This window comes from Buteo buteo, chromosome 13 (assembly GCF_964188355.1).
Source record: "Buteo buteo chromosome 13, bButBut1.hap1.1, whole genome shotgun sequence".
NCBI lineage: Eukaryota > Metazoa > Chordata > Aves > Accipitriformes > Accipitridae > Buteo > Buteo buteo.
The window spans coordinates 25,058,821-25,202,999 of NC_134183.1; the positions used below are offsets into that span (position 1 = coordinate 25,058,821).

The following is a 144,179-nucleotide window of genomic DNA, read 5'->3' on the forward strand; positions in this document are numbered from 1 at the left end:
GGCAATCGATTCCAAGTGTACTGGACACCCCTCCAAGTAAAGGCAAATTGTGGACGACACTCTGCTGCCAGAGGGATTGAGAAAAACGCATTAGCAATGTCAATTGTGGCATACCACTTGGCTGCCTTTGACTCTAGTTCGTATTGAAGTTCTAGCATATCTGGAACGGCAGCACTCAGCGGTGGCGTAACTTCATTCAGGCCGCGATAGTCGACTGTTAGTCTCCACTCCCCATTAGACTTCCGCACTGGCCATATGGGACTATTAAAGGGTGAGCGAGTTTTGCTGATCACTCCTTGGCTCTCCAGTTGGCGAATCAACTTGTGGATGGGAATCAGAGAGTCTCGGTTGGTGCGATATTGCCGCCGGTGCACCGTCGTAGTAGCAATTGGCACTTGTTGTTCTTCAACCTTGAGCAACCCCACAATCGAAGGGTCTTGAGAGAGACCAGGCAGGGTAGACAGCTGTTCAATGCCCTCCGTCTCCAAGGCAGCTATACCAAAAGCCCATCGATAACCCTTCGGGTCCTTAAAATACCCCCTCCTGAGGTAGTCTATGCCAAGGATACACGGAGCCTCTGGACCAGTCACAATGGGGTGTTTCTGCCATTCCTTTCCAGTTAGGCTTACTTCAGCTTCCAATACAGTTAACTCTTGGGATCCCCCTGTCACACCAGAAATACAAATGGATTCTGTCCCTCTATAACTTGATGGCATTAGAGTGCACTGTGCGCCGGTGTCTACTAGAGCCTTATACTCCTGTGGGTCTGACGTGCCAGGCCATCGAATCCACACAGTCCAATAGACCCGGTTATCCCTTTCCTCCACCTGGCTGGAGGCAGGGCCCCTCTAATTCCGGTCAGAGTATTCAGTATTCACTTCTCGTAAAATTGGCTCAGAAGTCCCTTCAAGAGGATCGGAAATAAAATCAGCCCTTCTACTCTGTTTGGAAACTGGAGCGGCATTTTTCCTGGTAGAATCCCCTTTTGTGGTGGCTTTTCCTCGCAGTTCACGTACCCGTGCATTTAGGACCGAGGTAGGTTTTCCGTCCCATTTCCTCATGTCCTCTCCCTGATCACATAGGTAAAACCACAGGGCACCTCGCGGTGTGTACCCTCTATATTCTCTCTCTTGGGCAGAGGAACGCTCCCTCCTAATAGCTGAAACATTGGTCCTTACACGTGTGGAGTAGGACATATCCTCTTTGAATTGCTGGAAATCCTCAGACAGCTTCTCCACAGCCGCAATGCAAGCTTGTAGGGAGGAGGAGAGATTTTCTTCGTATTGACGGAGTTGGCGAGCCACTTCCTCCACTGTCGGTGCCTCTTCATCCTTCCAGGCCATTATTGCCAATGCGTTGGCATAGGATGATGGTGCGCTCCGTACAAACTTCCGCCACATGGGTCGTGTGCATTGGACTTCATCTGGATCTTTGGGTAATTGTGGGTTGTCCGGGTCATGATGAACCGTCTCTAGCACAGCTAATTCCCTCAGATATTGAATACCTTTTTCCATGGTGGTCCACTTGCTTGATTGACATATAACATCTTCCTTAAAGGGGTACCTTTCCTTCACACTTGACAGGAGTCGCCTCCAAAGGCTGATGGCTTGTGTCCCTCTTCCAATTGCCTTGTCAATGCCACCTTCCCTGGCAAGCGATCCCAGTTGCTTGGCTTCCCTACCTTCTAATTCCAAGCTATTAGCCCCATTGTCCCAGCATCGGAGGAGCCAGGTGATAATATGCTCACCTATACGGCGGCCGAAGTCTTTTCGCAAATCCCGCAGCTCACTCAAGGATAGGGACCGGGTTATTATCTCTGGTTCTGCCTCCTCCTCCGGTTCCCGTGATGACCCTGGTTCCTCTTCACCCTTCGCTAAGCGAACTGATTTTTTTGTATATTTCTTTTTCTGTACGGGGGCAACTGATACTGGTGCAGGTTGGTCCGCTGGTTCAGTTGCAGTATCGCTAGCCAGGTTTTGGATAACCGCAGTGTCTGTCGACGAGGTTTGGGTAGCAGCAGTGCTCGTCGCTGGGGCTGGAGGGACCGCAGTGCCCGTCGCCGAGGTTTGGGTAGCTGCTGTGCTCCTTGCCGGGGCTGGAGGGGCTGCAGTGCCTGTTGTTGAGGTTTGGGTAGCCCGAGTTCTCATCGCCGGGGCTGGAGGGGTCACGGTGCCTGTCGCCACGGTCTGGGTGCCTGCAATGCTCCTTGTCGGGGCTGGAGGGGCCGCAGCGCCTGTTGCCAAGGTTTGAGTGGCCGCGGTGCTCATAATTTTGTTGTTAGGTCCAGAGACTTTCTCTTCCCCTTGAGGGTACTGAATGGTGTCGAACAGGGCTCGATAGGCATGGGCCAGGCCCCAGCACGTTGCAGTGATTTGTATCTCTCTGGAGCTGCCGGGGTGACAGCATACCTTTTCCAAATATTTTACTAGTTCTTCTGGATCCTGCACTTGTTCAGGGGTGAATTTCCAAAACATTGGAGGTGCCCACTTTTCTAGGTACCTGCCCATACTACCCCACACACCCTGCCACTCATAATTATCCAGCCTTGGGGCACACCTCTGGGTGATCTTCTTAAATAGCTGTTTAACCTTAAACGAGAGCTGAACCACATTCAGAAGTATGCTAATTCCTAGCAGTAGGGCTAGGACCGTGCTAGTCCCAACACTCCAGGAGTATTCAAATTTCTCAAAATTCTCAAACACCATTGTAACTGGACTGAAGGAGAAAGGAGAGGGGAAGAAAGGTACCCCACCCATAGACTGGTTTTCCATGGAGGAAAGGTAAATGGTATAGTTATTAATAGTTTCCCACAAACGGCTCCCACAGTATAAAGGTGACAATGCTAAGTGCAAATACCGGATTAATCCCACAGCTGATGACTTTAGCATACCATAAACCAGAGTTATACCATACATCAAAGCGAAAACCTTAATCCACCTCCCACGGATGATAAGCAGTAGAAGAGGAACTACATACAGCAAGCGAGGAGATACATAACAGAGCCTTAAAAACCAGAGCAACAACTCTAATACATAAATCAACATAATGAATGCTTAGAACAAATCTGTTTTAACGAGCTCTGGTCAGGTCTGTCGTTATCTCAACCCTTCGTGCCCCACGTTGGGCGCCAAAAGGACTGTCGTGGTTTAACCCCAGCCAGCAACTAAGCACCACGCAGCCGCTCACTCACTTCCCCCCCCATCCAGTGGGATGGGGGAGAAAATCAGGAAAAGAAGTAAAACTCCTGGGTTGAGATAAGAACGGTTTAATAGAACAGAAAAGAAGAAACTAATAATGATAATGATAACACTAATAAAATGACAACAGTAAGTAATAAAAGGATTGAAATGTACAAATGATGCACAGGGCAATTGCTCACCACCCGCCGACCGACACCCAGCCAGTCCCCGAGCGGCCAAAAAAAAAAAAAAAAAAAAAAAAAAACTGCCTCCCCCCCCTTCCCAGTTCCTAAACTAGATGGGACGTCACATGGTATGGAATACACCGTTGGCCAGTTTGGGTCAGGTGCCCTGGCTGGGCATGAGAAGCTGAAAATCCTTGACTATAGTCTAAACACTACTGAGCAACAACTGAAAACATCAGTGTTATCAACATTCTTCACATACTGAACTCAAAACATAGCACTGTACCAGCTACTAGGAAGACAGTTAACTCCATCCCGGCTGAAACCAGGACAAGGAATGACAATTACTCAGAAGCAGCTACTGCTAAAGCCTTGCAGTTGAAGTGATGACTGTACTTATAAATGTGGTAAAGTCATCTTACTCAGGCATAGATATCCAAGAGAAGAGATTGCATAATTCCTCATCAATCGTTGACAATACTAATTAAAAAAACCCCAAAACACCAAACCAAAAAACTCCACAATATCTCCCCTTAAAAAAAAAACACCCCAAACCCAAACAAACTAACAAACCCAGCAACCAAGACAGGACCATGCATGCTATCTGTGAAAAGGGATAACAAGCCCCTGACTTCAGTGAGACTGAGATCAGGATGCTGTAGAAAGTAGTGCCTGTACCAGAGTGTAAAATATGGAGCAAATTCTGCCATGGTACACAGATGGACCAAATATATTCACCTTTTCGGTACTTCCATTCATTCATATCTGGCTGTTCAAGGAGTAAAGGAGAAGGCAGTAGCAATGAATATAACAGAATACAATATGGACTCGCAATAAAATGTAAAACCAGACAGGCCTAAATATACCTTTTATACTGAACTCATGAAAAATACAGAGAAAATTTTCATATGATTTTTGTATGTAGAGTAAGTTCATTTTTCTTTTGCCCTTTACTTTTTTTCCTGATAAATCATAGTTTTGGCAATTGATAATTCTCCTTTCATTCAACCTAAAGGGCCCCTTATGTCAGCCTACAGTTCAGGGGAATATAAATCAAAAGGAATGCAAAGTCAGATGAAAAAGGAACATTATGTGATTGGAAATGTGGAAAGAAGAGGTAAAGTCATAACTTTTTAAAATATTTGTTTTAAATTAGAATGACACCATACAGGGGAGCTCACATAATGTTTTACTACTCTAGTGCTGTAGTAAGTTATAAACTGTGTATTGGTCAATGGCTTTAAAAAAAATTGATGGACCTTTTCTTCAGTACCAGGTATTTAGCAACTTCATAGCTGACAAAAATATTCTGCAGTGTTTCACTAAGCCCAATATAATCTCTTACACATAGTCTATATACCCAGTACAAAAATATTTAAATAACAGACACAACCCACAACACTTTGTTAAAAGGGTACTTTTCTTGCTATGCCTCATACACCACTCCTTGGCTACAGTCAATGCCTTTTACACTGACAGTGCTGTAATTTTGCAATCACACACTCTTACCACAATACTTAGTAGACCACATGACTTCTGTAAGCATTGTACATATACAGTAATATACTCTTCATAGAGTTCCAGGATATGTTCTCAAGATGAGGTAAAAATACTTTTTGATGAGTGTACACTTAGTATTAGACCCTCTTCCATGGAAGTAGATAGCAATATTTTACAGTTTATCTTTAAGTCACTGCAACAAGTAAGGACACCAGAAAAAGGTTAGTAATCATGCAGAGTGTGAGCACATGTCATGCAACACAAATGTATTTGGGAAGACAAGTCTAGGAAATTTTATTAACTCACAGGAAGAAAATTCACTGGAAAACAGTCTAGAAGGCTGCAGAGCTGGATACCATTATGAAAGAGTCAGGTAATAAAGTTCACAAAAGGAAGTGGAATTTTAAAAAAGGATCTGAAGAAAAAGGAGGAGATCCAAACATATGAAAGCAGCATGAAGCTGAGAGAAGGAGGGGCAGAAGAATAAAAGATAAAACTATGTAGAAGATAGAGGATGAGATCAGTACAGAGATCAGGGAGAAAAGGATTCTACAGAGACTTGAAGATCAGGATATTTTTCCTAGTACAAGAACTGAACAAATCTTAGAGGCAACAAATTTAAAACAATTGCAAGGAAGTACATTTTTATGTAATACATGAAACTCGTTGCCTCTGGATACTCTTGAAATCAAAAGCTTAATGGGAACCAGAAATGGATAAATTACAGTTACATTACACAGGATTCATTTCATCTGTAGAAGGAAAAAAAAATTTTTTTGTGCTTCCTAACAAAAGTTAGGTACTAAGTGATGAAAGGAATTAGAGAGATTTACCTAATCTGACATAATGAAATACTTATCCATTATGGGGCAGCTGTAGCTTCTGCTAAAACAAGACTATCCAATCGTAATATAAAAAGCTCCAACAATTTTGGAATATATACAAAACCTCAGAGTGCCTGTTTACTTTTACCAATAAGGTACTCAGAAGAAACTCTTCCTGAAAGCAAGCTCTTGATTCTTTTTTTTTTTTTTACAAGGTAATTCCTTTGAAGCAATTGCTATTAGCCATTGATGGAGAGGGATACTGGATTAACTGTGCTTATAGGGTGTCTCAATGTGCGATGTTGCTATGTTTTGATGGATGGAAGGGCAGAGTGAAAGTTGCGAAACCCAAGACAGAGATGACTAACCCAGTCCTGGCTTAGCAGCAATGAGGCGATGGATTGTCCTGTGCAACATAACTGTTGTCTGGAGTATGACAAAATATGAAAATTGTGACTGTGTTTAAGGCAAAAGTAATTCATCAGTTTGCTGAGCAATGTAATGACAGGACAAAAACTAGAACACTCCAAACTATTGGCTTTCTTTCCTATTAACACAAGCAGAATTTGAAGTTGGGTGGAGAACAGGACTGAGAATAAATTCCATCATTACTTAGATTTGCTTTGCCCAGCACTAATGTTCTGTTTAAATTTATATGCTCCTTTTTGGAAAAGGTTATCACCAGTAGCAACAGGCAAAATATTTACTACTGAATAGTCTGCATACTCGTCTTCTTGATCCAAACCTTTGAATATGGAAAATAATTTGGGGAAAAGAGGGATCAGCTCCTGTATCTGCTATGGTTCCAGACACATCCTGATTTTAGTCAGGCAAAAGAGATGAACTGTCATAAAAAATAAATTCAATGGCTCCTCTATTTCCTTTTCCCACCTCCAATAGATACTAACTCCAGACGTCAGAAAAGTTACTCCACTTTATGGTAACTAGGACCCTATCCCTCGGCAGAAGTAGCACTCTACCTGTGAATGGTGCCATTTGACTTTTATTCTGAAGCAAGAGCTGCTGCCCCTTCTGCATGCTATTCCCTTTAACTGCAGATATTATTCTCATCAACTCACCTCTTGGGGTGAAATCTCTGTCCCACTGAAATCAAAGGCGAAACAGCTAACTTCAAAGTGCTCATAATTTCTGCTATCTTCTTTTTCCACACATTAATTATGCTTTAGGTTTCAAGTATTTCCTTTTATTTGTTTGAACTCTCTTCATTTTACTGCATTCTTCTTTTCCTGTCCCTCGCATGAGAAGGCAGTAAAGAAACCCAGCTGATTTTCCTTATAGTACCTATTATATTATAAACCTTTATCAATGCAGCTCCTTTCTGCAAAGGAGAGTCCACATAATTTCAATCTTTTAATACAAAATTCCAGCCTCTGATCAGTGTGTTCATTGCCCTTTTCCTGGTACAATACTTTTGAGCTAAGTAATGAAGATTGACCACAGTATTCAATATCAAAGCATACCGTTAGTGCAACATGGCAGGCGCAGCAGAGGTTCTCTCTCTCTCCTTTTTCTTATGGCTTCTGAAAAACTGCTTTTCTGTGCAACACTGGGCACTGAACAATTACTGTACAGAGAAGATGGAAAAAACTGCAAAAGGTTAGAGTGAAACAACATGAAAAAACAGCCCCTCCTTGTGATATTTATGTTTCTGCTGCTGGCCCTGGCAGAAGTCCAGATTCTGAATGAACAAAACTCCCAGTGGCTTAGGGACTACAGTATTCAGCCCATAGTCAGGAAATGCAATAGCATGTGACAATGGGAAGAAATAAAAAAAACTTTCCAATGCTTTTGAGCTTCCAGCTCAATCAGTTTGGATCAAAACTCAGGGGCTGTTGAGATTTGTGTGAATGAGTTCTCTATTGCTAAACAAAAACCTGTGTGTGTTACAGAGTAAGACAGTTAAGTGGTAAACAGTATGTGGCTTTGCTTCCTCATTAATATTTCATTTTTACAGTACTAGCACTGTAAAACCCCATTTTATGTACAAGGCTACTGTCCTCTTTATTCAAATACAGTGAGGAACTCTTTCCCAAAACACAAAGTCAGCTTCCTATTTCTCCTCCTTTCCAGAAAAGCTACTCGATAACTGTTGTTCACTACTCAGTGTCAAATCTCAGTTCTTCTACAAGATTAGAATTTAAAAGAGTTGGGTAATGTTCCATGTTTATTGGCATCCAGTGATTCAGGTTAAAACTGTGTCCTTTACAACAGATTTCCTTTGGGGAACTAACAACCTGAAAACTGAATTGTTGGGAAAATGATGTCAAATTCTCTTCTTTTTGTAAACATTTAAAATATAAACTAGCCACAACTGTATTTTCAGGGACAGAAATTTTCAGGGCTCCTGTAGACACTATATAGAGCAGAGATTTCATCTTCACTTTTTCTCCCAGTCAGTTCATCATTCTCATGGGGCAGATACTTGCCTTCACAGTTTATAATTTCTCTCTCTCTCTTTTGCAAGTTTAGTGACAGACCAATAAAACCAGGACCTTCAAGCCACAGAATGCAGAGGGCAGCAGGTGTCTAAGCACTCTCTTGTTGACCATTTCCATGACCAGACAGGGCCAGGTGTAAAATTCAGGTTTCTGTTTACATTTTCCTGAAAAGTATAGGATTTATAGTTTGTGAGAACATTCCAAAGAGGCCTCACTATTTTGACAAATTAACATTAACTGTTTCAGAGACAATTCTTTCTTTTATGGAAAATTTGTTTAATTTTACAAACTCCCTACATAACTTATCACACAAATTCACTGAAGAAAGTAGGTTTCTGCAGCAAGATTGTTATTTGTCAGTGTGAGCAGAACTGAGGATTGACAGATGGGGACTGACAGATTGATCTGCGTGATCAGTGAAAAACAGCTAAGCGTGCCTAGGGATGTGGCAGAAGGGTGGCTGCCTGCTCTCATAACTGATGGTGGACACAACCCAAGCAGTGTTTCATGGGGTGAGTCGCCACAGTAGTAGAATAGACCATGAACCATTTACTTTGCAGCACATGAAAGGTGTAATTGAGGCAATTAGGAATCCATGGCATAGTTCTCCTGTCCCAGATGCTCTACAGGAAAAGCAACAATTTTCTGAGTCCTTGATCAGGTTGGATCACAAAGTTCCAGTCTAGCCCATAAAGGGGAGAGTATTTAAGAATTGGTAGGTTAAAGGGACCATGCCAATTCACGGTGAACAATATAAAGGCTTGGCATTCAAAAGTGGCTCCTATTATGTTTTGCTCCTGGAGCAGAAGGGGTCTATGAAATTCTTACTAGCTTAATCTTTAAAATATCTGCTAAAAATTATGAGAAACATGCTTGCCATCTCAGCCTGCAGCAGGAAATCCTGCACTTGATTAGCACGGATTCTGGCTGCTCCCCCCCACCTCCTCCCAAGTAGGTTTAACATGCCTGAACCCCATCAATCCTAGGACTGGAGAGCAATGGGTAAAAACAAATGACACAAACTCCTTAAATGGTCTTGCCTTCTCTGGGTAGCTGGGAGCGTGCTGGATACAGTTTCCCCCATACTGCATCCCATTGCTTTTGTTTATCTATCCTTGCTGACATTTTCTTCAATTAGGAAACAATAGCTCCGTTCCAATGTACTGAGCAGAATTACTGAAACCAAGTCACGTGACACCATGAGAGTGTGTTTTCAATTATTCACTCTATCTTTTTTTTGCCAGGCCTATGAAGAGGACCAGCCTTCTGCAGGAGTCAGGTTTGTCTGCCTCGCTGTTGTAAGTTCCTCCTTTTGAATTTTTATTTTACAATTAGGTATTTAATTTTTTTTTATAATTTTTAACAGTAAATTCAACTCTCCAAGAGTTTCTTAATCTTTATTAGAAAACTTCCAAATCTCTAGCTCTTCCTACTGCCTGGAAATCCTAGACAGCTGCAATAGTTCAGTGCTAATAGTACTGCTCAGTAATGAATCTGACAAAGATCACAAGATCTAGATTAAAAGGGATGCAAGATATCATGTTGTTAGCACTTGGTGATGTAAAACTCATCTTGTCCTTGCTAGTAAAGAAAAGTTTTATCTTTCCTACTGTCTGGTTAACAGCAGAGCATTCGCATTCAATCTGGGAGCTACACCAAATTATTTGCATCTTGTAAATGCTCGGTTTAATATCCAACCAAAAATTTGAACCAAATGGGCACAGCTCAAATCATGTATTTTGTTTGCAGAAGACAGACTGAGTTAGGGCTTTTTAGACTTAAAGCTGGAAAAATAAAGCTTGGGGAAAAAAAAAGAAACAGAGAAGGAACATTTGGTTTGCATTACAAACCACAGACAACTTCCATCAGGCATGCTGGAGGTATAAGAATGGCAAGAGAAAATGACAAGCAGTGAGTGCACTGGAGGAAAAGATGAATGGTTTGGAGAATCGACTTTGAAGTAATTGTCCATGCCACCAATACCTTGAATTAAATTTGGTGGAAGATGGCAATGAATCATAAAGCTTCTCTGGCACTTGTGATATTGTTTTCTGTGTAAAATAACATTTCGGGATATTTTTATTGGAAAACTTATAGACTATGTTTTTGGGACCTCCTATATTTCTGTCACTTATGCAACCCTGAATCAGCAGCTCTGGAAAGGATGTTGCCTTTGTTAAGACTTGGGCTGTGATCTAATACTTAGAGCAAGAGCAAGTATTTAACTGGAACTCTTCAGGTCTGCTGGGTTTGTTTTCACCTCAGCCACTGGCGTGCTTTGAGATATTAGGTAAGTCATTCAGGGTTAAACTTGGTCTTTGAGCCAATGGAGCTCTGATGGGAGTAGGGGAGGAGGAAATAGCTGATGCAGCAGGGTAAAAGAGCTATTCTCTCTGCATAAGGTAAAATTCCTCAGGAGCATTGCAGGGGGGAGGGATGGCAGAATGCACTCAGAGCAATGTTTCCTTCACTGTTTCAACAGGTGCTTCTATGTGTTCCCTGCATCCCAGGTGCTTAACGTAGTCAGAGAGGTACCTCTTGGAGCATTTAGTACTGATGGCAGTGCTCCCTTCTTAAGCTCAGCAGCTTCAAGCAGAGTGAGAAAGGGCTCCTGCATCTCTCCGTCCTTCATTCTAGCATGCCAGTCTCCAGAGATCTGTATTTTGACCATTAAGCTATCGCGTCCTCTGCTTACCCATGTGCTTAACAGCTCTTTTAAAATTCTTTCACTTTGGAGAAGTAGGGTGCAGTTAATGTTTGTACAACATTGAAATCCTTGAATGTAAAGTGCTATTTCTTCTAATTTTCCCCCATAGGCATGATTGTTTAGGTCTGAAGGTGCAACTCAGGCTTATTTCTGACATTCTCATTGCTAGTGTCTAATAGCGATTGCCAGAATCACAGAAGGAGCACCAATCCCTGTTGCAGACTTTCAAGTGATGTGCATTCTACAGACCTTCAGCAAGTAGCTCTGTTGCTTCCTACCCAGGTGCTGAGAGGAGGTACTTGCAGAAGTTCCCCTCATCCTAGCCATCCTATGGCTTTTGCAACTCCACATTCTGGTCTAATGGGCCAGATTGCATTTTTACCTACCTTCAGACTTACCGGAAAAGCAACATTAAGCTTTGCAAGATTAATTTCCTAATACACTGGGGATGCTAACAGGGATTTCCCAACTCAAAAATTGCAATTAGGTACATACATATTATGGTAGACTAAAGCTTTAGCCTTACCAAAACACTAAAACATGTCTTTTTTAAAAGAAACAAACAAAGAAAATCTCCAAACCTTGAAAGTCTTTACATAATGGTAGGGATAAGCATCAGTCAGCTTTTAACTAAAGTAATCAACAAAAAAGCACACAAAAAAATTGCAAACTTGTGATGATGAATTACACCACCAACAACTACTTATTTCAGTTCTCAAAATTATTGTTCTGATATAATTCATGGCACTTTTCATCTCTGTACTTCAAAATAAATTATCACATAGAGACTCTGAAAAGTATGTTCTCTCAATAGTGCAGGAGGGGAGGTTAATCCTAGAGAAATAAGACCCCATGTCAACTACAAAGCCCATGTGTTGAAGCTGAGCTCCATCTATGTCATACCTTGCCCCATCCCCTCTGGCCTCTGTGTCCTTACACATAGGCTTAGATGTCCTTTTATTCAGCGTGTGCTCTGTGTCACAGGAAGGAAGCACGGCTGTGCTGTTGGGCAGTCCTCCATCTACACCGTGGCTGCATTCAGCCATGGTTGCAAATCTTGTTACTCATAAGAAGAGAGGCTACTCTGAAAAAGTAAAAAAAGTAGAACATTCTGTGTACTGACGGGAATGAAGATTATGCTAGTTCAGTTTGACCCTGAAAACTTCCCTTATGCCAGTGTAGGGGAGGCTGGAAGCCTTTGGTTCCATTGTTCCTATCCAGTGGGGTCAGTCTGTCCCACAGGAGAAGAGAGGATCCCAAAGACACACAGAAGAGGGGCAGAAAACACACCAGCTTTATGGAACTTGACATGTTCTCTGGATACTTTCAAACTTAAACTTTGCCCTGGAATAGTGTCCTGCTAGGAAATTTGATGAGTTCCAATACTCAGGGCATGAGTTTCTGAAGTGTTGGAGACTTTATTTTGGAAAAGAGACATCAGGGAGCAGAGCAATATTAGGACTGGTATGACAGAAAATAAATTACGATGGAAGGCTGTAGGAGCGTTACCTATCATAAATGCCAGAAAGGACTGCACAAATAAATATCCTTCTCCCTCAGAGATGAAGGGATCCCTTTGCTGCTCCTGAAAAAGCTACATGCAAATTTTTTTTTCTTTTACAAATGCAAAAATTCAGATTCACACTGAATTGTGTATTTCTCCAGCAATGCCATATAGCTCCTTTAGACAAGTATCCAAGGACATAGTGTTTATCATCTGTTTTTGTTCTTCCTGGTTATTTGTATCAGATGGAAAAAAAAAAATCCTGCAGATTTATTATAAGGCTGGCTTGGATTTATTATATGAATCTGTCTTGGTCAGAACTTGCAGGCCTGTGTTTATTGTTGTGGCTGTAAGGAGCCTTTAGAAAACCTGCTTTATTCTATTTCTATAGGTGGCATTTCAGGTACAAAGCGTATACATACTTAACTAATTCTGCATAGAAGCTGGGAAAAAATACCTCAGACAAACACAACAACCCAATTTAGAGCACAATGTACAAACCTTTTCTCTCAATAGTATACTTAAGAAATGCTTTTCAAATTACATTGATTTTCAGTTTTGTGTATGACACCTACAGCATCTTTGATTTATGCAAATCCTTTACTTTTAATAGGTATTTTCTCTAGAACAGCAGCATACAGTATCAATTAGGTACTGTGAAGAGAATAGAAAAAAAAATGTGTAATAAAACTGATAATAAAAATCAAGTAAGAAAGTTGAAGTGACTAATTTAGACTTCCTCTTGTTGAATTTTCAGCACCGACACATATCTACCAAAATATTTCTAGAAAACCTTTTATGAGAGAAAAAGGAAACAGTTTAACAAAACTTCCCTTTGTTATCTTAACATGCTCATTACTCATTTTACAAAAGCTCCAACTTTTACCACATTTTGATTGCATAGCATTTCTTCCATTTTCTCTTAATTTTGTATGCTGAATCATATGCTGAAACAAACCATTTCTGTAATGGGATACTTTTTGATTGATGTATTGGAGCTGTATTCCTTATAGAGTTCAATCCCTAATCAGATATTCACATCTTAAGTGCTTCACTGGATCTCTCTGTTACTGTTAAATGCATGGTCTTAAGTGAGTTCTGGTCTGCAAAGGTAGGAGTTTTATAGCAGCCTGACATTCCTTACTCTCTCATGGCTAAGATCTACTTTTGCTAAAACACTTACAAATCAGATGTGCCAGGTGGAGAACTTAACCTCAACAATTTGATTAATCTTCTTTGAATGATAGTGGTTTCATGAATCAAACTTCAGAAGGAGCTTCCTCTTTCCAAATAATGTTAGTAGGAGAGAATAATGCTTTTAAAGTATCTTCCTTTTCAATTTGGGATTTCAACATGCAAATTCAGCAGAAGCCCAAAGGAAGCAGCACAATGGAAACATCAAAAACATTTATTAAAAGCACTCTGTTGTGCTTGGGGAGCATGGGAAGAGAATGAAAAGGTGAAGGAGAATTTAGTAGAGCACTGCACAGAAACAGAATTAGCAAGTCATGAGATACCACGTGGCTGTTAGCAGACTGAAAGGCTCTGTTGATTCGATTTATTCATTAGGGCTTTTCAGTAGTGTAGGTTATTAAGTGGGAGAAAGTGGGGTATATTACAACTTACTTTTTATATTTCCTTTCCTGGAGAATATTTCACACCAGAGGAGCAGAGAAAGTTACTGAAAGTATCATGCCACATAAATGGGAGAATGATAGGAAAAAGAGCAGCACCACCAGCTCTCTGAAGATGGATCGAAAGAGCAATGCTGGGAACAGGAAATCAAGAAAATTTCGTTCCATTTCGAGATCACTTATACTTTGCAATGCCAAGAACAGTGATGATGGGTCAAGTCCTGATGAGAGATGCCCTGATCCCTTTGAGATCTCTACCAGTTGGGGTCAAGAGGATTTTGACTGCTGTCCTAGAACACAACTGCCATGCTCATCAGAGACAGAAGACAGCCCACCTGATCCTCCGCGTGTGATTACCAGCATGGTCCAGTCCAAAGCTGCAGCAAATGAGAATTGCAACAATATGAGAAGACAGTTACTCACCAAGGTAGGCAACTCTGTGCAGTATATTGTAATCTTTCCCATTGCAGTAGCTCCTAAATGGATTAATTCATATTTCTCAGGAAGACAGGATTCGACTTGACTTTTTCAGAGCCTATGAGCCTGCAGTGTTCCTGCTCTGTATAAACAGCATGAAAATGTATTAGCTTCCCTGCTGTGCTGTTGCACTCTGCTGATTGATGTTCTGCTGAAATCAGTGACTGCTAGGCCACTCTCAGTGTATTCAGACTAGCACAGCTGGTGCTTTCTACCTGTAATATAGTATTCAGCTCAAAATAGAAAACTGTCACAATAGTAAAGTGCATTTGTAAAGTGTGATACCATGAGATCTCACAAGCTATGCAATTATGAATTATATTAATACTATGAAAGACATAGCAGATTCAGCAGGCAGATGTTCTTTCTCTCTGATTCAGGAAGGAGGTTGTGATGGCTCTAAAACCACCAGAGATGTAAAAAAATCTTAACAGCCTCATATTACAACATTATTCTTTAATCAAGAAGTAACTATGTTAACCCTAATGATCTGAACAATTTTTCAGTCTGAGCAATGTATTTTAGATGCCTTTAGAAAGTTCCTTTTCAGTGACATATCCTAATTTTTCCACTTTCTCTCTACCTATTGGTGTGATGTGTGAAAGGGACCTCACTGCAAGTATGACATTTAATACAGTTTGTGTCCTCCTGGCACCTCCCTTATTATATGCCTTTTACCTGTCCAAATAGTGGCTTATATGAAAGAACTGATTCTTTCACCTAAAATATTTCTTTCATATATATTCTATTTTATTTTACATACCTTCAGTAGAAATTGGTGAAAACTAGACCTCTACATCTAAACACACAGTGGCACAGTGGTACTGAAAATCAGAATGTCCCCTTACTCCCTGAGTTTCTTGCTAATGATCAGAGCATGCAGCCCAATATTGCAAAGACTGCAGCAGGACAGTTCTGGATGTGAGGTGTTTCAGCCCCTGGCAAAGTCCCAGCATGAGGACAAAAACAAGCCAACTTTCTGTTAGATTCTGACAGAAAACGTAAATAGGTAACACTGACCCAAGTCCCAAAATACACTCAGTTACCTGCAAAACCATACCATCTCCTCCCTTTTGGAAACAGTCCATATGCACTCTGCTGATTTCCTTCTGTGACTGAAGAAGGAGCTGGCCTCTGTGGACTCTCCCTCTTCTCTTTTAACAAAGCTGAAGCACTTTTTTAGGTGTGTATCAGCTGCCAGTCTACTTGCTTGCATACCTCAAAAATATGCAGGGCTCCAATAACTGTTGTGAGCCATACCCGTATGAAACTACTCAGTATCTTCTTGCAGACTGTAAGTTTAGATCATTTGCTTTTATAGCTAGCAAGCAGCTCAAATAGGGATCTGGGGAACAGAGTAAGTCTCATAACTAATGCCATTGCACAGATAAAATATAACTGCTAAGGGTATAAATCCACTCTTAGGCTGGAGTGTTCATGTCACTGAACAGGATGGGTCAGGAGCCTGGATGGAGACATAAATTAGTCAGCAACCCAGTCCCTTACAGCAGTGTTTGGATTGCTTAGTGCCATTGTAGACAATAGGTACATTAAATTCCCTAAACCTTTTCAGATGCTGCTTGCTAATTTTCCAAACCTTTCAGAATCATGGATTGATGAGTGATTCTAAAAAGTCTTATCTCAGCATGCTAAATAGGATGAACTTTGGTCACAGCTACACTGACTTTATCCTGTAGTACTGTTGCCGAGGCTTTGCTCTATATTATGAAAGCAGTGATGTCTATCTTCCATATGGCACAAAAGCCTGTCAGAACAATCTTCCTGTACCACATGTCTTAGAAAAGTTAAAAGCTCTTTCTTTAAGAAAGGAGTCAACAAGCATTTTTCAAGTCCCAGCGTAATGCTCACTCTCTCCATCTCCATGTGACACTTCAGAAATCCATGATGTGTGACTCAGAGCTGAAGGATCCTTCTCTTTGTTCAAGAAAATTGATTCCATTCTTTCTGTGGTGTTGCTGAGGATATTCCACTATTCTGCTTTCCAGCGCCTGCAGCCCTAAGCATGACTCTGAAGGTGCTAATAACTCCCACAGAACTGAACAACTTAATTTTTCCTGTCACATTGGAAGGAGAGAAAAATGTTTAAAAGTGCTGCATGATTTAATGCTCCCTGTACATTTCTCCTCCAGAGGTAAGGGGGAACCTGGAACATCAGTATTCCAAATACTAGTTCCTCTCTTCAGTTCAAAAACTTAAGTATCTCTCTGAGCCATACTCTGTCGATTGCATGGGATTCACCATAAGCAATAAACCATGACCAAATCAAACAGTGTTCTAGGACTTCTGCATGTGTATTAGAGGCATGTTTTCCTGATTTCAAAGTCTTTAGGATCCCACAGAATAGTCCTATGTCCCATTACTAACAGTCTGAGAAACTAGGTGCTACTTACAATAAGGAAATGAGAGGTAAGAAGAGGATTTTTGAAGAGAGGGCATCTATGCACCATGACATCAATTCCTTTCACTTCAGTCTTCAGTAGAAAACGTTGCTGTAGCCGTTGAGGGAAGCACTGCAGCATGAGCACAGCCTATATTAGACTGCAGAGAATCCCCACAGAAACACAGTTCTTATTGCACTACCTGTAGAAAAGACTTTGAGCTGGAACTCGGGTCTTATTATACAATAGAGAATTTCAGAAGGCTGAAATTCTGATGATACGAGGTTTTGTTCATTCTTCTTTCCAATAAAATATGCACAGGTTTTGGTGCCAATAGTACTACACTGATTGGGGTGGGACTGCAAGTTGATGTCACTGCTCCTCTATCATCTGACTCAGCACAGTGCTAGCATGTGTGTGTGAAGGGACCACAACCTCGTATCTTGAGTAAATTTGGCTCTTGTGAGGAGTGCTGCAAAGGCTGGACCCAGATGCAAAAAACTGACTTGTACCTGTGCAGGTATTTTTGGTTTTAACCGAAGCATCCAGAGTCTGCATTTACACCACTAGTGTGCACCAAAAGGGCAAAGGATGGACATTTAACCATGATGCTGCCTACCACTTTTACTGTGATGATATGTGGGCAGCACCAGATGATAGGGGTTTCAGTTCATAACTGCATCTTCTAGGCAACTTCTTTAACCAACAGTATGTGGCATGGTGGCACACTCAGCTGCAGGGATTGACCTTTCATTTGTATAGAAGTTATAACAGGTGGAAGAAAATAACGTTGAGACAAGGCTTAAATAGAAGCCCACCAACAACCCTTCAGTGGTTCATTACATTCAGGGCAAAAACCTCAGTCAGTGCTACATCCATGTGAACTGTACAGTTACCTCAGACATTTGGATGAGCAGATGGTCATTCACATCCTGCCAAGACATGGCCACTATATGTCACATAGGGCCCTGTGTAACAGTCCTTATGTCCTTCTTTGACCTCAGCCTACCCTACTGCTTACAGATATCTCGCTTTACTGCTGGATTCCTATTTCCAGTCATTTTTTGTCACAGAAAAGCTGCTGCCATGACATGCAGAGAATGGAATAAAACAGGAGATAATCTGGGAAAATGGAAACAGAGAGAGAAGAGAGAGTGTAGAATTACAAAGACAGGAAAAGAGGAAACATTTGATTATGGAATACTTTAAAGCAAGCGAAGTGAGGGGAGGAGAAGCAACAGTCAGGAGCAGTGAAGGAATCGTATCTGCAGCAAAGTGCATCACCTGACTACTCCCCACTTCCTACCAAATGCCACTTTCTTCTTTCTTTTCTTCTCTGTGTCCTCAGCACATTTTGTGCATTGCAATAGCAGCTTCATTCACATACATGCTGCTCAGCAGAAAGGCAGGTAGAGGTGTTCCCACTAAGGACTATCATTTCATAAACTTCCCAGCCTTCTCCTTCTGCCTGGGTGATTGTACAGGAAAGAAGTAGAAGCAAATAATACATCACCATACACACCCAGGCAAAGAAAAGCTGTATCAAAATCTTCTAGCACATAATAACTTATGTTTTGTGAGATAGCACCTGGGAAAGAATGTCTCAGTCTGATCCATTAATGTCTACATCCTCTTCAAGTATCTCCCTTCATTATATATTCTAAATAGGAAAGATTTTTTTTTTCCCTTCTCTAATGTACTGTCAGCAACAGTAAAGAGTGTTTTAATTCATTTGGTTTCTGTGTTCCAATATTCACTCTTATTGACTATTGATCATTGTGTCTAGAGCACCCAGGATTACCTGGGTGTCTGTCATCTGTTCAGCCAGCTCCCAGACCACTTAGGTTCCAAGATGAGGTGCACTTAGGCTGGTATGGACAGAGCTGGAAAGACACCTTGCCAGTGTATAAACAAGCACATCTCCTTTACAGTTTGCTTCTCACAAAATCAGCAATTTTCAGGTGGCCTGAAAGGAAAAGAAAACAAAACAATTGTAAGCAGTATCTGATACCTTGTGCACTGACACAGCAAACACTGTGGAACATGGCCTTGCCTGCTCGTGTCATTACAAAGTCTGAAACTATGCCAGTTGTAGGGAGAACGGACAGGACTAGATAGTATCAACTCCTGTTTTTCAGAGAACATCAGTCTCTGCTGAGTTTGAGAGATGCTTCAAGAAGCATTCCATTACCTCCTCCCTGCACCACCTACACCCTGGGAAGCACCAAGATTTACTAGCCAGAGGGGCTGGTAGCAGGGTTGAAATAGTATCTAGAATAAAACATAACAGGGAAGGGCTGACACTTCATGCAAACTTTATGCAGATCCAAGCTGATGTGACTGGCGTGGCTCCACTTAGTTCTAGGAACTTCTCTGACCTTGCTTCCTTTGGTCCCTGACCCTCTGCTTGAAGGAGGAAAAAAGCAAAAGGTCATTTTTCTCCCTTGGTCATCACCAGAATATATTTTTAACTCACCTTTATGCAAACAGCAGTTAGCTGGTCCTTTGGTACCAGGACAAGTGTTATGACAACAGACTGTAATGTTTCAAACATTAGCCTATGGGCAGGATGGAAAAACAAAGCCAAGAGAGGAGACTGCATTTATTTAGACATTTATTTGTTCTCCTGGCCTTCTTGCATTTGTGACATCAGGGCCATGTCGTCTCCAGAGCAAGTTGGGAGAGAGGCTGTTGTATTAAGACAGTGTGTGCTGCAAAACACAGGCCAGGGCAAAGGCTCCCAGAAAAACATACTGAAGGCCAGATAATGGGTGGAAATGTCCGTCTGTAACATTTGATGTGCTGAATCGTCTATCTAGGGCAGAATCTTAATCCCATGCCCTGCTTCTTGCATCATCCAAAGGCTTTCTAGCTTCTGCCATTTTATTAATTGCAAAGGGAATATGCTGCTGGGAAAATGAATTACATTTAGTATAAATATTTTGAAAAGACCAAGGCATTGGCTAGGGTACGTCAGAATCAGTGGAGTCGTGTCAGTTTGTGCCAGAGAGACTCTGGCCCTTTCTCTGTTAGAACTGATGCAGAAAAAAGTGCTTCTTGAAGAAAATCCCCAAAGACTATGTTCTCTTATTCTTCCACTTGGAAATCCCAGCCATTTCATAGTCAGGAGACCAGAAAAACTAAATATTTAAATTCATTGTTGTACTGTTGTTAGTTTTTTTTTTAAATTACTTTTTTGCTTTTTTTAAAACAGCAGTCAATCAGCTCATTGTCATATACTTGGTTAACTGAGTCAAAGACCTTACTTGAACTACCCTTGTATAACACTTCATTTCAGACTACTGTGTCTTACTTAAGAGTGCACAAAAGTTTTTCAGTTTTCCACAGATGCCATGGTTACCCTTATTTCTAAGCAACATCTGGAATTAGATGTTTTGAGATGGGACTCTGAGCTAGAAACATCTAATGAGAGCATGAAGGAAAAAGAAATCTTTTAAATAGCAGATAGAAAAGCATCCTCAGAAGCTTTGCATTTTGCATGACAAAAAAAGGGGAGCAGGAAGAGAGAGGTGACCTAGACGTGCAAGTTACTTCTCCAGAACTAAACACATGAAAAATTAATCTATTCTCACCTGTGATAAAAATGCATTCAAGAAGGCTCTTGAACTCCACCTTTGATTTTTATCTTTCAGCCAAGCAGATTCAGCTTAAAGACAAATTTTGCTTATAATGCACTTCCACAGACTTTCTTCATTTTGTTTTCACAGCAATGAGTGGATATTATAATGCAGATACAAGTTCTCCCAGAGTCTTGAAGTGCTCGGTGGCAAAGCCCCTTATAAGAAGAGAGACTTTATTCACTAGCAGCAAATATGCATTTAAACATATGTTCTAATAATGAGTAGGCAAAGTTGACCTAGAATCCACCTGCCCACACACCAAACCTGCCAACCTTATTTTAGCAAATTTTCAGCATTCACTACATTCAGAGCTATAAATCACCTTTCAAAATGAGCAGGACACTTTAAAAAGGAGGAGGATGCAAAATAAATACTGTCCTTACTCTTGGAAACATCAGCCGTATTTCTATGCATAAAATAATAAGTGAGACAGGAAATAAAAGATATTAAAGAACAAAACCCAAAGCAAATTGACTGCTGGCACATGAATTGGTCAAATGTTTATTTTTCTAAAGAACAGCTTTTATTAATTTTCTGTCATGTTGCAATAACTTGGATGTGAATATAGCGATCTATATCCAGGACCCAAAAAAGTGCAGATGCTGACAACATACAGATATTTGCCACATGTCCCTACAGCCCAACAGAAACTTTTTTTTTTTAAGTAATTCACATAAATGAATCGCAGAAAAGATTGACACACAAAGCTTATTTGAAATGTAGCCCAACTTGGATTTAAACAAAAATTGTTCCCAAGATTTTTCTGTGGTGTACAATGGATTTAACCTCTACTTTCCTTCTGACTAAGTGCATGCAACTTACTGCTCTTGGAAAGAATATTCATATCAGTTTTTATTTGGTGTCATTTCACATGTATGTCTCAATACAACCCAGAATTTCCAGCCTGGCATGTGTCCCATTGTACAAAATGAAATGTCTTCCCCAAAGGATTTACATGGTGCTGCAATGAAAAACCTCAGAGCCAAACCCACTGCACTCTGTGATGTCCCGTGAAACTGATGAGAGCCAAATAACTTTTGGACAATTAATTGTGAGGATTTTTATAAACACCATGAAGGCAGCAGCAATACACTGTGAACAAGTTATAGGAAAGGCATAAGCATGACTGTGCTCTTAACAGAGATGAGTTTGGGACAGTCTGAAAAGGCCCACTATCAAGTTAAAATCAAGAACAAAATGAAGTGTGGAGAACAGCTATGCAAAGTTCCGTGTGTGTGTGTGTCCTGGTTAAACTATGACAGTGTGCCTGACCAGTATCTGTGAGAGGATACATAGATATTTCAAGGGAGCAGTACACAAGAGTAAGGACTCCTAAGAAGAGAAGCTGGCAAGTCCAAACATGAATTCTGACTACAGAAAAAAAGGGAAACAACTTTTTTAAAACACTGACTCTGTAATACAATTCTTCTTTCACAACAGCCCCAATCCATGATCAGCTGAGATCTCAAAATAGTTAGCCAACTGGCAGAATAATTTCCTACCTTTAATATCTATCTTACATTTCTCATGTTTTAGAACAAGCACACTACCCTATTGAAAACCCTGTGAGTTTAATGGATGCTTCGTGTATGTAGAATCTGGCCTGTAATTTCTTACTGATAATTGTCAATGTCCTAAACAACATCCTTGTCTCTAAATTGGAGAGACATGGATTTGACTGATGGACCACGGTGTGGATAAGGAATTGGCTGGATGGCCGCACTCCAAAAGTTGTGGTCAACAGTTGGATGTCCAATTGGAGAGCAGTGACGAGTGGCATTCCTCAGGGGTTGGTCCTGGGACCGGTGCTGTTTAACATCTTTGTGGGCAATACAGACAGCGGGACTGAGTGCACCCTCAGGAATTTTGCCTACGACACCAAGCTGTGTGGTGCAATCAACACACTGGAGGGAAGGGATGCCATCCAGAGGGACCTTGACAGGCTTGGGAGGTGGGCCCACGCGAACCTCATGAAGTTCAACAAAGCCAAGTGCAAGGTCCTGCACATTGGTTGGGGTAATCCCAAGCACAAATACAGGGTGGGTGATGAGTCGATTGAGAGCAGCCCTAAGGAGAGGGACTTGGGGGTATTAGTGGATGAAAAACTGAAAGAGGGTAGATTTAGATTAGGTATTAGAAAAAAATTCTTTACTGTGAGGGTGGTGAGACACTGGAACAGGTTGCCCAGAAAGGCTGTGAATGCCCCACCCCTGGAAGTGTTCAAGGCCAGGTTGGATGGGGCTTTGAGCAACCTGGTCTAGTGGAAGTTGTCCCTGCCCATTGCGGGGGGTTGGAACTAGATGATCTTTAAGGTCCCTTCCAACCCAAACTATTCTACGATTCTAGAACAAAGGACCAATGCAAACAAACAGAAAAGGTAGCTCACGTTTTTGGCTACTCAAGATCTGAAATTTTAAGGCATCAAAATTCTAATCTTTATTTTGTTACCGTGCTGAAGACTTCAAAGCACTGCTGTAAGATAAAAAAAGAACATAATGTAGTCCCAATTTCAAGTATGTATTTCCCAAGATATTTACCTTGGGTGAAAAGTAAATATAGAAGCTCCAAAACAAATATTAGAGTTCAAAAAAACTGGTTTAAAATAGAATTCTGTCTATGCTTATACACTTACCTGTTACTCACTAGAAGCACTATTCATGAACAAAAGAGGCTTCGTAAAATTCAGACGCTCCTCATTAATAGCAGACAATCTGGAATGCAAGCAAACCCACAGAGTTAACGAGGCAGTCAATACAAGTATAGCCCTTATCCATTACCTACTGAATTCAGCCTGCAGTGAGCCTAGGGCTCCAAGTTAAATACTTCATTCACAGACTTAGATTTACTCTGGCAGGTTTCAGAATGGGAGCCAGGCTTCAACGGTCAGCCTAGAAGATGATGACCTTTGTTGTAATTACTGTAAATTTGAAGTTTGTGTTTGCTGTCAGTCAGGTATGATGTGATCCCTATTGATTTGTGGTGAAAGGGCGTAATGATTCTAACCCTCAGGGCTGGATGAACTCTGCTTAGGGCAGAAATTAAGCCCTACTGATGTTGAAGAAGTTGGTTACACAGCTTTCCTTGTGCTGTCAGGCTACAGATGACTAGAAGTAGTTCATGCCACTCTCACCAGGGAACCCTGGAACAATACAGACAGTTGACCACTGCTATATTTTGTGGCCTGTCCTAACATATGAAATTTGCCTCCCCTTCAGAATTCTATACCTCAGTCATACAAATCTTTTGGGAACAAGCCTGGATCCAGGATACACTGAGAGCTCTCTTCACTTTGTGGAGTATGGAGAGGCTGGCAAGGGCAGAGGAGGTGGGTTCAGCTGGGAGTAGAACGAGTGGATACTTAAAGTAGAGGATTTACTAAGCAAATGGAAAAGAAATTGTGTGCTAACTTTCCAGCTTTCCTTGTCTCTTTAGAATTTTTACGTGTTCACGCATTTGTGCTGCAGGAGTATATTTCCTAGACAAATGTGTTGTCCTTCATGTGCTTAGTCAATCCATTGTTTGCTTTACTTACTCATACGACTTAAGACAGTATTTTTCTTTCTGTATGGCCATATGTTAATGATTCATAACAGTGTTAAAAATGTGCTTACAATTAGTCCTCCAGATGCAACACATAGACTACAGCAACCTCAAACAGTCTGGAGTGGACAAAGAATCTTCCCCTGTTGCAGTCTTCGCCGCTCCCCTGCCCCCACTTAACAAGTCAGCAGCAGGGGTGGAGCTTCTAGTGTTTTGTATACACTTATTTTCCATTCAGATTCTGTTTTCCAGAGTATTTCCTTTCCTGGCATATGTTTATTTTCCTGCCTGTCTTTTCTTGTAATAGTTAGCATAGGCAAAATTTATCCAGTTACTATGAAAAGCCTATTACCTGTTCTCTTCCACTCTATGCAAAGGGGCCATCTATTCTAATACTTCTTGTAGCCAGAAGCCACTGAAGTCCTAACGAAAACAACTTTTTTGTAAACACTGACTCTACAATACAATTACTCTTTCACAACTGCACAGTGTTAAAGGCCTGTTCCTGTTCTACTTGGAGGCAATCTGGTTTTAAGAACAAGAACATTTTCTGTATTTCTTAAAAAGGCTCAAGATAACTGTAAATAACCTTTAACATCCTTGGTACGTTTTATTTCATGCAACCTTTCATCTTCTGAATCAGGACAGCTGCATCTGCAGGCTGTGTACAACCACAGGGAACAGCAGCTCAGGAATCAAGCTCTCTAGGAATCCAAAATGTGCATCTCTCTGGAAAGGGTTCACAGGCAGCCACGTGCCTGCTGGAGACGCAGCAAACAGGTACAGTACATGTGGAGTCAACAAGCTTATTAGGGAGCCATTTGTCTGCATGGATTTTGCATGACCAGCTTTCTGTGACAAGCTATGCCTTGAAGCTCAGTTTCAGAGAAAGGCAGTGATGTTTGGGAATCATATCTTACAACGCTTCCAGTTGGAGAGACAGGTCAAGACTAGAAAAATAAAACTGTGACCATTCAGTGATCTAATGCTTCTCAATTACACTAAGAAATAAAACCTGGAAGAATGAAAGATTGTACATAACATCAAGTTTTCAAATGGTGTTTTCCTAGTTGCCCTATTAAAGGGCAAGGTAGGATGTCACCAGCCTAGCAAGGCCACTGGAAAGCAATGTGAGCCAAAGTTCCTCAAAGGGAGTAAAGCGTATAGTCTCTGATCAATTTGCAAATCCAAGATGGTGAGAGAGGAGGAATATTTTGCCTGGATGTAAGCTATATGTGGAAAGGCAGCCTTTGATCACCAGGACTGAGCAGAAGAGAGCAGCAACAGGAAAAAAATCTAGCAGGGGATGGGGTGCATCACACATCAAGACATCTCATGGCAGCTCTTTTCAAGGCAAAGGGAGGATTGCAGCCAATTCCTCAGTTAGTGAAACACTTAGCACAATAGTGCCATATTGTTCTTTGTAAAATAATATACAAGCATGTTCCTTTTTTCCTTTTTTTTAAGGGATGGCCGTCTGAGCCCAAGGGATGAACTGTTAACACTAAATGGACAGTCACTTAAAGATCTGTCCACCAAGGAGGCCGAATCTCTCATTCACCCAGCAACACAGCTGATGAACATCATGATGGCTAGTAAAGTAAGCATGAAAGTTGTGGTCCCCTCCCACAACGGTGCAGTGATTTGACAACGTTTACTTGAGAGAAAAGGGGAATTTATGCATCAGACATTTGAAGACCGTGGTTTTGCTCCTCCTGACAAAACCCCAAACCTCTTGTGGTCAGACTCTGGTGACTTTCAGCATAACTTTTTCCCAGATAAACAGAGGCTATGGGGAGGCCAAGGCCCTGGGAAATTCTAGCATGGACTGTACAACCCCTCCTTTTAGAAACACATAGCTTGCCAATGTTAATTTTTCATTTGGAAGTTGAGCAAAGACAGAGGTGGATTTAAGGGATGATCCATGAATCGAGAAGTCAGAGAGCAGGCCCTGTACTCAAGTAGTTCTGTGGACCTAGGATCTACAGCTAGGAAATTCCCATGGTGAATCTTACTGGAGTCTGCTACAGAGAGAGGTGAACAGGAGGCAGTACTAACAGGTCAGCAACCCAGGATTATCACCAAATCTTTCAGTGGAAAATCCTTTTGAACTTTCTTTCAGAGTCCATTTCATTGGATTAGACACATTTCATTTCAGGCTTCTTGTCCTCTCAACCCCACCCCAAACTAGGTGGCACCAAAGGCTTTTCACTTGCAAATTCTGGAGGAAACCCAAGGATGATGAATGGACTGAGTTAGTCCCCTACCATACATTTACCACTTTGAAGACAATAGAGCTCAGCCAGAGATTTGTTGCAGGCTTCAGATCTTGATACTCAAGGAAAAAAGGCACTTTCTGCTTGTTACCTGCAATAAGGTCATGCAGAAAGCTCTGATATGATCCTAGACTGAGAAAACACCCCTGACTGGAGCTGCTATCAGGTCTGAGTGTGCTTCTTTCTAGGACAGCAGTGAACTGTCTCACCCAGATGTCTGCTGGATTCTGCCAAGATTTTTGTTTATTTTCTCTCCCTTAAATGCCTAAGTGGCCAGAGATGAACTATATTAAACTTTTGTAGTGTAGTACCACTCAAGAGGCAGCCAGGTGAACTGTGCATTTCAAGACAAGCCTGCACCAAATTAATTAAGGGTTAATAGCAAAGGCTTTTCAAGCTAGCTAGCTTGGTAAGAGAAACACTGCAGAATCATTTTCAAAATGCCTCTTTAAGTATCTTCTCTGCGTTTCTTATTCTAAGAGTTCCCTAGGGGAATGGGACTGGAAAGCCCTAGCAGGATTTTGCTACTTGGCAATGCCTCCACCTGCTGTCGAAAAGGAAAATTATCATTCATTAGTTCTTGAGGTATCTCCAAACAGCACTGCTAAAATCAGGCTTCCGGAAGAAAGCGTTTGTCTTAGTTGGCTCCAGACAGATTAGAACATATAGATCTTGCTGTAATGCTGCTCTTGTGGCCTGCAGCCCCTGCAGAATATCACAGAACAAACCCCTTTTATATTTGGAGGTTTGCTATATTTCAATCAATTTCCATATGCTGTCTATATTTAGTAATGTTCTTCCTTTAACTATGATTCCCTCAGGATTAATAGCATTCCCCATGTCATAACAGGAGGAGGACTTTCAGGAACCATACACATCCAGAAATTATTCATAACATCAACAATTATTCAGATGTGATCATTTATTTTCAAACTGTTCTAAAAACATGTCTGTTTTATCTACTGGTTTTTAAATGCTAGAATTAGTGGCCATATTTTCAAAAGCAACTAAACGTTTCCAAGTAGAAGGGGCTGAATTTTTGGAAAACACTAAAGCCTAGTCCTCAAAGATTTTTAAACACCTGGATCATATTTTGACTAAACCCCATCCCTCTGAAATCAGCAGAAGACACCTATCCACCACTGCAAAGCTGGGCCTAAGAATTTTCCTTTTACAAATAAGGCCTTTCTAAGGTGATGGAAACCGAGTACCCAAACCCACCAGTTATCTCCAGAAATTAGAAAAGCACAGCTACAATTTACCCATACATCAAAATATTAGTCTGTCTGAACCAACTGGGGGTGTCCAATTAATTTTCTGTCCATTTTGACTAAAGACCAGAATCTATTTCTATCGTATTACTTAGGCAAGTTATAATCATGTTTATAGCAAAGTTTTGAGCTGTATTCTCCTTTATCATCCTAGTCAGGCTGAAATTTGTGCAAGCCAAATTAGGAGAAATTCTATTTTTAAGTTCAGATCGCTTTCAAGAATTTCTTGCATAGCAATAGATTTATTTATTTTTTTTTTTTTATTATTTTTTAGGAAACACCAACCTGTAAGGAAAGGCCTTTGGAAATACAAAATGGTTTTCTGCACAGTAAAGCTGCATGTCAACGGACTCGCAGTAACTCAACCAGTAAGCTGCTAAGAAGTAATCTTTTCTCTTGTAATATTCAGGGAGCACACAGTACAGCATTCATCATGTGATGGTACTGCAGTGTTGAAAGAAATTGCAGCTGTTGTCCAAATTTAGTCTGGGATCCTCAGCTAAGAATTGCTGATGCATAAAAGCATCAGCTTTTATATTCACAATATCGTACAGTCATGAGTTTTGTGCATAAGTGTTCCATTTTATGTTTTTTAAGGTGTATTCTAAATAGGCCAATGCTTTTTTGGCAGGGAATGTTTGCTTTTTACTATGTTTAACATTAATGGCTACCCCCACAGGGAGGATTGAAAAGATCACTCCCTTCACAGAGAGATTTACAAGAGGAAAAACATTTCCAAGTAACATTTACCTGATAAAATGAATGTGCAGAAGTGTGCAATGCTCAAGAAATAACCCAGCCTCTCTCCACATCTGACAGGTGTAAACCCGTACTGGATCGGGGAGATGGACTGCGCAGCGCCCCAGAAAGCTGTGCCCTTCAGAGACCGGCAGCCCCACGCTCTCCACACCAGCCGCAAGTCTCTTTCCCAACAGCTGGACTGCTCTGGAGGGAGAACCCCAGTAAGTGCTACAGGAAATCACCTGAAAAACAGACGAAACTGGCTCCAGTAAGAATCTCTCAATGACCTTGGCAGTCGTGTTTCCTGCCAAAACCTACCTTCTTTGCAGGCCCTGTCAGGGAAGATGGCACACGCCTGCTTCCTCCACTTTTTAACCCCACCCCTCCTCTGCGAGGACTAGGAGAGCAGGAAAGGCTCTGTGCCAGCAAACTCCCATTTATTTCTTCAGCAGCTTCTCCCTCCCGTTGCCCCGGCAGGTTTTACAGTGTGTGTAAATCCCCCTGTGTGGTTCGCACCACCTTGGTAGCCACCCGAAGCCGCCTCAGAGCTCACCGCTGAAGAGGCCCTTCCCAGGCGTCTCCCCGCCGCTGGCCGTGGAGATGCTCTGTGCACATGGCTGATAAAACCTCGGCCTGAGCTTTGGGCCCCGCCGCCGCGAGCCTCCCGAGTCACCTCCGTTGGCCCAGCCATGGCCACAAGCAGGTATGGACTCGCCTCATGGCTGGTAATCGCTGCCCTCAGCTGCGCTGGCTGCGCGAGGCATCCCCTTTTCTGCCCCACAGTGAATCGGACATATTTAAACAACCTTGTTAATGTAGGCTAGAGACGGACAGTCTCTTGCTCTCCAGATGGATGCCGAGTGATTCACCACAGGCTAGGCAAGGTGGAAAGGGTGGGGGTATTTATGGCCAAAGGTCCCCAGGCTCAAGCCTGGAGCGGGAAGATGGAGGTGAAGCTCCTCACGCACAGCTGCCAGCTCCAGCCCTGCCTGAGGCCTGGCTGGGGGACTCGCTCCTCCTCCCCTGTCTTTTCCTGGCCAGTCCCTCACCCTGAAGGCACCACAGCCTGATCTAGGGCTTTAACAGGGGTGAGGAGGTGGCAAAGCAGAGCACAAACCCCAACCAAACGCCACCTCTGCAGAGTGACGGACTGACCCTCAGGGATATGCTGGGTAGTCCTGCATGGGCAGATGCTGCTCGTTGGCAAGGGTTCTTCGGTGGCATCCCTGTTTTGGGTATCGTTGCCTGCCACACACAGAAATAGAAAAGATACCCCCTCACACAGAAGCAAAAGAAATTTGAAAACTTCTGATTTCAGATTCAGAAGACCCACAACAGACTAAGCAATCACCCTGATCTGGCAGAGGTATACTTCCTGGAGAGCACATTTTTGGTATTGCACAGACATTTCCCGCTTAGTCGTGTTCCCAATCCCATGTTGAATAAATAATCTTGTTTTCATGTCAAAATTGAGACATATTTTCTCATATATGCAGAAGCTGAAATCTTGGCTGATGTTCCACCCACTTCAACACCTGTTAGTTTCACTTTGCTGTATTAAAAAAAAGTGTTGAACTTTCTTGGACTTGTAATGAGTGCAATTAACTCTGGCCATGCTGAACTTCATGCATAGTTAGCTTTAGGTAATGACTTTTGCCAGTGCTTAAATTAGTTTGTGATACCCAATTCCATGTTCAAATAGAAGGTTTTCATAAAGTATTTCATTAAAGGTTCATTAAAATGGGTCAAATCTCAGGGGCTGGAGTTAAGAAATCCACTATCTGTGGAATGGAGGGAGGAAAAGCACGGAGAAATTGCTTACCTTGGTTATCAAGCAGTAGAAAGAAGCCTATGTGGTGGCTTAACAGAGGCAGCACAGGGTAGTTCACAGTCCAAAGAACTTTTGTGAGCACTAATTCATATCTTGGGGGGAAATGCTGAAAACAGGTTCTATTTGTCCCAAGATAAAGTTATTTAGTTGCAAGATGAGGGAAGGAGTTAGAATTTCTTGTTTCTTAGTTCAGTTCCTAGCACAAATATATCTTTCTACACCGTCGTACCACTTCAAGGGCCAACATTCTAGTTTAGTCACTGTGGGAAAATTTCAGTGAGTAGTGATTGTTTGAGTAACAAGTGGCTTCTGAAAATTAGAGACAATTGATTTTTTTTTTTTTAATCTTTAGTACGAACAGTTATAAGGAGAAAAATTTGAAATAAACAAGTTGTCCTAATGTGTGTCCAAGGATTTCTGGTTCTGCATTAAAATGATTTTTGCGTGTGTGTGTGTGTTCACAGGCAATTTCAAGGCCATCTAGATCACTAAGTACAGCACAGCTAGTGCACACATCCTGTGGCTTACAGGCTTCAGTTATCTCAAACATCGTATTGATGAAAGGACAAGGGAAGGTAAGACTGGTTCTGTTGATTTACCATAGAGTTTTACTTCATTTCAGAAATGTAATCTGCAAAGTGCAGGGAAGTGACTTCAGGTATTAAGGTTGCTACTTCTGGGTTACCAATTCATATCCAGGCTTTGCCAGGAGTGATTAGTTGCTTCTTAACCTTCTGAAGTATCTCTTTGCTGAGGCACAGTTTTCAGGTTCTAGTAACACATCCACATCAAGCTCTGACATTCGCTCTTACCTTTATGGGAGAGGAAATTAAGGAGAAGAACAGATAAATACATCTCTCAAGACTGCTTATTGGTTTAAGGACAAAAAAAAAAATAAAAATTTAGACACCTTCCTGTGTGTTTATAATAGTGAATTAATTGCTTGCAACAAACAAAAAGTAAAACATGAGGGTATTCTGCTGAAATTTTAATTTGCTCTTACTACTAGCACGTAGTTGACTATTTTTTCAGGGATTATACTACTCCATTGACTAGTACTGCCCATGTAGGTAACGCAGAAGAAACTGCAAATGAACTATTATGAGAACTGAACATGGGCTCTCACACACTGGTTTTCTTCCATAAATTAGGGTTTGGGCTTCAGTATTGTTGGAGGGAAAGACAGCATTTATGGACCAATAGGCATCTATGTCAAAACCATCTTTCCTGGTGGAGCCGCTGCTGCTGATGGAAGGCTACAAGAAGGTGGGAAATCCCTCTTCTCTCCCTTTTCCCACTCCAGATTCCCAAATAATAATACCTAAAGGCAGATTAAAGTGAAGCTGAAATGAGCCGTAAGTGACTCTTACACCTGCATCCATTACTGCATTTGCAAGACTCCTTTTGAGTACATGTATGTATCATGTAACTTACTGCACCATTAGTAATAGTAACATAGTTCAATTTTTCTCTTTAAAAAACAGGTGATGAAATCCTGGAACTGAATGGAGAATCCATGCATGGATTAACACATTATGATGCTTTACAAAAATTCAAGGTTACGTACTCTCCTTCCAGAACAATTTCTGTCTTTACACACAACGTGCATGTGAACTCAACCCATTCATTCATTAAATTTTCTTTCTAGCAGGCCAAAAAGGGTCTTCTGACACTTACAGTCAGGACAAGCTTCAGCACGCCTCATTCTGCTTCCAGCTGTCTGTCACCCCATTTGTGTCAGTCACTGAGCTCTAGTACATGCATAACCAAAGAAAACAGCTCTTTCAGTTCGGAAAGTGCAGTATTCTCATTAAATGCTGCAAAGCCCAACGACAGGGTCATAATGGAAGTTACCCTAAATAAAGGTAAGTGCTAAAATTAACTGAGCACTGGCAAACAAGGCACTGATTGAGAAAACACTGGTCATTTGCTCTCTGAATGTCTTTCCTTGCTAATTGATTCTTTTCCTGAACTAAGTTTTTTTAATACACTACATGAGATCTTGGTTCCTGCCAGTGCTAACAACTACTATCAAGAGCAGGATTTTGAACACCATCTGTCCTCAAGAGCCAATCATTCATTTTTTTTTCATTCAAGCATTAGAGTCACATTCATATCCTTAATGTGAAAAAGTAAACCCCTTGGCAACAACTACCAATTATTAAGCAGATTATGCAACTCTTACCCATAATTATGCAATCAGTTCATTTAATTCTTGAAAAGGCTTAAAAACAAATAAAATACATATAGATATCTTCTTGTAGTTCTTTAACCTCCCTTCCAACTGTCATCATCTTCTATTTATAAATAACCACTTGCAAAATGAAATAAACTTTTAAATATAGGAACATGAAAGAAATGAACAAAGCAAAGTCTCTATGAGGTAACAGTATGACTCACCAAACACACGGTATGGGATCTGACATCAGAGTGACTGTCCAGAGCAGAGGGTAAATTCACAAAAATCTTTAACTGTATTATATAAAACAGAAAGGGGATTGAGATGATACAGCCAACAATAGCCACATATCTTAATTTTTGTTCTTTTTTTTTTTCTATTCTGTCTCCTTGTAAAACCATTTGAATTCTTCTGTAATGACAGATATTTTGCAAAATAAACCTGCATTGTATTGTGTCTGTGACACCAATAATAAATTGCAAACCAGATCTTGGAACCCCAGAAGAAATATTGGTGTGCACTCACTTTAATCATGGCGGGGGGGGGGGGCGACGATGGATGATGGGACAGAAAGGGAAAAAATAAAAGAAAAAAGCAGTAGGAGCAGCAGCTAATATTGAATGTGAAACATTTGTGAACACAAGACTTTGGTTCTGGTTTGTATAGAAAAAAATAATTAAATTGAAGACAGCTTTAAAAAAGATAATTCCAATGGTTTATTTTGACTGCTTATGTCTTTTTTAATTATTATTAATTCTTTCAGAGCCAGGTGTTGGCCTTGGAATCGGGTTATGTAGCATCCCTTACTTCCAGTGTATTTCAGGGATTTTTATTCACACCCTCTCACCAGGCTCAGTGGCACATATGGATGGGAGACTCAGGTAGGATGAGAGAGACTGTCTGTCTTATGCCACAAGTTTTTCATTGCTCTGTTTTATGGGTTTATTTTTGACTTGTTTGGGCAGGAAGTCTTAGTGCTTTCTGGGAGTTTTGGGTTTAAAGCATATGCGCTATTTTGAGGGTTTGAGCACGCATATTTAGGATATGTGGGATTTACAGATATATAGCAACCCAGTGAAATTACTGTCTCTTGGCCAGGCTGGGCTAGCTTTGAAGGTCTTAGACAAGCATATAGCATTCTTCCTGGAGGAGGTTTCCAAATGAGGAAGTATCTGGAAAAACCCAAACATACAGCATAATCTGGCTTGTTTGACCACTAGTTTTTCCCGATACAAGCTCCTCAAATTCTATTCTTTCTTGCCCAAGAGAAATACAGATTTGCTGAAATGAGCTTTGGTGGGAGTGTAGAAATTCACTTTGTAAGATTTATGACCAATTAGTAGTGTTGAACATATGTAGAATTGAACAGAACACAGCATTATAAGTGAAGGCTTTTTGTTTAACTTTAGGTGCTGTGTAACACTCCTCTCTACATGGCTAAGACTTTAGCTGAAAGAACCGTGGTCTTAGACTTTGAAAGTTTGTATAATAATGAAACAGTGCCTTCAGTCAGCCAATTAATGTATGTGGGTATTTGCAGTAGAGCAGGGAAAGGCAGTCTCAGTTTCCATGTGGGCCAAATTTGGATTTCACCTAGAAAGATTCAGTCTAGCAGTCAGCAGGATTACAATAATTTGTTGTTAGAATTTTTCTGTTAACAAGTTATTCATACGTAGCAGAAACACAACATCCTTTCTGACCTTAAATAACACTAGCAGACCATAAAGATGTGAAAAATGTTAACCTGAAGAAAGGAAGATGTAGGTGGAAGCAGCAGCTGAGCTGCATTCAGCAGAAAGACCACAGACACAAAGTGTGCATAGCTGAACACGAAGAAAGCTCAAAGGTTGCATGCAACAAGGCAGTTAGATCAAAAAAACCCTTAATGTCCAACTCATTCCCATTCCGTTTTCTGTAACGGGAACAGAGATACATAATGATTTAATCTGTGATTAAATTAGAGGTCAACCACATGAATTTGCTTTTTGTATACTTTCACGTGGGTGAGACAAGTTTGGGACAAAATCTGTTTTGTTTACATCCTCACTCTTTTTTTAATACCTCTGTAGGTGTGGAGATGAAATTATTGAAATCAACGAAGCTTCAGTACAAAATACAACTCTTAATGAAGTTTATGCTGTGCTAAGCCATTGTGATCCTGGTGCAGTGCAGATTATTATTAGCAGACACCCTGAACCACAGGTAGCATGCTGTATTCTTTCTGACTTTCAATAAAGGACATGCTGATAACTAAGTGAGGGAGCAGGTGCTAATCTAAAACAGGTGGAAAAAAGTTGATAACAAAGATGTCGATCTCTTTATAAGCATCACTGCACACAAACAAACCTGAGATACGCACTATCTTAAATATAATCATGTAAGATTTAAAGATCACTGGAGACAGTCTTGCATGAGTTTCTGTGCTTGAACAAGGAAACTACAAAAATAACACTTAAGGAATAAACCAAAATATATTTCTTATGCAAGAAGAATTCCCAGTAATAAGAAAATAATTTGAAAGAGGGAACATACCCTCAAAATAAAGAAATGTCCATACACCTGTCTTTCAATAATTAAAATTCAGGCCTTGCCCAGCCAATATTTATAATTAAATTAATATTAAAGTATTTTATTCTTGCAAGGTTTTTCTACAAAATCATTCTTAACACCAAATACTGTATAAATGATTATCAGGTTTAAATTGTTGCATTAATTATCATAAAACCATGGTATTAAATTATCTTATCCTAGTAAATCCAGAACTCCACTTCTAGTGAAATATGCAAAAGAACATTTATCTTTGAAAGATCCCATTTTATCTAAACAACCAATATAAACAGGACATACATAGATATACTTCACCTATACTGGGATATACAAATATAATAGTGTGCCATTACTTAGCTTTAAATTTAACTGATGTATAACTAGGTCTATTCATTTCCATTAAAGAACTTGCAGGACTTGGAAATCTTTGTGAAAGGAATAAATGTTTAAATGTTACTCATCACCCCACAGAATAATGGCATGATATTTCCTAGGTGTCTGAGCAACAGCTAAAAGAAGCTGTTGCACAAGCTGTGGAAAGCAACAGACTTGGAAAGGAGAGACACCAATGGAGTACTGAAGGTAAGGGAGTAAGTGCATTCACTGAGACATGGTAATTTTGACTTAAAAGATACATAGGATGAGTACACACTGTATTAGAATCCTTGGTAACAGTCAAGTAACCCAGAGCAAAAAGGAAGAGGAGGAAACCTCACAGGACAGTGCTCCTAACATGCCTCCTAAGATATGTTACCAGAGTGATGAGAAAAGACCACATCTGTCTGATTGCCAGCAAAAATTTTTGTGCAAACTTCCTCCCGCTGTTGCTCACCCTTTCCAATTCATAACCTCTGCTCAAAGCTTTTCAAACACATGTTAGTAGCAGACAGGACTATGATAGCAAGGAACTGCACAATGCAGGTGATGTCCTGAGGACAAATAGCTTGTTAATCCCCCTTGGAAAGGCATATGCAATCACGGTTAGAGCTATTTGCCCAGTTCAGGTATGACATCCTCCCACGGTAACATATTGCAATGATACTCCTTTTAGTGTCCTCATTTCTCTTAAAGGGCCAAAGGTAACAGAATCATCATCAGGAAAACTATACTGCTGAGTTATGTATATATAGGGAAAATGTAACATTATTTTACTGTCCAAGAATGTTAACTGTTGACTTGTCAACCTACAAGCCTTTAATGCATAAATCATACCTTTGCCATCAACCAACGATGGTATTTAGCTGCAAATTCAATCGACTGAATCTTAGAAGTGAGCACTTTGCATGTAACTGAAAAGACATTTTGAACATGTTCCTGATACAGGTGTTAAAAAACTAGAAACGAGCTGGCATGGAAGACACCCATGTGAAAAGCATATTGAAAGGAATGCTGCCCATTGCAGCCGCAGGACACAGAAGCTAATGACCCGCTCCAGCAGTGACAGCAGCTACAACCCTAGGTCCTCATGTAGTAATGGTGCTGCATATCAACTGGCTGACTTGAAAGCAAGAGTACATAGCATCGATGTACCAATTACCAGACAACCTGGCCTGCTGTACTCATTGTCTGGTAATAATTCAGAGAGAATTTCCCCTCCTACTTGTAGTGAGGGAGGTCGACCCTTGCAAAACACTAAGAAATCCTCAGAGATCCTCGTTAGAAAACCTAAATCATCAAAGCCCAAACCTCCACCAAGGAAATACTTTAAGCAGGACTGTACATGTAATGACCAGTGTAATGCAGAGAGAAGAGAAAAGCTTGTATCAGAAGTGGCTGTATCACCTCCTGCAAGCATTCAGGTAAAGCAAAATTTGCAAAATTTTTCTTGTGTTTGCATATTTGTGAGGCAGGGGAAGGAGAAAGGCAAAGTGACTTTATATAATGGCAGGAAGAAGGGCAGGGAAGAATGAGAAAGTGTGAATATATATGTGAGGACCGGGGGAAGGGGATGAGGCTCTTCTGTTTTCAAAATAACATATGTATCTTAGTGAAGCCAGTTTTGTTCAAAATGTGATGTTCAAACTACGGTCAGAAGGCAGAGAAGTGTCTCAAGGGAATTTTCTTCCATATCAAGGAATCTGAGTTAAAATCCCAATGAGAGCAGCAGTGAGAATAAATTTGAGTCCCTCACTGTCATTCCTTGTGAACACTTGCCACTGGTGGTATCGAGCACTTTCTGGTTCCAGTACGACTGGAACAGCAATGTGCTCTGGGCTGGGACTACAGGAGTTTTCACAGCCTCTGATATCAGCTTGGTACGGTTGACCCTAACCTCGACACACAGAGTCAAATAATTTATGAAGTAAAGAAGTCGTGAAACAATTTCCTTGTTTCACTAGTGGATTTTTATTGGAAGAAAGCACTAATGTTATGTACAGCAGGTAATCTTGGGCTTATATACATTTCTTGAGACCAGGAGGTACTAAACTCATTTAGATTGCGAGGCACATATATATTTGTTGATGAGCTACAGTATTTGAAAACTGACTATATATTTGTATGTTACTACATTTCAGTTCCCTCTCTCATTTAAGATGGAACAGAAAGACAGTATTTCACATCTGCATGAGTGTGAGAGATTGTGAGAGCTGCATGTTGAAACAAAGTTGTGGTTTGTTTAAAAATGAAACTTCTTTCCCCTCAGTTTAGTAATATGCCAGTAGAAACAAACAGATCTCAATGCAATGCAAAAAAACCCCCACAAAAAAACCCAAACCTGTTCCCAAGCTGCAGAGATCGAAATAAAATGATACAGCTCAGACTGAAGTCCACCTATAATGTTAATATCCAAGACAGTTTCAATTCAACACCTCATGTAAGATCGCTCTTACCATCCCCTAAGAAGAGAGCAGTAGAAACATATTCATCAACAGCTACTAGAAAATCACCTTTCAGAATTAAAATTCAGGGAAGTAAGTACTTGTTGAATTTATCACTGCATGCAACTCACTATTCTTCAGTACTCAGTTATTCTAAATGGTAAGGAGAAAAAAACCACCATTAAGATCAATAAAGTCCATGAAAAGTCAAGCTGTGTTAATGAAGATAACTTCCTCTAGTAACACAGTCTGTATATCTCAGGGCAATAGCTCCTTTAAGTCCCCAGGAGAGAGGCTTTCTTGTCAGCATGTGTTTCAGATCATTAAGAGAAGGCTTTGTTACTGCTTTTTAAAATTATTTGTGTTTAACCCGTACTCCCCAAACATTTTGTATTAGTCAGTTTGAGGCCTGTATACCACAGTTTTATATGGGGATTCTGTAGACTGTAAGGTTGCTTTTTCATAACCAAGAATGCTTAACTAATATTTTCAACTGTGCTTTAAGCTGCATCAGTCAAAAGGTAGGTGTAACTGGATCAGTAAAGAGTCAGATCAAACTGTGTGTTCATAGTGCTTCCAGATTGGTTCCTTCACTTACTGAACATCTGATGCCTGCGTCTAACAGCAACAGAACACAAGTGCAACTTTCAAGAAGGACCTTAGATAGCAGGGGATGGAGAAAGGCTTTCCTAGAATAAGAAAGTTGCATAAAAAACACGAGCCCGCTACAGAAAAGCTGAGAAATTGTTCAATTACTGATTTTGTCAGGACAATCTAATTTTTTTCTAGACCTTCACTTTCTGTCCTGCTTGGTTTTGGTTCCTATTAGTAAACCTGAAGCTTAACTACATAGCAGAGAGCACTTCTGGTGTCATAGCAGAGCAGAGGATAACTTGGTATCATTGGCTACAAAGGAATCAAGTAAATCCAGAGCATGTGTTAATGATGTTGAGTGTGGCATTTACCACAACCTCAAACTAATACTCTCACTCTATGTTTCTCACCCAATGATGATTTAGCTTGTCTAGTTTGTGCTTAAGGGCAAAAGGCTTCAACAGGAAAAAGACTTTAATATGAAGTTAGAGGAAATTTGCTTGACTGGTTTGCAAAAGTCTACTGAATGGCTGATTTTACAAAAAGTTAAAATTATAGTAGGCAGTCTTTTAGTTTATTATAAAGTTTATTAGTAAATTTTTGAGATGTTAATTGCAGATTTTCACAGTCTGTTTACAAGTGTAACCATAAAATATCACGCCAGCACTCTTGACATATAGAATAAATTAAGTCCTATGAAGATTACATCCCAAGCAGAAGTGAAAGCTTGATTTCTATTCAATATTTCTTTTCAGATCAAAACCAAATGAAAATATGGTGGCAGTTTTTTTCAGATTCATATATAGTGTGGTTTGTATAATTACATTCTGACACATTTCTATTTCCTGTTTGTTCAGCAGGAAGTTGGAGAACCAATGCTAGAGGGACATCAAACTGATGTAACCCACAGTGTCTTTACCACTTCTCCTACAGCATATGATACTGAACACATAACTGCTGTTCCAGTGGGCAGAGATCAAGAAAGAAAAGCAAACTTAGGTATGTTTAATTCCATGGACTTTTTTTTGCAGCTAAACCTAGCATTTAGTTTGGATTCCAAAATAGGTATCAAGTGACTTCATCTTTCTCTTTAAATGTAGACTTCAACTCATATCTGTAAATTTTGGGGTGACAGGTGCATTTTCAAATTATTGATTAATCTTTGAAAAAAAGGGAAACTATATCAAAAGAAGCATAATAGATGATTTATTGTGAAAAAAAGTGTTAATGGACAGGTACGCGCTACTGCTGTATTTCTTCAGATGAAACTGCTTATTTGTATTGAAGATTTGATATTAAAGGTTAGTTTTAGCATTTCTAAAGGACATTTTTATGCATGGTTTCAAGGCTCAAGTGTTGCAATGGTACAAACTACTGATAGTAAGTTAGTATTTTGTTATGCTAGTTAGAATTAAGGAAACTTAGTGTTAAGGGAAGTAGACAATCTCAAGAGGTCTCTTACAGCCTGAACAGTTACATAATTCTGTAACTTCTGGCTCAGATTATTAAAAAAATAATGATGCCTAAAATAATAAAAAAAATTAGTTACACTGAAGCTGATAACAGTAACTGTGCAACTGCACAAACAAAAGTTTGCTGCCGTTCAGCTCTATGTCTAACATTGAAATGCTTTATCAGTCTGTGATGTAAAAAATATTCCTATATTAGAATTAAGTTTTATTTACTAGAAAAATACAACTGGAAATGCCTACACAAATTTAAGGAAGCGTAAATATTAATCAAAGAACTTCATTGGAGAGTCTTTTTACAGTGGGATATACTTTTAAATGTAGGAAAGAAAAATTATTTTTTTTAAAGAATTTACTGTAACATCAGCTTTTTCACAAGTCTGCAAACAACATTGCAATTTTAGCCTTCTATTTTAGCTGCTATAGCCTATATTATTACTTCAGCACCCCAGAATTTCAGGTTACCTTTAGAAGTTGCATGCCCTTTAGACAAGGGATATTGTACATAAGCATGGAAGAGCCTTGTTTTTCAGTTAATTTCAGTGTCAGGAATTGGAACTTGTAGATCAAGAGTTGTGCATTTTAAAAAAGTTGAAACTTTATAGAAACTTAAAAAAATACCTATTGGAGGCTTGAATGAAATTCAAATTTAATTAATTAAGAACAATACTTAGATAAGGGATGGAGAAGTAGAAGGAGGCTTGTGTATAATCAATGTTTCTCTAATACAGGGAATCCACTTTCATCAATACAAAGACCTATACTTAAAAGACAAGCACGGGTAGATTATAGTCTTGATACAACAACAGAAGACCCTTGGGTTAAAATTTCCGACTGCATAAAAAGCTTATTTAATCCTACCATGACAGAAGACAGCGTCCACTTAGATTTGCAACCTGACATCAGTACAAACAAAGAGAATCAAAATCAAAGCAGCTCAGAGACAGTTCTGAAGAAATCAGAATCGGAAATAGGTGGTTCAAAAGTGCTAAAATCAGATGGAAATGACAGTGTGAAAAAGGGTCCTCCCGTTGCACCTAAGCCAGCCTGGTTTCGCCAAAGTCTGAAAGGATTGAGGAAAGCAAATTCAGATCTAAAAACGCAGGCAGATCGAAGCCCTCCTGACCTTGAGAGTGTTTCCAGGAAAGAATTGCAATCCAGCTTATCCCGTGTCTCTCCTAGGGGATCATCAATAAAACAAAGAATAAGCTCATTTGAATCCTTCAGTGCTCCGCAGTCACCTGAAAAAATACGCCAAAGATTTAGCCTGAAACCATCAGTCCAGAAAGAACACTCTGCCACTGCAACAGGGTCAGAAGCGGCTCCAGCCCATTTAAACCAAGCCTTTCTCCAACTCTGTGAAACTAGCCAACAACAGTCACCTGTGGTCATGGGTACAAAAAGCCTGGATAGATCTTCCTCTCCCAGGGAGGTCCTTGTGGCTAGCTCAGAGAAAAGCACCACCACCAACACTGAAAATTCCTCGGGTCTCTTAACTACAGAAGCCATTGCAACTTCCCATCTTGTATCGGTAGCAAAAGCACACAGCCTAAGATCACGAAGCTTCCCACTTACTGCCACCCAGTCTTGTGAGATGATGAAACCATATGATGAAAAGTGTAGCAAAATCTATTCCATCAGTAGCCAGGTGTCATCTGCTTTAATGAAATCTTTGCTTTGCCTTCCTCAGTCTCCAGCCTCTTCTGGAAACAGTGCATGGGAAAATCTAGACACATTGTCTCAGTCCTCTGTGGAGGAGGATGGGACTTCTCTTTCACCCGCAAGTGAGAATCATCATCTGGACACTGGGTTTTCACTAAAGTAAGATACCATATTTAAAAATTAGATTTACAGATCAGCATTGGTGAGCATCTGTGCTGATCCACTGACAGATTAGCATTCTAAGGTAGTAGCACACAATAGTAAAGTACACACCAAGTTAAGAACTTTTTAGAGCAAAGGTCAAATGACTCACATGACTGTTACACTTGTTTTTAATTTGTACTATATAAGCTTATGTACATTTCAAACTCCTTCTTGCTTAAGGAGGAATATTTCTCGCACCTCCATGACAAAGGAGATTTAAATCTGTTTTTGCCTGGGGCCAAGAGATTATTCCTACTCTTTTATGTGATGGCTCCTACTTCTGTTAGGCTAACATGATTAATTTACATTTGTATGTATTTATAATACTTATTATTATAGGAGGTACCACCCCAATTAAATGCTAATAAGATCAGAAGATGACTGCTCAAAAATTGTCTGTGCTATGCTTTTGTGGGTATGTTCTTTCATAACTCAATGTTTCTTTTTTATTCTTGTCACAATGGGACAGCCTCTCAGAGTTGAGAGAATATACTGTGGGCCTAGCAGACAATGAGAAAGAGGAAGAGAAACAGGAACACGGCTCACCTCAAGTACCTGGTGTGTCAGGGCAGTCTGTAATCTCTCTGCTTTCCCCTGAAGAGTTAGCAAAGCTTATAGAGGAAGTCAAATCGCTAGACGAAGCAACCTTAAAGGTAAATTGGCTTTTTCTTTTTGTGCATGATTTTCAGAAAGCTGTGGGGTGAATGCACCTGGTTAAATCCTTTCAACCTGATATTATAACACATAAAACAGTCATCTTGATATTTAGCAGTAGCAATGTTTAGCTCTTTTTGATCAAAAATCTTGAAGAAGTCTTCAAAGATAACTAAGCAAGAGTAATACCCATTTAGCTAATGAGATAACAGTTATTCAGCAGGTAAGGTCAGTGTATTTAGAAGTATGCACTGAAATTTTGGAGGCCTTTCTTTTTATCTGGGTTGCCAGTCTGAGACAACCAATGCCTCATTTTTGGGATATTGAGCAACCTTTAGTCTTGCTGGATTAATCTAGAATTGCAATAAAGCTCAGAATAAGTCAAAATCAAGGTTAAACATGTGCAATTCAGAACTATAAAGACTTTTGAAGACTGCTCACACTCAGAAAAAGCAGATAACATCCAGAGCTCTGCATTGAAAATAGTTCAGCTTCTGCTGGCAGCTACGTGCTTGCTGTGTTAAAGACACTCCAAGCTGTTTAAAAGCAGCATAACTGCATTAACACATCAGTGAGGCCAAGCTAATACAGTTTTTGCCTCTTAGCTAACTGCAGTAGCATGTCTCCCAGGTTAGTCCTGGTTTGTGTCTGTACTGCATGGAGCACAGGTAGTCAATTCATGTCTGCCTATCAGAATACTAGGTAGATATATCCTCATGTCAGAGACAAATTCTTACTGACTACATCAAACTTTGCTAATATGTTGCAAACAAAAAGCAGTTTGACAGGCAGAATTTATGAAAGCCAAATTTTGTATAAATTTGTGTTTCTCATCAACATCCCACGTCGATATTTTTGGTCTGATTAGCGGTAAAAGCTATGTTGCATCGTTGCCCTCAATGGGACATTAGCCTCTCACATCAAGTTGTCTATTTTCATGGAATTTTCAGGACAACCTCTGAGGAGCACATACCCTCTGCCTGGTTGCAGCTGGCTGGTGGATTCAATTGTGGAAGGAAACAAGACATAGTATCAAAAGATGCAACTACAATTGCTCACATACTGAACGTAATTGTGAAATTGTGGTCAAGAAAGCTGTATTTCCTAGGAAACTAAGTTAAACAGTTGTTGCCCTATACAAACTCATCTTTGGGATAACACAGTCAGAGACAGCTTACTCTACCTGTTAGTAGAATGTTGTTAAAAAATAAAAATAAGAAGCAATTTTTAAGCTGTGACACTTGTATCCATGCAAGTTGCATGCCAAATTATTTTTCCACTTTTTCAATGAAAAGGTCCTCTAACACGATTCAGCAATGTTTTCTTTTTCTACAGTACATGTTATCTATACTCTTTAATATAATTCAATTTATGGTCCAGATCCAACTGATAACCTGTTTACCAAAACAGAACAACTTTAGACACAGAATAGCATTTTATGAAATAGGTAATTGATAGGTAAATTTGATTAAAACCAAATACTAAACACATCTCTGTATTATGCTTATGCCACTAAGTCTCATTATAAAATGCACAATGGACAAAAAGAAAACATGCTGATTTTCCCATCATCTTGACATATCTATTGGGAAGTTCTTGACTTCATTTCTTTCTCTGCCTAGGAATTTGATGATATTCATGTTACAATTTTGCATAAAGAAGAAGATACTGGGCTTGGATTCAGCCTGGCAGGGGGCATTGATCTAGAAAACAAAGTGATAACAGTAAGTAGCATCTTTCTTAAAAACTACTGAAAAACAACTACTCTTTCTAAAAATATATAACTTACTGGTTTTCTACTACAGAGGTTGGCTTTTGGCATATTCAAAGTAGGCAGCTGTACTGATAGAGTCAGAAGAATCATGGTCTTAATGGGTGAAAACAGGATCCTTCTGCATAGAGATGCCCTCTCCAGGTGGTGGGCAGTCCTCTTTCCTTGGGCACCATACTCCCCAACAGCTCTGAAAGCCAAGGCAGAACAACACACAGCCCTCAGCAGGAAGTAACCAATACTTATTCACGTGCTTAGAGAAGACCATACAGGGTGGTCAGGAGGAATGAGGTGAGCACGTAGACACATAAGGGGTCTGGAAGCTAGAGACTGGCCTCATGCCTTCTTCCTCCCACTAGCAGACCAGTGAGAGGGTCAGGAAGTAGCACAGGCAAGGTGTGTACCATGGGTAGCAAGGCTTTGGCCATCTGATACTGGGGCTGAACAGATTGCCTAGCTGCTTGAGGAGGGCTGTGCACAGAAGAACTTCTCTGTACAAATTTATTCAGCCCTCAGTCCTGAAACATGCTAGAAGCAACTTGTTCCTGGCAAAGTATGGAAAACGCACATGGTGAAAAGTATTAACTGAGTAATATAGTGATTTGTCATTTTTTTCCTCTTTCCTTGTGTGTGTGGTGACCGGGCTCTTCAATAGGTTCACAAAGTGTTTCCCAATGGACTAGCATCTCAGGAAGGAACTATTCAGAAAGGAGATGAAGTACTATCCATTAATGGAAAGTCTCTTAAAGGTGCAACTCACAACGATGCCTCAGCAATCATGAGACAGGCTCGACAACCCAGACAAGCTGTCGTTGTCACTAGAAAAGCTAAAGATGCAGAAAAAAACCTCAATGTTTCAACTGGCTCTAGTACATCTTCAGTAGCAAGTGATGTCTCACAAGAGTCTGGTGAGTAAGTTCAGTGACATTACCTTGCAGCCCCCACCTGCTAAGTCTTTACTCATCACCTGAAATCCATGTGTTCATAAAGCAGCTCAGCATTGGCTGTGTAAATCTGAGAACCATGATTAAAAAGAGCATGGTTAATAAGATATTCCTGAAACATACATTTGGAATAACTTTGTTGAAAAGAGAAAGAATTAATGGATTTCTAAAATAAAGGAACCCTCTGAAAAAAACGAATGTGATCATCTGTATAAATTTCTGTGGACATACAAAGATTCTTATTGTAGTAACACATCTAATTGAAGGTATAAATAATGACAACTCAGTGAACAGTGATTCTTTATTCTAATATTATTAGATTCTAGTTTACAAGACTTTCCCTCTGTGAAAGAGAATTTCAGTTTGAACAAACAATTTGCTATTGTTTGATAGAGCAGGTGGCTACATCTGAAACATAGCAATGTCAGATTTTTGCAGAACCCTAACATATTTTCATGGTTTTTTTCCTAAAGCATGATCTGGAGATATGTAGCTTTATTTATATACTGCAAATAAACATTAGCAGCTTTGTAGATGATAATTTCATAACTAACATAAAGTCAAATGTGTTTACCTTAAATTTTGTTCATTGAACAGATTTTTCTAATTCTAGTAAATGTCACCAGCTTTCATCCTTATATTTCCATTCTGCCATGAACTCAAACACAACTTCCTCTCCCCTGCTTCCCAGAGGGCCTTACAATGACAAAAAGAGGAATTAGAAGTCTTAGTTTTCTCTTTCATTTGGCAGTTTATGGTGCCTTTGCAAACAAAACAGAAGTTCATTTTTTGTAACAGATGTTTTAGCTTTTCAGACTATGTGGTGCCCATCTGCTAACTTTCTGTTTGTTTCCAGCAACTGAAGATACAATCTGCACTGTAACTCTAGAAAAAACACCTGCCGGTTTAGGATTCAGTTTGGAAGGAGGGAAGGGCTCTATTCACGGAGATAAACCCATCATCATCAACAGGATATTTAAAGGTAAACACACTTAAATGCATACACAGCAGGTCCTTAGCTGATGCAAACTTGTGCAGTTCATAATTGGCTGCTGATTTATACCCATGAAAATGGTATTTTTTGTAAATGCAGCATTCTCCTTTGCAGTGCCAGTAATTTGTTGTTTGCTGAGACCAGGTGGTTTATACCAAACATGCTAGTGATCCTCAATAAGTGAAAGATATGTTAAAGTCTCCTCCACACAAAGAATTAAAGGAAATTAATTTTCTTTCTTTCTCCAGGGACTGCATTAGAACAAAGCAGCCCTGTTCAGCCTGGTGATGAGCTATTACAAGTGCACACAACTGCCATGCAAGGACTGACTCGTTTTGAAGCATGGAATATAATCAAGGCATTACCTGAGGGGCCCATCACAGCTATCATCAAGAGAAAGAATCCGAGCTCTGTTACCATCAAGTCATCTGAAACTTTGTAAGAGGAGGAAATAGACTACTGTCAATATTACAAACAAAAAAGGATTTTACTACTTGCAGCCATTTGGCTAGCACAGCAAGATACTCAGAAAGCGCATATGAAAAGTACATACACATGATCTTACTGCCACTTACAGAGCAAGCTATCTATGATAAAATAAGATGTGCATAAAATGTGCATGACTTATTTCAACATTCAGAAACAGATGTTACAAAGTGTAGAATTATAAAATGACTTTATTAATAATATACTGGTTGTAATAAAATACGTCACAGCTATAGTACTCTCCTATTTTAAGCCATTAACGTAACAAGTAGCAGAAGCATATTCTGTGTTAAGTTTTCAGTCCTAGTCTTCAAGTCTTGCTCCCTACCTTACCTTCCCAGGAAGAAATGTGTCTACTAGCCTACAACTAAACACTGCCTTAAAGAATGCGTAAAGCCTTAGAGAATATGTAAGGAGCAGAGAAAGGGGAATACAACTTTGTGTGTCAAAACAACAACATGCCCTGGAAAACTCCAGCTTTTCTGTTCAAACCACACAATATCCAGGACAGCCCAAACCTTTCAAGGTAACTACTAGCAGTTGACAGAGCCATCTGAACGCCAGCAGGCAAACACAGGGTGCGGCAGAAAGGAGCGTCTCATGGTATTGCAAGGGTGAGGCAGGAAGCTGAGGGTAATACAGCAGAGGTTTCACTAACCTTCCTCTGGCCAGAGGTCTCAAGAGGACTACAGCAGGAGAGTAACAAGGCCATTCAGAACCAGGTCACCACACGTATTTTTTGAAATGTTGTTGTGTTAATTTTGTTAAGGGAAAGTACCAGTGAGAGTATTTGGGAATGAGAAGCTCTGAATCCAAACGTTTATTCTGGAAACACTAAATAACTTGGAGACAAACCTACGCTTGAAATGCTATCAGCATTCTGGCAGTGCTCTCTAAGCATTGTATGGAATTCTACCAGCAGCACCACGTGTATCTATGGTAAGATGGTTTTGTGCACCCATTTGGTCTTCTCTGACCTACTTCACTAAAGGGAGAGAAGCAACATCAGGATGGAAGTAGCGACTCACCAGTTGAAAGCCAGATGGCTGCACTGATTACTGTCCTTAGCTGCTCACCTTCCCACAGTCGGGACTTTGCTGCACCCTTCTTTGGTCACTTAATGTCACCAAACCATAAACTGCAGGAGTTCAGAAGTTATTTTCCATGCACTTAACGCATTGTCACAGAAATAGCAATTGAGAGAAAGGGAAATAGGACAGACAGCATAAGGTATTAGTTGCATACAGGCACATAACTTGCTTTAGCCTTTCCTCAAAAGTCAACTCTATGTTAATCCTTGAAAGAACGTTCTTGACAAGCCATCTGCCCCCATGCTTCCAAACCCCTTCCCAATTGAGTTGTCTTTTCCAAAAACAAACCAAACAATCCTCAAAACAAAGTTTCTACGAATCGGGTAGCAACCAAAATAGGAGAAAAATGTGAGAGGGAATCTTTTTGTACATTTTTTTAACTGGTACCTACATGAAACACTCTGAATATTTCAGGTTTTTTTTGTAGAATTTCCTGTATTTAACTTAATCTGCATTATTGGCTTAGGTTTAACAAATCTCAGTAAAGGACTGGTGCATATAAAAGATTCTAAGATTTTTCAACCACTTGCCCATACCACCAATATAGGAAAAATATTAATGATTTCTGTACAGAAAAGCAGGCCTGAACTCTCTAGTACTGTTAAAACGATTTCCTGCAAAAGACAGATCACACTTTTTGGTCAGCTGCGTAACTTTGTAACAACAGAGACTGGACGAGCTAGGGCCATGGCACAGAATGCCTCAATTACTTCAATGCCATCTGCTGAAGGTGTCCTCACTTGAAACAGCTATTTAATTTCATCAATTTAAGAACTGATATAGAACCACCAAGACAGGTTTGATCTTGTTCTTTTCCAGAGGTGCTCTTCTCACTTCAACTCCAAAGCTTCTCAGTTTTTGCATGCCTCTGCATTTCCTGGCATTTGCCAATATCAAAAGTAGTCAAAACATGCTGTGTGACAGGCAGCACATCTCACTGGGGAGTCCTCCAAGACCTTACATGATGATCTTTGCCAAGACATTTCCATCTCCAGTTTGGCAGCACAGAAAGCTGAATGTTAAGGGCTTTTAATTCCTGCTGCATAGAATGTGTTGAGCACTCAGAAAAAGGATCCTTAAATTATTTCAAGGAAGACATTTCTTGCCCAGAGCAATTAAAAAAAAATTAAATATATAATAAATAGCTAATAAAAAGCCCCATTGTCTGCAAAAGTTTTACTTGCAGGAATAATGAGTGGTAACTTGAGCTCTGCTCCTTGACCTTTCTGCTAATTAAATTAATCATAATCCTGCAAAGTCTTGCCAAGATACTTAACTTCATGCCTAACAACTTTAGTACATTTAGATAAGTTATGTATGAGCCTCTGTAACTATCAGGGCCCAAATCTCTCCTCAGTGAATTTGTTACTCTTCTTATGTACAGAAAGCAGCAATCTTAAATTGGAAACAAGGACCAACCAAGGGCAAAGAAGTTGGGAGAGTGAGTGCTCTCACCAAAACACACTTATCCTGTTAGTGGGGAGTGTAAATGGGAGAGAAGGCTTTTCCCTGCCTTGTTGCTTGGAATTCAGAGAGATGCTAGAGGTCCAAGTGGCTCTTACATTTCTGTGCTGGCAAAGCAGGTGCACGAGGAACTATTTTAAAGGATGATCCAGGAAAACCAGCAAGATGTAGCACAAATACATTTATTACATCATACAAGTTTTTACATCTTTGTAGACACAAGAGACTAGATTAAAAACTGATTCCTTGAAAATTCTATTCCATAGGGCAAGATTTACAGTGGGAAACTTTGTGTGCAAGTCCATGCCCTATACTAAATATAAAACACATACAGCAACAGAAAGCAGAGCATATTAACCTTGTTAAATAATTGAGTTACAGCATTAAAATCACAACCTGCATTTAAATTCCTAATTCAGCGATTAGCTTTCCTTTTGTAATTACATGTAATCCATAGTAATGTCTGACATTCCTGCAGTAACCAGCACCATTAAGTATTTTCTAAACCTGTACGCGTCATTGCACACAAGATCAGAAGCTGGTTTCCCAAGATAGTGCTGTGAGGCAAACCAGTCTTAGAGAAAAAAACAATGTCCTTATGGACCGTCAGGTCAAGATTAAGCTACAGAAAAGATTATTTACCCGTTAAAACCTCTCACCACAAGAGACCAAAAAACACTGAAGTGCAGTTAAAAATGGTCATTTCAAGTGCAGTTTAAAAAATGGCAAGTAAAGTGCTTTATCCTCTTTATTTATTGCCACTATATCAGTGCAGTATCTTTCACAACTTGTGGAAATCACTGGTTTTGGTACAGAGGGGAGAAAGGAAGAGTGTCTGTTTGCCGACCCACAGACCTATGAATTGATTTGCACTGCTAGACCTTGATTTAGAAAAAAAGCACGTAAGGCATATTTACCACCAGTACTGAAGTCTGCTGGAACAAACAAGTGGGATCCTCCACACATCCCAATTTGTTCTGGCTTTTACAATTTGCTGGTTTGGACCCACTGAAGCATCTCAGCAGCTCTACAAGTGCTGCCAGCACAACAGCTACCTCTTCGCCTGTTCCACAGGCATCTACAGGGAGCTTCAGAGACAAACCAGGGCTGGTTTGCACCTGGCTAATGCTGTAGAGCTAAGTGGATTTTACCAATGCTCCTCCTCACAGACACTGACACAGTGTGGCTGAGAACAGACCCAGTACGTGCGCCTTCTCCCCACAGACAGCCACCAGTGCTGCCTCCAGGATTCTTCCAGCCTCTGGTGTGGTATTTTTCTAATTATGAAAATGTAGGATATCGTATCAGAAAAGAACACATTGCTTTGCATAGAGACAGGTAGAAAGTGCTGTTTTAAACATCTGCTTTACTCAATTAATTGTTCCCCTTTCACCTTTCCTAAGTATCTTTGCTGGTAGAAAAGTCCTGTAGGCCAACTTCCTACTTCTACCCTCAAGCTGCCAGGTTTTTTCCTACCCTCAGCTGGTGATGTCAGCAATTGGTCTTGTCACGCTTTTAATGCCTTAACAGCTTTGGTCAAGTTACTGTAAAATCCAGCTATACTAGCTGGAAAGAAGGAATCCACCACCGTCTGGGGAAGATAGCCACCAAGATCAGTCTGAAAGAAACTGAGGAGTTGAGTCCTGTCTGGCTCCCTGCAAAGACAATGCAAGTGATTTTATAGCCAGTGGTTTAAAAGCATTAAGAACTTTACAATGACTCTTATATGTATTGTCCGAAGATAGATATTTCCAAGCACTTTTTTTTTTCTTTAAACAAACAACAGACATTAATTCCAAATGTCAATGAATGTAGCTATCCCCACAGGTCAAATTACAGTTAAACTAGGCCCTAATTAGGTACACGACTCTGTTTATGAATTATGGCAATGTAATAAACAACTGGATACTCATTTACCAAAAACTAAGACCATACTTGTATGTTCTGCTAAATCTCTGCTTAAGAGGTCAGCGAGAGTCCTACCATGATGATGGTTCCTGTAACATTAAAGACTTCCCTCAAGGAAATGAAGGGAGACTAATTCGTTGCTCAAAAAAGAGAACAAAAGGGGCACTCAGTTATAATGATGACCAGTCAAAGGAAGACGGAAACATGCCATTGCCAAGAGGCTACAGATCACATGTGGTCATATACACATAAACACCCACACAGTGGATGCGAAGGCCTTTAGTACACATAACATTCAAACAGATTGCTTCTTACCCTGGAAGAGGTATACAGAAACAGCCACAGGGGTAATTAAAACCTCTCACAAAATTTGGTTGAGGAGGACACAGCGGGTGTTCCACATTGGTGGCTAGAAGAAAAAGCATTCAAGAAGAGCGTCATTTTCACAGAAGATGGGAAAGAGTCCTTGGTAGTCAAAGCACCATCTGGGAAGCAAACTCATGGTATGAGAATATATTTAAGATGAATGGCAGTATAACTTTTTCAATGTGGGGCTGTGCCATACAAGTGGTCAGAAAAGACCATTAAAAGGAAACACTCTGGCCACGGAATAGGGAAATCAAAGAAGTATTGAATTTAGAAGCAATTGTTACTTCAAGCAAGACACTTCAAGGGAGTTGTGTGAGGGCATTGCTCTTCTGGAGAGATCATTCAAGTTACTTCCTTACTTCCAACAAATCCATGCCCCAGAGGTACATGCCACTTGACTGCTGAGATGCTGCACTCTAGCAAGTATATAATTTCCTGGCACGGCACTCCTGAACAGGATGGGAAAATGGGACAGCTGAACAGTGGGGCAATAAAAGCACTGACTTGTAAAAGGTAAACAACAGGATGAGTGAAAAAACAAAGAAACATCCTTCCACGTGGTGGCAGCACTTTAAAAATCAGCGTTATTTGGTTTCATAAGAACAATTATTTCCACATATAGGAGTAGTACATTTATTCAGTGGCTTCATCAAAATCTAGAGGCAGTCCAAAAAACCGTTAAAACAGGATTTACCCTAAATAGGACTCATTTTAGAAAGTTCTGTAAATTCTTAAAAAAAACAACAACAAAACCCCCAGAACTTAATAGTCAATTAAATAGTTATTTGATCTCAAAAGCATAGCAAGGGAAGAAACCACAGGCCAACAATAACATCATTACCTGAATGTTAAGATGACATACATACTCCGAGAACAACAAAGTAGAGAGACCACTAATAGTTTATCTTCTGATCAAGATCAGATCAACAACTACTGAATAGCATGTTACTTATTTTTTATTTTATATTTATTTCCAGTAGCTGCTGGTTATCTCCTAACATAATGTGAACACATTGAGAATACAAGCATCTTACCAGCAGACAGCATCGTCCCGTCTTCAAATTGCTTCATTAGTACCACATCCACAAATTCTCTTGGTGAAATAATCCTCATGAAAGCTGAAGGAGTTGTGGTTCTGCATATAGAGACAGTCTGGAAATCACAAAACAGAGTTATGTCAGTTGATGCTTTCAAAAGTATAGCAGAAAAATCCCTGTACTTTCTGATACTCTTTCAGTTACACTTTCTAAACTATACCAAGGAGTTCTATTACGCCCTTCGTTGAACTAAATGCAAATCAACACAGTCAAAAGGCACTATAGTGTGTTGATGAAAGACAATTTAATGGAGAAAAACAGAGTGCTAATGCATTGCTTCCAGGCTGTTTAAGGACAGATACCACAAGGGATGCTGAAAAGCAAATCTGGCACATCTATGCTCATAGGACAGTTAAAATGCTTCTCCTTTCCAGGAAGCTAAAGATAAAGATAACTTCTTTATATTGTATCACATAGGATACAATTTGATAACCAGATTTGTTACGCTGCAGAAACCTTAACACTACCATCCCCTCTGTGGAGGCTCTTGTGGTGACACGGTCCCCAAAACAGAGTTTTCTACCACACTGGTAAGTGCTGGCAAGTTTGATAAAGTCTATGAATTTCAAGTGGCAGGTTGCAGCATTCCTAAAGTTGAAGTTTATAATTAATACCAAACACCTGTAACGTTCCCCCAAGAAAAAGAATCTTCCTAGGACTTCCACGAACATTCCTGGGATTGGCTGTGTTATGCACCCTGGCTGTCTCTGAGCACCTACATCCACTTCAGATTTGGGGATCTAAAACCAATGCCTTTTTAAGGTTCTGACACACTTAAAAATAAAAGGAAATTGGACTGTATAACCACAGCAGCAGAAACTACTGCTCACACATAACCCTTTTCATCTGTAATGCTCCAAGTTGCAGCACCTCTATTTTAATGACAGAGACACCGGGGGCAAAGCGCTGGGTCCCAAGGTCGGTCAGCCAGTTAACGGCAGAGTGTGACGCGCACAGTGCAGAGTGTCTTGAGCTGCCACGGTGAAAGATGGGGCCTGAATTAACGGCTGATGATAGGAAAGCTTCACTGCTTAGCTAAGTCTACGTATTCTCTAAACCTCCTCTTCCCTCACAAATAGCTTGTTAAAAATAACTGTGCTTAGCTTGATTCGCAGCATTAACAACAATATAGTGCAGGAATCTTTAACGTTATACACTTACAAGTTTTAAGGATGCAGAATTTAGCCAAGAATGTATTAGTAGGTCCTTTCAGAAAGATAAGCTATTGTTAAGAGAACATATGCAATTTACGGAAAAGAAAAGAAAAAAAAAAAGATTCCTAATCCCAGTGTTGCCAGACTGATCCAGGCAGAGCGGCTGTCCCTGCCCGCAACATAGCCCGTCTCACGAGGCACTACAACTTCGCGGGGCCCAAAGCTTCTAAACGCAACGCGGCGTTAATCACACCAGAACGGCTTTTAAGGAACTTACATCGCTGACGGCTTCGACCACCTCGAAGTCCTTGACGTTTTGGTCCCACTTGGTCCTGGGCCCGCCGGCCACCGGCTTTATGCACTCCCAGACATCGCGGGGGCTGGCAGGCAGGATCCCCTCTCCCCTGTACCTGCGGCCGGACGAAACGAAACCAAACCCCGCTGCTCTACCCTGCCCGGCCCCAAGCGCCCCGCGGCAGCGCGGCGGGGAGGGGCGATCCCTCACCCCGCCACCTCGGGAAAGGAACGCGGGGCGCCGGGCGTACTCACACGTTGCCAGCAAACTCCGCGGAGGGTCTCCAAGAAACCGAAACCTCGCTCTGCGGAGAGGGGAAGCTTTCAGCCGCCACGCCGGGCCAGCCCGCCCCTCCTCAGCCGCTCCTGCCGCAGCCCCTGCACCGCCCCCGCTCCCCCCAACCCCCGCTCACCGTGCGCCGGCAGCCCCGCCAGCCGCCGGGGTCCCGCCGGTAGAGCCCCATCTTCTCGGCCGCCGCCTCGGCGAGCCCCGCGTAGTCCATGGCCGGACCGGGCAGGGCAGAACGGCCGCTCGGCCGCCGCGCCGCTCCGCCCCCATGGGCCGATGGCGGCGCCGCCCCCTCACCTGAGGGGCCGCGGCCTCCCGCCGGGCAGGGCGGCCGCCACGGCACGGCGGAGGAGGCGGCTCGCCTCGCTTCTCCTCACGGTGAGCGGGGAGGGAGAGAGGGCGGCGGGGCTGGGCTCGGCCGCCGAGGCCGGCCCGGGGCCGCGGGCCTCCCCGCCCCGGCAGCCTCCGGGCAGCAGCCCGAGGGGAAGAGAGCCGCCAGGCAGCTGTGAGGAACCGCCTCGGCGGGGAGCCGAGGGCAGAGGCTTTGCTGTTCTCTCACCTAAAGATGGGGCCACCGCGCTCGCCCGCTTGCAGTCCGGCTGCGGTGCAGCCATGCCGGCTGACGGCCGGTCAGAGGCAAGGCCTGGGGCTGCGGGGCGGCCGGCGGGAGGGAGGCGGCCCTCCGTCCTCCATCCGGCCTTGGGCGGCACAGCATGGCTTGGCGGAACCGACTGGAAGGGGACGGCGCGGTGCTGGCTAAAGGCCAACGTCCTTTATGCCACTGTAATCCAAATGACATGAAAATAATAATAAAAAAGCAATCTTCGGCATATAAAGAAGGTGTAAAACTGCAATGGTGTGCGAAAAACAGGATAGAATTAAATTGGGAATAATGAAGCAAGTTTTTTAAAGGCCACGGATAGAAAGTTTTCCACAGTGAAGCTTATCGGGCTGGGCCGAGGAGTCTCGCCAGAAAGTTTCTAGTGGTTTCATCTCGAAGGCTGGCATGCGTTGCTATTATCAAGGAACTCTGTTGCCCATGCAAGTGCACTCTAAAGAAACTCACTATTCTCTGTAATTAACCTATTGCTGATTTGCTCGAGCTACATGATATTCAAACTAGGCACATCAAGATGTCGTAAATTATACTGTAAATAGCAACTCTATTTGGAGGAAAGCTGATTACCTGCTGAATTTATTCAGTGGAAGCATCTTTAGCTGTGACTGTGTCAAAGAGAGTCTCATCTGACATATTTTTGTACTGGTTTAATTAAAGTGCCCCAAGTACATTGCTTTTGATTTACCAGTAGGTGGGGTTTTTGGTTTTTAACAGCCTGACAGTAAGTAATAAGCAAGAATAATTTTCTCTTCCAAATTTTGCAGTGTATCAGTTTTGATATTAAAGCAAGGTACAGTTAACAGCAAGACACAAGGCTAACTATGCTTTTCCCACCTTGAGTGGCTGCATACACTCTTGTTGCAAAGACTATGTCGTAGTTATTCTGATAGACCTCAAACAGCAAGTACAACAAATGCACGTACACCAGTTGAAAACACAAAAAGGTTGGGGTGCTTTCTCAGACATTTGAGCATACCAGTTCATTAGACTCAGACATATTTAGATCAACACTGTTTTTTGATTTCTTTTTGGTGAGTTTTGTCCCAGGTTTTGGATACTTTTCCTTGCTATGAATGACCTGGATATACTGGTCATTGCTGCTGTTCTGTGGATCACTGCTGGATTCAACGGAAATAGAATCGGATTCTGTTAGAGATTGCTCCAGCTTTTGCTTTGATTTTGATTTCACATGTGGCTCAGGATAGTTCAGGTGCACTTTCTTGTAAGCGTATGGAGGCCTGTCCAGGTCTAGCTCAAAACCATCGTCCCAGGATTTGTAATGCACTCTGGCTAGATCCTTGCTCATAAGAATGTGGCCATCAGCACGTTCCCCAATGTAAAATCGTGGTGCTGGGCGAAGATCAGACAGTGAGCGAGGGCGATGGGATCTGGTAATGAATTCTCTCCCAAGTTCCTCGTCATCCTCCTCATCTTCACTGGGATGAGGGGAATACATCTGGTGTGGTGTTCGAACCACGTATCTTCTGACATTGCGTGGGTACAACTCGATAATGTCTCCCGATTCACCCTTTCTGAAGTGCCTTTGGAGTCGGGAGGTAGAACGGAGTGATTTTTTGCGGGACTCATTTTCATTAACAAGAAAATACCTGGTAGCATATGGTCTACGTCCCACAAAAACAGGAGCCCCTGCTCCAAGGGCATCTGGATTTACCTGCCGAATCCCTTTTCTGAAGAGAGGCTCAGAATGAACATCTTCAGTGTGCTTTTTGAAAGTCACAGGCGTGTAGGGCTTTGTTTTACAGAGCTCACTTGCACTCCCATGCACAACACTTGGGTACCTTTAGGAAGGAAAAAAAGTAAGGAAATATTGACATACACAGTTATCTATTAATGTAGTTAAAACATATAAAAGATTCATTGCTCTGGAAAGTCAAAGACTAGATTGTAAGGGTGTAGATTACAGAATCTCCATTGATCCAAATATTTAGGACCAGTTTGAGAAACATACCCTAGAAATTAGGAGATATATTTGTTCTTCCCTGGCAAAAGGCAGCAGACAATTGACCTCTCAAGTTACATTCCCGTTCTGTTTTCTTATTATTCTGAGAACTGTTTAAAAATGCTCTTTATCTGATCACTTGGAAAAAAACCAACAGGTAGCTTAAAGCATCAGTCTGCTGATGTCTAAAACTGGTTGTCCTACAAGGCATTCTGCATAGAGTTCCTTCACTCTTACTGTGTTTGTCTTGTTCATGTAAACAGTATCCTGCATAAACTATTTTAGTTATATGCTTGAGGGAAAGCTTAGTGTTTACCGTTGCTTGAGGTGTGTGTAAACTCCATCAGCTACATGATTTCAAAAGTTTTATAAACCCATCTCAATTAAGGGAAAGTTAAGGAGGTGGTGTCACCAGCAATCTGAATTGTACCCATAACTGAATCTGCTTTTAAAAAATTCCTCAGATGTTTTACTGCTCCAGGTAGTCTGAATACACATCTATTTTGTAAATAAACACAGCTATGTCATGGAGCTGCTAGAAGAAATACCATTTCAAAACCAAAGCAGTCTTGCCTGTTTGTGATATTATCATTTCTTGGTTTCTGTACGCTTGATACTGAGGGAGCTGGCGTTAAAGAGGCTGAAGTCGTGGGAGTTGCATTGACAGGTCTTGCAACATCAGTTGAGGGCACAGTTTGGGGCACAGACTGGGAGATGGTTTGTATTCTGGTGCCTTTGCTCACAGGAGATTCAAAGTTCAAGACACTGCCATTCTTTCGGGGAGTTGAGGACCGAACAGAAGACTCCTGGCTGATAATATCACTTTCTTGCTCTGGTCTCTTGTCATTCCCATCCAGATTTTGGATTCGGGCTAGAAAACAGAAATTATTACAGGAACTGTCCAGGTTTCTAAATTTAGAAGCTGCTGTGTAAATGCAGTGGCTCAAATTCACCCTTCAGTCAGGACATCCAATGCCAACAGAACCCCACTGTGTTCAGAAAAGAGAAACGGGTGTCACACTGGGAGACATGGTGATAAAGGGGTGGATCAGCATACTACGGTACATGGCGGATGTGGTGTTGGGGAACATAGCAAAAAACACTAGACATTGCAATGTAGGATTCCAAAATGAACAACAAGCCAATGCCTCTTTTCAAGAGTCCTGTTTCAGTTCACAATGTACACCACTTCCGATATGAAGGTGGCCCCATTCAGCAAACTGGCTCCAGTGACTGTGCTGGTCCAACTAGGACGCATACCTTTATTACCCTTAATAGTCAATCCTGATCACTACATTGCTATACATCAGGTATTTCACCATTTACATGTCCACTGGAGAGCTCTAAGGGGGTCACGGTAGCATTAAGATCTAGCCATAAGGCTACTGAATCCTGTCTTCCCTTTGGCTTGGCAAATTTTCACTTGTTCCTTTCACTGGGAGGTATTAGATGGACGGCATCCTTTCTATGGTTTCTCGTTGCTAAAATCTGAGAAGTGGAAGGTGCAGGCTCAAAATCCCTCAGGCACAGTAGACAATTAAGTCTGAAATCTTTTCATTGCTGATTAAATATTCAACCATTGCAGGTCAAAGAATAGGGACCATTCCCTTCCTCCTTTCTGCCTACTAGCCTCTGAATTTTATGCAAGGTCTGGCATGATTTGAATCATCAGAGATGCCTCCCAGGTTCTGCCCTGTTTGTGGTAAAAGCAGGAACATAACCAGTCCAAAGATCCCAGCAGAAATTAGGTATAAACTATACACCTTGTCTTTCAGTGCTGCCAAGATTAAGTCAAGCTGAGCTCAAAAACCATCTAAAAGGAAGATTCCACAGGAAATACAGGTTTTTTAAATGTAGCTGAACTTCCCTATGTGTATGAGAAATCAAAATGGCTTTGCATCCAAATGCTTTACTAATAGTGGCATTTCTAAAGCTCACCAACTTACCTACTGCCATCTGAACTACCTTTTTCTTATCTTCAGTTCTTTCCTAAAATACATTCAGAAGAATGAGAAGCAGTAAATTACTATGGATTAGACAGTAAATACGCTGCTGTGTAAGGATGAAAAATACAGGATTGGTTTTAAACTGTGAAACACTGAAAGTCACTTCAGAGATTTAATTGGGCTAGTACTTTACTGAAGACCCACCAAATTGCATGTAAAAGTGCTTTGTGCTGTACTTACTGTTTGGATCTTCATTCTCAGTTGATTGTTGGTGAATTTTAATGATCTTGCAATACTTTGTAGGTAATAGATTAACATGCTAGAAGTGAAACAGGTGATTACGAGTCATTTCAAACATCCTTGACAGTTTTTTCTTTGAGATTTTATAGGTCATCAAAATGATGTACAGGTTCAGTTGCTGCTTTGTAGCATTTCCTTTATAACTGATAATGGATCACAGCCTTCTTTCAAGCAAACATACATAAAAGAAAGAAATTACACTGAAACCAGAGTTAACAGCAGTTCTAATTGTGCCTGTGCTTTTTGCAGGTCTTTTCATTGTGCAGGTAACCCTGGGTGCATTTCTAGGTTTTTTTTGTTTACATTCCGGACACGCTTATAACGAAAATTTTGATAAATATTTTCTTGTCTTTTTTTCCTCAGTCCAAGGTTATGGAAGAGAGACACCAGAATTACAGCTGAGTTTGCACACTCATACCAATGTAATGTTGTTGACTGACTGGAATAAGACCTTGTTTACACTGGCACAGCTGAGATCAGATCTGGCTTGACATAATGGATTACACTGGCTTTCAGATGAAGTAAAGTCTTATAGCTAGGCTTCATACCACAAACATCTGCACATGTGCTTAGCCATCAGTTTGAAGCAGTCAATAGATCTACTTATATTTGTAAATATGTTCATATTTACATGGCTGGGACCTTTGAGGAAAAAGTTACAAATAGGAAGCATTGCTTTGGACTTTTTGATTTGCCTGAAAAGCCCACTGGTGGGACAAACTGCATTCATCTGTAGTTTACATGGAAAAAAAACAGTGCAAAGGTACATGCAAGACAAATGATACTCCACAGAAGTAAAGTGAATTTCAAACAGCTCAAAATAAATATTAATTCCCAGCTGTGAACAATTATTTAGAAACTAGAGTAAGAAAGGACTTCCACTGGAAAGTCTGCAGCAAATTATATTACATTAACACTTAAGAGCAGACCTTCATAATTGATTTATCTTGTCAGAAATCAGGATGACTGAGTAGCTTCTTTAAATGATAGACTGAGCCCTGTTCACAATCATAAACTGAATGAATGACCCTGAGGAAATGGAAAATTAATTTCTGAGGAGCTCTTGAGAGGGAAGAAGGATCTTAAAACTTCCTGGAATCAGCAGCGCTGCAAGCCTTGACACAATATAGTGAACTTGCTCTAACACAGTATCCCAGAACAAGAAATTCCTTTTGAAAACGTGATGACAGTCTGTTTAACATACTCTCATTCCTGTCTGATCCATATACCGTATATTCAATAAGGTGGGGTTTTTTTTCAGATATGCTTAATAAAATTACAATAATGCAGTGTTTGTTCCTCAGCATCAACATTTGACTCTCCGGAGATAAGGCCAGTATTAATACAATCAATTTAACCTGCCTGTGAAAACCAAAGTACTTACAATAAAAGTAGTAGTGCAGGGAGGACAACCACAGGACTGCTGATGTAAGTAATCACTGTGTTGAACCATGTGGGAAAATCATTTTGAATCGTTTCAGAAACAATATCATATATTTTTTCTTGTCCACTACAAGAAGAAAAAAAAAAGGTAAAATTAAGTCATAAGAAATCCTAGGTACATCAATTTGTTAAGCAGTGTTGCACTGAATAAACAAGGACTTTCATCCAAAACTGCTTTGGAACAGTATAGTGAAAGGGAAAAAAAAAAAAAAAGATAAAAGCAACTCATTCATTATTTGCTTTTTGACAATTTTTCCAAAGCACAAAAGCATTGGCCAGTCTTGGAGGGTGCTTGAGTTGAGACACAAGACGATGATGTGTGCCAGATTGCTCAGTGGCACATTGCAGTATGCAAACATAAAATAACAGAGCCATGTATATAAAGCAAAATGTCAAGCCTCACTCTGAACGTTGACATATTTGCCTAATTAAATCTTAACTGAAAAATACTGGCAGCAGAAAAACATTGTCCTGTCTATCAATTTTTTTTTTAATTGATAATTTGGGTATTATTGAACCTGATGAATTTATCATGAGCGGGTGAAACAAAATCTTTGCAATTTTCATTAGTCCGTTATAACTTACCTGAAGGGACCACAGCTTAAAGATGGCTTATATCGGGCAATAGCAAAAATTGTTGGTAACATGCATAAGAACAACATGAACAGCAACATGGCCAAGTAGAAATTATTGGATCTGCAAGAAGGCATAACATGTTTCAGATTATACTAATCAGAGAGAAAAACAGAGTCAACATAAAAGGTGCAAGTCTCTGTCTACCTAACAAGTTCAAGATCTAAATTTCTGAAAGATCAAAATCATTCTGCTGTGACTAGAAAGTATGAACAAAGCCAGTTTAAACAGACTTAATTATCAAAATCTTATTTGCACTGCTTTCCAGATACCACTGCTGCAGCCAGGGAACTGTTTATAGCACCCTTCTGTAAAAACTGACCTTACTGCCCCGTTGTGCTGGCAGAGAAAAAGAACAGTGGCAGAAGCTGATTCATCTTCAAAACATGTTAGAAATAACGGACTCTTAAGAATTAAAGATGCCCTAAATTATTTCCATTTTGAGTAAATGAGATATTCATCATGATAGAAGAAAAATGGGGAAATCTGTTGTGCAACGCAACAGACAAAAGCAGGTACTTCATAGCTTTCAAAGAAAGAAACATCAGGAAATAGAACTTGGAACAGTTAACACCTGTAGGTTATTGTGCTCAATCAGATTTGTAGGGAAATAAAGCATTTATGTTAGGCCACATATTCCCTGACATATTTTTCAGTTCTTGCATATCTTTACAAACCCTCCAGTTTCTCAGTAACTATGTTTTTTTCACAGACCTTTGCTATCAGTATTACTGTCAAATTTGATTGTTAACTTTCAGAGCTAATATCTCCTGTCATTTTGTTCCTATACACAGAAGACATTTCCATTGTCTGCATTTGATTTATTCTTTATCTTTTGTTCTTATTTTGACTAACCGAGATGCTCTGAAAACCTGCTGATGTGGTACATTACACGTTAGCACAGCCCAGCTCCTCAGGTACATGAGTCCAATCAACTTGAGGACATTGAATGCTGGTAAGCAAGGTGAAAAGAAAGCTCCCATCCTGGAAGAATAGTATCATGTCAGTGCTCAGTGTTGCCAGAAGCAAAAGAACATATGAAGAAAAAAACAGGTAAAAACCAACTCACTATCAGCAGACAATCTCTTATTATAATAAAGTATAAAAGACTGCATTACCAGTATCCTACTTGAATAAGTTTAATTGGAAATCATTAGATTGCCTTAGTAATCAGCCAACAAAGGACAAGAAAAATCTCTTATGGACTACATACCAGATCATTCCTTGGTTGTAGACCAAATGCAATACATTCTCTGCAATTTTGAATTCTCCATATTCTGGCTACAAGAAACACAGTGTAGGATGAATACTTTGTCTTAATCTTTTTTTCAGATCATTTATTAGAAGCATTTGACTGAATCAGTTTGCAGACAGCACATAGCCTGAAACATCCAGATCAAATACCAGCTTTTGGCAGGCAGTGGGAACACAGTAAAACCTACTCTGCAGCAGGGGATTAAATAAACTAATTCCTCTCTAGTTCACTTCACTTCTTTAGTTAAGGACAAAGAACAGTCCTCAGCCTTTCATGCCAACAGCTTCTTCCTAACCGAATATTACTCCCTGTAATTTTCTTAAAGGGCTATATGCTTTTGATTATTGTTTCTTGGACCACTGTCTACATTATGGATAGATGTTACAGCTACAGAAAAGAGGATGTGGGGAGAAACTCCATGCCCTCTGTCTCATCTTTGACTCTGGGATTGCTCCATGATCTCATTTTGGGAAAGACAAAGATTGTTGCACCACGGCCATGGGAGTAGGCTTGAGAAAAACATCCAATCTCAGCATTTACAGTGTGCCCTTCAATTTAAACTCAGTTTGAGCTGTGCCTTTATAGATGTGTGCTACCAAGAAATTATTTATCTGTTGAAAGGCTTTAAGGACATTCAGTACTAAGGGAAGGAGCCTACCCATCTTCAGCATCTTAGTTTGATAAAATAAAGACGATACTTACAAACTTGCTTTCTAGATCCCAGCACCAGCAATCACTTAAATATCGAACACACAGTCCACGGAAAAAATCAATTAACAGGATGCTTGCAACTGTGAAAATCATGTCGATAATTGAAAGCTTCAGCATCTCCTGAAATACATATTGTTCACACATATTGAGTAATTCTGGAAGCAAATGGACTGCATACAGCTCTTTTGCATTTGTGCTTCTATTTTGGTTCAAGCTTAGTATCCTGATAAAATATGATTTGCATATATAAATTATTTCCTTTTTCCTGTTTGACTCTTCCCTTACTTGTCTTTATTCTAGCAAAGAGAACAAATATAATCAAGCTTCCAGTGTGCCTTCTATTGCTTGCAGCAATAAAACTCTGGTCATGATGGCTTCAAGCTTTCTTTTTAATGACTGTTTTGAAAATTTATCTAGATAAACTTAAATGGGTTAGTTTTTCTATTGTATCCAATTCTTTATTATACTAACGGTTGTAATACATACTTGCTAAGTGCTTCACAATCAGAAATGCTTATTATTCATACAAAACCAAACCCCAATGGCAGTTGGATCATCAAGCCATAAAAGAAACTTGTTTAGTGCTTACAAATGAATGGGGTTATCCTATATTTAACTGAGCTTTAAAAATGTACAATTAATAGAAAAGATTCAATTCCAAACACTTCTAGCCCATTCTGGGGAAAAAAAAAAAAAACAATCAAAAAACCCCATGAACACTGCGCCTAAAAATTTCCTGATGACTGTGCAATAGGGAGACGGGCATACAGGAATGGAAGTCAGGCTAATAAACCTAGGAGGGGTCTTTTGCTCCAGATGATCAAACAAGACCTTTCATATTGCTCACTCTGGAACAAGGAGCTCAGCAAGTCCAGAGCACGCTAGCATCATTCTCAATCTAGCGGCCTAGACAAAAAGTGCAACACTGACAGAGACCAAAGTATGTTGGGATCAAATGGCATCTTTTGAATTTTGCATGGTTAAAATTTCTCTCTCTGTGTGTTAGTGCCACTGCTAGTCACTCAAAGTAAAGACCACAAATGATGTATGCTTCACACTTAGGGAAACAAAAAGTGTCATGTTAAGTCTGCAGATTTTCTGCAACCTAGCTGTTGGAACATGCAGACATGGTGCTGCCACCCAAGTGGCTTTGTTCTTACGAGCTGACAGTATTTTGAAACCTTTTGTTGTTGTCCTCTTTCTCTCTGAAGAAGTGGAGAATACTTGATTCTCTAGTGATACACTGAGGCAGAATGAATAGACACTTCAGAGATATTATACAGATGACCATGCACACAATCCCTTGCTTGGCTCGGGTCTGCATCCCCATCTATCCAGGCAGCAGTCTGAATGTGCACAGGGTGCATGTTACTGCTTATATATTTTTATAGTCTTGTTTCTCTGTATGAGTTTAATAGGATGTATCCTATTAAAACAGGATCTGTATCACACATCTGTAGAGATCTGCCTGTGCAGAGCTGAAGACAGAGACCAAAGCCTGGCAAAAGAACATTTGTACAACACTGAACACATTGTAGATGCTGAACAAAAAACAAAGCTTGTATCTGTGGCCATATCACTTTGTGTAGTCTTTACTTTTTCTACACAATCCTTAGCTAAATTCTGGAATTTATAAAAAGAAAAGCTCTAAAATTGAATACAGTGCAATATTATTTTAATTTTTTGTCAAATAAACATAAGAACAATTATAAGAACAACATAAGAACAATTACGTACTTGACCAACATATGTCTCCCAGCACTGATCCTGTGGGTTCCGGGCGTTAAAGGGAGCTGTTTTGTTAACCAGTGAGTCAGAGACTGTCAAGCCTTGAGTGCGACTCCCTTCCAATGTGACAATGCTGTTTCTCTCAATTTGTACATTAGGAATAGTTGTAGATAAATTGTCTTCTTTAGAAAGAGTTTTGGTTGCTAAGGCAGTGGTAGAATTACTTGCATTGGTATTAACGTCAGAGTCCTGAAATAATAAATGTCCCGAAAGCTACTTTTTCAACTGTACATACATGCAGATGTTTGTGCCTTTTGCAGTGTACAAATATAGAGACATATCTTCATGTATTTTCCAGCAGCAGTTAGGTCACTTAAGTAGGTGTCAATGTACGGAGTCAGATGGAATTAGTAAGGACAGTAATGAAAGCTGATTTTAGGTAGCTGGAAATACTCGGCCTAAAGTGATGGCTTTTTTTTTTTTTTAAATAGTTTAGCAATGCACAGAAATCTATTCATCGTATTGCATCAGCAGTCAAATAGATCCAGTTACCCTAAAAAACTACACACAGTTGTAAATGAACATTACAAACTAAACTTAACTTTACAATCCTATCAAACTGTAATGTGTTTTAATCAGTTTCAAACAAATTTTCATCTGACTTCATATATGATCACAATAAATGGAATCCTATCTATAAAGTCTACTAGCTTTACACATCAGAAAACATCAAGTTAAACTTACAGTGACACTCATACTGTCCACTTTATCCAGGAGAGCAATGATTAAACTGTAGAGGTTTCCCAGGTATAGAACAAGAACCCTGAAAACAAGAAGAATAAGGTACAGGTAATCGGCATTGTTATCCCATCAGCTTCTCATACATTCTCTGGTTTGGCTGGACTAAAACACATGACCAGAACACATCTCTTCCTCCCTTTCTTTCCACATATTTTCTACACTGCATAATGCCCATACCTGGCAAGCTGGAAGCGAAGAGTGGTCCTTGGGTGATACATCTCCAGAGCTGCCACAAGTTCAAAAGCAGAGGGTGCGATCATTGTAATCAGTGACACAACTACGCTTACCTACAGAACAGAAAGACACAGCATTTGTGTGGCTTTTCACATAGACCTTCTGTGGTACCTTCAGTGCTGCCTGAAATACTGCTGATGCACATGCTTTGGTGATTGCTTTTCTTGGAGGAGATCCTTTAAAAAGTTATTATTGACATTAGTAATAACAGTAGTTATGATCCAAAATTACAGATCTGGAAGACCACTCAGGAATCTTTAGTCTGGACATTGTAGCTTTAAAGTTACTACTGTATTAATTAAAATAAAAACTTAACATGTGGGAAATATGAAGCCAGCATCTTCCCCTGAAATGGATGAGTAGCTTCTCCGTACCTATTCACTTCCTACCTTCAGTATCCACTCATTCCTGTGAATGGAAATATTCACAGAACATTCAGTATCCCCCAGCTGAAATCAATAGCTATTGTCACAGCTGATTCCTTTCTAGTCCACTGGCCCAGTGTTCACTCAGCTCAATCATGGGTGCAAAAGTATATTTGTAAGTGACAGGAGAGTTTATGCTTTGTCCTCACAAAATAGGGGCCAGCTAGAACTGCAGTCTGGGAAATGAGGACCTGCAGCATCCCCCTGCACACTTCAGCTCTGCTAACACCGTGTTGTAGAGCAGAGGGAGCAAGCGTGCAAAGACAGATCCAGGTAACCACCACTCTGCCCTCTCATTCCTCCTGACTAATCTCTTGTAATTTACGCCTCAGTGCACACCATTGCTACAGAGAGCCCTGAGAAAATAATCCTGCTTCTAGCACAGAGGTGGCATAAAGACAGTGTACCTCATTTTTTTCCCAAAGAGTCAATTCCTTTTTGGTGCGCTCTAACCTTTGGGATCGATCCACAACAAAGTATATGATGTAAATACTTCCAGCAAGCGAGAGAAGCACAAGGATGTTTGCAATAATTCTTAAGCTTATAGTCACTGCCCTGCGAGGGGAAAAAAAAAAAAAAAAGACACAGCCAATACAGTAGTTTGTCTTACGACACCAGGGGTCTTTTCTAACATGGTTTTTAGAAATACGAGACAAGCAGCTTAGCACTGCTATCTGCATTGAAACAATGCTTTGAAAAGTGTATCTGATCTTATATACATACAAGTTTTTGCTTTTCTTCTTTTCCTGCTCTTCCAATATAGCTTCCTTGAAAGAAACACAGCATTATCATTTTAATAGTGTTCAGCAAAAATAATAATAATGCACATATCTTTCACAGAAGGTATCAAGTGTACTAATAAAAAACTTCACATCCTGGAAGTGCAAATAGATAAATACCTCTCTGCCATGCATAGACTTTTAGGAGTGATAAGTGAGCTTAAATAGTGAAGGAGATTTCTGAGAAACAAATGCACAGTAATCAAGTACTTGTTCACTTTCAGTCATGCATGTTTAATGGGATACAACCAGAGGTTTACACTACCAGATCTTTTTGCAGGATGTGCCTATAGAACCTATGTGTCAGTAATATAATACAGAACTGTCAAAAGTTATCTTCATAATAACTAAATATCATAGCTTCTTAACTTATCCTTGTTACAATTTGAAGTAATTTTATTCAATAACTTAATCAGAATACACCAAATTGGGGAAAGAAATTACTTTTGATGAAAATCACACCTGTTCTTAAATTCTAAATGGAAAACATCTGTATTTAAAGCAATTTTCTAATATTGAGAGCACTGTAGGATGTCCCTGGACCATTTGTTATGGAGAGTTGAAATAAATTAGTGTTTTCACATAGTTAACATGAATTTGATTCTATTACTCAATGAAATTGCATCACAAGCAAATTTGTTTCTAGTTATCTAACTTCTTGTCACATATACAGTGGCATTAAATAAAACTCTTCTGAAGAACAGCCTTGCTGGGACAGAATGACAGTATCAGCAAGTATGATGTGACTGCAATACCACACAAAGATATGATACCAGCCCTCCCCTAGGCAAACAGATCTGTAAATGAATACCAAAAACCAATAGGAAATGCAAGGGAATGAGAAAAAAGACTTACAGAATAACAAACAAATCAACTCCAAATAATTTGAAGGTCAGTTGCTCACCCTAATGCTATTAACAATGGCAGCAGCTTTGCTCTCTGCAGCCTCGGGGTTTCCTATTAAATAGTCCCAAGCACAGAACAGTCTCCAACAGAAAGTGTAATTTTCATCAGAGGCACTTGCTAAACTCATTCTTGAGTTCTTTGCCATTCTGTAAAAAAGTAACAAATATTCAACTGTTGTTAATGTGTGAAGATGAATATGAAGGAAATCACTGGTTTGCTTCATAGTTTTCAGATGTCTATGCCTTTAGAACTACCAAAACTTTGCAGCAGTTAGTGTCATTGTTGGCAGCTTTCTGAAGAAAATAAAACAGGGTGAGGTTCAGAGCATGAACTTCACTTTTGTTCTAGTGCAGAAGTGACTCACTGTGGAAGGGCATTTTAATATTTACATTCTTTATAGCTGACAAATACAGCAAATAAATCTCACTAGAGCTGTGGACTTAAACGTATTTCAGTTTTACAATCTCCAGGTAGGATCCAGCTGGAAGATACCATCACTAAGATCACTATTACTGTGATTACAAGCTAGTTTGGCAAAACTAGTGATCATGCACAAGATCTGTTTGTTTTCTGTATGTTTTCACCCTCAAAATATACGTTATTGTCAAATAGAAAACCAGTGCTGTTTTACAGACCTTGGAAAAAGAAAGAAAACCCCACCTACTCATCTCAGATAGGCAAGATGGCAGAATATTGCAAAGTGTAAGAAACGAAATGAAAATGAATAGCTTATGAAAGAAAGGGTATCCAAAAAGACAATGTTAAAAGGGGAACTGTAAGCAACTAAGGAAAGAGTCAGTGAGCTAAATCAGAAGGAGAAGAGCTAATCGTATCCAGAAACTGCAGATGCGTAGATCAGTGTCAAACATGTCAGTGACCCTTGGCACAAACCAGCAGGTAGAATAAAAATAAATGAAAAGGGAAGGTTCAGCTTCAAAACAGAGTTATTATAGGCAGCGGTAAAAACGTCCCTGGACTGTACTGTGCTGGATAAATAGGTATCCAGAGGGGAAGGGAAAGCAAATCAGGAGAGGACAGAGTGACCTTGTCCCTCTCCAAGCATTGCACATTCCTGGATTTATGGTCAGCACTAGCAGTCCTGCTCTCTCTGCTGAGTAACTCCTACTCCTGGCCCTTGAACAGCAAAGAAATTAAGCTTACATTCAAGCGGGATGCCACATACTGGCTGAACCAATGCAAATGATATTACATCTAGGATAGTATTTTAATATTTGTATTTTGATAGACGGGAATAATAATGCTGAAAGCATTACACTTAAAATATAAATTTCTGTCATAGCAATATTTATACCAGAAAAGAGGAAAACAGAAAGGACTTCCATGAGTGTCGGACCTTACACTACGCAAACACAACGCACACAGATGATCTTCTCTGCTGCCCTCCTTTTATAGAGTGGGAAACTGAAGAAAGAGCAAAGATAAATGATAGCAAGATAAAGAGCAAGCTAGAATTAAACTCAGTCTGCCTCCCTGATATTAGCAGACTTGAACAGATTAATAGAACTATTGTCATGGTTTAACCCCAGCCAGCGATTAAGCACAATGCAGCTGCTCGCTCACTCTCCCCCGCCCAGTGTGATGGGGAAGAGAGTTGGGAAAAAAAGCAAAACTCGTGTGTTGAGATAAAGACAGTTTAATAGGACAGAAAGAAAGAAAATCATAATAATATGACAATAATAAAAGAATTGGAATATACAAAACAAGTGATGCACAATGCAGTTGCTCACCACTCGCCGACTGATGCCCAGTTAGTTCCTGAGGAGCGATCCACCCCCCAGGCCAACTCCCCCAGTTTATGTACTGGGCATGACATCACATGTTATGGAATACCCCTTTGGCCAGTTTGGGTCAGCTGTCCTGGCTGTGTCCCCTCCCAACTTCTCGGCTGAGCATGAGAAGCTGAAAAATCCTTGACTTAGTATAAACACTGCTTAGCAACAACTGCAAACATCAGTGTGTTATCAACATTCTTCTCAGACTAAATCTAAAACATAACACTATACCACCTACTAGAAAGAAAATTTACTCTATCCGAGCCGAAACCAGGACAACTATGCAGAATAAATACAGAGGAAATGCGATAAATATGCCATTAATGATTGCCTGAACACACAAGCTTATGAAGAGCAATAAATGGGAAGTCTTACTTTTTTAAGAGAATGATGAAGCTGTAAGCAAACACTGCCATTCCAACAAGGAAGTAGGCAAGAGGCAGCCGATATCCAGCTTTCCCAATCTTCCTGTCATGACCGTAGTAGCCATAAAACAAAACAGAGTACTGGAGGTAGCCCTGCAAAGACCAGAGCCCGTAAGTAAGAGCAGTAACTAATGATTACAACAGAACAGCGATAGGGAAAACAATAAAGAGTGGTTTTAGTCTTGCCCCTAGTGACCAGATGGTGTCCAGGTCTTGAGCAGATGCAATATGCTCCTTGGGAATGGTCTTGCTGACCGTGCTGCCGAACGGTGCTCCGGCCAGTAGCTGGGAAAGAGAGAAAAGGTCTCAGAAGCTGTGTGAGCCCATCTGACCTGGGGCTGCACAGCAGAACCCACCAAGAGTTGCCCGCATGGATGATACTATCAGGATAGCAAGCATTGGGTTATTCCTCGTCCTAAACTAGAAACTCCATGAGAAATCCTGCACTCGTTTTCCACTAAACATCTTCAAAATGGCTGAGAAATGAAAAGAGAGATCAACTGAAACCATTAACAAAATAGCTTTAAAAGTTATGTTTGTTTTCATTTAAGAATTTTTAAATTACATATGGCAGCTTTTGATCTCAAAATGGTATTTCAAGACTAAATCTACTTTTCCTTAAAAAAGTAAAAAATGAAAGTGAATACCTTTTTTATTTCATGGTTTACTTTTTTGTTTGCTTGAGGTGTATTTACTTTTTCTTTTTTACTTTAGCCAATGAGAAGAAAAAATCAGATATTCCCATGTTTTCTGATAATGTTATTAAAGCACAGGTTAGATGAGGCAAAATAATATTTATGAATAATTTAACAAAGTTAACAAAAAGCCTTACATGCATGCAAGAACTAAACATAGTTGTGGCTGTTCAGAACTTCTAGAAAATATTTTCTAATGGACAATAATCCAGAGTCTGGAGAGGGATGTTATGTTTTTCTGCCTGTAAACGACACTAACAGGACTTGAGCATACTCAACACCAACTACAGCTTTTAGGATTTGGTTCTCCATTTTAGTAATCGGATACAAACATATTCTATAAAAGCATTAGTACCACGTTGACAAAATATCATCTCTAACACTAATAGCAAAAATCTCTTATCCTTTGGCAGTAAAAAAACCTCTTAATAGGGGAATTTATTTTAAATAATTCATTTTAAATTGTGCATTTCAAATTGATGTATGCCTTTAAGTATGGCATTTGTTTAATTCAGAAAGGAAAGTACAATAGTAAGTGTTTTTCTGTAAATATTAACAACATGTTCTTACCTCTGGTAAGACTACAAATGCTCCTGTCATTATGGTAAGTACAATATTGATTCCAAATAGCCATCTCAGGAAGATGAAGTAAGAGGCAACTCCGGACCCAAAATGACCTTGAACCACAGAAAATAGTTATCTGAGCTACACAGTCTATAAAAGCTCAAATCATTTATTCATGAAGTATTATTTGAATAATAAAACAAAAGAAAAGCCTTTCTTATTCATGCAGGGTATAAAGCAAAATAGAGAAAATGTTAACATGTCATTGAGAAAGATGTAATTCCAACACAAACTCCGTTGGGGAAGTCTCATGATTACCAGCAGCATTTACTCCAGAAGCTGCTAAGCTGGGTGGCATCACGCATCCCTTTTCCTTTACCACTGAAGCATAGAGGTATGACCTGACTGCTGATGTAATGTTAAGGGCTGCTTTAATTCAATTCAAAGACTCAAGGGCTGGTGACACAGGTTACAACCACGCTTAACCCTGGGCAGATCTGGGGATGTTGGCCTGAGGCTGCTGCCCTATGGACTGTGATAAACTATAGCCAAATCCTGCTGCATTTTCAGAACCAAAATGGGACAAATTTGACTTTTTAAAAGTTACCCCCCACTAAGACCATAAATCAGAACTACACAGTGTCTAAGGCACCAGGAAAAGAAGAAAAAGCAAAATATTAAATGATAATGCCACTGCTGAAAGTTTGGATTTAAGTCTCTCCCAAAAATTATTTATTTAATTCAGTAAATTAAAAAATAAACCCTGAGACTCAGCATTTTAGCAAGTGCTTTACTGTTCAATACCATTAAATCTTTATACTTACTCTCAATTTTCTTTATTCTCATTTCCCAAGGAATAAAGATTACCACAAAATTATATGCAAGTCGAATAAACTTCCTCCATAGCTGAGAAAAAAGCAGAGAAATGAGAAATACGACACTTCTACATGTAAAAAAATAAAAATAGAAATGCAGAGTATTTTGCTCATGTTTCTTTCATCTTGTGATACAAGAAATATTACAAACATTGATTAGTAAGATCTTAGAGCATATCTGTGGGTAAGGTGGGTAAAGCAAACCACGGTGGGTTTTAGAAACACACAAAACGTGGGGGGCACTGGAGTCCTTGACTCTGCTTACCAGCCAAAAGGCAACAAAGACGAGACAGAGCACCCTTTATACACCTCTGGGGGTACAGTCAGGAGCCACCAATCTACATCTTTTACACAGAAAGACCTTGAAGACGCAACAGAAGGAAGCCAACGGGCACCGTTCCTGGTCGCCTTCTCCATGGTTGGGGGTTGCGGAGGGGAGGAGCTGCAGCGAAGGGCCAGGCAGCAGCTCCGGGCAGCAGAAGTCATCCAAGTTGGGTACTGTTGGGACGCCTAGCCTCTGTGTAATTTATGAGGGAATCCCGCTGCACTACACGTAATAAATTTGATTTCAAGGACAAACAAATGAACAGACAACTAATTTCAAATTTAAGAGAAGCATAATGCCTTAGAAGAAATTTTCTTAGAGGAAAAATAAGCTTTTGTAGTCATCAGCAGCAAATTCAACTACTATATTCTCAGCTCTGTGCGTTACAGCTGACACCTGGAGAAAACCTGTGGTTATATTTTGTAGGGTCTTTATTCAACCTCCATTTTTTACCTGGCCAGAGGAAAGCATCTTGCTGCACACAGTGGGGTGTGCATATGCATGTGGGAGAAGAAAAAAAATCTGCACGTGCAAAACTGAGTGCAGTTTTTATTTTGTTGAATTAGAGCTATAACTTTACAGTATTGACAGAAAAATAATATTTGTATATCATGCATTATAAAGTATTTCTAGTACAACTAGATATTAAAAAAGCCCTATATTTTAGGCAGTAGCAGTGCCAATATTGTATCATGTAATCTAATCTTCCAAAACTGAAGAGGAGTAAATAACATTTTAATTACTGAATATATCATCACTGTCTTTGGCCAAAGTTAATTAATTTTTATGGTGGTATTGGTATTTTATTGCATGAATGGGAAGTATTTTAATTAAACTAAGAAATTGTAGATGCTGGGAATTGGATGGGAATTGCTGGGACTGCTACTTTCATTTCAAAACAGGGTTCACAAGGCTGAGAAAGGAAGCAAGCGGCTTGTGCCAGTTGTTCTGCAGATTTATAAAGTATACAAAAGTGTCCACGTGGGAGCAGTATTTGTTAAAATTATAATTAGACAGCTATCGCCGCTTTTCCTGCCTACTGTATACCTGAACAGATAATTTATACTCTTAGAATCCAGGGCATGGTCATCTGGCATTAATTACAAATGTAAAAAATACAATGCAAATCTAAAATAATTGAACCGAAAAGGAAAAATGTTTTCAGTGTCAAAACAGTAAAAGGTATTTTAACTTCAATTTTCATAAATAATAGCATGAACGGATTGCCCAGTTACGAACAGTGGGTATTTTGCCAATTTTAAAAACTTATTTAAAAACGTATACACTTACAGCTGCATTTTGTTCTTAGCACATTTCAACCATTGAGTTCTTCATTTTGATGATGTAGTGCTTGTTTTGCTGTGCTACAATATTTGTCTCCTTGGTTGCCACGCTATTTTCTGAGAAAATATGTGAAAATTAAGCCCTTCCAATTAAAAAAAAAAAATGCAGCTCATTCTGTTGCATTTGCTGAATTTAGCCCTGATGTAAAGGCTATATTCCCTAATTTGTGGTAGGAAAAAAGACTATGGTTTCCCTACACATAATGAGTGGTGCTAATTGACTGCTGAATTATATCCCTGTGAATATCTTCAAGCAAATACACACAATAAAGGCAATTAGATTAGATACAAACTTTTATTCGTTGTGAACTCTAAGATGAAAGCCTCCCTCTTTTTTATAGGAAGGGGAATATGAACAAATAATGAACCCAATCTCTGATTTACTGACACATATTGCAGACCCTTAGCACTTCTCTTTCTAGGCAACATCCTAGTTCCACTCAAGTCAAAGGCAAACCCCAGTATTTATTTTAACAGCATTTGTTACTTCCACTGCATTTGCCACACACACAAAGCAGAACAAGGAAAAATGACTCTTTCCTACCTCGGAAAGTAGTACTTTTAACCTTTGCTGTGGGCCAACATAACAGAAGAAGAGATATGCGTATGCAGTCTTTAATTTGTTCACATAAATAAAATGCATAGTGTTCTATTTTAGTGTTACAACCCTGCCTTTTTGAATTAAGATAAGTTACTCATTAAAACTCTACTCATTATGATGACAAAAATATTCTTAACTGCTTAGATGACTGAAGATCTCTTCTCTGTTGTTTGCATATGAGGGACAATTTCGTATATGTTATTATTTTCCAGAAATTAGGGCCAGGGTCTATTTTCAGTGGTGTAAGTAGATTTGCTAAGATTAGATTCAAATTCTTTGAGTATTATGCAAGCAAAACCTTTCTTTAACAATGAATTTACCATAAGCTATTGTAGGATTGTATTCCAAACTAAAAGCTAGACACATTTTTCATGCTAGACTATTGAACTGTGGCCCCAGAGTCTGGTGAAATAGCTCTTCAGAGATTACTGGCATCGTGTTGTTGATATCCCATTCCCATCATCCCCTGTAGCAGGCAACAATATTTGTAGACTACTTGAGAAGGAAGCTTATACTGCGTTAATAGAAGGACATCCATGCCTCAACGCATCAAATCAGTCTGCAAAATTTTAGTAACTAAATTCACAATAAAAAAGGAAAAAAAAAAAAAAGGCAAGCAGCTCTTAACTGCTTTTACCTCCCTCTACAGAGTTCCTGAGTTGGAGATCAGGACTGCATAGCAAACACGCTCTTCTGTGAATGAAAACTGCAGAAGACTATTGGTATAGAAAAAGCTGTAATTTAAGAAAAAGCAGCCCTACCTCTGCACCAGCAGCTTGGTAACCTCTTGTTCTAGTGAGCCTCCCTTCATACTTCAGCACAATCTCCTTCGCCTGTCTGCACAAGAAGGTGGAAGTTCATTCTACATTGATCCCGTTACTCAGAACCCCTTATTCTACACAAGCAGCAACTAGCAAGGTTGTCAAATGCTCTGAAATACAATTGTGGACTGTCTCACCATAAAATCCTTATCTGGGCAAAGCTGCCTCTTTTCCTATTGAGGTTTTTACTGACACTTTAAAACCACTGAGAATTTTGCCTGAGAAAACTCAGCATTCAAAACTTTGACTGCAGGGAGAGTTTTCTATTCCACTAATTTTTTTCTCTGTTCTTTTGATTCAAAGTCTTTCTTTTAAAATGGCGCAACCCAAATGAGTAAGATAGAAAGATCCACGTTACAGTCTGGTTAATCTCACGTGGATACTAACACCTCTTCTGCAAATATGGCGTAGTGCTCCTGTAATAGGCAAAGAAGTGCATATTCATCTGGTCATGTGCAGTCTTTGACCTCAAAAGAAGGTGGATGGGGACCACCAAAATCTCATCAACAGGAACAGGAAGGCAGCAAGTCACAAACTCTGCCTAAGAGAGAAAAATATCTCTTTGCTTCCAAGATTACACACGGGCTCTACTACTGGTAGGGATTCCTCGTGACTAAAATGCCATCCTAGCATCATACAGGGTTTTAAGAGAAAGTTGCCAGGTGAAAAGGTAAAATAAAGGAAGCCCCAAACAGATCATGCTGTGAAAGACCTGACACAATTTAGAGAGGTGGCCCAAAGGGTTAGGCACCCACTCTTTCATTGTAAATTTGGAATTCTTAATATAATAATTGCGGTCTTGAGATGTGAAATGCTATTACTACACTGAACATACCTTTTAAACCTACAAGCATCCAGTATTTACTGCCATTTACAATATATTACCCAAAGATTATGACCAGCTTCTGTTCTCATACCATGCAATCGTCACACACAATTACCTTGAAAATGCCAAACTGTTTTTCCTTTTTGGGACAGAGTGAAACAACTTAGCTTAAAAATGCATTACTGAGCATTACCAAGAGCCTTTCCTTAGATGACTAGACAGCTGACACTGTTTTAATAGTTAATATCCAAAGTGTGATTTCTTGCTCTCTTCTGTACAGTGACTGTCTAAAAGAAGCCACAGGCATGCACGGGAGACAACTTCACCTACAGACTTTCCACCCCGAGGCTGCTGCCTTCAGGCGGCTCTCCGATCTCATCAGAGAATCCTCATGGCATGCTTTCTTAGCAGCTCTTAATCATTTCTGTGCGTAATCCCTTCCAGCTTACACTGAGAAACTTCTGAGGCTGGAAGCACTGTCACAGTCAGTAAGACCGAAAGCTTTCATGCAAACACCCTCACCTGAGCGCCCTCAGCTTCTGCCTCATAGGCCACGGCCGGCAGCGGATGTTGGACATAATCTCCTTCTGGTATTGGATGTTCTGAAAGATCTGCTCTGGGTCATGGCTCTCAGCCTTTTCTTCACCGATGTCGTCGTCTGAGTTGCTGGCAGCCCAGCACAAACCCCACAAGAGGAAAAACAAGACAAATTATTCCCATTCCAATCCCCAGCAAACTGTTGATTTGTACAGCATCCGACCTATTAGAGCAACGTAACAGCAGTGAATTAGGGAACTAGTGTGACCTTATTATTTTTAAAGTTGATGAATAATTAGGGTGATTTCCCCATCTCCAGGATGTGGCTCTTTTCCTCCCCACCGCTTGCTGCTCAGTGATAAATTATCCCTGCTCCCCGCTATGAATCCCAGTCTGTCCTCTCCGAGCATTTCCAGCCATACAGCTTGTACATCATACTAGCAAGACACTGTATATTTTTCAAGAACAAAGTGCTGTCTGAACATTTCCAGCAAGAACACGTAACATTCATTTATTCACCATGTGGTGTTGGCCTTTTATTTTGATTGCAATAATGATAAAATATTTTCTTGTTAGAATGGGGAGAGCAGATGCTTAGATTGAGGTCGCCCTTTGTTCCCTGCTGAGGGGAATGGGAGGGTGGGACCCCGCACACCAAGCATTACTCGTCTGTGTGTAAAAAGATTCATGTGCTTTGATGCAGATTTCTGTGGATGATTATTAAATCATCTTTTCTGATGCTGTCACCATGTTTGCTAAGCTACAGCTCTTGCAATTACCCCTTTGAAACAGAGTTGTATATGAAACAGCAAGAATATTCAGTCTTGCAGAGGCTTAGGTCTAAAAACCCGTGGTGAACTGTTTCCCCTGAATAAAATGAAGAGATCTGAAGTACTGCAACAACCACCAGCTAGGAAGTTTTCTAATTGTATTGCTATGTACTTGTTGGGAAAGTTCCCCGCAGTTTTGCTGAAAAAGCAACACCTTTTAATCACTTAGAAATAAATGGTAACCTAAACCATGCCTTGTAAGAACATTCAAAGGACGTACTTCATCGGACCACTGATCCATCGGTCCACGCTCCCGTCCCCTCGCTCACAGGGGACATTCAAAAGAAACGTATAATTACACGGGGGAAGTACAGAGAGATTTCTTACCCTGCCCTACACTGAACTCATGGGAGTGACACAGTTTTACGTACAGTGTTTATGTTGCAGTATGAAACGTGACTTTTGTGAGAAGAAAAACGCAAAGAGGTTGGAAATACATCTAAGCATAGAGAGAAGGGTGGTTTTCCTCACACTCCTTTCCACGTTAGCCAGTTACTCTGTCTAAACCGACGCCAGAAGCCAAGGTTCCCGCGTCCGCGCTAGGGAGGCAGATCTGCACTTGAGGAGCGAGGAGGGTCTCGTACCTGTGTGGCGGCTCCCGGTAGGTGTAGATGCCCGCGTGCCGCTTCACCGTCCGGTACTTCTTGCAGGACTTGCCAGTTTTTCCCGCCGCGGAGCCCGTCGCCGCTGCCATGGTGCCAGCTGCCGCCCGCAGCAGGTGAAAGCCTGCCACGGCAGAAGGACGCCTTGGGCTCGCCGGCGGGCTGCCTCCGAGGCAGCCGAACGTTATGGAGCCCCCGGACGGACGGACGGACGGAGAGACAGGGAGCGGCCCCAGCCCCGCCGGGCAGAGGCCGGCTGCCGGCGCTCCAGCGGCGGAGAGGGGCCGGCCCGCCTTAAAGCGGCAGCGCACGTCAAGCGAGGGGCCCCGGGGCGAGGCAGGGAGCAGCGCCTCAGGGCGGGCCAGCTGCGGGCCTCAATTCAGAGCCACGTTTCTCTTGTCACGGAGGAGGTGTTCCCTCGGAGCACCGTCCCACCGCACCACGCCGGCCTGCCCCGCGTGAAGTTTCCGATGAACGCGCCGGACGGACTGTTGGTCTGTGCTTGAGAGGACGTTCTTGCTCGGGTAAAGCGAGACAGTTCGCATCTGGGCCCTTACTGACAGAGAAAAATGGGATGTCATTCTTCTGCAGGACTTCCAGATCCTCTCACGTAGGACAGCCCCGCCAGAACGTGCTGCTGCTGCTGCTTTCCTGGGTCTGGCCCCAACCCCTCAGCATGACCTCCAGCCCTTACACCTGAATTGATGGCTTTTCTCTTGGAGGTATCAAAGCACCTGCTATTCAGACGAGTACGGATTACCAAGCAATTAACTTTTTCTTGATAGTTGTGGTGTCTTAACTGTGCTCAGTTCCACTCATTACCGTATCGTCTTTAACATTTACGATAATCATTGACTAGATTATAGATAACACTAATGGTTAGTCCTAGAGCTAAAATGCTGGAAAACATCACCATCTGATGCTCATTTCCCATTTCTTTAGCTCTACTACTTAAGGAATTTTATTACAAAATTAATTTAATAGATACTAAAAGTATATTTAACACAGAGAATCACTCTACAAGACAATAAATGGACTGGTGCTGTGAGCTTGAGGACCCTCTATTAAATAACTATTCTCTCTCACTTTCTGTATGTCCTGGGGCAAATTCTTGCACATTTATGCCTGATTTGCCATCCTTAAATAGGGATAGCATTTCTGCATTTCACAGGAGTGACGCACTCAGTGCTTACATACTCAGTGCAGTATGATGCTTACTTATTATCACATCATTAACTAGCATCATATGGGCATGAACTTCCTAACTCACTCAAAGTATTCATGTGCATGAGGTGAGAATCACCTCAAGGGAGGTGATTCTGCCCCTCTACTCCACTCTCCTGAGACCCCACCTGGAGTACTGCATTCAGCTCTGGGGCCCCCAATGCAAGAAGGACAGGGACCTGTTGGAGCAGTCCGGAGGAGGGCCACGAAGATGAGCAGAGGGCTGGAGCACCTCTGCTATGAAGACAGGCTGAAACAGTTGGGCTTGTTCAGCCTGGAGAAGAGAAGGCTCCAAGGAGACCTTATAGCAGCCTTCCAGTACCTAAAGGGGGCCTACAGCAAAGCCAGAGAGGGACTTTTTACAAGGGCAGGCAGTGATAGGACAAGGGGTAATGGATTTAAACTGAAAGAGGGTAGATTTAGATTAGATGTAAGGAAGAACTTTTTCACTGTGAGAGTGGTGAGGCACTGGAACAGTGTTGAGGATTTCTTGGCTGGGCAAAGGTATGTGAGCAATCCAGCCGTTAGGTGGGAACGAAGCATAAGTTTACAAAATACTGGAGCAGACAAGGACGCTGTGTCCTTGTACGCTGCGAAAAAAGAAGATAAGAAGAGCCTGACAAACAACACCTGGATGCTGAAGAATGAGATAAGTAACTGCTGGACGCCTCGTGAAGAAGCTTGCACAGCCAATAGAGAATAAGATAGTGTTGCGTGAAACGGGGTATTGTACCAATTAGAGTATTGTATAAGGCGCGTGGACAAGTCAGTCGTGTTTAAATGTCAAGACGTCTGAACAGTAAACGAGCAAGATGTTAACTCATATTGAGTGTGATTCTTGACTACGGCCATTCTTCCTGACATTTGGCACCCGAACAGGGACCCTCAAATCTGTTATAACTGGGCTGAGAACAGACGGAGGGCTTCTCAAATCTGCTCATAAGACTCGGCGGAGCAGACGGAGACGGGAGGAGCGGAGCAGGAAGGCATCTGTGAGAATTTGGGCAGAGAGCTGGATCCAAAGCTGTGTGCACCAGTTTGGACCTGCACCGGTAAGACCGCTTTTATTTATTATGGATCGTGAAGCAGCACTTACACTGTTAACGGAAATTCTCGCAAAGCGAGAGGCCAGTGTGAGCACACGGAAGCTCCAAGAGCTCTGTCATTGGGGAAGAGAGAGAGGATGTTTTAAGACTCCTGAGACTATGTTCAGTGCCACAGAGTGGCATGAACTGGGAGATAAGTTGCAGGACGAGACGATTAAGGGGAGTCGTACCGCAAAAGCTTTCGGACAGACTTGGCGAGAAGTAATGAATCACCTTCTACAAATGATAGCAGAAAAAAAAATGGCCAAGGCTGCCTCCGCAATGTTGGGCACTGAGATTACTACTCCTGAGTCCACACGTATTTTCGACTCGGAAACCACGAAAACCGCTAGAGGGGTTGTTGCCCCTATGAAAGCGTCAGCTACTGAGCTTTTAAATAATTCACCTGGCCACCCAGAAACAGGACAGTGCGGTCCTAAACAAGGGGGTGCCGATTGCCGCCCGAGGGAATCTCAGCCCCGGTCAGTATCGGTAATAGACACTGAGCCTTCCTCCTCTGAGGACGAGGGAAGCCCGGGAGACGATCAAGAACCGCCGCACTCCCCCCCTTCCTCCCCCCCCTTTCCGCCCCCCCCCTCCGCCGCCTTGCAGCGGCCCGTGTCAGCCGGCCATGGAGCGGCCGCCGCCAGCCGCGGCCGGCCCCCGGGCAGAACCATCCGCACCCCCGCCACCGTGCTGTAATCCATCCCGCCTCTCGGAACCACGGACGGTGAAACCAACAGCACTAGCTGCGCAGACGGATGACTCAGACTCCCGACTTGCACGATCACTTCAGAAACTGCAGATATCTGACTCCATCCCTGTGAGAGATGTACAAATTACTGCTATTGGGGGGCTAACAATGCAACCTGCCGCTCCACAAAGCCAATGGCATGCACTTATCCCAGATGCTATCTTAGAAGGGGATTGGGAAGTTGCCTCTGCAGTAGCATGCCCCGTTGTGGTAACACAATTGCCAAATGGCCAGCCAGGGGCAGAATGGAAGCCATTTGATTGAAAACTCATGCAGCAAGTTCGGGCTACAGTTACTCAATATGGGTTATTCTCCGAAGCATCTAGACATTTGATAACATATGTGTTTGGGGCCAATGTAATGACCTCTAGCGATTGTATGTCTGTGGCGAGATTGATTTTATCCCCATCCCAGTATTTGTTGTGGGAAAAGGAGTGGGAACGACAATGCCAGCGAGTCGTGGCGATGCCGCGACCTGCCGGAGATCCCCTTCACGGGGTACAACTAGATACGCTTCTAGGCCGCGGGCTGTATGCGGACCCAAACGTACAACTCACTTTTCCGACAGAAGTGCATAACGCTGCAGCAGATGCTGCCCGACAGGCATTGTTCCTCGTTCCCTCTGAAAAGAGACCGCCTCCTTTTACGAGCATTAAGCAAGGGGTGCAAGAACCCTATGGGAATTTTGTTAATCGTTTGGTGCAGGCATTAGAACAGGCTCCTGATTTAACCGATGAGATGAGGGCACAATTATTGCGCATGTTAGCACATGAAAATGCCAACTCAAAGGCAAAAATGCTTTTATCGACCTTACCTAAGGCTGCGCCGATAGAAGAGATGTTAGAGAGAGTATCCAATAGTGAGGTAGGGCAACAGGCTGCCTTTATCGCTGAAGCATTAAAGGAAACAGTGCAAGCGCAAACAAAAGCCTTGGCAGCCGCATTACAACCTGGTTTAGGGGGTTCAAAGCCCTGTACTCGAAATGGGAATGCATGACCACCAAACAATAATCGGAGGGTGTGTTACCGATGCGGACGGTCAGGACGCATGCGCTATGCCTGTTGCGCATCCATATGGTGTAAACATTGCCAATCTGAAACACACTCTAGTATTGTTTGTAAGCGGTCGGGAAACAGGAAAATGAGTGCCGAGCAGAGCCACACGAAGACAACAATGGCAGCCCCACAAAGCTTGAACAGCCAGCCACAAGGGGGAGCCTGGCTGTCGACTTGGCAACAGCAATAGACGTTACATTAGTTAATAATCAGCCAGTCAAGATCCCTACGACCACTCGTGGTCCTTTACATAGCTCGCATTACAAGCTAGGAGCCCTGTTAGTAGGGCACTCATCCTCAGGGCTAAAAGGCATCCTAGTACTCCCAGGTATTATTGATGCAGATTTTACAGGCATAATACAAATAGTCGCCTATACCTTATATCCACCATTGTTTATCCCCAGTGGTAGTAAAATTGCACAGCTTGTACCCTTGGCTAATCTTACCCAACAAATTACAGGAGAGACACAGGTATTCCGGCCACTCAGAGGTAAGTCTGGCTTTGGCTCAACGGGAGATATTGTATGTCTTACAGTAAACATGTCACAACGGCCTGTTACGACGGTTACCTTATCAAGCGGCTCTGAAACACTTACATTAAAAGCCTTGCTAGACACAGGAGCCGATGTTACTATTGTTTCTATTAAAGTATGGCCTTCACACTGGCCGATGAAACCAAGCCTTAGCGGAGTGGATGGAATAGGAGGGACATCAACAGCAATGGTCAGTGCACAACCTGTCAAAATTAGTTCGGAAACAAGGACAGCCACCCTATCAGTAATGATTTTACCTCTTCCTGATGGTGTAAATATGTTGATTGCCAGAGAGTGTATGACCCAGTGGGGGTGATACTTACTACCCCCAGTACGGTTTTCTGGCAGTGGCCCCTGCACAGCAGCCCCCCACCCTGAAATTGACCTGGATTACGGACTAGCCTGTATGGGTGGAGCAGTGGCCGCTAAGCCAGGAACAGCTGCTTATAGCACATCAATTAATACAAGAGCAGTTAGCTGCACATCATATCAAACACTCTACCAGCCCCTGGAATACTCTTGTTTTTGTCATACCAAAAAAATCGGGCAAGTATTGGCTGTTACATGATTTGCGCAAAGTTAATGAACAGATGCAAGCCATGGGTGCCTTGCAACCAGGTTTACCGTCTCCCTCGATGTTACCGGAACATTGGCCACTGTTAATAGTGGATTTGAAGGACTGTTTTTTCACCATACCCCTACACCCGTCTGACACACAACGCTTTGCTTTTACATTACCTGCCATCAATAAGGATAGACCAGCCGAGTGCTATGAATGGGTTGTGCTCCTCCAAGGCATGAAAAACAGTCCAACAATGTGTCAACTTTTTGTTGCCTCAGCACTACTACCGTTAAGACAATTATGGCCTGCTGCGATGATTTATCATTACATGGACGATATCCTTGTAGCACGAGAATAACCATTTTCAGAGTTAGACTTGCAACAGCTATCCGCCGTTTTAACAAAAGCTGGGTTGCAAGTGTCACCCGAAAAGGTACAGCGTCAAGCCCCTTGGAAGTATCTGGGATGGCAAATAACGGACAGTATTATCACACCTCAGAAGGTTACAATTACGACAGACATTCGTACGCTTACGGACGTTCAAGCCTTGATGGGTGATTTGCAGTGGATTCGACCCGTTACGGGCATTACAAATGATGACTTAGCTCCATTACGCACATTACTTCGCGGTACTGACGCTGCGCAGAGAATCCGTCTCACCACTGGACAGCAGGAGTGCATTCGGCGTTTGGGTGAAATGATCGCCTCACGGTGGGTTTCACGAAGACGACTAGATATACCGATCCAATTATTAATTATCTCCCAGCCCCGCTCTATTTGTGCAGTCATCACGCAGTGGAAAAAACAAAAAGGGGGAGGAGGAGCAGTTAAAGAGAGACTTCGTATCTTAGAATGGGTATTTTTGGCCAGTCAACCGAGAACAAGTGTACAACCACGGCTGGAAGCGATAGGAGAGGCTATCAAGAAAGGACGTACTAGAGTCCTAGCTATGACAGGTGCTGAACCAGATAGTATACATGTCCCTATGTCAGCAGCCGACTGGGAGTGGGCCTTGTGTCATTCCACTCCATTGCAGTTGGCATTTCTGGATTATTCTGGCGTTCTTTCAACCGATATGCCAAAGAGCAAGAATGGGCACATGCTTGTAAACTATACATGGGTTCCAATACCTCGATGTTCGGAAATACCTGTTAAAAATGGTCTGACTGTATTCACCGATGCAGGGCGGGCCTCTCAACGAGCCACGACAACATGGTACAAAGATGGACAGTGGCATGAACATATGATCGTTGCCCAGCCAAGTGACACCCTTCAAACATTAGAATTAGCAGCTGTATGTTAGACATTGACAAACTGGATGGCCGTGCCACTAAACGTAGTGACAGACTCTTTATATGTAGCTGGGGTGGTTCGGCAGATCGAGGATGCCTTTTTGTGGGAAATACAAAACCAATGACTTTTTATGCTTTTTCAACACCTTCAAAGAGCCCTTATGCAAAGAACAGCACCATATTGTGTCATCCATATTCGTAGCCACGAATGGCAGGAGGGCCTTGGTGAAGGCAACCATCGAGCAGACCAACTAGTCAGTGTGTCTCGACTACGTGCTCCTTTGAATCAGTTTGAAGCTGCTAGAGTATCGCATGAACAATTCCACCAGAATTTGAAAGGCCTACACCGCCAATTTAACATTTCCGTGAATGAAGCACAGGGTATAGTGCGTAGTTGTCCCCAGTGTAGCCACCACGGGCCAGGTCTTGGAATCGAAGTAAACCCTAGGGGACTAAGGGCCTTGGAATTATGGCAGATGGGTGTTATTCATGTGCTTGAGTTTGGAAGGTTAAAATATGTTCATGTTTCAGTGGATACCTTTTCAAAGTTTGTATGGGCCACAGCTCAACTGGGAGAACGAGCTATACATGTGTGTCAACATTTAACTGCTTGTTTTGCGGTAATGGGTGTACCAGAGGCAATAAAAACAGACAATGGCCCAGCATATAGCAGCAACAGCTTTCGACAATTTATGACAACCTGGGGAGTTGTGCACAAAACAGGTCTCCCCAACTCTCCAACAGGGCAGGCGATTGTAGAAAGAACAAACAGAACATTGAAGGACTATCTGCACAAATTTATGAGTTATACTGACCCTAAAGAGCGTTTACATAAGGCATTATTTGTAATGAATCACTTATGTGTTTTTGGGGATAATAATGAGCCGCCAGCAATTGTACACAACACTTGTGCAAACACAGACCTTCCCAAATTGGATATGTCAGTATACTATCGTAATCCTAAAACGGGCATATGGGAGAGTCCTGCACCAGTAATGTTTAATGGTCATGGTTGTATGTGTGTCTCTACTCCAACAGGACCGCTGTGCGTGCCTAGCAAGTGGACGCGCCTAAGTCCATTTGGCGGGGCAGGACCAGCGACCAAAGATGGAGAAAGATGAAGGTCTATGGTGGTTGACTGGATGGTTAGGGCTGTGTAGTATAACAAGCAGGAAGGTTTTAGACTTGTTTTCACGCAAATTACATAATCCTAGAGAAAATGTGTGGGTATCCTTGGCGCGAGCTCTTAATACAACCACCTTTTGTGCAAGTTTAGCCACTCCTAGTACCCCTTTTTTTGACATGTTTGGTGGGTGTGCCATTGACTAGTGAGACATAGGGGAATTTTGTAGACGCCGCAAACATTTCCCAGCTTGCTCTCAAACACACTACGAGCAAGGCCATGGAAGATTATGATAAGTGGGATGATAGACTTCCCATTGGACCAGAGCCACAAGAAATAGAATTATGGGACTCACTAAATGCCAGTTTTTGCCTCTTTATAAATGCATCATCACCCAACTGTCAAGAAGGCTCGCAAAGGGGATGTGTAGATAACATCACAGTAGCTACACGGGTTAGTCCGAGAGGTAGTGATAGTTTTTGGCAAAATGCTTGGTGTTCAATCAAGTCTAGAAAAAGCTCCAATCCTGCCCCAGGTACAAGATATCCCCGACGATTACCCTCAGGTTACTTTTTGATATGTGGTAATCGGGCATGGTCCAGAATACCCTCTGTCCCTGTAGGTGGTCCTTGTACCATTGGGAAATTAAGCTTGGCTCTCCCTCACCATCGCCCGAATAGTTCGCATCGAATTCGCTGGAAGCGCAACGTTGCCCAGACATTGTCTAATAACTGTAATGATACAGTAAGTCTGTGGGGCCAATTTGAGGTCTGGGTCGCCTCCTTCTTCACACCAGGAGTCGCAGCAGCGAAAGCACACAGTACCCTGGCTCGACTCGCCTGTTGGGTGATAAAGCAAGTGAATGGGACCAGTCAAGTACTGTCTGCACTCGCAGAATATCTTTCGGCAACGCAACATGCGGTATTGCAGAATCAGGCTGCTATCGACTTTCTCTTATTAGCACACGGTCATGGTTGTGAAGATTTTGACGGACTCTGTTGTATGACCATAACAGACCACTCACGTTCTATTCATAAGGAAATACAAAGCTTGATAGAACACACAAAAAAAGATCCAGCAAGATGTTGGATTTTTTGGGTTGGAAGCTTTGACAAATTGGTTAGGATTATCAGGTTGGTTTAAAGGGCTGTTACAATCTGGCCTTATCATTATTATCATGGTATTAATTGGGCTTTGTTTAGTGGGATGTGTGATGTGTTGTATTAAGCAATTGATATTCCGCCTCACCAGCCAGGCTTGGTTAGTGCAAAAACAAAAAAGGGGAGTTGTGGAGAGTTGGTTGATAGAAAGAGGACATGGATTTCCCGTGGGAACACATAACTCAGATCTGGAATTAGAATAAGAGTGTCCTTGAACTCTCCCTGACGTAAGTAAAACAAGAAACTTGGCATTAAGGAAAACCATTTTCATTAATAACCTGGGGGCGAGATTATGCTTGTGTTTCCACAGATGCAGGCCCACGATGGACTTCCGTTCGATTTGCATGATCATCATCATCTGGAGCGTCATAGATGGTGTGGCAATATGAATACCGCCTCAGTCAAAAACTGTATAGGTCACCTTGGCTAACATAACAGGTCAAGATTCTCTGTGCACCGCAACCGCATCATAAGCCCACAAACCAATAGACAAGATGGCTATGACTCATGCAGCGCGCCTGGCCAGCGAGCGCATGCGTCATAGATTGCAACCGAGATGGACTTTTAGCACCCGCTGGCCACGTGTGCTAAAACCCATTCCTCTACAAATGTATAAATACCGGGATTTTCCGAAGAGCATCGGGCTGGTGTACGGTGAGGCCATCGTTGCCTCTGTGGGGACGCCCACGGAAAGCTGACACCTACCGAATGCTGGGCTGAGTTCGCGGAGCAAGACGGCACAAGAATGTATGGATGGTTCATCTTTCTCATAGTCCTCATGGTTCGGGTCATTAGGGGTAACGGGTTGGCTTAAAGAATTATGGGCATTGTTGTAGTTGTTGTGATTTTAGCTATTGTAATAATTTTACTTTATTCAGCTTGTTAAGGAAAATGGCATCCCAAGTTATTAAGCAAGCCTGGATTGCTCAAAAAACAAAGAGGGGGAATTGTTGAGGATTTCTTGGCTGGGCAAAGGTATGTGAGCAATCCAGCCGTTAGGTGGGAACGAAGCATAAGTTTACAAAATACTGGAGCAGACAAGGACGCTGTGTCCTTGTACGCTGCGAAAAAAGAAGATAAGAAGAGCCTGACAAACAACACCTGGATGCTGAAGAATGAGATAAGTAACTGCTGGACGCCTCGTGAAGAAGCTTGCACAGCCAATAGAGAATAAGATAGTGTTGCGTGAAACGGGGTATTGTACCAATTAGAGTATTGTATAAGGCACGTGGACAAGTCAGTCGTGTTTAAATGTCAAGACGTCTGAACAGTAAACGAGCAAGATGTTAACTCATATTGAGTGTGATTCTTGACTACGGCCGTTCTTCCCAACAGCACAGGTTGCCCAGAAAGGCTGTGGATGCGCCATCCCTGGAAGTGTTCAAGGCCAGGTTGGATGGGGCTTTGAGCAACCTGGTCTAGTGGAAGTTGTCCCTGCCCATGGCAGGGGAGTTGGAACTAGATGATCTTTAAGGTCCCTTCCAACACAAACCATTCTATGATAAAACTGATAACAAAACGCCACTTTTCAGTTTTGAATGTCTCAACCAAAATACAGTAGCAATAGCTTTGACTCAGTTTACACCTTCTCAAAAAGTAATCCATCCATTTAATCCAAGATTAACTACTGGGCAACTGACATACTCTACTTGCCAGCAGTCATATTTCCATGGTGGAGAGTCCCCTGACACCATTCCCATAGTCAGCACCACCTCTCCATCAGCATCTCCGCAATACTGGTGTTGGGTTGTCAGGACGGAATAGACTGCTCCAAGCTTTGCTGGGACCAGGGCATCTGAAGAACTTGACACATGGTTAAGGGAATTTCCAGTGCCTTTCTCCATCATAGAAGCTGTATGCTGGGTCACATTGTTAAAAAAGAGCAAAACAGACCAAGAAAACTTGATACGAATAGTTTCTATGGCCATAATTCGATGCTCAGAATGTGGGAGAGAAAGGAAGAGTTCACTTGTTCCTAACTTGGTAGTTTGTCTCCTTAATAGCTCTGTGCACAATGCAGCAAGGGTTTCAGTTACATAAATCAATGATCTGTTGTAGTTAACTTTTATCTGCAGCCTCTGACAAGAAAGAACATTAAGTTCTCTCACTAAATTTCCTGTAGAGAGTAGCACAGGCTGCTTTTTCCCTCTGCTCTGAGTTAATCTAAAGTTTTGCCATTTCCTGGGAAATTTTACTTTTCCACGACCATGGTTCTGTCCATTGTACTGTACTTATTTAGTTAAATAACTAAAGAGCTAAGTAGTCACAAGCCTCATTATTTGTAGTCTGAGAGTTACTTGCATGGTTTTACAGTTTTGAAAGAGTAAGTCTATTTGGTGTAATTCACTCCACATTCTTTAGACGACAAGGACCAGATAAAGACGAGACTGCATTTCCAAAATGTAGCCAACAGTAAAGCCCAGAGGCCATTTAGTGTATCTTGTTTGAAGCTTTCCCAGAAATCTGGGAATTCCACAAAGCAGAAGAGCCCCAGAATTGTAAAGAAATGCCCCTATTCGGAGTTCAGTAAAATCAGGAAGCTCTATCCTGCACCACCCATTTCACTCCCCCTTTTGTCACATATGCATGACTTTTAAACCTGGTAAAAACCATTGGTTGAAACACCACTTAGCCATGTCCTACTTACTACACAGGTTTTTTTGTGAACCGAACTGGCTAGTCCCAGCTCCATTCTGAGCATCTCTTGTGCACACCTCCTTTAGCCACAATAGAGACTAGAGGCTGTGGACTCCAGTTTCCAGCTTCCCAACGATGGACCACAATAATTTTACTTTTTCTGTGCTGCATTTTATTATTTTTCATAGTGAAGTCTGTAAAACAGAGGCTGTCAGAGCTTTGACATATCAAACTCTCTGTGCCATACTTAAATCTACCAGCCTTTGAATGGCTTTCCTATTTGGCTTCTAGTTCATAGGACAGAAGCAGCATCCTACTGTCCTCTGTGTGTGTCAGACCATTCATCAAGTGAAAGCAAACAGCCAGAAGGAATGGGTATCAACCCAGAAACACATCTCCATTAAAAGGCTTATCACCTTGTTCCAGATGGAAAAACAGAGGAACATTCTGAATGCCAGGAACGCCCTTTAAAGCTTTGATGCTCAGAGTACTGCAAACACACCCACATCACACTTTTCTTGACCTGCTACAAGATATTCTTTCAATTTTGTAATTTAAAAGCAATAATATGTCAGTTCAAATGTATTTCCTTGGTTGTAGTTATTTTCCTTTGCATCTTAGCCAGTGGCACAGCACTGGAGGCCGGATTCTGCTGCCTTAGCTCTTGAAAATACGTGCCTCTCTAGTCAGGCCAATCTACTAAAATCCATTAGCTGCCTGCTTAGTCCAGTTACGTGCAGAAACATTAAACTCATGTTGCAGATAGACAACTCACTAAGGAAAATTCCCCTACACGTAGAAAGTAGGTTTTGACACAGTAACATCCTGAATCCCCCAGAGAACATAAGCTAGATCACCAAAAACTACTGGAGAAAAACACAGCTGTTTCTCCCTCTGTATTACTGTTCCTACTTCATGCTTTTCCATGAGCTTTTGGATGCCCTAGTTTTCATTTGAAGGAACCACAGTGGAGAGATTAAGCCTTAACATCATTGGTAGTTCCCAGGGATTACTACATTTCGCAGATAAAGCAGTATCCTTCAATATGATGGTGGCATAGCACTACCAAAAACATTAAAATACTAACATTAATGATTTACATAGACTTAATTAGCTAGTATATCTTATCATGTCAGCAAGGAAGATAAATTTTGTTTCTCTTTGTTAAAAGGAAGCCTAAAGTCTAAAAACCAAAGGAACAATTTAAGCCTGACATTTATATAGCTCTAATACTGCCAGTGCTGAAGTCACATACGTAATACGAAGTTACTACCAAACACTAAAAGCACAACAAGCAGCAAGAGACTCATGAATTCAGAGCCCATCTGACAGAAGGATGCAGAGTGCTTTATAAGAGAAAATAGAAAGCAGGCTTCAATAGCTTATCACTGAAATTGGTGGCATCCTCCATCGCCCATGATCCCTGCAATGGCCTCTTTAAAGAACTCAAACATTAACTCAGATCACAAAGAGGGTTGTGGTTTTGCTTTTCAACTCAGCAAGCAGTTTAGCAACCAGAACACCCAGCTGCCCATTTCAATATGCTCTATTGAATCCAGAAACCTACTGGGGTTTGTTTTACTCTGAAAGAATACTACAGGGGTTATAGATTTGATTTCAATTGCCATTAACTGGATGTAAAACAGGACATTAACCTTTTACTGCAAAACTTATAGTGGCAGCTCTCTGTGCGTAATAGGAAGCCTCACATTTGATCCATAGGATCATTTTGCATTTTCAAACACTTATCCAGGAAAAAGCTGGGTTAGTGAACTCTGCTTATTGAAAATTCAGGCAAACAGTAGGCTATATTCTGCATGCTTGTCCATTCCCATGGAGTTTCAGTTTAAATTTTACCCATCTTTCCAGCACTGCAGTTAAACTCCGGGACCTTTTCAAAATCTCCCTGCTTAGGAGGTTCACAACATTGCTGAACCCAGTTCCAAGGTAAAAATTCAGAAAGTACTGAGTTTTCCAGTCATCTCTGTAAAAAAAAGAGTATTACCCCTCCAGATCCTTAGGTACATAAAACAGGTGGGGGAAAAAAGTATTTGGAAACACTAAAAAAAGGAGACTTGTGCATCTTTAAGTGAACTAATTATTAGTGCTAAAAACATTCAACCGCATAGAAACCAGTGATAGGTGATTATGCTGTACAGCATCCAAGTTTGCATGAAAATACTGAAACTCCTTTTAGTTTGAGGACCTTTACTTTTAGAGCTGAAAGAACTAAGATCAAAGGACAACCCAGCTGGACTTCAAAGAAAGGCATCCATTCTCAGATTACAATCTCAGTTCACCTGTTTAGTCCCCAGACATATTATAGATGTGCAGCTGGACATAAGAGCAGTTATGGGATTTCCAGGGTAACAATGCCAAAGCCATTGTCTTCACTTACTGAGAGTAAAATTGATCTACTGAACTCTGTTAAATCCTTGTCTCCCCATAAGATTGTTTGGACAGTTTAATTTCATGCAGTAGGTTTTGCTCTTCAATTTCAGCACGTTCATAACTCTTGCTGACATTTATCAGACTTGGATCAAGGGGAATACTCCCACCGTGGTTCACTTTTGTTTGTGAATTCACATCCCCCACAAAAAATATTCCATTTAAAAAGCTCCTCCTGTGCAGTTAACTGATCTTACATCATCGTGACTATTTTTATTCTTGGATGAGTATCATGACTATTAAAATATACATTTACGTGACAGTTCAATCCACAACAGAATATATTGAATTCAGAAAATTGTCAAGAGCGTTTTAGAGCCTAATGCTAAGACAGTGGCTAAGGACAAACAGAAGGGGAGCAGAGAGGGGTAAGGACAAACAGAAGTAGCCACAAGCCAAGCACCCATGGTGGGGCAGAGCAAGCCGCAACAGCTTTTACAGCCCATTCAATTGAGGCACATGGCTTGCAGCACTGCCCTGGTTTGCAAGACACACTGCCTCTGTGACTCACAGGGCTCTGCTTTCAGGTGGCAAGAAAGTAATTAGGCACCATAAAAAAACATCTTATTTTTCAAGTGTCATAGGCTGTCACTACTTCTGCTGAGAAGGAATCTGTATTATGTACAGCTTTGTCTGTCCAGCAGTATGACGTGCATCCTACGGACATATGCATTTCACCAGAGACCTTTTTGAAAGCACTGTAACCAAATTATTTTCCAGACTTACGTAAGTCATTACAAGCCAGACCTAGGAATCAGTGAAAATGAAGAAGATAATTTTAGAACATTTAAAAAAAATAAAGGAAGAAATTTCACATTTTCAAAGAAAAGAGGAAGCGTTCAAGGGATTGACAATGCCAGAAAGTAACTGAATAGTCAGGGCTTGGGGTTGTTTTTTCATTTTTGACTGAGATGAAAACCTTGAATTTGCACAAGTGCTTTTAAGGGTCTTTGGGAACACATTCTTCCATAAGATTGTCTCATTTTGTCCCAGGGTGAGGAATCAAGGAACTGTCAACATTTGAAACACAGAAAGTCTGGGTCTGGTTCAATTCAAGTTGGTTGTCATTATCCTCTAAATATTAAATGTTGTTTTGCGCCATTTCTAATATTCACCAAAACCACACCTTCAGTCAGAGCTTAGCGGCACTTTGAAATGCATATGATGAAGTTCTTCAGCTAAGGAGAACTGAAACAGAGCAGTCAGCAGTTTTTTCAGCCAAGGCAAGGGCTTCTAAGCACCAATAGTCAAGCCTCTAAACTTCCTCCTGATCTCTGAGAGCTTGATTTTACATTGGTCAAGTTCTTCAAGCAGTCCTTGTTCCTCCCCAGATTTTCTACCATCTGTGAGAGTTGAGGTGCTACATGTTTATGCCATGCCTAAGCCCCCGCAGGTTTTTATCCCATATGCCTAGCATGGAACAACATATCTGAGCTCCTCACCCAGAGTTACCACAACCACCTTCATTTAAAAGAATATGAAAAAGATAATGATAATTTTGTCCAAGATCCTAATGTTGAAAGCATGCACTGAGGAAATACAAGACCTGAATTCTGTCTGCGTCTCAAACTAAAGGGATTCAGAAAATCATACTTTTCCCCTTCTAGAATAACGCTTAGGCTGTATCAACTGGTTAAAGGTAGAGAGTCAGAAGAAAGAAGTGACACTATCACTTAAAGTGTATTAAAAATACAGGAAATAGTTCTGATTTACTAAGAATTTCTAGAGTGATGATACTTGGGAAAGTCTTACAAAGCAAAAGCCTGGGAGACATGGGGTGTGGCTGGAGCAGACATCCATAAAAATCTGTGTTCTAGTTATCTTGCTTTTTGTAACAGCCACTCAATTTTACAGCCTAAAATTGCACCCCAATTTTAGAGGGCCTTTGGCATTGAAATAGGAGAGTTCTCTGGCATTTGTTGTCTAACCTCTTCACAAACCCAATGTTCACAAAAAATGGGAGGAAATCCAGACCAGCTTAATTCATTGCATGAGGAATGTTATTAATTCTATTATTGCATCACCTAGGAAGTTGTTTAGATACACAACAGTTAACTCATTAGCAAACAACAATCATCATTTGTCCAAGGAAAAAACCCCAAACACAGCCATTCAAATTATTGTCTGCAAAGAGATGCACTTGTTCCACTTGCTCTCCAGGATATTGCATCAATGCAGTACTTAGAAAAGCTAGGTGTATGAGGCTATGATTGCATGATCACTTGAATTCAGCACCTCTGCATAATACTTCTGCCAATCTTCTGCCTTTCCCCACTTTTCAGATTAGTTTTCAGCAGATCAGTTCTTTGATTCAGCTACCGTTCAGCAGCATAATCCTTACTGTGAACGCAAGAGAGGTGGTGGGAATGAACCAGGGGAATGCAGGGAGTTGGGTGGGCTCATCCCTTTCAACTGTAGCATGGATTTATGGTACCACGTAACAACTGCCTGAGAGCCTGAGGGCCACAGGATCCCCCTGCAGTAGTTCATTCACAGCCTGTGCCTTTTACAGGATGTTTCCTTCAAGCTCTGGCTGGTCCCCTCCTCACTACCTTGGAAATGTACCTGCTTCCTCTGTTAAACTTGTCTTCTCATTTCCTTATTCAGACCCAAAACTCCTTTAGACTTCCCAAGATCAGACTTTAAAGCCTTCACCAAAATCCATCCATCTGTTCTCTGGGGAAAGCTGCTCCCTGTAGTTTTCCCACAGGGAATTTGGAGCAAACTTTCTCTCTCTTTACACCAAGGAGGCAAAGCGAACCAAATGTTGCTTTCAGTGGCCAACATGCTCATTAGCATTTGTCTTGTGGCCCATTTCTGTTCGTTAGCACATGAAATATATGGTAAGAATGCAGTGAAAGGCACCCAAGTGTATACAGTGTTTGCAGTATTAAAACAGGATTCAGAAGTTCTACCTAGACAAAGTCCACAAACCCTCAGACTCACCAGTGCATAATGAAGATACACAATATCGTTAGCCTGGAAAACAAATCCAGCTGATTACCTCTAGATGTAACGTAGACCAGGCTGGTGATGAGAGGAACTGGCGGCATAATGATTTAGCTACAAGAGTTTTCTAAAGGGGAAAAAAAAAATCAGCATTAAGAAACACATTAATTAAAAAAATACATCTAGTGCCATCAAGAAACTGCCAAGGGGGAAACTTTGAAAGTATAACAAAACAGAATAGCAAAGCTTTCAAGACTTCAAAACATTATGCCCTGGCGCAAAACTGTTCTTAGTATTCTTCACACAAAGGCAGTGTGCTAGTGGCCAAATGCCACAGCAATTCAACACAATAAGATTTGGCATTTCTTCTTACTCTACCCATAAGACACACCTCTATTTCTAGGAATAATGATGTTAAGACTGATGTTTATTAAAAGCAGCAAACCGTTTTTATCTTATACAGTCTCAGAAGTGCTGTGCTGCCTGAGCTCACTACATATTGGGTGACCTTGAAAGTGCCTGAGTCATTGGCAGTCCGAGCTGCAATCTAAACAACCATCTTAAATCTTATACATTGTCATGTTCTCATTATCTGGACTTTGTGCTTTCCTACCATGGAAGGATTTTCACATAAATTATACAGGAAATGAAGCAAAATGTAATTACAGTGTCTAACGGCTCCAAGGCAGATAGATAGCACAAGGAATGGAACACAGTTCAAGAGTCAGCTTTCAATAAATGTCACCTATTAGGAAGAATCTAAATGAAACATATATATCACTAAGCCACCCACTTTTAAATTATATCATTATCTCATCACTGGAATAAGGACTTATAAGATTACAGAAATTTCAAATAATCAGCTTTCAAGCAGATTTCTCAAAGGGACTTTCATTCTTTGCTTTTACACATCACCATTTAGACTTTAACATATACTAGAAAATTCTATTATACTGTATTAAATTGAGTTATCCCAATGAAAACATCTCTAGTAAGGTTAACCCAAATATTTAATAATCCATTAGCACCCTCACTTTTTTAACATAACAAATTTTCTCATAATAGCTTTTTAGTCTCAAAAGGAAAAGACACAGCTATGGAGCTTTTGGGTATTCTGAATTGATGTGATTCAGCTGAACAGAAGGAGCACTACAATGATGAATGAAATCCCATTTTTGCCCTTGACTTCAGTGGATGGTAAGTCAGACCCATAGCCTTTGCATTAAAAGTTCATAGCCTAGTTTTTAGAAGAGAGTGCAGAACACTCACATCTTCAAGGGAAGATCCTTTCTTAACCCATTTTTGCAGAGTAAAGGTCTTGGATTTTTTGCTTGTTTGGATTTGGGGGGCTTTTGTGCATGCTATCCTCAGCGCAAAAGGATTATAAAAACAATGCAAAAAGTACAAAATATAGTTTACAAACATTAAGTAAATACTAACAAAATTGTAATATATATTTCAAATAGTCCTTTCCTCCAAGGACCTCGTGATGCAAATACATAAGCCTTATTCTGCTGCTGAACTAAATGTTATCATCAAGGTTATGGAGGTCGAGTGTTTGAGCCCAAAAGTTAGAAGAAAACCCTCAAATTATGTAAGCAGTGTAGAGGCTTTCTCAGATATGGTGGTAATGATCTTCTTCCTGCCAGCACGTTAAACACGTGTTGTTTTTTGTAAGTTTGTCTGTTGTGTTCACTGGTCTCATGGTATTTTTTTATATGCACTGTAGGTGCAATGTTTTGAGAAACCCTATAATAGGCAGCATGGGTTTGGCTAAATTAACTCATCTAAGATTTGAGAGGTGCTACAAAGTTGCATATGGACAGTCTCTAAGGCTCAGCTCCTGCAAAGCACTTTTAAGTCTTGATGAAAGGGCTGTGGCTCACAACCTATCATTAACATTTAGTTCTTCATTAAGATTGCACAACAAAATTAGTCTGATCAGCTTTGTTTTGCTCCCCTTTCTTGTCTTTTCCTGCTTACAGAGTAATCATGGAGTTCTCTTCTAGTCACAAAATTTAATCTTCACACATTTTTGAAAACATACGTTCTTCGCAAAGTTCTAAGCTATACGGTTCTTTTCACAATTTAAAAATGTTTCAAGGTGACACCTAAATGCAGAAATTATATTGATGGAATTAAATCAACTTCTGTAGGTTTAATTAAATGAGTGCAATCTCTTTGTACACTCGTAAATCATCTTAGCTGTAACTAATACTGATTTGTTTAATTGGGTAACTGGTTTAAATGCCTAAAGAATTAAACTGAACTGACTCCAAGTTAGGAAGTTATTTAATTCAGCCTGTGCAATTTATATGTATAGACAGACCTTTAAATTTGTATTCTAATTCAAAGCACACAAAAGTGAGTGAGAAAACAGAACCACTGAAAATATTGTTATATGATCTAATTAGTTCTTGTAAGATGAGCGCTCATTTCTAAAGGGATAACACATCTACCAATAGGTAAGAAAAGATGACAAAAATAAATCTGGGAAAAAAAAAGAAAGAACAGAACATCAGTGAAAGTTAGTTCTTATAAAAAGTCTTACTTTTATCAGCAAAAGGATTTTCCTTTGAGGCTTCATTTCTATTATCACACAATGAATCTTCTGCCATCACAAACACAGATGTTCCCTCAAGTCTGCACAAATGCCAAAAGCTCTTTGTCTTAATATCCACTCTGGAAGGACTTCTCTGTTAATGAGGATGGATTAGCAATTTATTAAGTAATGTTCCTGCATCTGCTGCTGATCCTTAGCCTCTCCCTTCAATGTGATCCAAGTACTATACAAGATGAGCCTGGAGGAAGGTAAAGCATAAAATAAGCTTCTTGTAGGCAGAAGTCCAGTGTGGAAACAGGGCAAGGATAGTATACTGCATTTATTTGTAAAATAAATGTATATCTATGATGAATTTGATGCATCTAGGGATGATGAATAGGCTGGGGACCCCTTCATCTGCATCTGACGGTAGGCTAAAAGTGTAACCGTAATGCCAGAAGGAAACTAGAATTTGCCAGTCTGAATTAAATGCATTGGTAGTTAATTTCACCATTAGATGCAGTTTCCAGACTTGGAGGAAAAAAAAAAAACCCATCCACACCCCTCATTACGCATATAAGCATAAATGACCATAAAGAGCGGTATTTCTAGGAGAACTTACAGGACTTAGTATCTCCCTCTTTGCTGGAGGATGCTGGCAGTCAGCTCTTCTGGCCGTTTTTCCCGCAGAGAGAGCAGAAAGCTCCACCATGTGGCCAAGTTGCTTCCCTGTGTATTGCTTGCTAGCAGGTTTAACGGGTTCCTTTGGTAAATGTGTTTTATCTTTAATAAAATTTAGATCAGCTCTTGGGAAAGTAAGGAAAACATTGAAAGGAAGATGTTTTCAGCTGAACAAGAAAAAAGATAGGTAGTTTATTAGGACATATTCTGACCTGAATATTTCTTTTCAACTATCACAATTTCATTTGGAAGACTTGAAATGTTTTCCTTGGCCATTTGACTAGCAACTCTGCCACAATTACAGTTCTTGAACTAGTAACTGGTACAATTTGCGACTTCAGATGTATGATCCATTCAAATAACAATAACTTTGACTCATACAAATATTTTTTTTAACTATTCCCCCTTCCTGTTCTTTCCACTAACTTACTTGCAGTACACTTGTGACAAGACACTTCTAGCTGAAAAAGAACTTCAGATACAGTTGTGTATATCTAGTTTAATTGCACAGCATAAGGTGGCACTGGGAAGCTGAGATAAGCCCAAGAATACTAAAGTCACAGGAAATAGATGTGAAAGTCTAGAAACAATTAAATCCCCATTTGAAATCCAGACTAGCATTTAAAACTCAAAGACCATTCTTCAGACCTGTTAATAAGAAATAGCGAGCAATTAATTAGAAATAAAAAAGAGAACCTATGTAACATGCAGGATACTTGTATTATCCTTCTTTTTTCCTCTCTCAGATACATGGGCTGCATTACTTTTTCAGCTAAGGTTTTTTTTTTCTTTACTTTAATATCAGAATAATTAAGAATAGAATGTTTTTTATTTTATCCTTTTTGCTTAAGTCTTCAGTGAACTTTTTAAGCACTACTTCAGCTTAGCATAAATATTCAATGCCACATTAAATGCTTAATATCTGCAGATGACTAGAAATGAGTATTATTGTTATTAACATTTATCAACAGGAAAACTAAATGAGGGGAAGTTTATGCTCTGATTCAAAGCCTACTTGAAGGTTTTCAGTACCTTTTCCTATGGTTTCTAAGGGCTTTGAAAATGCTCTAGTGGAACTGAGGATTCCAGCCATAAAGACCTTGAAAATATAGTTTCTATAGGATGAGGACTCCACCTCCAATTAATTGCCCATCATGGAGCAGCTGAAAACGTGGCAATGCAATATAACTTCCTCCGAAGTCTGGTCCCACACCCTCTGACCTAGAAAAAATTCATACATTTACAGAAACAACATCTTCTGCTGAAAGGTGAAGCCCTCGTAAGTGATTAGATGTTTTTGATATAAAAGAGAGACATCTGATTCAAATGAGTAATGTATTTCCTAGAAATGTGACTCCATTGTCTAGCTGTCATAGAACAAATCTCTTCTCATAACAATGAATAGTAAAGTCAATATATTGTAAGTGCCAGATCATAAAACAAGCTTGGAGTGCAGACCACATGATATGTTGTGTTCATAGGAATTTTTGAAGACGGTAAATGAAACTTTTGGTGGGAAAAACAGTGACATTTCAACTGCCAGAGCGTTCTTCTGAAAACAACTTTCTCAGGCTATTAGTTTAACCCACTGTTTACTTACTATGGAAAGTCTCCTTGAAATAAAATTAAGGTGGTGATGCATCCAATACTGAGTGCTCTGCTCCTCCTGCACACCCAAAGCAGACAGATTCTGTAAAATATAAATTTTTAAGTACTAGCTCCAGACATTTAAGCTGTTCTGTTTAAGAACAAGGAACTAATCTGATTTTGTTGTAACCTGATTTGGAATTTGTAACATGACCTAATATGAAGAAACCAGATCAATGAGATTAGGAACCTGCACTTCTCTGAGGAAAAAAAGCCAACAGAATAGATCCACAGACATACACAGAGACAAAACAACTGGAATCTGACATGAATGTAGCTAAACCAGATTCTATCATTTGAGATGACATACACTAATTTCCTGGAACATTTAACATTAATGTTATTTGATATAGATCAATTAGGAATCAAGAATACTTGAAAGGGAAGTGTTCAAGTCATGGGATCGCAAATCTCCATTTCAGAAGGTGAAAATTCTCGTGCACCCATTCCTGATGGTAATTCTTACTCTGGCCAGCGCAGCATCTAGCAGGAATTTCTGTAATGGAAAGAAAAGGCATAAAAGCAATGCCTAAAGCATTGTCTCTTGATTAGGGGAAGTGTTCGCAAGATACAATTTTATAAAAGTGGGAAATGTAGCAATGCACCAGCTACCAGACAACAACAGGAAGAATTGGAGGGGAACAGGTTGCATAAGACCTGATGCTGGAGCTCAGTTATTCAGGATGCTATGACTCATACCATATCCAAACCAATCTGAAAGAAATTTCTGTGTGAGACTGGTATGATAAACAGCTCGTTGTCATCTCTAAATGTGCCACAAAGTCCAGATCTCAGAATATCTAAAAGATCAATTAGCAATAAGTTTTACTGATAGTTCATGAACTGTCCATGTTTCAGCTAATAATATGAGTGACATATGACGAAGAATTATCAGGTTAGGACAAATTCTTGAGAGATTCCTAGGGCCAGAAATTACAGAGGAAACGTTGAGAGGTCTGAAGTTTTTCTTTTAGTAACAAACATCTTTCAAAACCTGGATAGCCACTTTTGGTAATTACACTTTGATTTAGCTCTCACATCTCATATCCAGTTGACAACTGCTTAATCAATTTATGTTGCTTCTTTACCCAAACATAGGTGGTTCAGCTGTTTAATCCTTTTCATTGCAAGATCATCTGTTGGGGATAATAGTCTCTGAGCATTTATATGAGTGCTACAATAAACTGCAATTCCCTGATTTAACAGCAAAAAAAAAAACCAACCAATTCTTATCCTTTTCTGCATATGTATTTCTGAAGCACAGTTCACAAAGCTACCTTCAGTGGTGGACCAAAGCCAGAGGAACCTTAGGAGGAAGCAGAGGCCACAGCCTCTCCAACCACTCAGCTCTTCACAAAGCTTTGGACATGAACTTCTCATGGCAGCCTTTTGCCACAGCCTCCCAAAATGGTGCACAGATAATCTTGGTTTTCAGTTCAGCAATTTACCCATGATAAACTAGGTTTATATTTAGAACAAAGGCACAAGCCATCACCAAGAAACCATTTCCACACTGCCCACCGTATCAAGGAAACCGGGTCACTAGGAGACAAACCTGAGGACTGGAGCCCTCCTGTTGGCCAGTGGATGGTTGCACATGGCCAGCTCACATGGGGAGCGGATGGTGGTGGTAGGCCAGCTCGCTAGAGATCTCCAGGAAGTTCCCCATAGGAATTCAAAGAAAAATGATGTTCAACATTATGAACATATTTCTACCTGGCTGGGTTAACAGCTCTGACTACCTTTCTGACCTGAATTGCCAATGAAGCACTAGAAGCAGAAAGGAAAGCTTTGACTGGAATACATAACGGTACGTGCTGTGGGAAAAGGCTGACTGCTGGCAGCAGTATGGCAGCAGGACACCGGGATAAGCATCGTCAAAAGGCATTAAGAGTCCTTAGAGAAGAATTAGTGAACTGAATGGCCTGTACTTCCATCACTTGATCCTGTCAGGACAAGTCTGTTTCTGAAGGAAGCTTGCTTGGTCTCTGTATGAATCTACAAAACCCCCAGGAAAATGATTGCTATTTCTAGTGAAGTGAGCATCCTTTGTTTCACTGATTCGCAGAGCAAAGAACAGGCAAGAAGATATAGTGAGGAAGACACTAAAGCAGTTATGAAAAGAAAGAAAATAACTGTCCCCAAGTCAAATTTGGCTGGTTGAGTTGGCAGGATGGGAACAGTAAGGGTGTAATCAGAGAGAACAGGAAAACAGAAGGCATCTAAGTTGACAGAAGGAGGAAATAGAAATGGACTGTTCAGCCTTTCAGTACTGCTGTCGAACACAGCTAACCCTTCCAAGGCTCCTTTGGGAAGTCAACAGCAGCTCTGATGATTGCTGGGCCATAACACGGTAGACTTAGCTTCAGCATGAAAGGGACCTTCAGCTGCTCCGCAGCCAGTGCCCCAAACTCTGCATACTTACTAAGTAAGTCTGTGGTGACTGGGGCAGGGCAGGGGGGAACAGGATTTAAATGTAAAGGAGAAATTGTCTACCACTATCTACAGCCACTATTGACATATGCCATAGGACTCTGCTCACTCTGACCCAGTAAAAATTCACTGGGACAAGGACGTAAAGCTTAGAGTTTAGACTTTACCAGCAAGAAGACTATGTGCTGCTTACTACCCGCGTGTCCCTCCATGGCTCTGTGGCCGTGAACATGCACAGACTCCCCACGAGATGGCTGCAGAGACTGCGGCATTAGAGCTCGAGGTGTGGGATCTCAGTCAAAGGGCTCAGAGTACTTAAAATCCACATAGGGGCTTCAAAAAGTTGCTTCTTTCAAAAATGCAAATACTTGTGAGATTTGTCAAAACCTCATTAAAAAGGATGAACAAAAATAAACAATTCCTCCTTTATGAGTTTTTTTTTTCCTTCATGTTTTTAATTTTATTTTTCTCGTTCCATTTTTGGTTATATGCTGCACATGATTCAAATCATCAGCATCAAATTATCTTTTCTTTCTGCTTTTTTGAAATAAATTGGGGGGCAGGGGGAGAAGAACTTTTGAAGCCACTACATTTCTGTCTTCTGCAATTAGGCTTTTTGTGTTGATTACACTGATTGTCAAACCTTTCATCTTTCCTGTGTTTGGCTGTCATTCAGCTGTTTTTATTACTGTTCATGGTGCCTGGTCACTATACCACCTATCCCTTTTCATTTTGTATTTTTTGATAATTGGCCATTCCATGCCCTAGCTTGACAACACTGGCTGTAGGTCTTAAGCTCTAATTAAGCCAAGGAACAGATGCATAAATCTAAACATAAGCTTGGCCAGTCACCTAGCCCTGGAAACCTTGCCCTGACAAAGAAGATCACCACCACCTAAACAGAAATCTAAGCCAAGGACTCCTACTCATTCTGTCTTACTGTGAACTGCTGCAATTCAAACTTTACCTCATTCTACCTGAAACAGTTTTAGCATGGGTAATGCAAAAACTTTAGTCCAGGGAGATCTATATGCCCTTACCCTAATTGTAATTTTCTGCGGTCTGGACATAACATTGATTTTAGCCTGGGAACCTCTTCTGTAACAGATATTAAATGTCAACACAGCCCAGGAACCCTTTTTTTGCCTGTATCTAATTACAACCTTAGTTTGGAAAGTCCCACAGAGAAAACTTGCAGAAGACTTCTCCACAATGCATCTCTATCCCTCTCTTGGTTGAAATCTAGCTCTTGCCAGGTTTCTTTGCCATTCAGAATTCTTACACTTATTCAATTCCATTTGATATGCCTATATTGGAGCAAACGTTTGGCTAAACAGTAAACCAAAGCCTACCTATTTCCACCCAGTCAGGCTTTAGGCATGATTACTTATAGGTTTACATCCCCTTCTTACCATGCATCCATTTTTCAGACTGATTATTCTAAAGTTTAGTCAAAGTATTGATGCCAGCCTCAGCCACAACCTTAGCATGGAAGCCAGCTACTGTTGCTGGCTTTGATTTTCACCTAGGTCTAAGGAGAAACCCTATTGTTATCCTTTAAATGTGCCCAACCATCAGCCAAAGAAAGCTACCTTTACACGCATACTTAGTACCTTCGTTTTTTTTATATCCCTCTTCCTGCCCCAGCAGTGAACAAAATGAATCAGTGTCAGACTTCCATGGACCTCGTTCATCAGAAAAAAAAAAACCAAAACAAACAACAACCCACCCTGATCCAACTTTCCAATATGAATCAAACCTCATGGCCTCATCTAAACCCAGTCCCTTAATTTTCATGATTACAGTGTATGCAAAGTAATGTGAGTCACACAGATATCCATTTGGATAAGGCCATAAAGACTTTGTTCTCTAAGCCCTGAATGTGCACATTTAACCTTCTGAAATCAATTTATACAGCCATTACTAGCTGTTGTTTCATGCTTGTGGATTTGAGGCTTGGCTCTTATTGAAGAGTTGATTGATTAATTTCAGCATTGCAGAAACCTCATTTAGCTAGGGGGACATTTCTGGGGTTTAATTTTCTAACTGAAAACCAACCATAAGAGTACATTAAAATGATCTAATTTTGAAACTCTAAACCTTTTCATGAGAATTTGCATTTGGGCATATTTCTCATTTGTTTTTTAAAAATAATTCCAGTCATTGTGTCACTGAAATTAGACACGTGTATAACTTTTTCCCTATTTCTTATCATAGACTCTGAAGGTGATTCTCTTGTAGCCTGCTTGTAATTTACAACCTCTAAAAAATGCGAGAATTAAGAGAGTTAAGACACCCCAAAATAAGGTCCAGAACATACCATATATAGGTTGAAGTCCTAGAACTGTGCATAAATATGTAAGAGAGAAGTGCTAAACCAGGCAAAACTATTTATTTTAGAAATATCTCGTTACTAAAGCAGAAAGGACAGTCAATCACTTTGTTTCTGTTTCCCTGGGAAACTGTTCCGTTAATGGAATTTCCCACCAAGAAAAATTAATACTTTATTAATATTTTATTTGAAATTAAACCATATTATGATCATTTGAAGAAAGTAATATAATTGCAATTTAATTTCTTTTCCATTTTCCTTTCTAATTTAATTCAATATGTGATAAAGAATGTGAAAATGGGAGGGGGCATCTTTTTTATATCTACACTTCATAGTTGTGAGAAAAGAGTGGGTAGTAGTAAATATTTGGGGAAACTTTAAATCTTCAAAAAACAACATGAAAACATGGAACGCTTTCATGTACAATTCATAAACCAGCCTTTGAGGTGAAATAAAGCACACTGCAATATTCTAAGATTTTTAAAAGAAGTGATTACTTTTATCCAGGCTTGGAAACAAAGAAAGTTGCAAAAGAAAGATTCCTCAATGAACACACACAGATGAAGAAATTGTATCATCAGATGAGGTACGAGAAGAGAGTTACTTTCCCTGCTCAACAAATTACTATTTCCCCCCTTTCACAGAAGTCCTGTAATGGCTCACTGCAGATGTTAAAAAATCCTGGTAAGAAACACTTTTACAATACATATCAATTAATACATAACAAGCATTGTCAATCAGAGGTGAACTCTAATTTTTTGAATGTTTTACATTCTGAAGTAGGATTAAAATTAATCCAACAAAATTTGGAAAAAAAAAGTTAGTGTTAAATTATTATTAAACTATATTCTGAATATAAACATTACCTTCATATCCATTTGTTTTATATTATAATCTATCCTGCATGTATTTCATTTTTCTATAAGTGATACATACAAATGAATATATAAGTATGTCTTATAAAATTATGGCAACAAATGGAACATTAAAATTACTATGAAATTATATATGTTCAGACCACTTACATCTGCTGTCTGACAAGACCATATCAGATATATTCGGTAGACTATCAAGTGCTGTAAGCTTTTTAATTGTGCAGCAAAACAAGTGACACAAAGAACAGTACACTTTAAATGGTTTTATGATATCTAATATTGAAGTTTTTGTTGATCCCACCTACTCCTCTCCAGTCCCCGTTTGCTTTTTTTACTCTGCTGATTCAACAGTTAATCAATACCATACAGTTTTTCTCAGTTGAGAGGCTCACCTTTTCTTTACTTCAAATGCCCTTCTGTATGGTCTTATGATTCTGCGCGTTTAAACAACCTCAACGCATGTTTGACTTGTTCTCACCTTTCAGGAGGCACAAAAATGCTGAAGAACTCTTACAGATGCCTATGAAAAACATTCCACACAGAAAGGTCACTTCATGTCCGGCAGAGACAGACTTATTTGTCCATCCATAGCCCTGAGGCTATAGACAAAATACTGAGATCTCTTGGGAGAAGCCTAGTTGCTTAAAAGAAAGCTAAGCAGTGAACAAAAGACACAACAGTTTGACTGGAAACAAATCTTGTCTAACTGGGAAAATGTACCCATTGAGAGTAATTTCTTTGCAGCATAGAAACCTAAACTAACATCGAGACAACAAGCTGTCTCAGGAATCCCAATCTTGGGGCAATTCTGGTAGGGTAGCTGTGTTGCGGGTGAGGAGTATGTGATATGCTCTACAGCAATTATCTCCTATTAATATTGTTTAAGAAACCAACATCTAGCTCTTCCTCTTACATGGACAGACGTGCCTTAGAGGTGGCCAACTCATTCTTATTTGATCCAAGAAATATCTGTATATGAAAGACAAGCACAGTCCATCCCCTATTTGGCTAATTAAGCAGAAAACCAGTATTAGCAGCTTTAAGAAAATCCAAGACAAACTTAAGCATCTGGTATTTTCCACTCATCTCTTAACTTGGCCTTTCTTGGCATATGAGCTGTCTTTTGGCTGAATTCCACTACAAGCAGAGAGCTTGCATTATAGGAGAAGTCAAGAAGAGTCCTCACTTTCCCACCATCCATCCTCACTCTTTTCCAAAAAAACAGTGATAAGGCCAAAGTAATCTCTTTGGGCATCCCAGGCATAGACGGATATGATTCTTTTCTAAAAAATTTGTAGTAAATACAGTTGCAATATTTTTGACATATTTTCCCTACACATCAAATTACATGGAGATTCTTGATAGCCCTTTTGGCAACTGCTTTTCTTGGTGCCTCATCTGCTACAAAAGGCTGTTTTCCTTGTCAATCCTAGTTGTGTTTGTGAAAAAAAATAGCCAAGACAAGATTGCCAACAAATCAGCAAGAGAAGAAAAAAGCTTATAACTCTTTTCCTCCTCAAATATTTTCACCTGTCTACATTCTGTAAAAACTATATATTCCCACATTAACCAGGGGTTGTAATCATTACTGAAAGAGGAAAATTTCATGTTACTAATCTTCAAAATGATGGTGCTTGAAAAACATTCAGTCTTAACTGGGTTTATTTGACTTCACTTTATCAAGAACACAAGTTTGCAATAGCTGGTGCCCAAAATGTTTAAAACCTCTTTCTTGCACATGATGAATACAGGTCTTGAACACATTCCCTCTAAACAGTTCCAGCTTCGGTTCAAGCAAGACTACAGTGAAATGTAGTTTGGGGTCTCATGTATAACACCAGAAAAAGAAATCACAGCAATATAAATTACAATTTGATCTCCAACATAAACAGTTTAATAGGCTGTGATTTAGCAAAGCATTTAAGCAAATGTTTAAATCCCATTGATTTAAGTGGGATTTAAGTACATATTAAGTACTTAGTTGAATTGGGGCCATACTGTGAAGGGATTCTTAGAACAAGGAAAGCACAGTAGGCTTTGGGGATCTTTATTTACAGCTCAGATGTTTAACTTAACAAATTTGGCTTAGGAACCTGTATAATGCAAAAGGAGCCAAGGACAGACTGCAAGACCATTTGGCTACCCAGGGTCACTTCAGGATAATGCAACATACCAATATGGGATGAATTTAGTTTCTAAAATACTTTTATCTTGTAATTTACCACACGTAATTTATAATTAAGGTAGTTCCCCTTAATGCGTCATTCAGCACTTCATTGTACATACAGATTTCTGATGCTGCCAAATTTCTTGCGCTCTCATTTATTCCTCTTCCATTCTTCCCTCCCACTTTTAACCCCACCCTTCTGGTTACAGGGTGAGGAGGAGGCATATGACATTTGTTGTTTGTCAGTCACTCTCACTGCATAACTAGAAACATAAAAAGCTTAGAGCAACAAGTGCATCATTCTGGAAGGGGAAGACGTGGGCCTTCAAGAGGGCATCAAACCAGGCATTTCATCTCAGTTAAGGGAGTTCTGTTAAAATTATCCTATATTTTCTCTCATAGGTGTCCCAGAGTGATACCAAAACTATGTTTAGTCTATATGTACTTTCCTAAATATTGTAGCTGTCACAAAATATTATATTGCCTATAGGATGACTTTTAATTACTTCCTTATCTTTTCTTCTTGACCCCAGATATTATATAAGTTATCTAACTCTACTAACACTATTGCAGATGGTTGAAATATTTCTATTTATCTTGCAGCGTAGGAGGTAGCTTTTGGGGACATTAATAATTCTTGTTGTCAGTTTTTCTTTTTGAGAATAAGCCTATTTCTGGGGAGGTCTGGGAAGCTTGGTTTTCTTGGCCTAATAATAGCCCAACAGGAAACAGAACATTATATATCACGTCCAAGTACTGCCATTTGTAGTGAAAATAAGACTCAGGGTTTTATGAAATCACCTAATCGTATTTTAAAATAGATTACTTTTGAGACAAGTTCTTATTTAGCAGTATGCTCTGAGACTTATTAGAAGCCTTTTTCTTGGTACTATCTTCATGGCAAGTCCAAATTAAACCATGACCAAATTTTAGACATCTAAAAAACCATCCCCTTAATTTCATTTCTCAGGCTTATTTCTAATAAACATTTAGTAGGTAATCCTGTAGAAATCAATAATATCCATAATTCCATAAATAAATAATAAGGATTATTTTCTGTTAGATATGAAAGACAAGCAATGTTTTTCAGGCATTTAATTTGGCGTGGGCAAAGGATTCTAACAAAACTAATCCCTGGTTTATAGAAAACATTTTCAGATTTGTGCTGAATAAATTTGTAATAGTGCTAGAAGTTAATCTCACCTTTCCTGACACCTGCCAGGTGGTAAATTTTCAGAAAACCATGTTTCATTCTAGGGAAGATACATGAATCCATTTACAGTACAGCCACCACAATGAAAGTACATACAATTATTCACCCAGCAAAACCCCATCTACCTGAAACAGTGCAAAACCAATTTAATTACATGAGAAACTAACTTTTCTGTCATTGCATGCTCTTTTATTTCTGGTAATTAAACCCTGCTAAGGAAGTTGCATTAACCAGTGAAAATCCTGGCCTTTATGGGTGTAGGTGGAGATAAGTACACACAACCCTAAGCATACAAGCAATCAGCCCTACTTGTTCTCACCTGAGCGTGTGCAAAATACTCTAATTCCATTACACAGCCTTGTTTTGGATTTCTTAGTACTGTGTTAATCCCATCTTGAAATTAGGACACAACAGACTCTGAACTGAGGCCAAATGTGTTTCTAGTGATTAGCAGACAAATTAGGAAAATACTTAGCCTATTAAAATGAGCATACTCAGAAATGTAATTGGATAGTGAATGAAATAATTCCTTTCACACTGATTAAAACAATAAAGTGGGATGACGGTTCAAGCTCTGAAAGTGTATTACCTGACATTTCATACAGTCTATCAGAAAACAAAGAATAAAGAGTAACTAAGTTTTAGCAACAACATTCAGAATGTTATGACTACTTAAAGAACAGTGTTTCTACTGTAAACACTTATCCCAAAGCAAATTTTTGCACTACCCAACGTGTAAGTATTTACAGTGGAAAGGGGCTTAATTTTTCTTCATTCTCAATCATGACAAAACACTTTGGTCTCATTTACCTCCTCAGTTGAATCAAATCTTCTTGATAGTAGTATAGCATGGCTACAAAACTCTGCTGTGAGAAAAGATTTAAATGAACAACTAAATAAGAGCAATATTTTTTTTAAGAAATACAGTAGAAGTGTCCAGTACTTTTTGTTTTCACTTGCAGGCTCTCCAAACAGTCTAAATTCCCAAACAGTATAAAACAAATAGCTTACATTACACAGTAACACAGTGGGTTTGTGCTGGAGGAGGGGAAAACTAAAGATTTTTCAGTAAACTTCCTGTTCAGTATATTACTACATTAAGCTGATGTCAGTTCTATTCAGAATTTATGTTGCATGTTGTCTATCTTAAAATAAATGCTGAAGAGGGGTTGTTCTCATTCAGAAAATACAAATCCATATCCCATTTCAATTAACTGTGAAGTAGGAAACTAAGGAATTACAGTGGGTCTAAGAATCTCATGCCTGTCGAGTTAAAATGTACACAGTAGTCACACCCCAAGTGTTTTCTGGGGGTTTTGGGGGTCACTTTTTGTTGTTGGGGGTTTTGATTATTTTTTTAAATCATCGTGAAAGTGCTTAATGACTTAGAACAACTGTTAGTGTCTCTGTTCTAGAGAGGGTAAAGTCTGGGGCTGATGAGCTATAACCAGGGCAACTGCACTTGGTTTGAGTCCTTCTGAAAGTCTCAGTAAATGCAACCACCGAGGTCTGTCACTGTGTTCTGTCCTCTGCCTCATTACAGAGCTGCCAATGCCATGAATGAAGAACTAAAGCAGCATTTATGGGATATGCCTTTTTTCAGATCACAGGAATCCTGCAGTACTCGAGCTAATGCTACACAGGCCTGCTTGAGTCTTGGAAGCTATCCAGCAGTCACAATGGAGAGATCAGGAGGGATTAATTTCATCTACTGCTTGAGTAAAATATCCTGCTTTAGGGTAAAATGGCACTTTTTGACCTCATCCTGGTAAGATTAGACTGTTGCTGGTACCAGAGTTATTTTAACACAGTGAAGGACTTCATTGCAGGATTCAGAGAAGGCAGACTGCTCTTTTCATTCCCTTGGGTTTGTGACTATCAGTTTAAAACTGTATTCATACCTTCTAGAGTAACATATACGGGGAATGCCCAAGGTAGGAGCATCACGGAAGGCTCCCGGCAAGCCACTGTCAAGTGGCACAAGTGAAGAGGCGGCACTTTGCCTGCCAGGCAAGGACGCACAGCTTCACCACCTCAGTGCTTTACTAGACTAAGACATCTATTGGGACTCATCCAGTGATGAGACTTTAAAGGAGTGTGGTGAAAACCCGACTCGGCCTGGAGAATTTATTGAGGAATCATCCCGGATGAGGAGGGAATTTACTGAAGGAATTAACCAAATGAGGCTGGAAGGCTCTAAACAATGTAATAGGTCTTGTTTATTGCTAGCATCTAGGGGATAAATTATCCCTCAGATGGAAACTAAACCCGTAAGAGGGGAAAGTTACGTAGTAAATTCACCACAATAAACCAGAAAAAGTCAACATATCTTCAAAAGCAAAGCTATTTTCAGGCCAACAAAGAGATAAGGATTTTGAATTCTCAGCTATAAATATTCAAAATCTTCTAAGAAGCACTGTGAGATCCCTCTAGATGTGGCCAAAAGCACAAACCTTCCAGCTGTTCCTGTTTCTGTGATGTTGGCATTGGGTGATTTTTCTATAATTTTCCACTGAAATCTTTGTCTCATCCTCCACAGCTCATGACCTCTGTAAGGCTACCGAGGAACAATGCCACTGACAACAGTTTTTCCTGTAGCTTTCCTCCATTTTTATAGGTTATCCTTCATGGTTTGAATGTACTGAGGTAGACTTAAAAGGCAATTACTTATTCCATGTCCTACAAATTTTATACCAGAGCTATGATTCTACTATATAAACATTTCTGCAGCGTCTCAATGCAAGCTGTAACTTACTTGCAGATAACACAGTGTTTCCATGTGAATTCCTGCTAATAATTACTTAGGAATGTAAAGCAACTAAATCAAACAACTATCCCTATAATCAAAGCCACAATAATCTCTATAATTAGTTCTTTGTCTCTTTTTCCCTTTTTCTTCCATAATAAAACAGCAAAAGGTCAAGGCTTCTAGCACACAAACAAGAATCAAGAACAGACAATAAGATCAAATATCTTTGTTTTACCAACAATTTTTAGGCTCAGAGACTAGCAAGTCTGTGGAAGAGTCAATACACAGAACTTGTGGGTACTATTATATCATTTCCTGTTGTTTTTCCAAGAATCCACTGATCATTTCATGTGGCACTTGCAGGAAATACATAAAAAGGAGCGTTGAAGGCAGAACTACAGCAGTGTGGTGACATCAATACAAATGCAAATACACACCATCCAAAGATTATTCCCAAGAATGTAGTTAAAAATATTCAGCAATATGAATTCTGAAAGCCCAAGATAGGTGTGCCTAAGTACCTTTCTGGAAGACCATTGCCAGCAGTCAGATTACAAAAGGCAGAATCCAACAAATTAGGCCATTCTTTTGAAAAATTGCTAAGGCTGATACATAACCAGTGTCTGAAGAACCACACAAATCCTAGGAAGGCAATATGAGCACTGAAATGAGTACAAAACCACGAAAAAGTAGTGAATTTATGTTTCCAGAGGACTGGGGAGACACCTATTTGTTCAGCTGTGGCGGGCACAAAACATACATTTTTCCTTTGTCCCAGTTATTTTATAGAGTAATAATCTTGAGGCCTAACACCTTCAAAGTTTTACTTGCATTTGGGCATTAATGAATGGCACCTCTGTATCTCACCACAGTGTATCCCCTGCACCAGTCAGGAGAGGCTAGAAGCTGGGTGTACTGGCTTGGCACATACTGCAGAAACTCCCAGGTCAACAAGCTAAGAGAGAGGACCAATATTTGCTGCAGTAGAGCAGCAGCAGAAAGAGGGGTGGAAAACTGTTTTCATCAGGGTTTAATTAAACCCTCTGCTAGCACAGTTTAAACTGTTAGTGTCAGCTACTACTATGAGATTTATTAGAAAGGAGTGTAAATGGTGCTTTAAACCAGTATCCTCTGTTTGGAAGTAGAAAGTACTTGAAATTGCTAATACTATGCCTAAATACACTCCAGATTCTAAAACAGGCTATGGGCAGTAGATTTTATTAGAATCAAATTTTAGCAACTTATTTTTAGCATATGTCAAGCACTCAGTGGAGGGCAAGAGATCCCCCACCAAGTATTCAATTAGTAACAATGATTTCACAATCATATTCCTGCTGCCTAGGACACCGATTACTCATAAAATACTGAGTTCTGAATACTGTCTGAAAATACTGTAACCAAGTGTAATATAAGGCAATGGGAAAGAATAGGGAATAATAAGAAAAAAGACTTTTAAAAGTTATAAACCTATAAAAAAAAGTCTGAAGATTACAAAGTAGAAAGCAGGAGGTGTTGGAGAAGTGCCCACGTAGGAAGGCCTCAGGCTTCTACTTTTTATGCCATCTATCTCAAGGGACTTGGAAATCTGTAGATTTTCTTTAGTATGCAGTTAGGATCACTGGAACCACAATACCTGATCTGTCCTGTTGTATTGATTTTCAGAGGCAGGTGAAAAATTTGTGAAGGGCAATTACAGGACAAAGAGAATGGTATCAAAACATCTGCATAACAGGTAGGATAGCACTTTCAGTATTTCTCTATCCCCCTGCAAGTGTACTCTAAACCCTTATTAGCTGCTCTGACAGCCGCTGCCAGTGATGTCTGCGTGATGCACGTATCCAAGAATTCCACATTGGGCCTAAGCTCAGCTGCTTTCCAAGAACCTTATTCTGCCACCCCTAACAACAAATTTCCACTAGCATCATACTGCCCTGGCACTCCGTTTCAACTCCTGCTATACTTTGTCATGATGCGTATAATCTCAACTACACTAAATAATGTTGTTTCTCTTACACCTGGTGACTTGCACCTGATGGCTGGAGAGGGCTCTAGTCACCAAGGCTGGAAATCTATTTTCCCTTTGTCTCTATATGTGTTACGCCCCAGCCTGTATTTTCTGTTGAAGACGGCAAGAGGCTCAAGATGGCAATAGAGAGCTGGAAAAAGCATATTCCAGGAAAGTACTATAAATATCCCTTTTGTTGCTTAATGTGTTGATAAACCTCTTGCTCGAGAGGCCTCTAGTGTTAATCTGCCCATCAGTGTCTCAACAATTCCCATCTAAAAATATCAACAAATAGTTTTGTCAGTAGAGAATGTTTATTTGCAGTTGCACAACTCTCAGTTTGCAGAATATTAGCTGCTTAAAGCATAAGCAAACAGCCACAGTCTAGAAAAGCCAGTACCGTGACAATTAATTCATAACCTTATTTTGCAGTAAATTTAGCGTTAGAAGATTTAGCAACATTTAGCAGCCTTTGGACATATCAAATGCCTTCAGGGCAAACATTTTATAAGAATTTTTTTAGATGGTGATCAGTAAAAAACATGATTTTAAGATGATTTTAGAAGACAAACATACATTTTTATAAAGAAGAGGTTTCTACTTCCCTCTACGTGGAATCACCCTACAATGCAGAGTTTCTGAATATGCCTTGAGACTGCTGTGCGCTCCTTGACAGCTGCTGCCTTCCATCCCAGAGGTGGCAGCCTATAAATGATGAATGAACTTATTCATACAGTCTGCAGCTATCTGAGTGTAAGAGATATACCTAATATACATTACATACATCTGTCTACATTTATGTACGCACAAACCAAATTTGGTTTAGTAGCATTGAAAAGCCTTCCAAAAGTAAGGAATTGTAGAATTATCACTTTACCAGTATTTCCCATGTTAAACATGTCCAGAAAGGCAACATTTTCTACCAGATTATCCTTAATTAGTATTTGTCCCTTGAAGACCTTGTAATAGTACACCTCTTTCAGCCTAAGCGACTCTACTGGCCAAAGAACTTGCTGTGTTAAGGGCTGGGCCAGAGCTGATAAGGGTTTATCCCTTTACTTCTGTGGACTTCAGATCAAGCCTACAGCTCCTGCCAGGGGAGAAAAAAAAATGGGTTTTTTTATATGTAGGAAAGAGCCTGAGCTCCTGTTTCTGATCAGAGTAAATGTTGAAGGCTTTAAAGCTGATTACGAATTAAAATATCTGTGTCCCCAAATGGTTGCCTAACTTCAAACAATTGTTTGACACTGCTGAGCTGGAGCTGCAGGGACAGGTGTGCCGAGAGCTGACACCTATTTCAAGATCAGAAGAGGGCACTAAGGTTTAAGCTATGTTCAGAATAATCCCAGACAAAGAGGGGGGGAAAAACACCCAGTGAAATGTGTTAGGAATAGTCTTTTGTTATTCTGCTGGTTCTCTCATATGAAGTGAGAAAACACAGGCAGGGCTGGAGGCCCATAGGACCAGGTGCCATGGCAGCTCCAGCGCTGCTTAAGGGGCACGTTCAGTCACCAGCATTTACACCAGTGCCTCCAAACTGCAGTAGCCTCACCCCACCTACCACAGTCCTCCCCTTTGTCCCACCCTGCAGGGCCAAATCTTTGCACGTTGTTTCTCTGTTGGGCTCTCCGCTTGTGACTGTGCTGGCAGCAAACGGGTGCGCCACCAGAATGACAGCCATTCACAGAGATGCTGAGCTGCCCAATCCACCATGCTGAGAAGCAGTCAGAAGGGTCAAGAGATGTCCCTTGGGGGCTTCAGAGATACAGTGAATTTTACACTGCAGCTTAATAGTGATAAAAAGCCACACGCACCCAGCAGTAAGCCCCATTGTGCCTTGTTCTCCTTGTAGCTATGAAATAGAGTAATTGCATTATGATTGTTATTCTCTGTTGAATCTGATATGGTATTTTGATACAGCACAATGCAAATTTTCATTACATGGGACTTGCCACAGATTGTGCATGTTCTGTGTTAAGGGGGTACATTCAGTGGTGATGAACAGGCTGGGGTCAGGAGAAACCACTCAACACTATGCAGCTTGTATCAGCCAGCTCAGATGTTTTATCTCCCTCTGCTATCAGTGGATAGAGGATTACCTGGAGAAAGAGAACCCAAGCTAGGCTTTTTCTCTGAAACGCCTCCTGCAGGAACATTTTGCTCCCCATTGACTCTACAGGGGATTTAGGAAGAACTATACCACATATGAGCTAAAATGGACATGTAAATATCCACTGTGTATCAATAAATCCATATAAATCTGAGTGCAAGACATAAGAACAGCTGTACTAGGTTAAGCCAAATTATCCTGTGTGATAGAAGATAAATGCAGAAGACTGTAATAGAAGAGTAAGCGATACTTTCCCAGGTATCCTCTCCCAGCTTCCAGCAATTTCTGGCTCAGTGACTTCAAGTCAGGTGTTATCTTTTTGTTAAATTCCCTTGGTGAATTTTTCCTGCATGGATTTCCTCCATCTTCCTCCAGAGATGAAACAAAGACCTAGAAGACAATATAGTGAATTAATTTTCCTGACATTCATTTATGTTGTCACCAAAGACCAGCCCCAAGGTTCATCCTTACTCCACATAGAAGTCAGTCCTATGCAAGGCTGCTAAAGAAGTACCTGTTGGCTACAACTGGCTTAGAGGCATAAGCTAAACATTTTGTCTATAACACCTCTCATTATGTCCATTCCTTACTGCTGAAGATGAAACACATGTGAACGTACCTCCTGAAAGTCCACATTTGCCTAAGCCAGCCTAATAGAAGCATTTAGCTTTGAGTTTCCAGGACTCGGAGAAATCAGAGGCCAGAAAGCCCTCTAAGAGAAGAGAAAACCCTTTAAAGAAGCATCTCAAATGCAATTGCTGTTTAAAAATACATTTACATCTTATTAAAATGGAAATGTCAGGTACAGCACCAATGTTGGGAAACACTATTTGTAAAAGCACCAGGATAGATATGTATGTATAGCAGCTTACACACCACAGACATCAGCTATCCTACAATCGATGTGGGATCACTACATTGTACCCTTCGTATTGGCATTAACTGTATAATATATTGAAATATTGGAGGATGCATTTGCTAGGAAAGTTACATCCTAAGAACTTTTTCTGTCAATTTTAAATTGTAAAAGAGTTATTTGATTCTATGTATTAAAATACCTGAATAATCTACATGACTGTCCATTATAGATTGTATAACGATTTCTTACTGTAGCTTGCAATATGTGTACATGTATACAATGGGTATATTTAAGAGGCATCTCACAGTGAGCAAGAAATTATGCAAAGTATTATATTATCTAGTGTAAGCTAGAGGGGGAAAAAAATTGGGCTTATGCCTAGAAAAAAGATGTTCCAAACCAACTGAGAGTAATTTAAATTGCATTTTATAACAAATGATTTTGGGTACAACAGGCCATCAGTTTTTATTTTTTTTAATGTTGCCTGTCAAAATGCAAGATCCTTAGCATGAGTTTATTTTCTACTTAAAAAAATAATTATTATTGTGTTCTACTGAAAAGTAAGTGAGGAAAAACTGAATTTCTCACGCTGCTTCTAAGATAGACAGGAACAGAAGGGGACTGGCACATTTATGTGTAAATTAGGGAGTAACTTTAGCAAAGGAATTAATACATTGGGTAGAATGCAAAAAAAATAATAATTTAAAAAGGTCAGGGAACAAAACATTTGGGTTTCTGAGGCAGCCTATGTTCAGAGAGAGACTCTACCGTCCTATAGAGTACAGCACCTCCCCACAGACTGACCCTATAAAAGCTTATTAATATGCAGTTTTCCAACATATTCGAGTCTAGCATGTCTTTTTGTAGCAGAAGTCAAATATTCTGGGATGACTTGATACTGCTCTAGCCTCTCCCTTGGACCAAGACTCTTAAATTGCATTCTGCAGCTTTTAGATCATCTTCCCAACCTGCTGTTACCCAGACAGATCTCTCCTCTGTTCCAGTGAGAAGATGCTAATACTAGTCTTCTAATACCTCAGAAAAAGAGCCCACGTTGGAGCAGGTTTTCTGGCAGGACTTGTGACCCCACGGACACTCACACTGGAGCAGTCTGTGCCTGAAGGACTGCAGCCTGCAGAAAGGACCCACACTGGAGCAGTTTGTGAAGAACTGCAGCCCGGGGAAAGGACTCACGTTGGAGAAGTTCATGGAGGCCTGTCTCCCATGATAGGGACCCCACACTGGAGCAGGGGAAGAGTGTGAGAAGTCCTCCCCCTGAGGAGGAAGGAGCGGCAGAGACAGCGTGTGATGAACTGACCACAACCCCCATTTCCCATCCACCTGTGCCGCTGAGGGGGAGGAGGTAGAGAAAATTGGAGTAAAGTTAAGCCCAGGAAGAAGGGAGGGGTGAGGGGAACGTGTTTTTAGGATTTAGTTTTATTTCTCATTATCCTACTCTGATTTGATTGGTAGTAGATTAATTTTCCCCAAGTCAAGTCTGTTTTGCCCATGACGGTAATTGGCGAGTGATCTCTCCCTGCCCTTATGTCGACCCACCAGCCTTTTGTTATATTTTCTCTCCCCTGTCCAGCTGAGGAGGGGAGTGATAGAGCGGCTTTGATGGGCACCTGGCATCCAGCCAGGGTCAGCCCACCACAAAGATACACATCATTAGCACAAATATCAGCGCACAAGGAATCCACATGAACTTGAGAGGAAAGGAATGAAAAGGCTCAGCCACAGTGAGGTAAAGCTGTGGTGCATGCCGTACAAACGGGCTTTGCCAGGAGGCCTAAACAACCTGTGTTGTTTACCTGGTAAAAACGTGTGCGTATATGTATAATATCAATTACAAATCAACAACAGATTATATAGAATTCCTAAAATATAAACTTTGTTAACAGGGAAGACCTTGTCAGAAATTTTTTAACTCCTTACAATAGACTCATGACACCACTGAAGTGTTCTTGACTAATATCACAGATTGGCTATCACTTCTCTCCAAAACTATCTCCTTTTGGTTTTGTCTTTGCTTTTCAAACTCAGTTGATTGAATAAGCTAAAACCACAGATTATCAAACACAAACAGTATCATCTTTCATGTAGTCCATCACATGCTTACAGAAGGCATGCCATTTTTATCTAAGGACCAAAATAAGAACCTGTATCTTGCCAGATTCTTCTTGTAGTCAGTAATCACACCTCAAAATTAGCAAAGTCACAAGTATACATCACTGAAATGTATTATATTACTGGGCAGCTAATCTTTTCATGCACACAGACATGACAACAGAGGAGAGTCTGACTGCATGGCTTAAAGATATGATCTGTCGCAAGGAACTAAAAAGGCAGTAACACTTACAAAAATCTACTACAGTTACGATACAGGATCATGCCACCATTGTCTTGGAATGTCTGGATATTTTAGCACAGACAGTGCAGGGGGCATACACTATCAGAAATATCCAATGGATTTCCATTAGCCAAGAAAGAGTAAGAAAATACTTAAGGAGGAGATATTCTTGACTATAAACAAGATTATACTGAGGTTCAGCTCTTAAAGCATCAAAATTGGTCTCCCTGTTCCTCCGGTGTAAGACTGGCTAGGAGAGAAGGATTCTTGACATTACCTTAGGAGAACTGGGACCTGAAATTGAGCTGAAGTAGTTAATTTATGGCTGATGCCAGCTAATGAAAGCAGCAATAGTGCAGGTTTATCACAAACGTTAAAAACTTCAAGGGCAAACATTCACAAAGGTGAGGGTCAATAATGCCTTAATAAAGCTGGAAGGTAAAGGGACATAAATGAGTATTAATATTATTTTTAAAAGGGAGAAGACCAAAGTTACATTAATGCAGATGTGCAATAAGAAATGCTCACAGCAAATGGAAAAATAATTAGGATAAAAAGTGTGGCAGCTTAGTGGGATTGATTTGCTCTTTGAAAGTTAATAATGAAAGATACTGCCTTGAAAAGGAAAACAGGTCTGCTTAAAGGCAAACACTCAATACTTTTATTTATAAAAATCTGCAAAATAATGTGGAAAAGTTGAAAGCTAGTGGTGTATTTTGGGGCAATATAGCACGCCCTAGAAGTTAAAGGGGAATAAAGACCATACAGGAGCAAAAAGTGATTTCCAGCTAAGACTTTTGGAGAGATGAGATATATATTATAGGAATTGCCCCTTTCTCTTGGAAAGGGGACAATGATTTTACAGATCTTCCTTTAAATTTAGACCTTTGGTATTTTCAAGTATTGAATATACCATCAGGAAGGGTTAGGAGCAATATGCCAGCTTCACTGATATCATCCATTTCCGTCTGATCAAGCCAGTAACAGATTGGACACAGATTGATCAGGATAAATTTGTGCGGAGATCAGCTCTCCCTGGAAGAAAGCGCTACATGAAGTTAAACATGGTTTCATGGTATTATGAAAAAATGATGAAAACAGCACAGAAAAGCAGAGAAATACTTTGAGACATTCAGAGTTTGTAAAATGAAGGGACTTTTAAAGGAAGCAATAAAAATTATGCAGGAATTGCCCTAACACCTAACATAGAGCATTTTGAACATACTCTGCTACCTAATGGGAGGGCACTTCTATATTGATTGCTGTAGGATAGCTGAACATGCACATATTATTATTCCCTATTAAATCCTCCCAGCTCTTATTAAGGCAAGGAAAGGAAACAGGAGAACGAGTCATGCTCCTTTTTGTATTATCCTCATCTTAGAGCACAGTGGGGATTTGTACTGAGGGTTTAGTTTAGTTCCAGCTCGTGCACAGCTCTCCCTAATAACCATCCAAGTGACCAGCGCATTCCATGACTGTGCCCTTCTGATTATAAAAGATGTTTTCTCTGAAGACAAAAGAGAACAACTACCCCCAAATCCAAACCAGACTAAAACTGTGGAGAATTTACAAATTTACAATAAAATAAAACCATAGCTAATTTCTAACAGATCAGTGCTCTATCTTTTCAAGCTTTGTCTAGCAACACATCATTCACTTCACTTTAATGTCACCATTACATTATAGTTTGCACCACTGTAATTACCTCTGAAGAGATATCCCAAAAGGATTCAGAAAGGTGTCCAATTATTGTGGCCATTTACATAATGTGTTGACTGTGCTTATTTATGTAATTAGAGTGGTAGAATAATTTGCATGCCAGCTATTAAGATCTTCTACAGCCAATTTATAATCTTATATTTTCATGGCATTTATAATGAACATCTTAATGAAAGAAGGCTGACTGACTTCATTGCATGGATTTTTAGTTTGGGGGATGACAACATTACTTTTTAAAATCTCAGATGAAGACATCTGAAGACCTCAAAAGATTCTTCATCATAGAGCTGCATTGTCTATATTCCAACATGTAAAGGAGCTGTACACAAAAGCTGGAAATGTAAAAATGCTTAAGGAAACAAAGTCCTTTCCCTGGGTGTGTATCACATTAAGCATCTACCATGACCCCATGCACAAGGCCTCCATGCATAGCTGAACGTGCAAAGTGCAAAAATGCTGATACCCAGTGACCGCATGGGAGTTGCTCAGATGTAACTAATGACAGCATCTGTTCTTATCTCTTCTGCATTTGTATTTTTGGAGAGAAAAACCCTCCCAACTTCTGCTTCTCTGCGGTAGATGTTAGGAAATATAACATTTACACTGCAACAGTCACAAGTGTGCAGACCTCATGCACAGCATACACAAAATAGCATTTTACGCAATTGAACTGAAGAGTGCGCAGAGTCTTGCTCAATATGCTTCTTCCTTTAGCCACAGAACTTACTGCATGTTAAAACAGCTAACAAAATTTTAAATTGTGGTTTTACTGAAATGTACAGCTAACCAACAATTCTCATGTAAGAAAAACTGATTACGTAAAGCCATAAAGCATTGCAGCATAACAATGCGCACATTTAAGATCCAAAAATTTTCAGAAAAATAAGTAATTAGGAAATCTCACAAAGACCTTGGTGGACTTAAGACAATTTGTACAAATTGAGGAGTCAGCCCTGAGACAGGAACAGAGTTTCTGCAGAGGGAAGGCAGTAGGTAGGATTGACTTTGTATAGGCAATGCTCTTCCATAGCTCAGGAAGTGGTTTTGGTGAGCCTCATGGGGCAGGGACAGCTCCTTCCACCCTACTGGCTAAAATTCTTAAGTTTCACACAGACCTCCCAATAACCATAAAGGACACTGTTAAAAAAAAAAAAAAAAAAAAAAAGCTGTATTCTCTCACCCCATAGATTCCTGGAGTAACATCCACAGTTCTGAATGCATGGGAGAAGTGGTAATTTCCTACAGGAGGAAAGCAGTTACAGCAACATTATGGGCTAAATTAATGTAATATGAATAATGACAACTTGCTCCTTAACTGAATGCTAATGTTACCCTGCAGCCCCATGAGATGTTGGCAACACCTGTGCAAGTTAAACCTCAAAACTTAAAGTCTCCAAATGCTTGTTCCCTAGAAGGAAGAGTCACCTTTAAAAAAATATAACTGCTCTTTCTTTACTGTGGTATTTTCCTTTGATACTGGTAAACAGAACATGAAAACTACTCCAGCAATGTAAATCTCCTGAAGGTGAAAACCATACTACATTGCTACACTAAACCTCATATTGTCTGCATGGCACTTTGTTTTATGTTTGTAATGAGACTGTCCTGGTTTCAGCCGGGATGGAGTTAACTGTCTTCCTAGTAGCTGGTACAGTGCTATGTTTTGAGTTCAGTATGTGAAGAATGTTGATAACACTGATGTTTTCAGTTGTTGCTCAGTAGTGTTTAGACTATGGTCGGGGATTTTTCAGCTTCTCATGCCCAGCCAGGGCACCTGACCCAAACTGGCCAACGGTGTATTCCATACCATGTGACATCCCATCTAGTTTAGGAACTGGGAAGGGGGGGGGGGGCAGTTTTTTTGGCCGCTCGGGGACTGGCTGGGTGTCGGTCGGCGGGTGGTGAGCAATTGCCCTGTGCATCATTTGTACATTTCAATCCTTTTATTACTTATTGTTGTCATTTTATTAGTGTTATCATTATCATTATTAGTTTCCTCTTTTCTGTTCTATTAAACCGTTCTTATCTCAACCCAGGAGTTTTACTTCTTTTCCTGATTTTCTCCCCCATCCCACTGGATGGGGGGGGAGTGAGTGAGCGGCTGCGTGGTGCTTAGTTGCTGGCTGGGGTTAAACCATGACAGAGACACTGTGAAAATGCAAGCGAACTTGACCTTATCCTCATCTTTGGACTTGCAAAATTATCTCTGCTTGAAACTTCCTCACATTTTCTTTCATGTGCCAGATCAAGACTGAGACCAATCAGATAAAGCAGCGTGTCTTGAAGGCTTGACTCACAGCTGTCCAGACAGTTAACTTTAGCTATGGAAGAAAAAAAATAATCAAACAATCTGTTTTCTTTGCAGACTTACAACCACTGTATCACATGATGTGACACTAATTTCCCAACAGTGTATACTTTGAAGCTGGCAAGTGCTAAGCCATGATTAAAAATTCCAAATGAATGTAAGTACCTGTCACTCAGATGGGTCCCTCAGATGCATTGGTGACCACAGGAAAACAATCAGGAATCCATCTGCCCATTTATGTATGAGGAAGATGATGCAGAGACCTAATTATAGGGTGAATCAGTCAACTTTCTCAGCAGCTGTAGATTAGAGTTGACTTACAATCAGCCTGAATTAAATGCAGTTAGTTTTTATTTTACCACTAGGATCAAGGATGATACAGTAGACCAAAAAAAACCCGAAACCAAACCCCCAAAAAACACTATGGGAAATTTTGCATACTTGCTTCCAAAAACTCACAGGTCTGTTGTGATCACTTTTACTAACCAGTTCAGAAAAATAGTTGGTTTATCAATTAATTAAAACGTGTCCATGAAACAGCTGTACCAAGAATTCACTAATTGTAATAAATAAATAAGTGTATAACTTCAGTACCTGCAAGGGGAAATTATGACTTTTGAAATAACCTCACATCAGACAAAAATGACAGCTTTTTGCAGACAGTATCTCTTTGATAAGTATACTACAGCTTATTGTATATGCTTTGAATATGCATTTACAATTAAACAAATATGCAGTGCCTTGTTAGCAGGACAGAGAGTTTCAGGTATTTTTGCTTCTTTGCTAAATCACTCATTCCAGAACCCTTTTAGACTAATAAATTAACTTTAAGTAAAATGCAGCTAACTGTAGAGCTTGTTAAATTGTAATAAACAGAAATTATAAATATTAAATACCGAGTGAACACACTAAGTAGGAACACTACAGATGATTTAAATCAAGAACTAAAGCTAGGAAATGAATAGAAAAATTCAAAACATTTTCAATAATTAATAGTTACAGCAAATATTCAAAACAGTTGTTTAGTCTAGATTAAATCCTTATTTGGGACATGTTAGACTAAAAATGCCTTCTGATGTTCATGTGCTGGCTTTCTTTCATGTAGGAACAGGAGGAATGTGGGAGAGCACCACTGACATTTTGCTCTCAAACACTTACTTGTATGAGTAATTTTACCGCATGAAGAGTCCTGTTGAGTTTACCAGGACTATTTGTGTAAGGACTTCCTCATGGGCATGATTGTTCACAGAATTTAAGCCATTAAAGGCTATTAACTCTCCTCCCTGGTAATAACATTATTTACATATTTCTTCTCAATGAACAAGGCCAGTCATTAAGAGGAAATAAGGAAAAGATTTCACTGGACAATACATTTCTCAGAAGTACAATTATTTAAATTATAGATGGTCAAGGATGCTATCAAGCAAGGAGTTAACTAAAAGCAAATCAGAAGTTTGGAAATCAGTTTAGACTTACGAAGCACCTTTTTTTTTTAAAAAAAACCCCACTTATTCTTTAAAAAAATCATCCCAAAAGAGAGAGGGAAAAAAATCCCTGACACAGTAAACATCTGTAGCTTGTGAACACCCTCCTTTGGCTACAGTGCAGAAGCTTCCAGGGCAAAACAGTTCCTTCTGCATTACCCACACCGGGAAAAGTAACACTCAGAAAAATATTACAAAACAGACTCCTCTCCCTTGTTTTGGCTTACAAATGTCCACATTAATTTTGATGAAAGCAGGAGCTAAATAGTACAACAGTTTGCCCCTAAATTTTTGGAAAATAGCAGCCCCTTTCACTGTCATAATAATTTTCTCAAGTCACTCAATATCCACGATAGTGTGGGCATATGTTTCTCTACAGAGGACCTCTGTGTTGTGTGTGTGCAGTGCCCCAGTAAATTCCAGAACTCATACAGCAGCGGAGAAAATGGTGATTTAAAACCCTTTAAACACACTGCCTTAGGGCTCTCTATGTATTATACACATCAGATGTCCTCTTCTGAAAAATCTTCACTTCCCCGACCCCTTTTCATTTAAGTTGAGAGAAGTCAATGGTTAGCATTGGATGCCTCCTTGGATTCTAGTTTCCCTGTGCAATCACAACTGTTTTCAAAAAAGGGATAGCGATGGCATGGCACTCCAGTATTTAGGTCTATACAGACTCACAGTTACCTGATTTGCACATCCACCTACAGTAAATTCTCTTTCCTTTACAAATCTCTTTTTGCCACTGAAATGATATTTGTGTCCCCCAAGAGCAATGGGCTTTAAGATACACAGCTATACCAATTCAAAAACTACTCGCAACAAGAAATTAATATCTTGTTAGAAACATGACACTGAAATGATGGCATTATAATCACTGAAAGATTTAAGCGGACATGATTACAGTCATTTATATCTCGATGTGATTACAGTAATTTGTATCTATTAACACACATTTTAAATCTCTTGTCATGTTAACTTTTTTAAGGAAATGATATGCTTCAACTTAAATGACATGAAATTCACCCCAAATACGTTACTTGTTTCTTTTCAATTTTGTTGCACAACCATAACTTAGTCACAAAACAGAAAGTACCAGCTACCGAAGTATGAAGTTACCTATATGTGATCAGAATGAAGTTGTGGGTATTTCTAGCAGTGCCAGTGAATACTTTTTTTTGAAGGGTCTTCTGCATAAGTGACATAACTGTTCTCTTCTCTTGACTTCACCTGTCATATAAATATAGCATTAAAGAAACATATCAATGTATCTTCTATCCATATCAGTATATCCCAAGTCAGATTTTGCTTGTATGTCATTCAGATCCATCCTCATTTCCAAACTACAGGGGAGAGATGACTTGTGAAGAAATATATAGAGCAATTAAAATGAATGCCTAGAGTGGAATTTTGCTAGGATAATAATAGATAAGTAATAACAGATAAGTAGTAACACCTCATACTTTGTGTTGAATGGAATTTGAAAATACAAATCACTCACCTGAGCAGCAGCTAGGCAGACATGCTATTGCTATTTTACAGCTGAGGAACATGAGAGGCAGCAACAGAAACATTTGGAAGAAAAATGAAATCAACACAAGGAAAGAATAAGAGTAAGCAAGGTTTTTCAGATGGTGAAGCGAAACTCTCAACAGGCTTCTCTTCCTTTTCTCTTACATCTCCCTGTGACATGAGGGCTCTCTAACCATGTTCAAAAACTGGAAAAAAGCTGTTGTTGACCAACTCTTCAGGCTACCTACTTTTAACCCACTAGCTGATGTTTAGCTCTTAATGCTGGCCAAGCATTTTCTCCAGAATTTGGATGATGATCCCTACCTTTGGAGAAGGATATGTAAGCAGTGGCAAGCACTCAGGTTAGAGGATGAGGATAATGTAGAAAAATAACTAACAAACCCCAGAAGCAAGTTAGATAAAAAGGTCACAGACCAAACAGTGTCAAAGTGAATTTGGCATATAGGAAAAGAGAGGGGAGGAAAACCAGCACCAAACTCAAATTACCACTCATTAGCACCACCTAGAGCAATCCCTTCCTTCCTAGGGCACACAATCAAATGCTATTGATCTTCCCCAAGTTCTAGCAGAATTCAGGCAGAGAGGAATCAAGTTTCAAGACAACAAATCAGGCCCCAGAGCCACGATACATATTTCTGCCTCCTTTCCCTGTTAGGTCTTTGAATTTCCTGGGCAGGATTGAATTCCATCCATTTCTCATTAATCATCATTTTAATGTTTTACATTTACAGTAGCAAGCCAGAGCCAGCAGCACTTTTGCTTGTATCTTAAACTGGCATAATTTCAAAATGTTGTGCCATAATTTCACAAAACAGGCTGGGGACACACTTGATTTGTATTTACTCTTGGCAGCAGTTTATAGCAAAGAAACACTGTGTCAGGATACTAAAATAGTTTTTAAAAGTCCAGGAAAGTGCTCTATACAGAATACCTTTTTGTAGTTAGTTTCAAGCAGCCCATGCATAACGCTGTTACACTGCTGTCTCGTAAGAACTGAACAGCAAAGCTGAGCTTTGTTTTATAGGCTGACTTGAGCATGAGTCATGAACATGTGTATTTTTAACTTAAAAGCTAAATCAGAAGGAGTATTTGACTCCAGATACAGCATTTAAAGAAATCTACATAGCTGCTAACACCAATTCCAGAAATTATGTGAGGACATGCAAGGAGGAAAGTGCAGAAGTTAGTTTATATTAAAATTCATGACAAATTGGCTGTTGTGTTAATTAAAAAAAATACAAAGTTCTCCATTTGTCAATTTGATAAAATACATGTTTAAAAAAGCCCAGTCCTCCCGGATATTGTTTTTACATGGCTTACTTTGTACAGTTCACATAAAACACATACATGGTTTATATAATTATTTTTGGAAGCTTTCAAGGATTTCAGAAAATCCTTTAACAAATTGTCAAAAAATATAAGTTAGCCCCTTCAGAAGAAAGAGCAGATAACATACTTATTCATTAATTACCAGATGTTGGTTCAATACCCAACATATCCCAACTTTCATTGCAAAAGTGGCCGTGTTATTTAGCTGTGTTCCCAGCTGCCCAACTTCTCCCTAACTCACCCTAGAATTTCTTGCTACCTCTGCCTACATTATTTATGAAGGTAATACCTTCCCTGAAGCAGAGACTTTGATTTCTTATAAATGTATACAATAACTAGAACAAAGGGGACCTAAACTAATAATGGAAGATTTAATCACCGTAAATCAAGTAAATATTATGGAACACATTTTACAACTAGGTAAACTGAACTGAATTGACCAAGGTGATGGAACAAAGTAACAGCACACTTGGAAATCAAAGCAAGAAATCTTATCTTGCTATTTATTTTAACTAAGCCCACCGGATATAAGCAACACACATATGACACACTCTCCATTGCATGCCTTCCCCATGCAGCAGATGTTTCTTAGAGAGAGGCTCATTACTGTCCAGAGCACTACTTCTTGCTCAATGTCAACTGCCAACACAAAAGTTACCTCCCTTGTTGGAGATTATAAATATGCCACCGAAGAGGGGCCATATATACTATAGACTTCCCTCCCGCCTCCCTTCTTTTTCGAGAAGAAAATGTTACATTACCTTTGAAATTTAGATGGAAGAACATGCCTATATAGTGAGATAACCCTACTAAGGAGACTGTGCTTTGACTGTTTTTCTGTTTTGTCATCTGTTCAGCTATTAAATGGCCATACTGTAGTTATGTCTTAGAATTTTAATCTTCAAAACAAAAAAGTACAAGAAGCCTGTAATAGTGGGAGAAGTATTTTCCTTCCTTTTTTTTTTCTTTTTTAAAAACTGACCACTTCTAACTCTAGAAATAGTAGTACATCACGTAAGACAAGAAATTACCTTTAGCTTCATATTTTTCAAGATGTCTCCCTTTCCCAGCTCTCTCAACTCATCTGTACTGCATCACTTAAAAACTCCTTATAAAGGTAATACTGAGACCCTTTTCTTCTCCCACTTACTCACACCATGAGACTAATCAATACCAATAGACTTATGATGCTAATGACTGTAAAAGGTTCATAGTCTGTCCCTAATAGAATAATTGAATAAACAATGACAAAGACAGAAAAAAATTCTGTGGTGTTACCCTCACTTTCCCCCAAAAAGCCACATCAGAAGGAAGGAAGGAAGGAAGAATGCTTGACTTGATACACTAAGGAATGCATTTAAATTAAAACCTGATTATTGTCATAATGCATTTGTACTTAGGAAACCCAATGATTAACTGAAGAGAAAATCAAAAGAAATGAAGTGTGGCCTACAATGGATTTGTGGAGGCAGCATTCTTTAGTTGACTAAAAATGCAGCTATCTTTATGTAAAACTGCTAGCAGGTTTTGTTTGATTGGGTTTTTTGTTGTGTTTGGTTTGTGGTTTTGATTTTTCAAAAGGCTTAACTTCATGAACTCTGTATGAAATCTAGTTTCAATACCAATTAATTTCTGTAGCTTAATGAAAAAATATATTCATAGTAATGCAGATTTCATGTGTTTAAATTTCATTTGAATATCTAATGAGGAAAATGCGGACAAAAAAAATTATTGTGCTTCTCCAGGTTGAATGGAAATCAGCTAATGTTACTGTAGCAGTATTTCTTGCTGGACAGATTTCATAGACATTTCTAATCTATCTGCAACTTCCTGAGCAGGTGGAGTGTGTTTGAAATAGGAGCAGTCCTAGCTTTGCAGTGCTAATTCTATAAATGTGAAACGTGGGCACTTTCTCTGGTAATTTGCAGGTGTCTGTACTGCCACCACCAACGCCACTAACTTTTTGACTAACACAATAATATATTGGTCAGTGTTGTGTTAATATTATCTTTTATTTAAATAGAATCTTTCATTCATTATTCATTGTTCATTTGGGAATATTTCTTTTAATTTTCTGTATTTTTATATTTTTAAAAACAGCCTATGCTTGCACATTTATATAATAAATTCCTCTTCCAGTTGAGGCTGACTAATATTTCTCACTGTCGCTGCAAGTAAGAAAGAGCAACTCAAATCAGAACTGAGTCTCCAAAAAGATGAAATGACCAAAACAGAAGTACTAAAAGTCTGGAGGTGAAAAATAAGCGGTAGGACAACTTCTCGTCCATATATAAAATGTACTGAAAGAGTTAAATGATATAGGAAATTCTAGTTGCTGTGATAACACAACCATCATGACACACTTTGCACTCCAAAAAGGGTTTCCTTTGATGGAATCATGAACAGTCAATATGGTTTTCTTACTTCCTACCTTTAGACTAATGGACATATTACAATACACTAACATATCTACATTTTATTATACATTATAAGCCCCGAAGATTTTGTTGGAAAAGGCTGAGAAAAAATGTCACATAAGAAAGAACAAAGAGGACTGGAAGCAGATCCCACCCTTGTCCCAAGTAACAAAAGTGTTTCGTGAGCCAAGGACATCATTCATGTGGAGACAGACCACTCCTCTCTCACCTAAAAACTTGCAATGCTGGTGGTGATTTAATACTTCTAGCCTCGATGGAGCTAGCCTGGCTCAGCAATGTGCTACTTGAAAAGAAAACCACAGCCCAGATTGAAGAGGTTTCATGGAAGTCTCATGAAACCCCCACAGCAGCCAAGACTCCAAGAAAGCTTCCTTCACTACTGTCCTCATGGGACCACTCATATGGGTTTGAAGGCTTGGATAGACGGGGTCACTGTGTCTTAACCATTACAATCTGGAAAGGAGGGGAAAAAAGAAAGATACTCTAAACATCAAGATTCATGAGGTGGAAAAGCAACAACTCAATGTTCCTTAAACATTAGCACAAAATTCTTGACTTCAGGTGTGACGATAGCTGCATTGGAGTCAGACAGAAAAAGCACTAAGCGAGAGCTGCAATTGACGCTATGATGATAGCAGTCACATATCACCCCTGTCATTTCTTATGATGCAAGCTGTCAGACAGAGTTTTCTCTAAAATCATGCAATACTACATACCTTAGCTATATTTTTTTACTACGCATTCTTCCTAATATATAAGAAAAGAATCAAGGCTTAGTATATTTTTGAATCAAACATTCTGGTGTTTTAAACCAGCAGTCAGTAGTCTACGTGATGAATGCTAGCATTTTAACATCAATTAAAAGACCTTGATTTATTAGTATTTTATCATTAAATAAAGAGGGGCTACAGGGGCTTGCTTAAAAAAACCCAAACAACTAATAAAGCAGTGGCAAAACAAAATGGAGCATCAATGTACTTCAGAATTTGGAAAGTCTAAAAAAGTTAGTAAACACCCTTATTCCTGTACTTGCTGCTAAGGGTTGATCCAGACATTTACCCCTTGTAGAGAAAAGACCCTCTTTCAGTGGGTCAGTGCTGACTTCCACACGCTCTTCCAGATACTTTCTCTCCACATTTTTGTATTTTCTTTCACTAACTTGAAAAATGCAGCCTCAGTCTACCCTGAAAAATGAAGAAAACAAAGGGACCTTGGTTCACACATCATGTCTCAGCAACTCCCATGGCTACTGTGGTTTGGACTTCCATGGTGAACCAGCAACATTGTGTGGGCAGAGTTTGATTTCCTTGTTTGTATATTGAAAAAAATTGCTCTTCTCTGCAACAACACACAGAACTGGTATATTTTTAATGTGAACAAGCTACCCTAGGAACCTCAGACAACCTGGGAAGCCTAGTAACATCTCTGTGAAATCCTATGATGATAAAAATTAAATCCAGCAGCCTCTACAGTGAAGATAGAGGGGGGAAACTAAGCAATAAAGCCCTAATTTTTTTCCTTTATTGTCAATGTCTTTTAGGGCATTTTGTTCACCTGCTTGAAAAAAATTCTCCAATATCAGTGAATGTGTTACAGTTCAAGAATAGTTACTTTTCAGTTAAAGTCTCATTAATATTGCCTATAATTATAATAGGATTATCCAATTTCCATTGCTCACACAAAAAGGACAGTAAAAAGTATGCCGCAAGGTAATAAACTTATCTTACAAAAAAAAGTAGAGATTCACATGTTTAATACTGTTATTTCCTCCTTAGAACGACTGTCCTCTGCCTTTTTAATAAAAAGCAGAAGTGTTATAAAATATATATGAAAAAAAAATCATCACTACCAGATGAAAAGGATCCCGGGTAAGTAGCACTCCCAATTTTGCAAGTTATTAAGGCATAGAGCTGTTTGAAGTTGGAGACCCACACAAACGATGAGCTGCTTTCAAGTGCCAGCATTAGCCCATGTCTTCACTCCCCGGCTGCCCTTTTTGAGACTATTCCTATAAATGTGACAAGATGTTAGATTGCCAAGATCACCGATTAGAACACTGCAGGTCCTGCCATCTACTAGGAGAAGCATTTGGCCACAGACTTTCATCATTTTAGATATTTTGACCATTAAGTCATGGGTAGCATCATGCTGGGATTCCTATTTATAGCTCTTATGCTTCATTGTAAGGTCTCAAATTAAAGGTAAAAGATTACTTCAGTTCTTTTATACACAGAAGAAAACTTGTTGAATAAAGGCAGTTCAGTTGAATTTTCAGAGCAAAAGGAAACCAAGCATTCACAGTGCTGCCTTTGAACAGTGAAAGGAGCTTTTATTCTTTTTATAAAGATCATATTTTATATGAGGTTTATAAATATACTTGGCAAAGAAGTTTCATCCAAATGTTAGCAATTTCGTATCTTTCATTTACAGGATATTGACCCAGTTGATTTGTAATTAACTGCAGACCTTTTTCTCATTAGCTTATCGACTGAGGAGTCTGCAATGCATTCTTGACTGTATTATAAATTACAGCCTCGGTTCCAGGGTACATTTGGTTGCAGTTAATTCCGGTTGTCTACATTTTTCACATCGTAAGAGTTACCTGCTGTACATCTTGCCAAACTGTATCCTTTACAGTAGAGAACTACAGGTCCTTTGTTATTGCAGATCCACTTCTATGACTAATAAATCCAATTTTCTACTTATTCAGATTTAAGAATGCAACAGTGAAAACCAAAAAAGCCTTCGTTCTCATGCTCTCAAAAAAGGCCTTAGCCAAAGCTCATGAAACCTGCTGGAGGTTTTCCATTGATTTCAGAGAGCTTTGGATTAGTCTCCCAAGTGAGTAGGTTGTTGCAAAAGCAGGCTTGACGAGCATACTTCTTAAAAATGACTAAAACTATAACATGAGGAAAAAACCCGCACACCTTCAAATCATTATTAAAAAAAAAAAATCCCTTACTGGAAGCCCAGTAAACCTAGCAATATTGTAAACCTTAAAACCTTACATAAAATAAAAGCAAAAAAAAGTCCAGGAAAGGAGTAAATTCCAGATTAATTCAAATAGATGCAGGCATTAGGCAATAACATTTGTAAATGCTTGTTTTTCAGTAAAGGTGAGTTCTCTTATTAAAAATCCCAAACAAACCAACCCTGTGCTTAAAGAGCACTTACCTGATTTCACAATAGTCGAGTTCAGTAATATGCATTAAAGTTAGCATGTAATCAACATTCTGGACCACCTTTAGTGCCTATACAAAAAAAACCAAACACAGTAAGAAATGAATCTGAAGGAAAACTAATTTAGTCTAGATTGTGGCAGGAGAGAACAATGTCACACACAAAATTTCATTTAAAATAAGCAAGCTGAGAGAGCTCTCACTGCAAAAATTAGAGCCATTTCTTTTTCTGTTCCAGAAGGTATCGGTTCTAGCCACAGATGTGCATCCTGACCAGTTCCACAGTCAAATACAGTCTCAGCAGCCCATAATTCCAATTCAGTGTTTTAGGGTTTAAGCTGGAGGCTGCTTTCCCCAAAATGCATCTCCTTGGCACTACAAACACAACGTCCTGAAAATGAAAGGACTTCTCCTTTTCTTAAGTGCCTAAATTACTGACATACTCAAATCATTACCAAGAGGAAACATTGCTTAGAACAGTGGAATTAGGATCCGTTCTGGCAAACACTGCAGTGCTGCATTTCCACCAAAAATGGAAAGGCCTCCGAGGCCAGTCACATTTTAGAGGTCCATCTCCTCTCTCTTGATCTTCACAGCAGGATTTCTACTGCCTAAAACCCCAACTATAGGGGAGAAACTAAAGTCTTGCTTTTATATAAAGGTTTTCCAGCAAATGAGATAGGATTAAACTACAGAGGGGATAAACCCATTCCAGCTGAAAAAAACCCCTGCCTCAGCAAGAGTTTCTGTGCCAGCGTAGGCTAAACCAGTTGCTAAAACAGAAGATAGTTCAACACCAGAGAGTTATTTTACCACATTTCTTTCAGGGTCTTTGCCAATAGAGCTGTATCACTTTTAGGCTCAGTTGCTTTGCTTCTTGTGCAGGTCAGCTACATCGGTGAAAACCTTCAAGCACGGGCTGAGGCCGTGCTAGCAAGGCACTGCAGGCAGGTCAGTGCCACTACAGTCGGAGGGTCAAGGTCTCCTATGTGCAAATGCCTTTCAAACTGATAAAACTGCACTTGCACCACCGAGTGTTCTTATGCCCATTTCTTGCTTGTTCCTGCCAAGCAAGTACATATAGCATAGCCAGAAAAATTGCATCTGCTCTGAGGGCTTCTCCTTACACAAATCTGCCTGACAGGGATCAAACTCCTTATCAAAACGGGCTTGACATAGCCCTGCCAGCAAACATCTGTAGCATAGGCATGGCCTAAAAGCCACTGCTTTAAAGAGAAAGGCCACCAGCTGAGTTTTACTTTCTCTTTGATCTTTTTGAATGCTTTTATCAAAGCAATCCAAAGGGCCTCTGGTGAAGTGATTGTTAGTGAACTGAAAAGGCAAAAATGGAGAAACAAGAGGAGGAGAGGGATGCTGTATAGATAAAAAACCTGCCTCCCCCTTCCTCCCCCCAAAACCCCCCTTCAAAATGGGGTCTTGGCAATATTAACTTTATTGTGGAGGCCTGTAACTGGATATCTGAAGACCTGCCATGCTGCTTATATAAAATAATAATGTCTGAATGCATCTGGCCAGGGATTACACGTCCATATGTGCAACCAAACCATTAATTAAATAACTTATTTCTCTTCTGCCACTCATCAAATTTCTTTTGGAATGGTATCAGTTATAATGTTTGAGCAGATGGAGGTTTCCACCAGCAAAGACTAAATATCATATACTCAAAACATGCAATATAAAACTACCATGGCAGTGCATTATTTTAATCTGTGCACACAATTGTTTCAAGCTCTTGAAAAAGGTTACTGTTTAAACTATAATTTATGAATGGTCTCAGAGTAATCAGTGACTGCAGCCAGCACGAAGTCATTGATCAGCCTGAATCCATTCGCCTGGTTTTGACAGAGGCTAACGTGCTACGTGATGGGCTGGTGTGCAGCTTCCCCCTCCCCAGCTGGAAATTCCAGACCTGCTCAAGTGTCTGCTCATTTTCCAGTGTACTAGCTGAGATCGGACAAAGATATGTTGCGACATGTTCTCACGCCTAAAGCGACTTGAAATAAGGACTCTGAATATGTGCGAATGTCAGCTCACTATCACACAGGGATTTTTGTTTACCTAAAGAAGCTTGGCCCTTTCTCTAAGGCAAGCCAGCCAGCTAGCCCAAGGGATGGTAACCTTAACTCACATTAATTTGACAGAGCTACCATCCCTGCTGTTACTCCTAGGAGGAAGCGGAGAGTACTGACCACAGTTCCTCAGGGGATGGTGGGTGTCTCAGTAGTGCCCTTGGAAAGCAAAAAATTGCAACTGCCAAAATAGCAAAAAAAGGTCTTTCAGAAAGCCAAAGAGCCGACTGATCGGGTAATTTCTCTTCCCCTCCACAACACGCTGGAAGACGAGGCAAACTCCAACTGTCTCACTGGGGGAGGGTAGAAACTCATGATCCTTTAAAGCAAATAGAAAAACAGAAATCCCCCAAGGAGTTCTCTTGTACACATTTATTAGCAAGACTAATCATGGCCTCTTAGCTCCCTGATTATGCTTTTGACGACTAAGGAAGAGGGTTTTAGCTTTCCTGGCAGCTGAAAACTGCCAAGATGAGGAACAACTAAGAGAGGCCATTTTAACACCTGCAGTGGGTGACAGAGGCAGACTTCTGGAAAGTAAGACAGAGATGATGCAAAATGAAATGTGCTGGAGAAAGCTAATTCCCCAGTAAACTACAAAAGGAGGCTGGTCCAGATACAGCTCTGAGTCTTTTTACTTCTGATGTGTCCCATGTTGCCTTCCATCTTTGTTCCTCACCAATCTAGTATTGTGTCTGTCCCTGTTCTTGGCCATTCCCATTTAGCAACACCTGCCTCTGAGGCACAAATACACACATTTATATATATAGACACAAACACCTCTCAGAAAATAGAGCTGAAGGTCTCCTCTGCACTGCCAACCACCCACCTTGCTCTAATCTATTGACTCTTGCTTGCCCCAAAAACCAATTCCTTCAAATTGACTTTGTGATGTGGCCTCATGCACATCACAGAAACCAAAAAAGGCTTACACAGTCCTAGACATCCCAGCTTTGATGAATTATGAGATGCTAACTTAACTCATGCTTGAGGATGAAATGACCTTAGAAACCTCATAAATGGTTATTTTTGTAATGAGCTTTTTATTTACAGTATCGCTACTGAAATCCTCAATGTTGCACTCCCGTGCACAAACAGCGAATTATTTTTCTTCACTTATTGTTTCTATGCAGACAAGCTGGCTACCGATTAGCAACATTAAGCCAGACTTCTCAGTCATCTAACATGCATTAAGATGAAATCACAGTTGCATGGGTTTTGGTTTACAATTATCCTGCACTGGGTGAGGGGAAGGAGGAATTAGGCTTAGTTTCAAGTGACATTAATTGAAAGGATTGCAAACGTAACGCGTTAGGTCAAATATACAATTACTAGCTGGAAAGTAAATGCTCATACCTTTTGCGTGTTCACAAAATCAGTCTAATGGACTGCTTCAGCAGCAGTAATCTTATTTATGCACGGAGTACACCACAAAGGATACTGTTATATTGCCTGATTTTGCCTCCAAAAGTGGCTGGATGTGCAGACTGTGTCTACAGATGGCTTACAGTGATGTAGCTTGTGCTGGTTGATCACAAAAGCATAAACTACAGTAAAACTTCCTTTAGCAATTTACCTTAATCTAGTAACTGCATGATTTGTCCTAAAATATTTATCAGCAGGGTTTACTGCATCTACAAGAACAAACATTTAAACAGGTTGCATTGGCTTAGTTGAAGGGATTTTATGCAAAATTTTAGAGAAATTCATGCTTCTGTTTGCAACTGTGACCCAAAGACAGTATGAATCAGCATTTCCTAATAAAGTGATTTAACTGGCTTCCATTCTGATTGATCATTTTACCAGAGGCAGAGAGAAATAAAACAACAGGGTGGAAAGAAAGAAAAAGGGAAGGAGGGGGGATAAAAGGAAACAGCTTCAAGAGAATGGAGCACAGTTTATGTTTTGGTTTTATTAATGTAGACATGAGATTAAGCTACATCCAGTAGAGCTGGAAAGTCAACACACAGCATTCATATCACCAGTGATATGTGCCTCACTTCTCCAAAGGATGATTAAATGGGTGTAAATATCCATTGGACAATTTTTCAGTGTGACGTTTCTGCCATGACTTTATCCAAAACACAGAGTTTCAGCTATCAGGAAACATGCTGCTTCCTAACACAAAGGCTTCAAAAAGACTCCATGGCATTCCAGATAGAGCAGGAATTTCAGTGATAGTTTGAGCATGTAGCTTGCTCCATAGGGTGTTCATTCCCTAGAACCATATCATCAGAGAACGGTGTCAAAGTTGAACATGCTACGACAGATAGAGCTAGTCTGCAAACATAGACTGATTTGTGCTTTTTCTTGCATGTGCCCTGCACAGTTAACCATCTGTATATTCAATGAGAGGAAAAGGTAAGTGGCTGAATGTAGTCAGATCCTTCTCACTGCAGAAGGGGGGGAAACCCAAAAATATTACCAAGGCAGCTGAAGCCGAGGCATTTCAGTTCATTAGATTTGTACTATTATATTCTTAAGTGATTCCCAGAGAAGTGGAAAACCAGGCAAAATTATGACAGGCAAAGCCTGACTGCCATGCGCAGAAATCTAAGAGCCAGTTTAACTGCACCTGACCTATCTGGCATGTTTTTTGTGGCAACAGGTATCAATAAGTCACCTTAATGCCAGGAGTGGGTGTTTTTTCAGATGAGTGGATTGATTGCTTGAATCAGATGATGCTTCTGCTGAGAAAACCTGTAGTTTATAAAATGATTAATTAACGTGACTAATGTCAACAAGCTTGAGCGTCTATGTGTCAAAGGCAAAATGATAACTTCCTTTGCCCCATATGGTCTCATGCAGAGGAGGAAAACATTTCATAAAGGAGAAAACTATAAATGCTAGTGGGCAAGCAACCATAGCAATTTCTTTTTTACCATGGTAAAATAAGAGTTTAGCAGTTAATGTTGGAATCGGCCCATATACTTTAAAAGAAAGAAAAAAAAAAAGGGGGGGGGGAAGCTTCTCAGCCCCCAACGTTATGTGAGCAAAGCTGACCTTTGGGGAGAAAATGCTGGTTCTCTGAGAGAGGACCAGCCCAGAATTTTATCAAACAATTGGTAGTGGTGTTTTTCATGGTAGACCATTGGGATTTTAAAAACAAAATCTTGTTCTTCCATCACAACAGCCCTTCTTAGTCAGATACTTTTTAAATTACTTTCCACATTAGAAGGCCTTGTGGATGAATGGTATAAGAATGATTATGATTTGCTGTGCTACCAAATTCAGTCCTACTGGGATCAGATCACAGTACGTTTTGCAAGCATATTTCTGCAGCAAAATAATCTAACGGCATAAATTGATACCCCAAGCACATTGTTTGACCCTCCTTGCAAAGCAAAATGATGGTCTTGTTTCTTAATGGCAGGCCTTTGCCAAAATCCTGTAAAAACACAGGACATAGCAAGAACTTGAACCCAGCAGTGCTTAGATTTTTGAAGGATTAGAACTCTTAATGTTGGTTGTGTAGCAGCAGCCTATTAGTTGTGCAATGCTCTTTTCACAATCCCTACCTCATCACACTGTATGTTCCTGAAAAAAAGAAAACAGCACAAGAATTTGGAAGCCTAGAATACAAAACACTACAGCAAAACATTCATGCACACTGCTTAGTCAGGAACAGTGCAGAAAATTTAAATAAGCAGCATTCTGGTAGGGTGGTGACTGCAGCTGAAAACCTTATCTAAAACTCAGCAAAGAAGTGTTTTGTGCACTGCCCGGGGCTAAAAATGTATAATGGCATCTACCTTCAGTGCAAGGTTTTTCCACAAATATATCTGAAAACACTATCCCAAAAGAGGCTCTCTTCTGAGTCCTGATATCTCAGAAATCTCACCACTACTTGAGGACAGCTTGTAGTTGGAACGACCATGCCTTTACAAGAAGCTATTAAAATAGACAGTACTGTACTGGGTTTTGCTGAAAAGCAAGTAAATTTGATCACAAATTTAAATGTGTATCCACAATTGCTATTTGATATTTACATAGAAGCTTTCACCAATTCAAAAAAATTATTCCTACACAGAACAAAGAGCTTTTATATCAGCTTCACAGAAGCATATGACATGTTCTCTTCATGCACATGAACAAACAGGAAAGAACGGATTTATTGTGAACTGGGATTTTTGCTATAAATTAAAAGGCCATTCCCTTTTATATGTCATGTGTATTTAATTTCACTCCATAGGGTAATCCACTGAGAATTCAGAGAGTGCCAAGATCTACTTTCCCCATTCCTTTTATTTCCTTAGGCAAATACCTAGAATTAGAGACAGAGAAAAGATGAAAAAAGGGAAGGCCAAGGGAAATACAGAGGTCCAAGAAAGAAAGAAAGCCCAGTCTAAACAAGGATTTTTCCTGGTCTATGCAAGCAGCACTGATTATTTAAAACAGGCAAAGGCATCTGTCTTTGATTATGATTTCATGTATACTGTGGATGGTGGTGAGCTTACTGTGTGCCAGAGAAGACTGTCATCCTGCAGTATGAAATCCCAGTGAGAAAAACTAATATCTCTCTCAGGGAGAGACTTCTACCTTTGACTAACTGAAGGACAGACAGAAAGAGCTTTTATGCCAGGAAAAATAAAATTGCAAGCTATTACAGAATGTAAGGAAATCAGATTTAATTTACAAGCAAGAGATAGAGTCAAAGCACATACATTTTAAATAAGTATACTTGAAAGTGTAACTGTTCAAAGGCTTTTCAACCAGCTTAAATCTTGCAAAATTTAAGAATCCATATAATGGAAAAGATCAACTTTCTTTTCTACAAACCTTTAGTTGGTAGGCTACAAATAGCCTTTAGTTTTGTGTTATTTGAGAAGCATAGGCACAGTGGCCTTAGGGGAAAAAAAGCAGCTTACGGGCCCAAAAAGGCACTAGGTAAGTACAGCACCAGAATGCACAAAAGACACACGTAAATCTGCAGAGTTAACAGAGAAAGGCAGTCTACCATCTCTCAACTCATGACAAGATGCTTCAGTCTAACAATCTATTAAGCTGGCATGTAAAACATTAAACCTGCTGAATCTGTGTATTATAGTCCCTTTCAATGAAAACTAGAAACAGCTGAACATCTCCAGCCAAGCCAATTCACAAGAAGTGGAGATAATAGCAACCAGAAGTACCTCACAAGCAGAGGATTTTCTCTGGAAAATGGGTGCTATTTCAGTGCTGTCCCTCTTCAAACAGTAGAAAATTACATACTACAACGACAGCAGTAAGAATCATCAAGACATGTGACAATTTGCAGTCAGAACAAGCGCTCTAAGTGTTTATTTCCTTTTCTAGGGCTGAGGGAAGCAGCTTCCAATTAGCCATTCTTGTCATTCAGGACACCCCATCCCTATCTGAAATCAAATGAGCAAAGCGTGGAAGTCTTCAGGGCTTCTGTCTTCTCGTTGCCAGATACATCAGAAAGAAGCTTCACTTGCCCATCTCTGCTCCATTAAGCCCAGATCTTAGGCCTCAGTTACAACCAGAATCTCTCTCCTGCCTTTTAAAAAAGCCACCAACCAACCTAACTGCACTACCAATAGTGCCAAAAAGGACATCTGCTGGTTTGACGGACAAGCTACGGTTCAGAGTAGTCTGAAATCTGTACAGCTTGTCAAGAGGCAAGGAGCTGACAGCATTTTGTTGACACATTTCCTCAAAGTAATGTGCAGACTTACAGATTTGATTTTGAAATATTCTGCATTTGAACATTGCCAAGTGATAACAACATGTCACAGGCGCTGAAACTCCATCTTATCAGTTTCTCATCAGCTTGAACAAACTAGAAGGAAGGAGTCTAGATATTTTTTAATTGTGGTGGCAGGGTAATTATGGAAGTTTATCCACTGGAGCAGAACGCTGTCCAAGAAAAGCTGTTTTACTGATTGAGTGGCTACATCTGGTAACATATCAAAACTCTAAAATCACATTAAACTATTTTTCTCATAGTAGCTACTATTTTACAGCTCCTCATTTAACACACTCCATTAAAAACCAGAACATAAATCCCAGGTACAATAACAAAACTACAGCCACTAATCACCACTGGATTTCTTTAAATAATAGAGCTTCAGGCCTGAGCCTATACTGTTGATGTGACTGGGATTTTTGCCATTTCAGTGCCACTGGAGTGGGATCAGACTTGGAGTTGGTTAGTTGTAATAATAATGATAATGAATGATAATTTCTAGTAGGCAGCCTGGGTTAGCAGGGAAGGCTGTCACATTTCTTTATGTACCTGACATTGTGCTGAGAAATTACTACCACTGCACGAGCTGACTGAGGGCAAGTATTATAAAAGAAAATGTCAAATTGAATCCAAACTATTTTCTTATTCTCCCTCTTTAAGAACTTACTTAACCCCTCTGATTTTATTTTCCTAGCCCCAACACCCCTGCCATTTTCCAAACCACTCCCAACATTTCTGTCTTAATTCTGAAAATGGAGAAGGAAACTGCTTAGAAGATTCATAAGGGATAGGGCATAAATACTGAAGCCAATGTTTGTTTATTTATTACTATCAGTGATTTCTATGAAGGATACGACACACCCAGAAACCCCAGTTTGTCAAGAAAGGCTGTTCAGCATTTTAAGACTATTGGGCCCTGCAAAATGCCCCAAATGGGGCACTTTAAAACTAGGGCCACTAAATTCCTAATGGCATTTAAGTATTTTAAAGAACGCCCAGTGTAATTGCATTGAGATTGCTTTGCACATTTTCAAAATCTTGACTTTATATTACCTTCTTCATTGATTTCTGTGTGAGAGGAGAAACCAAATGAAGCATCTGTTTCCTCCTTCAACACAAAGTCCCAGCAGGAGGAATACAGCATTCGTTTTTTGGAAGGCCTGAGCTGAAAGGTTTTTATCCTTCTGGGTATATAAAAAGATCCTGTCTCAAAGGACACAGATAAAATTTCAAAAGCAGCAGCATTGGCTTCTCAGACAATAATGAACATCCCCAGCTACCCCAGGAATTCGTAGTCTGCTACAGACTTGCTGTGTGTGGCAAAGCCAAGTACAAACACAGCTTCCAGATCTAAAACCTGTGGCTGAACACCTCAGAGGTTAAATGTCGGTCTCTAGAGAAGGCAAAAGGCTTAAGAGTGGTGGAGTAGCTTACGCGATGCCAAAGTACAATGATAAGGCTGCTGAAAAAAGTAGAAATACTAAGCAACATTATCAATAGCACCCCCATTTAACAAAGAGCAGGCATGAAAAGTTTCTCACACTTGTACTTTTACCTTGCTAATTCTTTTATTTATTTGTTCCTTTATAATCTCTGATACTCAGAAATGCTTAGGGCTCAATAATGTGGAGAGGCAAACATGACAAAAACTAGGAAGTTAAAAGCTGATATTTGGGAAGATGGGTTAAATGCCGTAACCTTTCAGCCAAGTCCAAGAATCAGCCCTGGCCTAGGTCTCTAGGGAAAACATAGCTGCAGTCTCTGTGAATACAAACACATTTCAGAGTACCACGCCACATGGCAACAGTGGTAGTCTTGGGGGAACAAGAGCTCAAGGAATGGAGTGCCAAGGGCATTGTGGGTCAGGGTGGTGGCAAGAGCAAAGAAAACACGTTGAGAGTTGTAGAGGACATCCCCAGCCACAGGCTCAGGCGCCACGAACAGAGACTTTTCTAGTACAGCCAAACTCCACTGCTCTGCTTTCTGCTTGCCCACAACTGCCACTCCTTCAGCGATATACCGAGTGATTTGTTACCTGATGGGGCTACAAAAGCCAACACCTGGGCCCCGGAGAAGCTGAAGTTCACTCCTTGCTGACCCTGTGTGTTTAGTTCCACGGGAGGTGGGGGGGGGGGGGTAACAGGAGCTGCAGTCTGTGCTCCCCTTCTGCCCCTGCCTCCAGGTTGCCCCTGTGGACATCAGTGCTCATCACCACTGACCATGGGGCAAATTTTGTGACCTGGAATCAAAACCAGAGCAAAACCCAACCTCAGAGACCACGCTAGGAGATAGAAGTGTCTCCAGTCACCATCAGCCTAATCTGGATCAGAAGCTGTGACACTGCATTTGCTTTCTATGCTACCCTGTTCCTGCAGGTTTCTCTGTGCTATGCTGCACTAATGAAGAGTCTGGTGCCCATCCACTTCTTATGACTGGTGGTCCCACTCATGGAAATTCGTGCCTGCCCAGAGAGATATGGCTGCCTCTCAATTAGAGAAATTTAATTTTGTCAAATTAGATGCCTCCCCCTGCCAGTTTTTTCTCTCTCAAGTAGAGTTGCTTAAGTGAAATCCCTCACTGAAATACTACATATTTTCTTAAATGCAAAAGTTTGGAGATACTCCATGGGCAAATATGAAATATGTGAACTCAGATTCAAAACTAATATTCATTGTTACTCATAAGAACTTAAAAAAATCCTACATCTTTATGTGATCTTCTATTTTTATATATTTACATGAGCAGGAATGTCACCAGACTCAGCTAGAGTTAACTAGTTGATCTGAAGTGATGCTTTTGATCACTGTAGCTTTAAGGAGTGTGTTTGCATTTCTGCTCGACTGAACACTTAAGAAAAACTATTTTAAAAAACGTTGCTTGCTATACCAGTCTCACTAGAATGGGAGCTACTGCGATAAAATTTCCATTATGCTTAGAGGCATCAGCAATCAGTCAATGGGACAGAAGAACTGGGAACTGCATTTTTAAGCAACATATCTTAGTTATGTCTCATTGTCTTTAATGCAGACTTTGTGCAAGAAAGGTAAGAAAGGACATGTGGTTTCAGCATCACAGACAAACCTGGCTTGGAGTTACAGAAATACAAAATAGAGATCTAGTCATTCAATCAAATTTTAAACTAAATAACCCCATGTCTTTTAAAAATGACTGACTGCATTTAGTAAAATATCTTTCAAGTTTGACTATACCGTAACATTCCAAATCAGGTGAATTTTTATAAAATTGGGTGAATATGCATGACTCATAAAACCCCTGCAAATCAAAGCTAGCTACGGAAACAGTGACATATCTACACCAGCATTTCAGTTTCACCGCTACCATAATGAGCTTTAATTATGTAATTATTTCACACTTCAGCTGATTTGCACATGTTGTTCATGATCCTAGCAGCCATAAGAGGTAACACATGAGGAGTGATAAGGCTCTGTCCTCAAAGCTAGACGTCTGCAGGTAGGAGGAAC

At 40.2% G+C, this 144,179-nt stretch overlaps 3 protein-coding genes and 1 long non-coding RNA gene across 10 annotated transcripts; 1 reads left to right on the forward strand and 3 right to left on the reverse strand.

Annotated features, from left to right (window-relative positions):
* Positions 1–9,395: 9,395 nt before the first annotated feature.
* Positions 9,396–47,247, forward strand: IL16 (interleukin 16). Of its 3 annotated transcripts, none has more exons than XM_075045121.1 (21): positions 9,396–9,445; positions 14,008–14,419; positions 24,693–24,829; positions 25,517–25,649; positions 27,871–27,964; positions 28,416–28,558; positions 30,633–30,743; positions 31,320–31,434; positions 31,653–31,726; positions 31,820–32,033; positions 33,111–33,228; positions 34,417–34,549; positions 35,389–35,476; positions 36,218–36,693; positions 39,165–39,306; positions 40,508–41,597; positions 42,112–42,295; positions 43,919–44,020; positions 44,723–44,975; positions 45,868–45,993; positions 46,254–47,247. In XM_075045121.1, the coding sequence occupies exons 1-21, from the start codon at positions 9,396–9,398 to the stop codon at positions 46,445–46,447; spliced, it is 4,389 nt and encodes a 1,462-aa protein (XP_074901222.1). In that variant the 3' UTR covers positions 46,448–47,247. The 3 variants fall into 3 exon arrangements, with proteins under 3 accessions (XP_074901222.1, XP_074901223.1, XP_074901224.1); XM_075045122.1 differs by having other exon boundaries at positions 39,168–39,306; XM_075045123.1 differs by lacking the exons at positions 9,396–9,445; positions 14,008–14,419; positions 24,693–24,829; ... (1 more) ...; positions 27,871–27,964; positions 28,416–28,558 and adding an exon at positions 28,863–29,040 and having other exon boundaries at positions 46,254–47,217.
* Positions 20,635–28,477, reverse strand: LOC142039030 (uncharacterized). The gene is made up of 3 exons (XR_012652782.1): positions 28,347–28,477; positions 23,142–23,220; positions 20,635–20,664 (listed from the first exon to the last, which is right to left on the reverse strand). It is a non-coding gene; the product is annotated as an uncharacterized LOC142039030 (long non-coding RNA).
* Positions 47,248–49,218: 1,971 nt separating the features above from the next.
* On the reverse strand, positions 49,219–54,980 carry STARD5 (StAR related lipid transfer domain containing 5). The gene is made up of 6 exons (XM_075045132.1): positions 54,282–54,980; positions 54,124–54,173; positions 53,852–53,984; positions 52,358–52,475; positions 51,270–51,363; positions 49,219–50,701 (listed from the first exon to the last, which is right to left on the reverse strand). The coding sequence occupies exons 1-6, from the start codon at positions 54,369–54,371 to the stop codon at positions 50,554–50,556; spliced, it is 633 nt and encodes a 210-aa protein (XP_074901233.1). The 5' UTR covers positions 54,372–54,980; the 3' UTR covers positions 49,219–50,553.
* A 146-nt stretch (positions 54,981–55,126) lies between these two features.
* Positions 55,127–100,052, reverse strand: TMC3 (transmembrane channel like 3). 5 transcript variants are annotated; one of them, XM_075045128.1, is made up of 24 exons: positions 99,780–100,052; positions 98,121–98,346; positions 97,508–97,757; positions 95,012–95,083; positions 76,688–76,831; positions 75,280–75,355; positions 72,199–72,280; positions 71,381–71,487; positions 70,302–70,400; positions 70,066–70,208; positions 67,896–68,043; positions 66,620–66,979; positions 65,731–65,840; positions 65,497–65,575; positions 64,762–65,001; positions 63,016–63,144; positions 62,272–62,339; positions 61,914–62,042; positions 61,011–61,121; positions 60,367–60,492; positions 58,923–59,001; positions 58,683–58,725; positions 57,310–57,607; positions 55,127–56,575 (listed from the first exon to the last, which is right to left on the reverse strand). In XM_075045128.1, exons 5-24 carry the CDS (start codon positions 76,741–76,743, stop codon positions 55,735–55,737), a joined length of 3,324 nt encoding a protein of 1,107 aa, XP_074901229.1. In that variant the 5' UTR covers positions 76,744–76,831; positions 95,012–95,083; positions 97,508–97,757; positions 98,121–98,346; positions 99,780–100,052; the 3' UTR covers positions 55,127–55,734. The 5 variants fall into 5 exon arrangements, with proteins under 5 accessions (XP_074901229.1, XP_074901226.1, XP_074901227.1 ...); XM_075045125.1 differs by having other exon boundaries at positions 94,954–95,083; XM_075045126.1 differs by lacking the exons at positions 97,508–97,757; positions 98,121–98,346; positions 99,780–100,052 and adding an exon at positions 78,117–78,690 and having other exon boundaries at positions 66,620–66,767; positions 66,936–66,979; positions 94,954–95,064.
* Positions 100,053–144,179: the final 44,127 nt, after the last annotated feature.

What these genes read in the sequence shown, in the direction of transcription:
- IL16 (XM_075045121.1), top strand. Translation starts at nt 9,396, where the DNA reads ATGAAGAGGACCAGCCTTCTGCAGGAGTCAGGTTTGTCTGCCTCGCTG. An exon ending in GGTTTGTCTGCCTCGCTGTT is followed by an intron (nt 9,446 to 14,007) that starts GTAAGTTCCTCC and finishes CCTTTCCTGGAG; the next exon opens with AATATTTCACACCAGAGGAG. An exon ending in GACACTGGGTTTTCACTAAA is followed by an intron (nt 41,598 to 42,111) that starts GTAAGATACCAT and finishes ACAATGGGACAG; the next exon opens with CCTCTCAGAGTTGAGAGAAT.
- STARD5 (XM_075045132.1), bottom strand. Translation starts at nt 54,371, where the DNA reads ATGGACTACGCGGGGCTCGCCGAGGCGGCGGCCGAGAAGATGGGGCTC. An exon ending in CGGGACGATGCTGTCTGCTG is followed by an intron (nt 51,364 to 52,357) that starts GTAAGATGCTTG and finishes TTTTTCTTCTAG; the next exon opens with CCACCAATGTGGAACACCCG. An exon ending in TTCTGTATACCTCTTCCAGG is followed by an intron (nt 50,702 to 51,269) that starts GTAAGAAGCAAT and finishes TTGTCTTTGCAG; the next exon opens with GGAGCCAGACAGGACTCAAC.
- TMC3 (XM_075045124.1), bottom strand. Translation starts at nt 78,226, where the DNA reads ATGGCAGCGGCGACGGGCTCCGCGGCGGGAAAAACTGGCAAGTCCTGC. An exon ending in CCTGCACTACTACTTTTATT is followed by an intron (nt 59,002 to 60,366) that starts GTAAGTACTTTG and finishes TTTCACTTCTAG; the next exon opens with CATGTTAATCTATTACCTAC. An exon ending in GGTAGTTCAGATGGCAGTAG is followed by an intron (nt 57,608 to 58,682) that starts GTAAGTTGGTGA and finishes TCTGTTTTCTAG; the next exon opens with CCCGAATCCAAAATCTGGAT.